The following is a 117,403-nucleotide window of genomic DNA, read 5'->3' on the forward strand; positions in this document are numbered from 1 at the left end:
GTAATTTGAGGAACTTACATTACCTTACTTTAAGACTCATAAAGATGGAATGGTATTGATGTAAAGACAGATATAGAAACCAATGGTGCAGAAGATTGAGTTCAGCAGTAGACCATCTAAGTTGATTTTTGACAAAGATACTAAGGGAATTAATGAGTAAAGGATATTATTTTCAACAAATAGTGCTGGACCACTTGAAAAACCACATGAAAAAAAAGGAAACTTCACTTTAACCTCACACTGTAGACAAAAATTAACTTGAAATTCTTCATAGATTTAAATGGAAAGACTAAAACTATGAAACTTCTAGAAGAAAATATTGGTGGTCTTGATATTGATAAAGATTTCTAAGGATGTTACAAAAACATGAACTATAAAGAAAAAAAATCTGTAAGTTGGATTTCATCAAGATTAAAAATGTTTACTCTTCAAAAGACACTATTCTGTCTGGCATTGTCTTAAAAAGTTCAATATACACTTACGACATGACCCAGAATTCTACTCTTAAAAGAAAGTCTACATGAAGAATTGCATCATGAGAATAATCATAATAGCATTATTCATAATATTTCTAACAATTGGAAATAACTCAAGTGTCCATCAAATGGTGACTTCATACATGGGCATACTATTCAGCAGAAAAGAGAAACCAGTTATTGATAAATGCAATATGATACATGCATTTCAACAGCATTTTACCAACTGAAAGAAGCCGGGTGGAAAAGAATATATGTTGTGTGCTTTTATTTACATAAGATTTTTAGAAATGGCAAAAATGCAGATACAATAAACATATCAGTGATTGTCTGAGGTCCGTGTTGGGTAAGGAGTGTCTATAAACAGGTATAGGGGAACTTTGGGGGTGATGCAAGTGTTCTGAACTGGATCGTGGTGATATTTACTAAAAATCATTGACTTGCACACTTACAAGGGGTGAATTGCACAATATGTAAATTATATTTTAATAAAACTATTCAGAGTGGGAGGAAAAGACAGTGTTAAGAACACTAAAAGGCAAGCCACAGACCAGGAGGAAATTTGCAAAGCATATATATAAATACAAAAGACTTATATCTAGAATATATTAAAAACTATTACCAAGTAATAATAAGAGAAGCAACTGAATTTTAAGAATGGGCAAGATATTTATTGTATTTGGACACTTTACTATAGCAGATAAATGGTGGTCAGCCCTAGCCAGTTTGGTTGAGTGGATAGAGTGTCTGCCTGTGAACTGAAGGGTCCCAGGTTCGATTCAGTCAAGGGCACATACCTCTGTTGCAGTCTTTTCTCTGGTCCAGGTCCTGGTCAGGGCATATGCAAGAGGTAACCAATTGATGTATTTCTTTCACATGGACATTTATTTCTGTCTTTCCTTCTCTTGCTCTCTCTCTAAAAATCAATGGAAAAATATCCTCAGGTGAGAATTTAAAAATATATATATAGTGGTCAAATAAGCACTTAATGCTCAACATTAGTCATTAGGGAAATGTAAATTAAAACCACAATGAGATTTCACCACACATCCACTAGCTGTAGCTTTCATACACTGTTGGTGGGCATGTAAATTGGGACACTTATTTTCGACAATGATTTGCCAGTTTCTTAAATACAGAAATACACAACTACCATAGAATCCAGCCATTCTACTGCAAGGGATTTTTCAAGAGAAATGAAAGCATTTGTCTACACAAAGACTTGTACATGAATGTTCATATTAACTTTATTTGTAATAGCTAACAACTGTAAAAATCTCAAGGCCAGCAATGAATAAGCCCATTGCAGCATATCCAGGCAATAGGATACATTCCAGCATTAAAAAGACGTAAACTATTGATACAAAAGGAATGATGCATATTAACATAACATGTATGAATATAAAAAATAACCGTGCTGAGTTAAAAACAAGCCAGACCAACAATAAGTACATATTCTACAATTCCATTTATGTAAAATTCTAGAAAATGCAAATAAATCTATAATGATAAGAAACAAAGGGTATATCTAGATAAAGGCACGAGAAAACTGGGTAATGGCTAAGCTCATTATATAGGGGTAGGCAAAAGTAGTGAGGACTCAAAACATAGAGTTTATTCTTGCATTATTTATTTATTTATTATTACATTTATTGTATGTGCAGTTCTTTATACATCAACTGTGATCCAACGAAGCTGTGTGAAGTGGAAAAAAATAATTTTAGAACACAATAACTAAAATCAAGAACTAAATAATTGGGTTTAGAAACAGCCAAAGGGAAGATTGTAGAACTGTAAAATAGACCAGTATGATATTGCAGATTGAAGAATAAAAAATGCACAGAAGAACCTAAGAGACATGTGAGTCACGGTGAAAGGGTTCGTGTAATAAGTATTTGGAATCCAGGAAGAAGAGCAAAGAGGATAAGAGAAGAGTGGGCAGAAACAATATTTGAAATATAATGGCTTGGAATTTTCAGAAAACTGTGCAGAAGATACTTGTCATAGATTCAAACAGAGCTAGGAAAACCACACCTAGGTACATCAGTGTAAAACCACTGAAAACCAGAGACAAAGCAAAATCTTAAAAGCAGCCAGAGATAAAATGCTAACTACTTTCAAAGGACAGAAATTAGACTGATAACTGACTTCTCAACAGAAACTTTGAAAACAAGAAGATTTTATTTCAAATCTTGAAAAGTGCTAGAAAAAAATGACTGCCAACCTCAAATTCCATTCATTACCAGCAGATTACTAGGAGTTTTTTAGGCAGAAGGAAAATTACCCCCATTGGGAATACTGAGACACAGAAAGGAAAGAAGAGCAACAGAAAATGTAATATTAAGGACAATTAAATTATTAAATTATTATTGACTCTATAAAATAATAAAAATTTATTTTAGGGTTTAAAATAGATAATCAAAATAAAAATGACAAGAGTATAAAGATGGGAGAGAGTACTTAAAATTAAATTCCTTATAAATTTGGAAAGTGACAAAATTGTTAATTTACATTATACCTCATTAAGTCAAGGATGAGATTTTAAGTTGTTTGTTAAAGTTAACAAGCTAATAGAGAAAGGAAAGAAAATTAAACAAAATAAATATTTAATTAATACAAAAGAAGGAACAAGTAACAAAAAAAACAAAAACCATAAAATGGTAGATTTAGACCCAATTGCATAAATAATTGCATTAAGTGTAAATGAACCAAATATCCTAATGAAAGTGAAATGATTTAATTGTTCAAATTAAAATCCAACAAATATTGTTAGATTATATATATATATTTTAAAAACATTTTCAACAGTTTGGCTCAGTGGATAGAGTGTCGGCTTACAGACTGAGGGGTCCCAGGTTCGAGTCTGGTCAGCTTCTTTTATTGTGCACATGGAACATTTATCAAAATTAACCATATGTTATGCTTTAAAGCAAATCTCAACAAAATTCATAAAATTAAAATTCCTGACTATATTGGATTTAAGCTAAAAACCAATAAAATATTTGTTCAAGAAAATTTCCAAATTTTGAAAATTATAAAGTAATCTTCTAAATATTATTGGCTCAAAATTAAAATAATTATGAACATTTAAAAACATGCTAAGTATAATGATAATGAAAACAACATCACCTGGCCAGCGTGGCTCAGTGGTTGAGCGTCAACCTATTAACCAGGAGATTGTGTCTCAATTTCTGGTCAGAGCACATGCCTGGATTGCAGGCTTGAGCCCCACTGTGGGGCATGCAGAGGGTAGCTGATCAAAGATTCTCTCTCAACATTGATGTTTCTATCTCTTTCTTCCTCTCCCTTCCTCTCTGAAATCAATAGAAATATACATATTTTAAAAAGAAGATATAAAACATTAAAACCTGTATGGGTATAACCAGGCTTACAGGAAATGTACAGCCTTGAACGAGGAAAAGTTTAAAAGGAAAAAAGATTAAGAATATTAATTTAAGATGAAAAAGAACAGCTTGTTTATCTTTTTTAAAATATATTTTTATTAATTTCAGAGAGGAAGGGAAAAGAAGAGAGAGAGAGAAACATCAGTGATGATAGAGAATCATTGATCTGCTGCCTCCTGCAAAACCTCCTACTGGGAATGTGCTTGCAACCAAGGTACATGCCCTTGCCAGAAATCGAACATGGGACCTTTCAGTCTGAAGGCCGACGTTCTATCCACTGAGCCAAACCGGTTTCGGCAAGCCTGATTTTTTTTTTTTTTTTTTAAAGAGCAAGCTAAGACACAAATAACTAATGTCAGAAATAGGAAGGGAATGTCATTACAGATACTACAGATAATAAAAGATCAAAGACATTGTGAACAACTCTATGCTGATAGATGAAAAATTTTTAGACGAAATGGAGAAATTGGTAGATAAACCCAGCTTACCAAAATGGACACAAAAAGAGACAGAAAAACCTGGAAGTGCCTACACCCATTAATAAGATTATGTCCACAACTAAAATCCTCCCCAGAAAGAAAACTCCTGGCCGGTATGTATCCCAAATATGTAAGGGAGAAATAGCACCAATCCTACACAAAGTCTTCCAGAGAATAGAAGCCAGCATCATCTTCACACCAAAACTTGAATAGAAAAAGCATAAGAAAGGAAAATCTCTCTTATAAACACACCACTTTCTTTCCTGGACATATACTCCTAAATCAGTTATTAGTCAAGCAAATCCAGAAATCCAGAATAATACATCACCACCAAGTTCAATTATTCAGGGAAGGCAAGGTTGGCTTAAAAAAAAAAAATCAATGTAATTTCACACACTAACAGAACAAAGGACAAATCATCTTAACAAATGCAGAAAAAGCAACTGATAAAATTTAACATCCACTTATAATTTAAAAAGCTCTTAGCAAACTAGGAAAAGATGGAAACTTCCTTAATATGATAAAGCAGATATATAAGAAAGATACAGGAAGCACCGTACTTAATGATGAATGTTAAGTATGCCTGAGATTAGATAAGACAAGAATATTCTCCATCTCCACTTCCCTTCCACATTTATACTGGAGATACTAGTTAGTTCAGTGAGGCCAGTTAATGATATAAAAATAGAAGAATTGGAAAGGAAGGAATATGCCTGTTATCATTCATGGATAACATGATTTTCTGTGGAGAAAATTCACAGGAATCTATAGACAAGCCACAGAAATTAATAATTGAATTTAGCAAGGTCACTTGATACAAGGTCAATATTTTTATATACCAGTAAAACTTTTATTTGTTTGTTTGTTTGTTTGTTTATTTGTTAATTCTTACCTGATGATATTTTTCCATTGATTTTTAGAGACAGGGGAAGGGAAGAAGGGAAGGTAGAAGGAAGGGAGGGAGGGACAGAGATAGAGAGACACCAAGAGAGAAACACATCATTGGTTGCCTCTTGCATGTACACCAACCTGGTGCCAACATTAACCACTGAGCACACTGGCCAGGACTGTTTGTTTGCATTTTAATTTGGGAAGTTTCTGTTGACATATCTTCAACCTCATTGATACTTTCCTCGGCTGGGTTCACTCTACTGATAGCCCATCAAACACATTCTTCATTTCTGTTACAGTATTTTCAATTGATAAGCACTTATTTTTATTCTTTCTTAGAATTCCCATCTCTGGTTATATTACCCATCTGTTCTTTTCCCCCCATAGCCTTTTATCCCCTCTATGCCCTCTTCCACCTCTATCCATCATCTTCCATCCCCACAATCACCACACCGTGGTTGCCCATCTGTTCTTGAATGCTATCTACTTTTTCTATTATATCCTTTAGCATATTAGACATAATTAGTTTAATCTGATAATTGCAACATCTCTGCCATGTCTGAGTTTGGTTGGATGCTTGTTCTATCTCTTCTATTCTTTACCATTTAGTTTGCCTTGTGGTTTTTGTCGAAAGCTGGATATGATGTATTGAATAAAGGAACTATGGTCAATAGAACATTAGTTGTGTGGTGGTAAGGTGTAGGGTGAGGAGAAGCATCCTATAATCTTGTTATTAGCCCTGTCTTTTTGGAACATTAAGAAATTGGAAACAAAATGAATATCCATCAAGAGGGAATTGGTTAAATACACTGTGAAACATTCATGTAATGGAGACCTGTCTAGATGCAGAAACACACCCCTATGAAATATTCTCCAAAATATATTGCTAAATGGGGAAAACCCACCAGAATAAAACAAACAAAGGGAAAGGATGCATCTAGTACACTGGCCTTGTTGTAACAAAAAGGAGAGGGCTGATATGAGCATATTTTTTCATGGGTGCATAAAATATCTCTAGAAAGATAAACAAGACACAGATAACACTGGCTGCCTTTGCAGATAGGAGCCAGAGTTCTGGGAACAGTGGTGTCAGGGAGATTCTCACTGTAACTGTTTCCTGCTTTTTTATTTTTATTTATTTACTAGAGGCCAGGTCCACGAGATTTGTGCATTGTGGGGGAAGGGGGAGGGAAGGGGTGTGTTCCTCAGCCTAGCCTGCACCCTCTCCAATCTGGGACATTCTTCTCACAATCTAGGACTGCTGGCTCCCAACTGTTTGCACTGCCTGCCTGCCAGCCTGATCACCCCCTAACCACTCCCCTGCTGGCCTGATTGCCCCTAACTGCCCTCCTCTGCTAGCCCAGTCACCCCCAACTGCCTTCTCCTGCCAGCCATCTTGTGTCCACATGGGGGCGGCCATCTTGTGTGTTGGATTGATGGTCAATTTGCATATTTCCTCTTCATTATATAGGATTGATTTTAAAATATATTTTTTATTGATTTTAGAGAAAGAAAAGGAGAGGGAGAGAGAGAGAGAAAAAAAAAAACTTGGTGTGAGAGAAACATCAATTGGTTGCCTCCAACTTAATCTGGGCATGTGTCCTGACTGAAAATTGAACCAGTGACCCTTTGGTTCATGGGACAACGCCCAACCAACTGAGCCACACCAGCCTAGGCAATGCTTTTATTTATTTATTTATTTATTTTTTAAATATATTTTATTGATATTTTACAGAGAGGAAGAGAGAGGGATAGAGAGTTGGAAACATCAATGAGAGAAAATCATCGATTAGCTGCCTCTTGCACACCCCCTATTGGGGATGTGCCCGCAACCAATGTACATGCCCTTGACCGGAATCGAACCTGGGACCTTTCAGTCCATAGGCCGACGCTCTATCCACTGAGCCAAACCGGTTTCAGCAATGCTTTTATTTTTTAAATTGTGAAAATACATTACCTGAGTGGATGAATGAATGAATGAATGAATGAAAAATCTAAAGAAAGGAAGGAAAGAAACCTCTTGTGTAACTTGGAGGATAAGGAGATTATGAATGGAGGGATCCACACATTATGGAATACCTATGGGCTAAACTGCTTATATTATATAATGCTTCCAACACCCTAGAAGGTAGGTGGTTACACCCATTTCACAGAAGAGGAAGCTGGGGCTCTGGGAGGGAAGGAGCTTGCCGGAGATAAGCTGCCACCAGGAAGTTGCAGGGCCCACCTGGAGCCCAGGCCTGACTCTGGCTGATCCAGCTCCTTTCCCCTGGGGAGTAGACAGGCAGCTTGACTCCCTGCACTACAGCGACAAAAGCAAAACCGTTGGGTCTCCAGGGCGGACTCAGGCTGCTCCCAGCGGAGCCAAGTCCGCGGTGTGGGCAGAGCACCGGCACCTTCATGCTCACCCACTCCCAAGGCAGAATCATCTGGTTCCTTCCCCGGGGGTTTTAGCTGCTCAATTAATCCCAGGGTTCTCCCTTTCTCCACCTGTGAAAACAAGATCCAATCTAATTTAGGGAGGAAAAAAAAATTCACAAAAGCCATCACACTTAGTTTATCCCTTGAAATGCAGTCAGCTGAAGGGAAGAATTAATTTTTAATTCCATCTTAATTACTCAGAGAAATAATTTATTGGCACAACCTGGCCCTGGGCTGCCCCTGCCGGAGCTCTGCCTGCTGCCGTGGCACCTGCGCTCGCTCCCGGCGCTGACCGGAAGGGACCGAGGGGGCCGGGGCTGGTGCTTCTGCACAGGCAGCTCTCGCTGGAAGAAATGTGAACTGAATTCGTGCGTTATCTTTCCTTCTGCCACCTCTCAGATTTCTTTAAGAAAGCCATGAGAGCCGAAACCGGTTTGGCTCAGTGGTAGAGCGTCGGTCTGCAGACTGAAAGGTCCCAGGTTCGATTCCAGTCAGGGGCATGTATGTTGGTTGCGGGCACATCCCCGGTAGGGAGTGTGCAAGAGGCAGCTGGTTGATGTTTCTCATTGACGTTTCTAGCTCTCTAGCTCTCTCCCTTGCTCTCTGTAAAAAATCAATAAAATATATTTAAAAAAAAAAAAAAAGAAAGAAAGAAAGAAAGAAAGAAAGAAAAAGAAAGAAAGCCATGAGAATGATTCCTCGGAAATGCACCAAGGAAGAGTCTACTAGGTGTGCCAGGTCATTGCGACTGAGGGGATGGGGCAGTGTCTTCCTCATTATTTCCCTTTTGTTAAGGAAATATCAATGGAACACCCACTCTGTGCCAGGCATCTTGTGGGAGCTGGGAACCCAATGATAGATCCTCCCTTCCTCCAACTGATGGACAGACGTAAACTCCACCTGCAGCCGGACATTCCTGAGCATTGAACCACCAATCAGCACCTGCCAAATACCCTAAGTCCCTGGGTCCCTGGGTCCCTAATCATAGGCCTTACAGGAAACCACCCATCAGCGTGTGCTGAGTGCCTAAGCCCCGTCCCCTCTCCTCCCCTTAAAAAGTGCTTGTACCCCGGCCCTCGCTCTCTTCCACGCTCTCTCTCTGGAAGCAGCCGACAGTGGTACTCTTCTCTTCAATAAAGCCTGTGTCTGGCATCCCTGTCTCCGGCCCCCTCTCTATTTCATCTTTCACCCAACAGAACAGGTCCCTGGCCGCATGGAGCTGACGTTCACGGGGCAGGGGACACAGACAGTAAACCACAAGAGAATCAATATGATCGTCACAACTGGTGAAAAGTCCTGTGTGGTAAACCAAGTAGAGCAGTGGGTTGGAGAGTGATGGGTGAGGGTTTGCAACAGCAGACAAGGAGTCAGAAAACCTCCAGAAAGGGGATGATATTTGGAGCCAAGGGCTAGGAAGAGCATGCCAAGCAGGGGACACAGCAAGTGAAAAGGCCGTGAGGCAGGGACAAGACCACATGTGCAGAGTAGAAAGGTTGGTGTCGTTGGAGTGGTTGAGTGGGGGAGAGAGTGCAAGTTGATGACTTGTCCCAAGGAAAGCCACTGCATGCCAACACACACACAGAGCAGGTGCTCAGTAAGTGCCCCCTGCGGACACGGCACCTCTGGACTGACGGCATTCTGGAATCCACTTGTTGACATTTTGTCCCTGCGGCCAGGGAAATCCAGATAACTGCTAATGTCCAGGAAGCCGCCCTCGGCCAGCCCTCACCAACACTGTTTTGATGTGCTAACAACTCTTAACGAGGATCCTAATGAGTCACTAAAAATGGTATCATTAGGTTGAGAACAGAACAGTCTACACAAGCAATGTCCCAAACAACCAGGCCATTAGCCAGAGAGCAGACACTGCCCATCCCGCCTGTGCGGCAGCCGCCCCCTCCGGGAGCCCGCGGTTCTGCTTGGCTCTCCCTCGGCTGAGTCTGCGCCCGGCATGCTTTCACAGGCCATTTTGTCCCTGCCACACGGAGCTGTTAGTCTAAGAACAGAGAAAATGCACACACAAAGAAATGGTGTAAGGGCTTGCTCCAATGTATGCGAAGACGTGGCTTGAGGCTGGTCAGGACTTAAAGTGCTAATGCATCCAGGACAGAGTTCTGTGAGAGGGCTGCAGGCTAAGTCTGACTGTGTTTTATTTGGCCTACACAGCAGTTACAAAAAATTTACATCACTTTCCTACTTTAAGTTATTAAGAGAATTTACATTAGAATGTGATGTTCAGCTTCTCCTGAAAAGCCAGAAGCTCTGGCAGCCCTGGCCCCAGGGCTGGGCTGGGTAACTACCGTCCCTCAGAGGCCCGTCCTCTTTGTCAGAGTCCCAACCAGCCCCGAGATCTCCCCACCCTCGGGCCAGGTGTCAGTTGCCATTTATCATTATGTTTTCCCAGTTGATTTTCTCTTTGGAGATTTAAGAAAGAAAGGAATACATTTCTCAAAGCTCCTTTTATCAAAAGCAGGCAAACAAAACACAGATCAAGAGAGAAAAGATAGAGGACTATTTTTGGGGGAAATAGAGACAATTCTTACATGTTTAATATGCAAACAGAGAATCCAGGGAGAGGCATGGGAAACCAGCCCCAGCAGAGCCCCCACATCCCGGGCTGGCCCCCCAAGGGACCAAGGGGCTGTTGCTACTGCGTGGGCAACGCTGAGAACTAAGTTCTCACTATTGGGACTTGAAGTGTGTGACTTGCTGTGCATCCTCTGAAATATCCTATATAATAAAGAGGTAATATGCAAATTGACCACCACACCCTCACACAAGATGGCTGTCCCCATGTGGTCACAAGATGGCCACTACAAGATGGCCAGCAGGGGAGAGCAGTTATAGGGGATCAGACCAACAGTGGAGGGCAATTGGGGGTGACCAGGCCTGCATGAGAGGGAGGGCAGTTGGGGGTGGGGGGGAACCAGGCCTGCAGGGGAGGGCAGTTGGGGGCAATCAGGCTGGCAGGGGAGCAGTTAGGCATCAATCGGGCTGGCAAGGGAGTGATTAGGGGGTGATTAGGCTGGCAGGCAGAAGCAGTTAGGGGCAATCAAGCAGGCAGGCGAGCAGTTGGGAGCCAGCAGTCCTGGATTGTGAGAAGAATAATCAGGCCTAAACTGGCAGTTGGACATCCCCCAAGGGGTCCCAGATTGGAGAGGGTGCAGGCTGGGCTGAGGGTCACCCCCCACCCCAGTGCACGAATTTTGTGCACCTGGCCTCTAGTTATGAATATTGTGAGTTGCGTTCTTAGTGAACCTGAAAGTTACCATTTTGCATTTGAATATGGATTTCAAGCCCCATCAACAGGTGCTTCTTGACACCTGCTATGGCTCTAGCTATGGAGCCCACTAAAGACACAGCCACACCCTGCCCTGGGGAGCTGACTGCTCTGACCAGGACCTCTCCTAAGGGCAGTCAGTGAGATGAGGTGTGCACACAACCTTTGGAAGGTGCCCAGACAATTGGTGTGCTGGATTACTTACTGCTTGAAGCTTGTCAAAATAGTCAGCAGTTGTGTTCTTGGGAAAGAAGTCGAACAATACAGAAAGGGTTATCATGAAAAGCAAGTCTTCACTGACCCAGACCCTTGGTCTCTTGGTTTCTCTACCCAGTGGTCTCTGCTCTCCCGTGGAGCTGGTATCTGATGTGGAATTGATGTCATTTTACTACTGACTATGTTCTAGCTAGAAAAGATTTTGGTTACAGGGTGTAATCAAATCAGACTTAAGAATTCTACGAAAGGATTATGTTTATGATGAGAAAAAAGAGATGGCCCCTAAAAAGATGTGCCCTCGCCCTAATCCCTGGTACCTGTGGATGTGATCTTATTTGGGAAAAAAAAAAGGTCTTTGCAGATGTAATTAAGTAAGGATCTGGAGATGAGGAAATTATCCTGGATAATTAAGGTCAGGGCCTAAATCTAATAAAGAAAAATATCCTTATAAAATAGACACAGCGTCCCTATTTATAAGGAGGAGGCAATGGGACCCTGGAGGCCATACTGGAATGATGTAGCCACATGCTGAGGAATGCTGGCAGCCACCGGAAACTGCGAGGCGAGGAACGGATTCACGTGGATTTCAGCCTTTGAGCTTCCGGAACCGTGAGGAGGAGGTCCTGTTTTTTTCAGGCACCCAGTTGGTGGTGACTAGCTATGGTGGGCACAGGAAATGAACACAGGGTTTCTGCCCGTCTCTCTGTATTCCCTCCTCCCACCCCCATTTTCATGTCAGTTACTTGCTCTTCTCATTTAAGTGGTGCTTATAAACCTTACTCACCAATAGCTACTGGCGTCTTCTTTAAGCTTGCACGGTATTCCACCCTACATAGGTATTACCAAATTGCCACCCAAGGAGGCTCTATCACGGATTCCTTTTTAAAAGTGCATTTTTCTCATTATGAAAGTAATCTTTTCGTGAAATTCTTAAGTGTGATTTGATTACACCCTGTAACCAAAATCTCCTCTAGCAGAACATAGTCAATGGGAAAATAACGTCAATTCCCTGACATTTCTCAGCCTGGCTGGGCTGCTTCCTTCTGCTAAATGGGGATGCGTGAGTTGTGTGTCTGTCTGGGCTCCGAGGCGGGGAGCGAGGACGTAGCTCTTGGAGCCTGGACAGCCACCTGAAGGGCCCCCCTCCCTCTGGTCATCGGCTCACCCCACTGCCCCATCTCCCAACCCCCATGGTCCCTCCGTGAGAAGAGGAGGAAGGCAGACAGTCACTTTACCCACCCGGATGCTCCTATACCGAGTGCTGAATGTCCAACGTGTCCGCGTTTTTCATATCCCTCGGCAGGCCTCTGGCTCGGAGGGCCAAGGCGGGGAGGAGGAGGGCCTGCTCCCTGAATTGCCACCCAAACCCCATCCTGCGGGCAGAGGGGCAGGCCCCGCTCTCCTCAGCTCTTGGCCTGGACCCGCCACCAGGACAGATGGCCTCCTCTGGAGCGTGCCCACCCCCATCAGCCCCCACAACGGTTTCAGAGCTGGAGTGTGCCATCTGCAAGAACCCCCGAGGCCACTAGCTCGGAGGAGAAAGGCACGGAGCAGATTCCCCCTCACGGCCCTCAGAAGGGACCAACCCTGCTGACATCTTGAATTTGGACTGCCGGGCCCCAGCGCCGTGAGACAATAAACATGTGTTGGTCAAGCCCCTCGGTTTGTGGTACTTTGCAACGAGGCAGCCCTAGGAAACCAAGACAGCAGGGGGACAAAACCCCCTAAACATTAGCGTAGCAGGAGGCAAGGGATAACTGGGAGGCACGGGGTGCTTAAATGGGGAGAAAGGCCGAGGGGCCAGAGCAGAGAGGGCAATGGGAGGCTGCCGTTGAGGATGGAGGAAGGGGCCACAAGCCGAGGAGTGCGGGCAGCCTCTGGAAGCTGGAAAAGCAGGAAAGAGGTGCCCCCTGAGAGCTCCCAGAAAGGAATGCAGCCCCGGCAACACTTGGTTTCAGCCAGTGAGACTCGTTTGGACTTCTGACGTCCGGAACTGCAAGAGAAGAAATACATGTGTTCTAAGGCACCAGGTTGGTGATAATGTATTACAGCAGCAGCCAGAAGCCAGGGCAGCACCCTTCCCCACCCACACCTCTCCACCCCACACCTCTCCATCCCACACCCATACCCACACCCACACCCACTCTGCCCTCCTCTCTCAGCTCTGAGCCTGGAGGCTGATGCTCACGACCGCACACCCAGGTGCGCCGGTGGGAGCACTGGGACTCGGTGGGAGCGGCACCAGCTCAATAGGCAGCCATCAGATGTGCTCAGGGAGCCAGCAGACGGGGTGCCAGGTGTTGTAAAGTATTGGGGAACACGGCCCAGAGGAATTTAGAATCAGGGCAAAGAGTTTAGATTGAATTCAATAGGCTGCTGTGTGGGATTTGAGCAAAGGAGAGAGTGCGCGAGAGCAAGGGGGAGAAAGAAAGAAAGAGGGGGGGGGGATTTAGAAGTTTGAGGATTCCTGGCAACTTCCTTTGGAGGATTTTTCAAAGCCATCTGTGTCTTTTTTTTTTTTTCTTCTTCTTTTTTTTCTTTTTTCCTTTGTGAAAAAAGGGAAATAGAGGTAAATAGAACTCCAGAAGCAATTTATTGACAACCTGGGACCCGAGAGGAATTCTTTTCCTGGATAAGGTGTCTTTCAGGTAGAACTCTTGGACAACCTGTTCAGCCGTGGCCTGGGAGCAGGCAGGGTCACCATGCTGGGTGCTCGGGGGAGGGCACCCCTCCCAATGGGGGCCACGGGTGGCGCTCCCTGCTGATGTGCAGGGCACAGCTTGTACGGCTGCATTGGAGAGCCAGAGGAGGGCATCCAGGGGCCCTGACTCACGGGGACCTGACTTACAGCGTGAGCTCCTTGCTTCTTCCCTCCGGGCATGGAGGCGTGTGGGCAGCCCGCCTTCAGGCTCCTGCCAACTAATGGTGTCTCATCCGTTCCCTCTGACAGAAAAGCCAGTCAACAAAGCTGCTCAAAGCCACCTGGGAAATGAGGTGGTGGGAGCCATCCCATCAGTCAGCGTGTATGCACATCCTGGTCCCCTAGCTCAGGGTCTGGCTTGCACAGAGAGGCCAATCTCCTTTTGACTTATTAGTCCTGCTATTTATCGTGTCTGAAATACCAGCATATATATGACTGGCCTCTTGTAAACTATTGTCATCATTATTTCCTTAAAATTGCTTATTTGGAATACTTTTCCCTATTAATCAGTACTTTTTTTGTTCGTCAGAGTCAGTACCTCAATTCAGATAGGCTCAAGAAAACAAGGCAACTGAGGAGTCATAAGGTATGCGATGCAGCTTCAGGCATGGCTGGATCCAGGCATAAATGACTTCATCAGGACTCTGCTCCCTCTCCCGACCTAGGGCAGTTTCCTCTGCATTGGCTCTCATCTTTGGCAGCATCTTCCTCCACAGTGGTCCCCAGTCCCTCCAGGTTTATAGTCTACAGGCCAAGAATACAGGAGGAAACAGAGGGCTTCATTTCTAATGAATGCGATAAATGTCCCAGAATGAAATTCTTTTGGCTTCTTCAGGGTCATGTGTCCCCCTTAACACCGTTGTGTCGGGGATCACAGGCTCTGGGTTGGCAAGCCTGGGCCAGGGTCCTGTCCTAGGTGCCCACCTCCTGAGAGGGGAGGTTCCAGAGGGAAAGTGTAGGGACACAGAGAAGGAGGAGAAGGGGTCTGGATGCTGGGCTGGGTGGTAGCAAAGGAGCTGCTCTGTTCATTCCTGTTTCTTTTTCGTTTTCAGTTGCCCAATGTGCCTGCTAATACAAGAAAGCCTGTGCTAACAGATCTCAGATACAACGATTCACCAGAGGAAATTCGAACTTCAGGCCTGGCTACATTGGCTGAATTCTTGCTCGTCTTCCTGGCAGCCAGGGTCTGGGAAAAGTCAGATACGGACTTTAAGAAGCAGGGGCAGGAATAGCAGGGCTCTTCTGCTCAAGGCAGTCATGTCCAGAGTGACAGACAGCAGAATCTCTGAACACACCTAAGAGACCCAGCCCTCCACATGGAGAGGCTGTAAAGTGACAGAGCCGAAAGCTCATGGTCAGGCAGGGCCTAGGCTGCTCCAGGGGAAGGAACTGGGAGGGACCATTACCCGTTCAGCTGGTTCCCTAAACTGCCATGTTATGCAGAATCTTTTGGTTGCCAGTGAGAGAAACTAAATTTTGAAACAAAATAATAATAGTGAAACTACTATTCACAATATGTAAACCATAATCTATAATAATAAAAGGGTAATATGCTAATTAGACTAGATGTCCTTCTGATGAAGCTGGGGTCCAGGGAAGCCAGCTCAGGTCCCAGGTGCCTTCCCTTTCCGGCCGGAGGAGGGAAGCCTGGGTCCAGGGTGCCAGAGGGAAGCCGGTGCCCAAGGAAAGCCAGTGCCAGCAGCTGGGGAAAGGAAGGCCTACTCTTGCACAAATTTTCATTCCCTGGGCCTCTAGAAATTATATAATAAATAACATAATTATATAGAATATCATTTGTATAATAATGTACTACTACTAATAATTATCATAAACAATGTTGTTTCTTGGCCCATATAACTTCAGGCATGGCTGGATCCAGGAGCGCAAAAAGTCCTCAGGAAGCTGTGAGTCCCACCTCCGGTCACTTTCCTGTGTGTTGGCTTTGTTTGCAAGTGCTCTCGCTGCAGCATCAGGCCTGCACCCTCAGCTCAGCAGTCCAGGCAGAAAGAGAGGACCCCTCCCACAACCCCACAAATAGGATGCAGGTTCCCTGTCCGGCTCCAAACTGTTCTCTGTGATGAGATGTGCTGATTGGCCGGGCCTGGGCAATGCCCCACCCCCCTCCTCCTTGAGTGACCAGCTTCTTCCAAACCTCGGGAACTGAGCAAGGGGAGGGGGTCCCACAGAAGGGGAGTGCCGGCTGCAGAAAAAACAGCAGCTGTCCCTCACGCTGGGAGGGAGGGGAGTGTTTGAAGTACAGGAGGCAGCCTGCCAAGCCAGAGAGGAAAACTGTTTCTGGGAGAGAGTCTGAGTGAGGGATGGGCGGTGAGGGGGGCAGAGAGGCTGGGGAGCAGGTGTGGGGGCACAGAGGGCAGGGGTCCTCCGCAGCAGAGCTGATGGGCAGCCTTGAAGGAGGGACAGAGACCGAAGCTGGGGCCGAAGGCCCAGAGAGCAGTTGGGTCCAGCTGGGAGGTGAGAAGCCCTGCCACCTCAGGCTTGCAGTCTGACAGCCGGCCCCGCTGGCAGGCACGCCCTTGGCTCCCAAGGCTCTTTGCTGCTGGGAAGCTTCCATGAGCTGAGGGTTCCCCTGGGGTTCCCCGGTGGCCAGGGGTGAGGACAGAACCCCTCCCCGGGGGTCAGAGCTGCTGCTCAGAGCAGATGCGTTCCCTTTCTAACGGGGGCCCAGGACAGGCCTTGCTCTTCTCACGGGGCCCCGGCCCGGGGTCCGGCTCGCAGAGGGGCCTCGGGAAAAGTGTGTGGAATGAGGGCAGCCGCTCTCCCTGCCCCGGGAGAGAAGCTGCTGTTAGCCGTCCTACCTCTAACGGGCTGGGTGACCTTCACTTAGTCCAAGCCCTCTCTGGGCCTCCAGGTTTCTCATCTGTCAAACGAGGGGGTTGCAACCATAGGTCCCCGAGTCCCCGTCCAGCGCTAACCTTCCCCGGCTCTCTGGCCAGCCCCCCTGCGGAGGGGACCCTGCTCCGGCCGCCACACTCTCTCCATTCCTGCTCCTGACGCCCCAGCCCCTGCCCTTCACCACCCCGACGGGGGGAGAGGCAGTCGAGGCCCTGTAATTATTGTAAAGAGGAGAGTTTAAATGTTTAGTTTTATGAGGAAGCCGGCCCTCTCTGTCAGCAGAAAGCCACGCGGCTCCCCGGGTGTGAGTTAATTTCCTCCGTGGCTCGTTTCCGCGCCCGCTGTCATTTTTCCTCGGCTGCTTTATGGCTTTCGGGGCCTTTGGAGCCGCGTGTGGTGGCAGTGGCTCTGCACGCCGGAGCCAGAAGCCTCCCGGGTCACCCCCCAGCCTGAGCCCATCAGCACCGGGGCCTCACAGTGGACAGTGGGGCCGGTGACCTCGGTGCCGGATGAGGCTCGGAGGCAGCAGGCTGGGAGGGAGGGAGGAGAAAGAAGCTGGCCAGGCTGTCCCCAACCAGGCCATGGCCCCTGGCACCTCCTTGTCAAGCTTGTGAGGAACAAGTCTAAATTAAATTACAGCCAGGCCGGCCTTGCAGCCGTCCCAAGTGCCTCAATTAAACAGCAGAAGACTTTGCCCTCCGGCTCACAGTGAGCCAAGGAGGCGGGATGCGGCAGCTTCGGCCTCAGACAGACCTGGATTCAAATCTTGACTCCACCTGTCACCTGGGCCTGTCACCTGGGCCAGGTGACTTCACCCGAGCCTCCATGTCCCAGCCTGCAGAACGGGGATGTCCATGGCACCTTCTGGTGGATCGAAGGGGATGGAGGACGGTCATACATGCAGAGCACCTGACACGTGAGCGGGCTTTCTGAGCGGCGCCGTCACTGGGGATGAATCCCCCTCCGCTGCGGGCCCTGCGGAAATCATCCCTCTGCCAGAAAGAAGCCCGATCCCGACGAGCAGCCAGAGGACCCCTAAAAGGCGCCCTGGGTCTCCCGAGACCAAGAGCAGCCTCCCACTTGCATTGGGCCAGGCCGTGCACATGGAATTGTCACAACAGGGAGCCATGGGGACCCGCTACACAGCCCTGCAAAGGAAGGACTGTGGGTTGTTCGTCCCATTTCAGGTTGAGGACCGAAGCCCTGGGAGGTGGCATCGCGTGCCGACCATCACCGGGCTCAGAGGAAGCCGTGCCAGGAGCCTGCAGCCCCCAGGATTGTGTCCTTCTAAAGGCCCAGCAGAAATCGGTTCCCTTTCAGAGGGCTCAGACCGGCAGTTCTGTGACCCCATCAGCTGGCTGTAAGGAATGAGGGCAATAAGATAAAGAGAAGTAGCTCCATGTGCTATGAAGGAGGGTTTGGACCCACTGTGCCACGTTCGACCTTGAGCAAATCATGGATTCTCTCATCTGCCAAAGGGGGATGGCAGCTACATCCGAGGTACATGGGAGGATACAGTCACCTGGGATGAGGCCTGCGGACTGGCTTGCTCACGATGAGAACGTGGATGGTGGCACAGAGGAGGGGGAGTTGGGAGACCAGGTTCTCTCCTCATTTTTGCTTCCAGCATTTGTTCGACTTCAAGCACATAGCTACCCCTCTAGGTCAACCCTTTAGGCTGCAGACCCCTTGAGACCTCATTAAGTTGTGGGTCCTTTGCCCAAAAAAAGTGCACCCAGGACCCCGTGGATTTTACAGATTCCTTAAAGACCCCTGAGCTATGGTTCCTTCAGTCCTAACCATCTGTCTTTGAGGGAGGGGGCCTGGAGGTGGTCTCCTGTGGTTAATGGTTTCCTTTCTGGACCCAGCATCACGTCACTCACAGATCGGCCCCAGCTTACACCAGTCCTCGACTGCATCCTGGGGAGGAAAAGAAGCTGCTATAAATGTCCAGTGAGTCTCACAGTGGCCCGCTTGCAGGGTTTACCGCTCCCATGTTCAGGACATCTGTGGTTTCCCCCAGTGTCCTTCCCTTCTTTCTCTTGAACAGCCCTCCCCGGAACTCCCCTTAGGAACATCCTTCGTGTCTCAGCCTGTGACTGGTGAGCTGATTCCACACCCACCCAGGGGCAAACCCCGATGGGCTGCTCAGCATTTCCTCCCCACCTGGCTGTGGCTATTGGTTCAGAGACGGTCAGGTAACCCAATCAGAGCCAATGAGGCATGACAACATTCCCAGGGTTTCTGGGAAAGCAAGGTCTTCTTTGCCTTCGGTGGATGTCTGAACGAGCTCTTCATTGTTCTCGGAAATGATGCAGCATAAGACGGGAACGTGAGCAGTCCTTTTGCTACCAGGAAGCAATGACCTGGAGATGCTTAAGGTGGGAGTCAGGGCAGGCTCCGAGAGGAGCCTGAGGTGAAACTCACAACATGGAAGTCAGACCAGAGAGATGGCGAGAAGCAAGACCGAGCCTCACTTGATGCCAACACCACTTTCGGACTGAAACTGTACGGCTCCATAAACTCCCGGTGATGTAAACACGTGGACCTGCATTTCCTGTCACTTGCAACATCAAGCATTCTAAGGAAAATTCCCTGCGGGCTGGGCCAGACAGAGAAGAGGTGGGGACAGTGGGCTCAGGAGCCAGGAGGACAAAATTCTTCCAAAGGATGTGGGAGGGGAGAGCATCTAGCCACCCACCTGGTGCTGGGAAAACGTCAGGAAAAAGCCCAGGCTGAGGGGGCAGATGGACTTTTTGGTATTATTAGTCTGGACAGCAGCAAATGTTGGCTATTTGGAGTTTGATTAATCACCAACTCTATTCAACTCCACAAATGTTTCCTGAAAACCAGTCATATTGGGACACTCTGCGGAGTGATGGAAGACAAGCGTACAATCAAGGCAGTCCCCACAGCGGGGAGCGCCTCGTCAGGCGAGGAAGGCCGGCTCAGACAAAACTCACTGTGATGCCAGCAGGGTCAATGCTGAGACTGAGAGAGCCTGGGGGCAGGATGGTGCAGGAAGGCAGGATCCAGGGCCCAGGGTGTCCCCTCCACCCGGAGAGCGCTTTTCCCAATTTGCACAAAAGCACATGAGGTACCAGGGCGGCCGTGGGGGGAGCTGTTTCTCCACACCCACCTACCCCCAGCGAGCTCTCCAGATGGGCGTTCCCCAACGTGTGGGATGAGGACGATGGTGGGGTTGGCTTTTAGGAGCGAGAATGGAGCCGAGTCTCACTCAGATGGTGAGACAGCAACCCTGAACCCTGCCACCAAGGACAGAGGCTCAGCGCGCGCTGGCTGACCTCTCCTCCCAGCAGAGAGCGCGCAGGCCTCAGCCTTCCACCGGCAAGAGGCCCTGCTCAGATTTCCTCACACTGCTTTATTTTTGTGGCATTTATTTTAACAGTTGTCTTCTATTTATGGCAAGTAATATTGGCTTTCCATCTATGACAGTGATAAAAAGCTTCCTTTCACATTTCATTTCTTAAGTTTTTAAAAGGTGGCTGGTTGAAAGACAAATATTCCATAGGACAAGCGGGACCGGGGTATAACCGAAACTGCGAAGGGGGGATGCGAAGGACCCAAGGTCGGGGATACTCATGGCACAGACACTGGTCGCCTGCTGCGGGCAGATGCAGGGACGACAGCCGAGAGCCAAGTAGGCAGAGCCCTGCCCTCCTGGAGCTTACCGTCTAACGGGGACAAGAAGGGGGGAAATGAGACGCTCGGTGTGCTCGAAGGCGGCCCGCGATCTGTAAGTGTGTGAACCCGGGAAACGGGTGCAAACCCGCTAGGTCAGGCTCCACCGAAACCCGGCAGCAGCGGGAAGATGAGGCGGTGGCCTCGCAGGAGGAATGAGGAGCCCAGTCTGCCGCCATCCCTCCTAGCCGAGGCCGGTTGTGGAGACTCCTGCTGACCCTGACGACGCACCCTGTAGGAAAGCCCACATCAGGGCGCCGTCCCCTTTTCTGAAGAAGGAAGAAGGAAAGCAGGATCTGCAGGGAGGAGAGCTGTAGCTCAGAAGGCGGCCCCAGGGCACCGCAGAGCCACTGCAGCTTTTTCCTGGCCCCACACTGTGCACAGGAGTGGCCCCACGCGTGGGACCAGGACCCAGCGTGAAAGGACCCCGTGAGGCTCTGAAATCGTCGCCTCCTGAGTCATCGAAGTGCCATTGACTTGCAGTCAATAACAGTACGAAGTACTAAGTGCGCTTGTTATTCCACTTGTTGGAAAATTGGTCATCTGCCTGTGGTCCATCTGCAGCCTGGTGGGCAGAAAAGCTGGGAGTCTGAACCATGGCTGCCATGCTGGCCAGCTGTGTGCTTCTGGGGGGTCCCTTTGTTCACTTGAGCATCCTTTTTTTTTTCTCTCTCTCTCTCGCATATAAAATAGGGTAACGCATTAAATGAGGTCACTGGTGCTGCTCTTGGCACCGGTGGCCAGTCACTAGTTGCCCTGTTCCCCCATAAACCTAAGTCTGAGTTACCGGGACACCCAAATCCCTCCCACAGACTGGAGCTGGCAGGAGGAGGAGATGGGTCGGAAACCCGTTCATTCATTCAACAAGTACCTATTAGTCCCGCTCTCTGCAAGTAAAGCTGCAAAAAGCTAAGAAGGGTAATTTCCTGCTCCTGTGGGAACATGTCATCAAAGCAACATGTGAGATTTTTAGTTCATCACAAGGAGCCCAATCACTTCAGGAGGGGTTTGCGGAAGAGTGACCCTGGGACAAAAAGTGTGACCTTTGTAAGGGTTTGGGCGGAGAGCACTCCAGAGCAAAATTCCCTGGGACTGGTCTTCGAGACAGAAAGGAAGTCTGTTGCTGGAAGAAGTGGGTGCTGGGAGTTTGGTCTGAGAAGAGGGGGTGTCAGCCCCTGGGGGGGAGGCCTGGGGGATGGCTGTGTGGGCCAGGGTGGTGAGGAAGGCAGCAGTTCCCGCTGGGCACCGGAGCCCCTGTGACAGCATCTTTAGAAACCCCCCATTTGAGCTCCCATCTGCCAGGCCAGGTCCTGCCTGCTGCCCCCACTGCCTCTGGGGCCTGTGTCACCTTTGGCCAGACCCCCAGGGCACCTGCTTGCTGGCTGGATTCCCTCAGCTCGCCTGTGGGTTGGAAGAATCTCTGTGGTTTGGATAAAGGGAGGGCTGAGGAGGGGGAGAGAGCAACGTGTGTCTGCTGGCATCAGAATCGCAGCAGAAGCCAATGCTGGAAACCATCCCAAGTAGTTAGAAATTAAAATAATAAAAGAAAACTGAGCATATGGAGTTCGTAAAATGCCGTCCATCTTCAAGAAGGGATGTGACTTGCTCAGAGCGCATGGGAGAGCTGGGGTCTGGGAGGAGGTGCTGATGGGGTGAGGATGGACATTTGCCTCCCAGGGGGGACATGGGGCAAGGGCACGCTCTGCTCTGGGCCATGCAGAGGGTGGGGATCCCCTTTGGCTATACTTTTGGAAGAGAAGAAAGAATGCTCTCTACGTCCCCTTCCTAACCACACGGGAGTCCCCAGTCCTCTCCAGCCCAGAGTGTCCCCTCCCCCAGCTCAACCCCAAACTTACCTTCAATTTTCTCTCTTCTGTATCCAACACCAGAGCAGTCCTGTGCACTCAACCTCCAAAACACACCCAAACCAGCTGCTTCTCACCTCCCCACCTCCACTCCAGCCCAGCTGCCTCTGCCTGGTCTCTCGATGCCTCTTCTCCCCACCCGGTCCAGCGTCTCCTCCCCACAGCCACCAGATGGACCTCTTCTTAAAAGGCTTTTCATCCCACTTAGGATAAAACACAGCTCTTCCCCATGACCTCCAGGTCCTGCAAGATTCAGGCCCTGCCTGCTCCCAACGTCACTGGTCTTCCTTCTGTTTCTCAAACAGGCTGAGGTCATTCTGCCTCAGGGCCTTTGCACATGCAGTTCCCTCTGCTGGGAACACCCTTCTCCCGCCCTTTGGATGACCAGCTCCCATTCAGGTTTCATCCCAAATGCCATCTCCTCAGAGAAGCCCTCCTTGGCCACCTCCTGTACAAGGTCACCTCTCCTGCTCCTTTTTCTTTTCTTTTTTTTTTTTAACCCTCACCTGAGGTTATTTTCTCATTGATTTTTAGAGAGCGTGAGAGAGGGAAAGACAGAGAGAAACATTGATGTGAGAGAAGAAACACATAGTTTGGTTGCCTCCTGCATATGCTCCAACCAGGACCCGGGCCGGGGAGGAGCCTGCAACCGAGGTGCGTGCCCTTAACTGGAATCGAACCCAGGACCCTTCGGACTGCAGGCTGACTCTCTATCCACTGAGCCAAACCGGCTAGGGCTCCTGCTCCTTTTGCGATCACTCTATTTCTACATCATCACTCACTATCTAAAACTCTCCTGTTTGTTTGACTTGTCCCTCTGCTGTGTTAGCACCATGAGCCTGGACTTTGTCCGCTCTCCTACGGTGTCCTCCATAGGAACCGTGCTGGGCCCAGGGTAGACCCTTCACAGACATCTACCGAATGGGGACTGCGTGAAGCCAGGGCCAGCTGGTTTACTTGTCAATCAACTGGGTGTTTAGGTAGCACCACGCACAGCTTTGTGATTGCTGAGCAGCAAGCATCACCTCTCTCGGGCAGAACGCATGAGGCTCTGGTGGAGCCCAGGTGGTCGTGAGCCAGGGCATCGGAATCGCAGCAGAAGCCGGAGTGAGAGAGCCTGTTCCCAGCCAAACACAGGTCGCCCCGCGTGTGCTGAGCGCTCCCATCCAGACAGAGCAAGAAAGCTGGGCCTGCCACTCCGGGGGCGGGGAGCCCACCTGGGAGGTCAAGTGCCCCCCTTCACCCAGGTGCCCTGGTGTCCCCTGTGCCAGGCAGCCCAGCTGCTGGAGCCAGAGCTGTGAGCTGGCCAGAGGTGAAAGGGGAGGGCAGGTGTCCTGTGAGCACCTTTGGGGTAGGAGACCGGCCAGCCTGTGGGCCCTGAGGGTCTCTGAAGGCCCTTGAGTGCCTGGTACAGAGGTAGCTGTGAGGACACATGTAGATGCCTGTGGGGAAGAAGCAGAGAAGCCCTGTCCTAGGGGTGACTGGGCCTGGGGATCCCAGTGAGGGTCCCCTTCCCAAAGCCCCTCCTCTTCTGTCCTTCTCCCTCCTCCCCCCTCGTCTGGCTGCTCCTCTCCTGTTCTGTTGCATGCTGGCCTCCACAGGATGAGCTTTCCTGGCCGTGCCAGTCTTGCTGCCACCTGTTCGCCGTGCCGGAGCCAGCAAAGTAGCTCAGCTTCAAACCCAGAGCAGCTGGGAGAGCGAGTGCCAAGCCTCGTCATTTCCCTTGCTCCCCTCCTTTGTTGCAACTCAGCAGCTCCGGCTCCTGTCACCTGCTGTCAGCTGGGCAGCCCCTTTTCTTCCCGCCACGCCCCGCCAGACTCCTCCTGGCCTCCTCAGGCCTCAGCCTCTCCTGGGGAGGCTGCAGAGCCGGCCTCAGGCTGGGCCATTCACTGTGGCTCTCACCACCCTGCCTGGTCCCCCCACCCCAGCCCAGACTCGCAGTCCCCTTTCCTCCCATTTCCTGTGGGGCCCCTTAACTTCCTGCTCCCAGGAGCCTTCAACAGAAGGACTGAAGCCGGGGTCAGGGTCTGAGAAAGCCAGGAGGTGTCCTGTTTTACCCGCCGAGCCCACGATGGAGCACCCCCGCAGGCAGAGCAAGTTCTAAACCTCCAGGAGAGGGAGGGCTCGGGGAACTCCCTGCTATAGCAATCCAACCCACGCCAGCCGCTGAGTCCCAGCCCGGCCCCTATAGCTTGCTCGCTGGCTGCGTGACCTTGGCAAAGCCCCTCTGAGCCTCAGTGTCCTTGGATGTCAACGGGCCAGGCCACTGCCTGCCCACTCCAGTGTCACTGCGAAGAACACACAGAGGACCGGTGCCTTGAACTCCTTCGGGAACGAGGTAGGGATATAATTAAACATGCGTGGGACCGAGAAATGCAAACTCGAGAGCACTGTGCTGCCGCGAGCTGATTCTGCTCTTCCTCACGGCCGCGTGTGGACCGGCTCCCGGAGAGGAAGCGCCAGCCTCTGGGTGGACGATGCGGGCTGTCTCTGTCTTCAGAAATACCAGCTCCAGCTGAGGGGGCAGCTGATGGCCGAGAGAAAGACACATCAGAAGATGGAGCAAGACACAGGCAGACAGACAAATAAACACAGATGAAATAGCCGGCGAGGCCGATGGCTCTCCTGATGGGAACAGACAGGCTGTGGCTGCGTTCCCGTAGCCTGGGGCCGTTCTCTGCTCCACCAGGGGCCTCCCCGCCTCCTGCCTCGGGTTAGTAGCTCTCACAGACAAGGACCTGTGGGCCCATGGGCACAGTGTCCCCGCGTCCTGCGGCCATGGAGGACGGGGGGAGGGCGCGGTGGAGGGAGACCTGGAACCTCCAAATCCTGAGATGCTACTGAGAAGGGAAGTGGTCTCTGGCACTCGGAGGGAGAAGTCTTCACTGGGCCCGAACGATGTGGGTCTGAGGAGGTGTGCTCTTGTTGGTGACAGTAACAGGGACGGAAGACCGTTTCCACAGGGGTCGTGGGGAGTGATCTGGGGCTGAGTCATCGAGGAGAAGCTGAGGAGGCTGGGGGAGAAGCCATAGTGACTGCCCAAGGTTGTCAAAGTGCATCCCCCCCCCCCCATGCCCAGAGCTGGGGGCTGCTATACTCTTGCATTGGTGGGGGTCAGCCAAGCTGGACTGGGGAAGAGGGGGTGCCAGTTCCAGCAGGGTGTGGGTAGGGCAGAGGCTCAGGCTAGTGACCCTGCTTCCCTTGTGCCCCTGCCCTGCATCCTCCCACAATGCCAGACTGCTCTTTGGAGAATGGTTGTCAGATCTGTCTCTTTCCTGCGTGCCTCCCCGCTCCCGTGGCTTCCCATTGCACACATAATGAAGCTCAACTTCAACCTCGGCTCACAAGGCCCAGGATCTGCCCTGCCTGCCTCTCCAGCCTCACGTCCCAGCTCTTCCTCACTCACTGCGCTCCATCCACGCTGGCCTTATTGTTTCTTCAGCCTGGTCCCACCTCAGGGCCTTTGCACTTGCTGAGCTCTCTGACTGGGATGCTCAAACCATCAGTTCTTACCTTAGTTGCCTTCTCTTCATATAGGTTTCAGGAGAGAAGGTTTTCCACATCCTGATTAGTGCTCTCTCCCTCCTTCCTCAAGGCACTATCAGATCTCCCTGGGTTTTGCTCAGTTGTTTTCTGCGTAGCACATACCCCTCTGTGAAAATATCTCTTTTGCATGTTTTTAGTCTGTCTTTTCCATCTAAAATGCAAGCTCCCGGTTTGTTCGCTGCTCTTTCCCATTGCCTGTGGCAGAGCCTGGAACACAAGAGGCATTTAATAAATTCCTCCAGGAGTGAGTGGGTCACAGGGGAAGAGGCCAAGTGGCCCTGGACAGGGAGCACTGGCCCAGAAACTGAACAGGACCGAAGGCAATGCGGCCGGAGGAGGGGCCGGGACCAGCCAGACCTCCGGGGCTCATGATGCCAAGGCCCATTCCCCTTCATGCCTCCTTGGTTCACCTCACTTAACGCTCATCGCCTGAAGATGGCATATTATTCACCCCCATCTTACAGATGAGGCAGCTGAGGCTACAAATCTCCAAAGTCATACCGCTTACATAAAAGAGCGGGGTTGTGACTCCTCATCACACACTTTCTCCTCCGTGGCACTTGGCCTCCCAGCTGGTTCAGAAAGGTCTTAGGAGCCCCCTCTGACTCCCTGGGGTCACTCACAGTCACCTTCCTTAAAGGGCCTGCTGGAGAGGGCTGCCGAGAGAAGTTGTGGACAGAAGCTAACAAGGGCCCCAGGCTGAAGGGGGCAGTGGCCAGGAAAGAGAAGCCAGGAGGGTGGGTCCCAGTCCTTGGTGGGCAAAGCAAGGGTGAACGGAGGTCTGGCTTTGCCTGGAAAGAAGGCCTGGAGGGGACCTCCAGGATGGGAATGACCAAAGGCTCGAATCCCAGTCCTAGCCCTGCTTCTGGCCACACATCTCTCCTTTGGCTTCACTATCCTCCTTTGTGGAATGGAGATAATATGCCTTAACCCCCCCTCCAGCCCCACCCTCACAGAGTTGCTCTAAGAATGAGCCAAGCCCTATCTTATGAGAATGTTTTCATAACCCTTCAAGAGTTGTACAAATGTGAACTGATGAGGACTCATTGGCTTCAAAGGTCAGAAATCTACCTCAATCTGGCTCAAACTCCAAGAGGTATTCATTGACTTTTACAACTAAAAGTCCTCAAGGCGGGGGAGGTCTGGCTTCAGGCATAGCTGGATCAGGGTGCTCCAACAGAGCAAGTCTCTGTCCTCTGGAGGCTCCCTTCCTAGGCAGGTTTTCACCAATGGGTGGCCATTAGCCACTCCAGGTCCCACGGACAGCTGACCAATCCCACCTGAAAGGGAGCATCGCCTGCATAAGCCCCAGCGTCAGGCCCAAGATTGGTTCTCATCGGTACAAACCGGGGGCCCAACCTGGGCCACTCTGGAGGCCAGGATACTGGGAAACTGACTGGCCACCTCTGGGGCTGGAGCTAGGGGTAGAATTGGCTCCATTTGAACCATGAAGACACTGAATGAGGGCGGTGAAGGCTCTCCAAAGAAAAATGGGGTTCTGCTGCCAGAAGAGAGGGGCTGGGAGCCTGTTCATGACAAGACCGTGGTGGCAGCCTCCTCCTCCAGCTGGCCCTGCAGAGCAGCGCTCTTTAAGGCCCCATGTCCCAGGAGGCTCCACTCCGCTGCTGCCCACGGAGGCCACTTCCTTGGGAGAGTATTGACTAGAGCGGCGGCTGTGAGAGTTAAACAGAATTGTTCTGCGAATGTGATTTGTAAACAGTGAAAACACCCTCCAAATGTTAGAGATCGTCTTTAATGTTGTTTGAAATAGGAGCAGGGCGGGAAACTGCAGGATTCTGGGGCTGAGAGGCGCTTAGAAATTATTGGCCGTTCCCCCCCACCTCCCCCTACTCCTGCCTTTTTACTCATCACCTCAAGGCAGCCAGAGAATGAATTTCAGGCAGAGATCCCATCTTGTCCCTCCCCTGCCTAAACCCTCCCCTGGCTTCCTTTGCTCTTGGGATAGTTGAGATTCCCTTCCCGTCTCAAGGGCCCTTGCCCACCATGCGGACTCCAGCCCGCCTTGTCCCCTCCTGCCATCCCCTGTGCTCCGCTGCATTGCCTTTCCTTCGGCCACACAAATACTCCAAGCCAACTTCTTGGATGCTCTGCATTTGCTGTTCCCTTCGCCCAAAAACACCTTTCCCCAAATCTTCCAACATCTGTTACGTTCTCGTCACTCTTCGTCTCCGCTGAAACATCACCTTTAGAGACTCACTCCCCTGGTCACAGTTGGATTTGACCCCCTCCACACCTTCTCCCTCACTCGCTCTCACTTTACCCATTTTATAGTCTTCCCCCGCTGGAATGATCTCATTGGTTTCTCTGTGGGCTTATTTGTTGTTAGTTCCTATCTTGCCTGTCACCCCCACTGGGATAACCAGGTCCAAGAAAACAGGATCTACACAGAATACAAGGGCCTGGCATACAGTCGAGGATCGAGAAATGCTTGTTGGCCCTGGCTGGGTCTCAGTTGGTTGGTTGAAGGAACATCCTGTTCATAGAAAGGTTTCGGGTTTGATTCCCAGTCAGGACACATACCTAGGTTGCAGGTTCAATTCCTGGTCAGGCCCCACACAGGAAGCAATCAATCAATGTTTCTCTCTCATATCAATCCAGTCTCTCTCTCTCTCTCTCTCTCTCTCTCTCTCTCTCTCTCTCTCTCTCTCTCTCTCTCTTTGTCTGTCTGTCAATAAGTATATATTCAGGTGAGGATTTAAAAAGAGAAGACATACTTGTTGAATGAATGAGTGAATCGATGGTAGGTGGGTGAATGATTGAGTGGACAGCTGGATGGGTGGATGGATCAGTGGGGAGATAGGTGAGTGAATGAGTGAGTAGATGGGTGGATGGGTAGATGGTGGATGGCTTGGTGGATGGATGGGGAGATGGGGAGATAGGTGAGTGGATGAGGAAACAGGTGAATAGATGGCTGGACTGAGCTCATGTCTTATTTAGTTCTGCCCTCACTCTCTAATCTGTTTCTCGCCCTTTAAAAAAGTGTGCCCCACTATCCCCTTTAGACTAGGAATTTACTTGGAGCTCTGCTAGCTAAAGAACCTCCAGACCCCCACTTCTCTCCAGCTCACACACTGCGGCCTTAGTGCCACCTGCTCTAGCCTCTGAATGCAGCTGACTTCAAAGCCCATTAAACCGATCATTAGGAGGTTGATAAAACCCCTTTCTCTGCATGGGCACACTTCCGCCTTCGCCTGCTGCCCATCAGCTGGGTCTGCTTTGCTGTTGCCAGGAGCTGAGAGAGAGCTTATTCCCTCCCCCTCTCCCCCCTCCACCACCTCCCGCCTGGCAGCATGCAGGTGAGCTGAGTCCTCACAGCAGCCTGCAGGGCGGTGTGTCACTCAGCCCTGTCCCTCCAGGGCTGTTCTGGGAGGTGAGAAGTGGAAGGTGGCCTGTCTCTTTGAGGACTCCACACCTGAGCTGGGGGGGCTGCGAGGTTGGCAGGGGTGGCTGCTGAGGCGGCACTGTGGCAGCCTCACGTGCAGACAGCCTTCTGTGAGCGCCTGGTGCTGCTGTCTTGGCGACAGAGGCTGGAGGGGGGAGGGGACTGCTGTGACCTTGGCTCACTCTGATCTGAGAACCAGGTCCAGGGGAACTCAGGCAGGCAGGACTTGGGCGATGACCCTGTCGGGAACAGGATGGACCCACTGGGCTGAGACCAGACTCAGAGAATGCCTTGACACATGTCCCCGGCCATCCTTAGCATGAGGTCCTGAGGGCAAGGGGAAAATTCCACCTCGGTGATGTCTGATTGAAGAAAACATCCACTCCACACCTCATTGTTGTTGTTGTGTTTTTTTGGGGGGAGGGGCAGTGGGGACAGAGCACACTGCATAAAAACACATATAGTAAGAGGCCATGTTGTAAAAAAAAAAAAAAATCTAGGGCCAAACAAAGCTGTGTCTAATTATATCGTCACATATACCTGTGTACATTCAGAGAAAAGCCCAGAAGGCTACACACCAGACTTTCACCAGTGGTTCCCTCTCTGGAAAAAACTGAGATTTTAAGCCAAGTTATTTGTAGCTCCTCCCCACCCCCCATCCCCCATCCCCCCTTTTTTTTTTAAACAAAATAGTCATGTTTTATATGTAAAATTTTAAATTAATTTTAAAAGATATCCATCAAGGATGTAATTTAGAGTGTGAGGGTCAGACCCAGCCCTTGAAGGAAGTGGCATGAAGGGCCATGAGAGGGGCCCCACTGGCTCAGCACCCCCTCTCCCCTGGGCCTTACTGCAGACAAACCCTGGAGCTTCCCTGGGGCAGAGCACATCCGGCTCCTTCCCAGACCTGGCCCTCCTTGCAGCTCCCCCCCTCCCCGCCCCCCGGGTGGCTGATGCAGAGCCAGGAACCAGTCCAGGACTAAGGAAGCAGGGAGAGCGGGGAGCCAGGCCCAGGAGCTTCTGCGGGAGCGTTCTGCTCCACTGACCCCATCGCGCCAGGCAGGGCTGCAGCATCGCCGCTTCCTCCGCGGCCGCCGGCAGAGTGACAGCATCCGCGTGCTCGGGGAAGGGGGTTATTTTATTAACCAGAGAGATTAAGCATCTCTCCTTCTAATTACCAGTTTAATTAACCTTGGCACACAGTATGTACCAGCCCCCAAGGGACTGAGTCAGAATTGCCGCCCTGGCTGAGCATCACCCATCTGTCGTGGGCTGCCCTCCAGAGCCTGGGCAGCGGACTCTGAGGACCAGGGCTGCGCAGAGAGAAATGTGGGGAGGGGTTGTCAGGAACCTCTGAGGAGGGTCTTGCTTTGGGTTCTGGATTCCAACATGGCTGCCTTTTCAGCAGCCCTTCTGCAGGTGACCCTGAACAAGGTAGCTGCAGAAAACTCAGCCTGGGCCACCCCACGGAGGTCTCCCAAGTGCCTGTTGGGTAGCAATGGGTCCTAGGAAAAGCCTGGAATTGATTAGAAGACTTCATTCAACTGTCACTTACTGGACGGTGATGCTGCAGGAGCAGCATTCTCATCTGTAAAATGAGCCCGGTAATACGGTCATATGTAGGACATGGGACAATTCATGAGGTTTAATTAAGAGAAAAGAGTTCAGCCAAAACCCATTTAGCTCAGTGGATAGTCGGCCTGCGGACTGAAGGGCCCCGGGTTCCATTCCGGTCAAGGGCATGTACTTTGGCTGTGGGCACATCCCCAGTAAGGGGTGTGCAGGAGGCAGCTGATCAACGTTTCTCTCTCATCGATGTTTCTAACTCTCTATCCCTCTCCCCTCCTCTCTGTAAAAAAGCAATAAAATACATTTAAAAATAATAATAATAAAGAGAAAAGAGTTCAAAATGCCTTGTAAATGATACCTGTCCATCCACCCATCCATTCATATAGCACATCTTTTTGGAGCGTGCACGACGTGTTAACAAACGTAAGTGACGATGAACAGGGGGAATTTAGAGACCAAGTGCCTGGCTGAGAACCCAAGAGTCACCCCTATGCACACGCACGCCAACGAGCACACACACCCCTCCCCGACCAGTCGCCCACCCCCCATTCAGCACACTCTTCACATACTTGCACACCACACACAGGGCACACGCATTCTTCTTCACAGCCATGAACAGAACACACAGCATCTCAGAAACCGCCCACGTGCACTCACGAAGACGACTGCCTGGCTCCTCTATTCTCGGGAGTGAGGAGGCCCCGGGAAAGGGTTTTGCTATATTTATTTATTTGAAAGCTTATTAAAATCCCCACCTCGTCTCCTGCACTAGTGCAGTGTGATTGGAGCCTCCTAGTGTCTGTGTGGGAGGGTGAGGATGGGAGCGTGTTATCTGCATATACGTGAGAGAGAAGCCTTTCCATGCGTTTGTGTGTAAGGTGCACTGGCCTGTGTGCATCTGTGTGTGCATGTGTGTGTCCGGGTGTGGAGGGTGGGGTGTATGCTACGCTCATTCCTCTTAGGACCTTTCTCAACCTATTGTGTTTTCCAGCCTCTTTTTCACTCTTGTCCCCAGAAGGAGCCTAGAAGACATGTTTTTTTCCTATTCACCCCCTCTCAGAGATTGTAATGGCACAGATACACTGTGTATCTGCTTATGTGCTGTATGCAGATCTGTGCTTTGTATAAAGAAAGATTTTTTTCACCCACCTCCAACTTCAAAGAGCCAATTTCTGTCCCTCTTGGGGGGGCAATAGGCCCCCTTTGAGAGTTCTTGATGTAGAGCAAGAGTGTCTGATTTTAAGGGCCTGTGGTCCTGACATTAGATGCCCCAGTCAAACCCCATGAAAATGCAGATTCCTGAGCCCCACCTGGAGATCTCATAGTCGACCTGGGAAGGCGTTCAGAAATCTGGGTTTAACAAGCTCTGAGGGGATTCTGACGCCCGGGCTGAGGGAGGACTCTGGGGCAGAAGAGAGTTTAGAGCCGCCAGGGGCCACCTAGTCTGAGGGGAGAGTGCCTGCCTGGAGCCCCTCCCAGTCCCAGGGAACTTGGAATCAACCCACAAAGGCTGTGCCAGAGCAGCCCCAGAGCTCCTCAGAGGAGATTCGGTGGCTGGACTAGAGCCCATCATGCTGACCAGGACTTAGAGGACACATGATGAAGGGTGTGTCTCCCAGACCAGGAGCATGTGGCTTGAGTCAGAGCACTGACCCTGTGCCTGGACCCCATTCCCTCTGTTTGATAGAGCCACAGATTCCCCTCTCCACAGACTGGGGCCACCCTTCCAGGAGCCCCAACCTCCCCCTCTCCTGGGGAGTCAATGTGCCAGGCAGTTCCCCCCGCCCCCCTGCCCACCAGCCTGCCCTGGAATTGGAAGTGGAGCTCCAAGCCGTCAAGGGTTGGAACCCCGTCTGGGAGTTGCCAAGGAACTGGCAACAAATTTGTTTAAAAATGGAGACCTCCTTCCTGGCCCTGCCCTTTGTGGGCCAAAGAAACGCTCTGCCTCTTTGGAGGACTGGCACATTGGCACCAAACCCGGCCCTGGGTGTCTGAGTGATCAGGACAGAGGGACCGATTGGCTCGCTGTGGGTTGTGGCTTGAAAAGGAGTCACCACGGGACAGATGGGAGCCTGGAAGAGGGAGGGAGGGGCCATTGGGGTGGCTGAGGAGTGAGGTGGGCTGGGGGGAGAAGTGAGTCAGGACGTGATGGCAGGAGAGGGGAAGGTGAGATGAGCGTGGATGGGAGGTGGAGATGGAGGAGCCTGGAGAAAGAGCAGGGAGAGGGGGACACTGCAGTCTGGTGGGGAAGCCAGGAAGGCGTCCTTCTCCCTCTCTTAAGCTTTTAAAGGCATCAGAACATCTTGCTAATTGTTCATCTCCCAGAGACGCTAATGAAATTAACTCTGCAAAATGCTCATCAGGTCATCTGCAGAGGGCACGGTGCCAGATTTCCATTTGGTCCAATCCTGTCCTTCTCCTCCTCAACACCTCCTGCCCCTTCCCGATAATTTCCCGCCCCCTCCTTTTCACAAGGCCCCTCGGCAGGAAAACCTCACCTTCAGACCTGCCTGCGAGTGCCCACTAGAAATGGGGGCTGCGTAGCCAGGGAAACCTGAGTCTGAGATGCCATAGAGCTCATGGAGCTGGAAAGGTTGTCTCTGGGTGTGAGCATCTCTCTCTCTCTCTCTCTCTCTCTCTCTCTCTCTCTCGCTCTCGCTCTCGCTCTCGCTGTGTGTGTGTGTGTGTGTGTGATAGCATATATATCATAGGCACATGCATCTCCAATAGAACCATTGGTTAGACTGAATATTCTTGCATTCACCCAGCAAACATTTCTAGAGCAGCATTTAGATTAAAATCCTTGTTCTATCCCTGACCAGCGAATGGCTTTAGGCAAGTTACATCCCCTCGTTGTGCCTCGGTTTTTGTACCAATACAATGGGGACAATAATCACATCTACTTCATAAGAGGTTGTGAGAATTGAAAGAGATAAAGGAGCTCAGCCCTGGGCTGGGCATTCGGTGAGGGCTCAAGAAATGCCGGGCACTGTCCTTGGTGCTGAAGGCTGCAAGCAGCGACCTTGGTTGCTGGGCTGAGGCAGAGGCCCAGGCATGAACGTGAATAGTCTGTGCAGGAAGGAAGTAGGGATATGTGGAAGTGTTTTTACATGTATGTAAATATATACAGGGAACGTAGGCATTTTTAGGGATTGTGTTCAGTTGCAGGTATACACATGTGTGAGTTGGGTGTGGGGAATGCATGTATATTAGGAGTAGAGACTTGGTGTTGGCATGCTGTGTGTGTGTAAGTGTGTGTGTTTGATTCAGGATATTGGAGTTGGGTGTTGGGGTGTACAAAAGGGACTTATCCAGATGTTGCTTGGGGGGAGGGGTCCTCTGAAAGGGTTTGTTTCTAGTTCTCTTTCCCCTCTCAGCCTCCAAACCTTCTTCACTTGCTTGATGACCTGGCAAGGGAAGAATGTGTGGGGATTACACTCTAACTTACAACTGGGAGAATATCTGTGTCCTCTCCCACAGGCTGCAGCTGTCCCCACTGGGTAGCACTGTGCCTTGTAAGCAGTATGCACTAATAAATGCCTGCCTTAGCCCAGGAAAGGCTCTAGAACAGGCATCTAGAAAAGATAGTTCTGTATCATTCTCTCAAGTGCAAATAAAAGAAACTCAATGGGCTCAAACAATCCAAAAAAAAAGGAAATATATTGACCCAAGTAACTGGAAAAGCAGGGACATATCTGACAGCTTCAGGAGCAGCTGGATCCTGAATGATAACCAGGGTTCCAAATCTCCTCTTCTCCTCACATCATGGCAGCTCCAGAACCTCCTCTTCCTTGCTCCAAGTCCAACAAGAAAAGAAAAATTCTCTCTCTCCTTAGTTCCAACAAAAGTCCTGGAAATGAGCCTCCGTGGCTTGGCTTGAGTCATGTGTGCAACCCTGAAAGAATCCCTGTGGTTCAGGGATGTAAATGCTGAGTGGCCAGGACTGAAGCATGAGCCGTCCTCTGGAACGGGGATGGGGTAACACCACATGAACCTCATGCACTGACAGTGGGGAGGAAAGACAGGGAGATGCTGAAAGACAGAAGCTGGATGTTGAGCATTGGGCAGGTTTGAATGCTGGGATCGGGGCAAGGGTCATCAAGAACCAATGTGGGGTTGCCAAAAGCAAGTCCTGCCTGATGAACTAATTTCCTGTTGGGTTGGATTATGGGCCTGGTGGATCAGGGCAATGCTGGAAGCTCCTGGTTTGGGGTTCTGCAGAGCATTTCCATTTATTTTGATTAATTATTTTGAGGTTTCCCAAGTGGATGAAAAGAGAAGCTGACTTATGCCCTAGAGCAATTGACAAGGTAGGCTCTGTCCTTGGTCCTGCCCTCAGCCACCTGTTTAGTAAGGACTTGGCTGAAAGTATGTATGACTCTTAATCTCTGCTGACGGTGACAGGAAGCTGAAGAAAATAACAAGTACCCTGCATCACAGCCTCCACATTCTGAAAACGCTCCATATGGAAAAGAGGAATTAGTTGTAATACAATGGAATAGAAATGTGATGAGATGAAGTCTCTGCATTTAAATTCAGAAAGCCAGCAACTCAATGGTAGACGGGAAGCACCCAGTTGTTGGCAGCACCTATGGCAAAGACCTATGGCAGTGTGCCTCAAAGTGTGGTCTTCAGATCACTGGCACCGGCAGAAATAGCTGGGGGAGAAGGGAGGACTTGGTAAAAGCACAGATTGCTAGATGCCTTCTAGACATGAGATTGGGAGAGAGCATGGCCTGGAGATTTGCATGGTAACTAGCATCACAGGACCTTCTGGCACATCTCTAAGTCAGTGATGCCTCACCCCAGGCTCCAAGGTCCCTCAGTCCAGTGGGCATTAACAGTGCAATGTCATGGCCAACAGCTGATTGGGACACTGCTTGTGCATCAGCCTTGTGCCACCCCCTTCCAGAAGTGCCTTCAGAGGAGCAGCCTTGCTGTAGAGCACCTCAGTGGGGCCAGGGTTCCCAAGACAGGGCCCCGGAACCCAGCTGCCATGCCAGTGACAGAAGCAGAATTATTTGGCCCGAAGGAAGAAAATTCATGATAGAGCCCAACTTTGTGTTCTAAAGTAAAAGAAAAGGTCTGAAATAACAGAAGCAAAAGAGGGAGCAGGCATGCTTGATGGAGTTTCAGAAAGTGAACCCAGTGAGGGGCAGATTCTTGTTCCCTAGAGAGAAGAAACTCCTGGCCAGCAGAATGGTCAGGTGAAACCTGTGCCCTGTCACTGGGATTTTGCAAGAGGGCTACAGACCCTTGTTGGCAGGTACCACCTCAATGGGGTTTGGCCCCTCACTCCCTTCAAGTCTGGGGCCAAGGGAAAAGCAGGTTGGAGATGTCAGGAGCCTTCCTTCCATTTGGCCACTTACCCTCAGGTCTGAGGCAAGACCTTGCTAACAGTCCTCCTGATTCTTAAGCAGAATTCAAGTGAAATGTGCACTCCCCCGTCTCTGCAAGGACATCCTGCCCCCTTTCCTGTCACCCGCTGAGTACCACTTGGAAGGGGACAGCTGAGCTGAGATCTGCACAACTAAAAAGGCACCAGCATGTGACAATCTGGGGACAGAGTGTTCCAGGAAGTAAAGCAAATGGGAGGTACAAAGGTGGAGGTGAGCTTGGTTGCTGGAGAAACACAAGGAAGGCCACAAGGCCAGGACAGGCCATGCTGGGCTTGAAGACTGTGGCCACCATGAACACCAGACTCCATGTGTTTCAGGTGCTGCCTTCTAGGCACATGGCAGGATTGCACTTTCTGGCCCTTTTGGGGTCAGGCTGGGGGGCCAGTTCTGGCCAGTGAATCGTGATTGGAAGTGGCATGTGTCATTTCTGGGCTGAGCCCTTGATTGCTGGTGGGCGTGCTTCCAGAGCTCCCGCTTCCTGTTCTTCACTGACCAGCAGTGTTCCTGAGTGGCTGCTTTGTCAGCCTGGGCCGGAGAGTGAGGACGATCTGGAGCAGCAGCCCCATAAAAACAAGTGAGAAATAAACCTTCATTGATTTAAGCCACTGATATTTGAGGACTGTTTGTTACCACAACGTAACTGCTACACAGCGAAAGAGAGAACCAGAGAAGTGAACAGATCAACCGAACTGGACAGAAAAGGAAAACCGTGGCTTTCCTGCACCCAATACCTTACTCCCAAATTTCAATCCCAGGGCAGTAATTGCAGGAGGAAATGTAAAGAGGGTGGACATTGAAATCAAACCTCTCAAGGACCAATCTCAGCGAGCCCTGAAGTCATTGAATAAGGTGCCTTCCCTCAAGCCTGAGTTTCCTCATCTGTACAATGGGAATATAATGTTTATTTATCAGGATTGTATGTAAGGAACAAACCAAATTATAAATGTAGGAAAAAACATAGCAGAGTCCAGCACACCATTATGATATCATCTCATATTCCAGCCCCCAATATCAGTCCTTCATCCTCAACCACCCCCACCAGTGCTCAAACCCTAGTTCCTAATCATTTCCCCTCCTAGGAGTCCAAATGCAGGTTCTGCTACTGTTCCTGCCCACCTCTGCCCTGGGAGCATGGTGGGGCCCAGGCAAACACTGCTTCACACACACACACACACACACACACACACACACCAATGGGCTAGATCAAGCCCTCCTGGCACAGAATACAAACAAGCAACCCCCAAAGCAGAGTACAAAAACCAGAAGTGGTGCATACTTATGGACATTTTCATCTGGGCTCACATGAAGTTTAAATATTTTTATTTTTCAGTTACAGATTTTAGGTCAGAAGATTTCACATGCAATGGCTTCTATTGAAGTCTATGAGGAAATTGGGAGATGTGGCGAGCATTGAGCCATATTCCACACACACACACACACACACACACACACACACACACACCCAGTGGCCCCTGGAGCAGAAGAGCCAGCTGTCTTTACATTTAGATGGGACCCTGTGCCCGGTTCCCAGTGCTGGCGTTTCTCCCTGCCACCGAAGCCTAGCGCCTGCAAATGTGTATCTGGACACTGGCTGGTGATTTTTATAGTAGAGTTAAGAGAAAAGCAAAAACATTTCTCATAACTCTTTTCTATCAATACTGGGAAACAAAAGACAGACCGAGAGAGGGCCTCGTGTTTCAAGAAATATAGTAGACCTCATATCTCTTTGTGGAAGCCAAGACCATTCCTATATCGCCCAGCGTGCAGTACCAATATATATTACCCTCAGGCCGCTGTAGGCGTTTTAGTTTGCGACTCTGCCCTCTCTTCTCATCCCCCTCCCAACCCAGCATAGGGCCTCTTTTTCTGACCACTCGAGCCCCGTGCACACGGTGCGCGTTTCTTTTTCCTTTCAAGGCAACACTCTTGTTTATTTTAACTCGAATAGGGAAGGGGGTGGGGAACCGGAGACTCCAGCAGCGGTCATTACTGGAAGGCTTCAGGAGACAACGTGACTTGCCCAAGGTCAAAGAGCTAGAAGGCGGAAGCGCCTAAGCCCTACCCCAGGTCTCTCTAGCTCCCAAAGCCCAACTGGTTTCCTTACGCCCACGTCTCCAGCGCTGTGCGCGCTCAGGGCGCAAACCCCGCGCGCCCGGTCAGATATGCTGCGCCCTGTTGTTTTTCTTAGGCGAACGGCGCCGTGGGTTATAGAAACCTTGGGTAACGCTGATGTCCACCAGCCTATGTGCTTGGGACTGCGGGTGGCCCCCGACTCTGGCCAGCCAGAGCACCTCTGCGGGCTGGCCGGGAATCCGGGCGCTCTCCCGCAGTCCCCTATCCAAGCCGCGGGCTGGTGGCATGCCGCGGCGCGCTGGGAGGCGGCTGAGGGGCGGGAATGGTGTGATGGAGGAAGAGGACTGCAGTGGAATCTGCCCCGGGCACCCCTGCACCCGGCCGCTCTCTGCAGGCTGGGGCTACTTCTCCGTGTCGCCGCAGTCTCGGGCCCCTCCCGAGCCACCTGTGCGCAGGCTGGCGGGCCCGGGAGAGGCCGGATCCGAGAACCAATCCATTCCGGGTTTCAGACTCCTGTCCTTGTCTCTGGAGATCGCGAGGGGCGGTGGGAGGCCTTCCCGCCCACCACCTCCACCCGTCCCCGGGAGAGCCTAGGGCACCGCCTGGAGGGACCCCGGGCACCGGCGGTGGCCCGTGCGCACGGCGCCAGGCGGCCCGGCCCCTCCTTTCTTCCCCCGCCCCGCCCTGCCGCCGCCCGCTCCGCGATTCCACTCCGGGTTTTGAGGCGCGCGCCGGCCCGCGCCCGGGCTGCGGGCTCCGCACGGCGGCGGGCTGGGTGCGCGGCGAGGCTGTCGCTGCGCTCCGCCCTGGCTGCATTGCTGCGCTCCGGGTGCCCAGGGGAGCCACGCGCCGCGTGCGCCCCGTAACCGGCCGCCCGTGGGAGCGCCGTCCGCTGGCATGGGCCCCGAGGGCGCCCCGGGCAGGGGCTCTGGGCTGAGGCGCTGAAAGTCGCCCTCCCGCCCGCGGGGCCCCGCGCCCGGCTTGCCCGCCAGCGGCCATGGCCGTCCGGCCCGGCCTGTGGCCAGCGCTCCTGGGCATAGTCCTCGCCGCCTGGCTCCGCGGTTCCGGTGAGTCACATGCAAGCTCGGGGTGGTTTGCGGGGGACAGGGTGCTCGAACGCTCTCCGCTCTGGAATTGGGGAGGGGGGCTGTCCCTGACCCGCATTGCCAGATCCAGTTGGGAGCCCCCCCGAGGCCAAACTTTGCGAGGCGGGACGCGGGGGCCGCCTCTTATTGTTGCGCAGCTTCCCCGCGCGCTTCCCCGGAAGCCTGGGTTCTGCCAAGTCCGGGAGCAGCTGTCGGCGCGCGGGGCTGGCGAGTGTAGACGCCCCACGCCTCAGGGCGAGGGAAGTTTGCTGGGTGCCGGCCCCAGAGCAGGGTCAGGGGTTTGAATCAACGCCCCGGGGGGAGCCTGACTTTGAGGGTCCAGATTAGAGGGCTTTGACCACCTCCCGGTCCCCAGGAAATCGAGAAGGGCGGTTAAGATACCTCTTCCTGGTAGCATCTGCCTCAAACAGCTACTCACAGTTCCTAGCTTGGGCACCTGGTCTCTGCCCACGTCCAGAACACAGTGTCCTCCTCTGTCCCCGCCACACGCGCTCGCACACGTACACACTCAGGCGTGGAGGCGCATACCCGAGCCCCCAGCCTTTGCAGCCTGCACAGAGCACTGCGGGTCCCCCGCTGGGGCTGGGGCTCCTGGACCCCCTGGTTTGTGGGGGCCACAGATGTGTATGGTGGGTTCACTGCCGCCTCCCCTTCTCCCGTTTACTACACAGCCCTTCCTCCTCCCTTTATGTCCCATTGGCCACCCTAACCTGCTTGGTAACTCAGCCCTCAACCCACCTCCTTTGGGGGGGCGGGTCCCCTGCATCCTTTGTCTGCTCTCCCTGAGCTTCCATTCAGGCTGAGCTGTTGTGTCCTCCTGATCTCTGGCCCCCAGACATGCACTTAGCAGAGCTGAACTTATTTATGAGAGGGGGGTGGGGGGGTCATATATGTGATCAAGAGGCCATGGGGCTTGCCCTACCAATTCTTGATTCTTGGTGCCCCAGGAACCTGTGAGGTGCCCCCTCTGCTTGGCCAGGCCATTTTTAATCCCAGGAGTGTCAGGAGGGAGCGTTGGGGTTCCTGAGATTCAAAGCCAGACTGATCGAAGATCATCAATGCGTGATTGCTCAGAGACCAGTCAGATGATTGAGGCTGATAGCTGTTTCCTTAAAGGGACTCTGTGTAGCACATCCTGCACCCACCGCTGGCTGGCCATCCTCCTATACTGCCCCTCAGTCCTCCACATCCCATCCACTCTATATCCCTTCTCCATCATCCCATCACCCCCCCCCCCCCCCCCAGTCCTCACTTTAACAAACCCTGCTGCCCCATGACCTCCCCTTCTAAACCTGACCTAGCTGGGCGGCTGCACTGCCTCTGCGTGTGTGTTCATATTGTACACATGTGCATGTGAGGAGTATGTGTGCCACCCTCAGGGGGCAGCTGCACCACTAACCATCATAAGCTGCAAGGGAAGGTGTTGCCAGATAACGAGTAGGTGCCCAGGGGAAGGTTTACGAGTCGGACGTGCGAGGGGGCTGTGTGGTGGGTCATATCTGCATATTGCCCATGCAAGCATGTGTGAGGGCTGTGAGTTGGCATGTGTGTCCTAGTGATGTCAGGGCCTGGCAGTGTATGCAACACTGGTATGTGTGTAGCCTGCCTCAGATGTGTGATAGTTGTGAGCAGTTGTACAGGTGAGCATATATAGGTAAGGGGGTGATGGTGCTGGTAAAACAGAGAACCATAACCTTGGGGGTTGAGGGAAGGTGCCACATGGATTCTTGGGAGGCTGCAGAATTGGGGGACTACATCCCGGCTGGTGGGGCACCTGTTGAGGCCTGGCCCACGGTTGTCCAGGGAGCTGGCTGGTGGGCCCCTGTGCCATAGGACTGTCCTGGAGCAGGGCCTCCGGGCATCGACTCACAGGCCTGTGGGAGGAGCTGCTGAAGGGCACAGAGGGCGCCTCCTTCTCGTCTGGGCCCCTTACTATTGTCCTACTATTGTGCTCCACAAGCTCCAGTCAATTGTACCCAGACAGGCTGGCCCTACAATGACCCTTGCTCCTCCTGCACCACCCATCAACTCCCCAGCAACATTGGGGGGAGGGGGATATATGGATGGATGTGTGTGAGTGGCCAGCAGGGGGCGCCGGGGGGCCAGCACAATGGCAGCTTCCTGCTCCCCAGGCTAAGCGTCCACCTTGGGTCACACAAAAGCCTTCCCTTCAGCACACTCACCCAGTAGGCCCTTCTCTGTGCCTTTGAGCACAGGGACCCATCTGTCTCACCGGGTTCCCCATTCATAGCCAGTCACACAGCTGGCCCCTGCTTCCCTGCCCCTGTGGGCCATACACACCTGTAGGCTTCTCTTCACACAGATCTCTGCAGTCTTGGGGAAGGGGTGCCATGGGGACTTGACCCCAATAATTTGTCTTGGTGGCCTGACCACAGTGGCTCAATGGTTGAGCGTTGACCTATGAACCAGGAGGTCATGGTTCAATTCCCAGTCAGGGCACATGCCTGAGTTGCAGGCTCGATCCCCAATTGTGCAGGAAGCAGCTGATAAATGATTCTCTCTTATCACTGATGTTTCTATCTCTCTCTCCCTCTCCCTTCCTCTCTGAAATCAATAAAGATATATATATTTTCAAATAATTTGTCCTGGTGGCCTCTTCCTCGGGGTCCACCCCCATTTTCCGGGCTGGTCCTAGACTCCTCTGTCCACCTCTCACCCCCCTGACTAGAGCAGTTGGTTGGGGGGGGGGGGGGTGTCTTAATTATTTAGGGCTAAAAAATACACTGCTCTCACTCACTCTGCCTTGGGGATGGGTGGGCTAGGCTTTGGAGTCCCCGAGATATCCCAGAAGAGGTGTGGTCTCCTGACTCCCTTTGCCTGTGTTGGGAGGGACTTCCCTTAGGAGCCCAGGGATCGGCATTGGTTCAGGTAACAACCCCCAACCAAGAGGCACTGGCCTGGTTCCTAGGAGCAGCCAACTTTGGCCTCAGGCAAGAGCCAGGCCCCCCCCCCCCCCCCCCCGCCACACACACACACACACACACACACACACACACACAAACTCCTAGGGCCCCTTCCTCCTGCCTGGTGCTGCTCTGGGCCACAGATCCGCAGACTCAAATCATTCAATCTATAAGATGGGGGACCCCTTCTCCAGGCGAAGGCCCCAGTGCTGGGCTGCGGCCTGGGAACACATGTCCACACACATACAAGCTTGGGCCTGCTCATTCCTGGCCAAACATCTCCCGCTGCCCCTCCCTCCATGGGCCTGTCTCCCCCTCTCCCTATTCCCCAAGCCCGGGGCTGAAACCTTAGAGTCTCCCTCGGCTCTCCCTTCTCCTTCACGCTTCATTTCTAATTTGTCACCGAGTCCTCCAGCTCAGTCCTACTTGTGACATTGCTTGTGTCCCTCTCCTCCTTTGTCACTCCCCCCAAGCTCCTTCCTTCCTCACCCCCCTTACCTAGACCAATGCCATAGCCATCCCAACTCACCCCCCTCCTGAGCCTCCTCCAATTAGACTAATGCTCCTGGTGCCCAGGCTGGAACCTGTGCCTCCCCAGTGCCCGCCTCCAGTACCAAGCCAGGCGCCCTCGGGGAAGCTCCACTGGGCTGATCCATTGGGAGGGAGGTGTCCTCTCTGGCTCTGCTGCTGGTGGGCTCCTCCAGACAAGCTCCAGCTTCTCCACTGTAGCTCCCTTGCCTTATAGAACCTTGTACCCTCGACCCTGCCAGCCACACCCCTCACCCTCACCCTCAGCATCCTCAGCTCTATCTGTACTGTATGCTTATCTCAGCCCCAGCTTTAATCCAGCCCCCTCCAAAGGCCTCCTCAACTCCTCCCAGGGCCCATGCAGGGGCCAGGGCATGGTGAGGAGCTCTGAGTGGGCTACAGGACAGAGGTACTAGTTCCTCGGCCCTGGGGAAGCACACCGCCTGGGGCAGCTGCCAGAAGCCTCTGGCCTGAGCCACCTTGTTCACTCTGGTGCCTCCCACAAGTATTGCTACTGTCTATGGCACTAGGACGCTGCTCTCAGCCCCCAACATGCTCCCAGTCATGACTAGTCACGTGCTTCTTGTTTCTCTTTATTTCCTCTGCTTGAGTTTGGGTTTTCTGGCTAGGCAGGGAGGGCTGCTGCCACTGGGGAGAAGTTTGCTTTGCCCTCCCTCAGCAGCCCTCCCTGTCCCTGTCCCCGAACACAGACTGCCCTGCTCCAGAGTGACTGGAAACGGCACCTGTCCAGGGCAGGGATAAGCAAGGTGAGACCCCACCATGGAGTGGCTATGCTCCGGCCCCTCTCATGAGTGTCCGTGTTTGTGGGTCCTACACACAGGTTGTGTGTCTGTGTCTGTTGACTAGGAACCTCCCTGCTCATCCCACCCCTCCGGGCGTAGACATCCCAGATGGGTGTCTTCCTGAGGGAAGTATGTCATTCTGGGTCCCAGAGCTGCACACTCAACCCTCTGAAAGGCAAAGCTGAGGGGCACTGAGCAATGGGCTTACTCATCCTGCAGGGACACTCCGTTCCACCCCCGTCCTCAGGGCTGGAGTTGACAACAAGACTTGGGCTGCTCTGAAGCACTCACTTGGGGCTCCTGGTTTAGGCTGAGCCCCAGGAGAGCCTGGTCCCTATCCCCAACCATCCTTCCCACCAGATGAGTGCTCCGCTTCCTGTGACCAATGGTACCAGCCCACCCCTTTGTTCTTGTCGGCTCCCCTGGGAGAGGCACTGGAGGCTCCTCCTGCCTTTTGGGGAGCCCCAGGCCTTCTTCATATCAGGTGGAGTAGGAAGGGCAAGGGTTTGGGAGGCAGATGGGCCCAGGTTTCAGTCTAAGCCACCTGACAAGTAACGGATACTCCCCAGCTGTTTCAGATCTGTTGAATGGGGTCACATCTGCTTCGTGGGGTTACAGTAATAAGCTGATGGGCAACATACAGAGAGCACCCCAGGGTGGGCCCTGACTTGGAGCAAGCACCTGTGGCTTATTGTCTCCTTCCTCCATTTTCCTGGCATTTGAAGGGGCACAACTTAAGACTGGTGGGATCTGAAGCCGTGTCAGGGCCCAAGCTCAGAGATAGGAGAGAAGGTCCCTCTTGTAAGCTGCTTCACTTCTTACTGCTCCAGCCCCAGGCAGGAGCCCTAGGCTGGAGTCATTGCCTCTACTATCCCCACCCCCAACCCCCATCTGCACACTCACCAACCCCTGCAGGGACTCAGGCCTGATTCAGACACAAAACCGTCCAATGTGTACAGAGCTTTGTTAGGGGGCTCTGTGAAGATGATGATTTGGGCTCAGCTTGTCCTGGAACTGTGTGCTGGTGATCATCTTTGACACACAGAACGTGGCAGCAAAGCAAGGGTGGGAGCCCTGGATTAAACTCAGTTCTAGTCTTGGCTCTGCCATTTTATTGCTTCGTGATTTTGGATAAATCACTTGACCTCTCTGGGCTGTTTGCTTTGTATACTAAAAGATTGGACTTGATGACTCTATTGGGGCAGAGGCTGGTGCCCAGGGAGGTTGCTTTGGGAGTCTGGGGTAGGGTGGACTGTGCACTCAACAGCAGGTTCCCCCAGGAACTGCTCACACCTGCCCAGCACCTGCTAAAGCCACCAACCACCTAGGAGTGGTTGGTGCATTCCCTTGGAGCCAGGTGTCTGCTAGGTGGCTGTGAGGTAGAAGCAGGAATTTTGAGTCCCTGCATCCAAGCCAGGAAGCAGGGTCCTGCTTTAGCTGATGAACACCTCCAGTGGCAAAAAACGGCCCTGCGTAGGGCCCCCAGTGCCTGAGGCCCACCCCCTTCCCGGGCACTAATGTCAGATTGTAGCAAGCAGCCTTTGGCCTCCAGAGACAGAACCCCGGGCATGTGGAGGAGGTGGTGGCTGAGTTGGCAGGGTCTAAGGTCTTAGTCTGGACCAAGGCTGGGACCAGGGTGAGGTGAGCGAGGTGCCTCGGGTGCAGACTCTAAGTCATGCAAGTGCAAGGCCAGCGCCTAAGAGTAAGTGCCCTTAGCACCCGCTATGCCTCACCCTGGTCCTGGCTATGGATCCACCCTCCTTATACTTCTTCAGTTTCCCTGCCACTCACCTGGAGTCATTAAAAGCTGGTTGTGCAGATTAGACAGCCTGATGCATGTCAATCCTAGCATACAGTAGGAACTCAATAAATACTTGCAATTGATGGTGATGGATACAGCAGAAGGCACTGTCTGTCCCTTCCTTGGAGACGTGGGATAGTCCTTGGGGTCCTCTTTGTGGGAGAGGGTGCGGCTAGAGGTTCAGGAGAGAGGACAGAGGCCTGAGGGGAGGCCTCCATTTTGGGATGAGAACAGGCCTGGTGTCTTTTCTCTGCCCCTTTGACATCCAGGGGTGGGGCATGTAGAAGCCTGAAGTGTACCCCCAAGGGTGGTTGTTGGCTGGCCCATCCCAATCCTGTTTGAAATGGGGAAAAGGGGAGGCTGTAGAGTAAGGAAAGGCCTAAGGGGCAGCTGCCCATCCCTAGAGTAGGTCACAAAGGAACAAGTTTTAGCTCCCATTTACATGGTGGAGGGGGCCCTGGGATCCCTGCCTAGGAGTGGGGCCATGGTGAGATCGTGGGGTGCCAGCATCCTGATGGGTGAGTCCCCCAGACCAGCCCCTCCCCAGGCCTGGATGTCAGAGCTGTGTCTGTCTGGAAGGCTCAGGGTCACCTTGAGCTCCAAGCAAATATGTGGCTGGGATTTGGGGAGGGCAAGTCAGTCTGGACTGAGCCTGAAGGACGGCTGCAGGGTCTGGGGAGGGCTCTGGGCGCTGGGTCCCACCTGTGCCCCACACCTCTCCAGCCAGGGTGGCAGGTGAGATTCCTGGCTTCCCACCCCAGCATGGCCAGCTGGCAGCCTGCAGGAAGGTACACCCCGAATTAGACCCTACCCCTCCTCACGGAGGCAGAGATCAAATGAAATTGAGGGGCTGCTCGTTTTTCCCATGTCTGCATCTTTCCAGTCCCCCTTGCAACGCGCCCCCCGCCCCCAATCCAAAAAATAGGGGTGGTGCCTTTTTTTGGAGTGCTAACTTAGCGCCCGTGCTTGCGCAAAGCCAACCCCCTCCCTAACACACCCTCACCCCGCTGTCCTTGTACTGGGCGGGCGGGGTCCCGGAGGCCTCCGGCCAGGTGGATTGCGGACGCGGGAGCCGCGGTGGGGCGGCCGCGCCTGAGCCGATGGGAGCCGGAGTCGGGGTGGGACCTGCGCGTCCTGCCCGCAGCCCCCGCCTCAGGAAAGCGCGGTGCACTCGGCCGGGGTGCAGAGAAGGGGCGGGTCCCTCCGCCCGCCAGCCCGCCCGGGGCCGCCCGCCGGATTAGCGGCTCTTTGTTCGGGGCCTGTTAACAAGTTCCTGGCTGAGCGCTCGGCTGCTGCCCGGGGAGCCGGCGTCCAGCCTCCAGGCACCCGGCTGCCGGCTCTGCCGTTCCCGGTTCCCGCGCCAGCCCCCGCCCCGCCCCCCTCCGCCTTCCCGGGCCCCCCTGGCAGCCCGGGGCGTGTAGGGCTTGCAGAACCCCTACTGACCTCGCCACGGAAGGAGAGAGCGCCCCATCCTCTGAGCACCTCCTCCTGTATGCCAGAGGCTTCTAGTGCACCGAAATGAGGGCGGGCAAACTCCTGGCCATCCTGGGTTCCAAAGCGCATTCTCCTGCTGAGAGGAGAGCAGCCTGGGGCTGGAAGAGCTGAAGCCTTCCCTGGCTGTCACCTTTTTTAAAAAATTATTATTATTCCTGATTATCCTGGTGGTAATCTTGGCGGGCTAGGTGAGGTTAGTCCCATTTATCAGATGAGGTCACGGAGGCTCAGAAGTGGCAGAGCTTGGTACTGCTTGGCCTGAGCCCTCTCCTAGATTCTGGGGCTAATCCCCTTATCTCCGAGCCTGTTTCCCCCTCTACATCCTGCCTTCTGAACCCCCACCCCCTCATTTCCTAAACCCGGCCAAGGTTGTTGTCCAGATCACAGGAATTGTTATTACAAAACCCCTGGGGGTTATTTTTCTGACTTGCTTAAGGCCACTGGTCACGTTCAAAGCCACTTTCTTATAAGGAGGGGGAATCCTTCCCCACAAGCTCTCCCAGATGGCTCTTGGCTGTTTCTTCGGGGGCCACCCAGAATGGCTTCCCCCTTTTTATTTGTTTAAGGCAGAGCTCCTGCCTGGCACTCCAGACTCTCAGCTGTTCCTGGTGTAGAATGGTTCTGAGTCCCCCTCCCCCCATCTCTACCCCCACATCCTTGTTACCTGCCTCTGGATGTCAATCCCAGGCCCTCATCCCACTGGGACACAATGGTCCAACATGGACTACTAGGCTAGTATAGGACACTAAGAGTGTCTGTTGCAAGTATTGGAAATCCCAACTCAAATTAGCTTAAGGCAGAAAGAAGGCAGAAAGAGAGATTTGCTGGTGCATGTAACTGGAAAGCCATGGGTAACAACTGTGACTTCAGGCTGGTGCCATTCTCCAGCAGCAGCCCCTCTCCTCAGCGCCCCAAGGTGACTGCCAGGAGTTACCAGACAGAGCTACATCGTTGCAGGCCCAATCTGGGGCGCGTGGGGAGTGAGGAGACGGAGAGCATCGTTTCCCTCAGCCATCCAACAGATGTCCAGGTCTTTCCTCATTGGTCCAGCTCAAGCGCTGTGCCGTGGATGAGTCAGTCCGCACAGCCAGGGGTTATGGTTATGGCGTTGAGCCTGGGCCCACGCCACCGATGCCACTGCCGTTATTCAGGTGGTGTGCCGCCACTCACAGCTTCGTGTCCCCTGAATGGGGCTGGGCACATTGTCCTCGGATTTAACCAGTATGTCATCAATACATTTTGGCCAAGTATTTAATAGAAGTGTTAAGCTGCACACGGGACACAGCCTGAGGCTCCACGGTAAAGACCGGAGTCTGGATCCACACACGGGCTGTGCTAGAAAACAATGCTGGGCGCTCAACAGGTTTTGCATTCCCCTAAACGTGCTGTCATCTGGTTCATGCATCTCCATTTGCTGATCCTGAGATACGTTATCAGGTGCCTGGCTGAAGGCCAGACACACTGCTTCCAATCTGGCCACTATCTGCCAGAACAGCAGCCTGTAGGAAGGGAAGCGGGTCTGGTTAGCTGGGTCCGTGGGGGCCCCAGCATGACTTCCGGTGTCCCTGCCTCCTTGGGTCACCTGCCGCTGACAAAGAAGCCCCGCCAGAATCGTGCCTGTGGTTTGTATCGGGTCCCCAGGCTGTGGCTGTTCCAGTTGTGGGGTTTTATATCTTCTCAGCATTCAGTCCCAGTCCCGCCAGAATGCGGCTTAGTGGGTATTTGGGGGGCCCTTCATCTCAGCAGCAGGCACCATGCAAGACAAGTAAGTCATTTCCCCTGTCCTAGCTTCTTTTCTGCTTCAGAGCCCCCTTTTAAGCCTCTTTTTCCTTCTCTTAACAACCCAATTTCTCGCCAGTACTTTCCCCTTTTTGCTTAAATTTATGAGAATTGGTCTGTGTTGCTTGCACTCAATGAATCTAAATGATGCCTTCACCAAATCCAACTCTTTTTTGAAAACTAGACCGCAGCTCCCTCCTCTCCTGCTCCCGCCCCCTTTCTCAGGGTCAGCAGTGGGTTCTGCAGGCTCCCTGCCAGGACCTGGCGAGGGACCAGGACCAGGAGGCCTCACCTCCTTCAGGACAACCACTCGCCCGTGCTGACCTCGCCTTCTGGTCTTGTGTGCTTTCTTACTAGAGTTTGTCCTCACTCTCCACTTCCGTGTCCTCGGGTGCAAAATAGTGGCATGGTGGCCCACCCTTTCCCGGTCCCCTTCCTCCAAGCCCCCTCTGCTCCTACGTAGCTCTGGCATTTCCCACAAACCTCAACCTTCCTTGTTCGCTAGCCCCTGCCTCTCACTGGTGACTTTGTGCTTGGTTTCGGACCATCTGTCCACGGTGAGCATGTCTGGCCGGACTCTGAGCCTCCCTAGAAGTCTTGTCGCTGCCCTGGCATTTTTCTAGACTCCTTCTTCCTCCAGATCATTGGGGGTCACACAGCCAGAGGTTCAGCTTTGAGACCTACCGGTCCTCTCCAAGTCCCTTTCATAACCCTGGCTCCACTGGGGGCTTGTCTTTGGTGTGAGTTGCCTGAAGCCCACCTCCCATCGGTCAGAACACCCTTCTGAGGGGGACCAGCATTCCTTCCAGCCAGACATGCTAGTGAGTTTAACAGTGGCTCTCTGGGCGGGCTGGGGGGCCAATTTTCATGGTGTAAATTCTGCCGCCATGGCCTACTTTAGGTTACCAACGTCATGTCGACCTCTAGCCTAGTTCCAGAAATTTTAATGATAGGCTCTCCTGAGCCAGCTGCGCTGGTTCCAGCACATGGCTGTTCCCCGGCCATAGGAAGAGCGATACAGGCTCCTAAACTTCTATTGTACCTACGTGACTCACTGGCCTCCTAGGCTTGGAGGGGATGCGCCTCCAGGCACCAGGCCTTTTGCTGGGCTGAGGCATGGGGAGTCAGTCAGGGAACAAAGATTTGTGGCTGAGAGGCAGAGCTCTAGAGCTGATGGTGTAGGTTAGAATCCTAAAGTGGGAGACCTCAGGCAGGTGGTTTCTGCCCTCGGTGCCTCGGTTTCATCCAGAAAACATGGGGAAAGAAAGGCTCCTGCTTCGGAGGGTCTCAAGGATGAAATGGGTTATTCCATGCCAGGCCCCTATGACTGCTCCATGAATAGGAGTGGTCTCCATGCTGTAGTGGTCTCCATAGCAGCAGCTATGCTCACTTCTGTCCTCCCTCTGTGGCACACCCCTGGAGGGGGGAGAGAGGGAGGGAGGGAGGGAGGAAAGGAGGGAAGGAGAGACTGACTGCGTGGATGTGTCCGTGTGGGTGTTGGAGGGGTGCAGGGTACTTGGTTGACAGCACTGGCAGAGAGCATCAAAGGTCGGGCCTGAAGGTCTGGAATCTTGGGGAGTGCTCATTTTGGGGTGACGAGCTTTCATGAGAGGGCTTGAGAAGGAAGGCTGACTTGGTAAAGGATGACTCACCCAGAGTGACTTGTTTCCTGGAGCCAGGTGAGTCCCCAGGACTTGCAGGGGCTACAGTGACATTGAGGAGCCCACACAGGCCAGGCAAGGACAGCCTACGTGCTGGCCTGCAGGGTGGCCTGTGGCTTCAGGACTGGTCCCTGGCCAGCCTCCCTGGCCTCTAATCCCAGGTCGTGGGGACTCAGGGCCAGAGGAGGATGAGGACTCTGCCTGGGCCCGTGGCATGTGGTGAGATTGGGCCAGAAATTGAAGGGAAGGGGAGGAGCACACAGGCATTCCCTGGACAGCGTGTGTACAGGGAGCTGGGAGGCACAGCCCAGTCGGGGCAGATAGTGCCTGTGGGGGACCAGCCAGAGACAGGGCTGGCTAGGTCGCTGAGCTAGGGGGTGACAGGCAGTGAGCAGTGTTTAAGGAAGATTTATCTGGTGGTGCATGGAGGATAGATGGGAGCAGGGAGAGGCTGGAGGCAAGGAGACCAGCCAGGAGGCTGCGGCAGTCATCCAGGCGAGAAATGATGAGGGCTCCCTTTCCAGCAGGCGGGCAGCAGGGATGGGCTAGGAGAGATGGATGTGGGAGACTCTGGAAAGGAGGAGCCTCTGGATGTTGCATGTGGGGGACGGGGGATGAGGGCCGGGGGAGAGACAAACATGATTCAGAGATTTTGAGCCTTGGAAAGCGATGTCGGAAATAGAACATGATCGGGCACCTCAAGGGAAAAGCTGAAAGAGCAAGAGGGCTCCACAGGGGCGAGGGGGGCTCCAGGGGGAACTCCCCTGGCCAGGCCCTACCAGAGCATGTCCATCAGGCAGGCTCTTTGGCCATAAGCAACAGAAACCGGTTCTGGCCAGGTTAAGTCGAGGGAATGTAATGGTGGTGAGAGCTTGCAGATGCAACGGGTAATGGCGGGACCGATGTAAAGTCATGTCCTAGGAGAGAGGTCCTCACAGGTCAGGGTGGCAGGGGGCGGTCACCTGCCTTCAGGGCACCGAAGGCAGGAGGGACATGGATTTGCTATGTTCTGTGTAGCCCTAGAGGGCAGGGCCAGGGCCAGCGGATAAGACAGGAGGCTAAGGAAGACCTCCCTAGAAGCAGAGAGCCGTGGGAGGGAGCAGTGGGAGTCGGGGAGGAGGGGAGGCAGCTGTGAGGAAGGCTGAGGGGAAAGGCCACACAGCTGAGGCCTGGGGGATGCCTGGGCCCATGGGAGGCAGGAGGAGCCGCTTGAGGGCCAGTGCTCAGAGGCATAAAGCCAGCGCTAGAGAACTGGGGGAGCGGTGGGTGGGCCGGATATAAAGGCCACTCGGAATCTGTAGAGCTGGGATGGAAGGCTCTCAGAGCCAGAGGAGGCTGGGTCCCTGGAGCCTGCAGAGGAGGAGGAGCAGCAGACGTGTGAGTGCTTAGCGTGTGCAAAGCACTTGCACATAAGCTCCCTGTAGGTAGGCCTGGAGGGGGAGTGACTTTCTCACATCACATGGCAGCAGCCACCTTAGAGCCTGGTCCCAGCCCCAACCCCTCTGGGCATCCATCTGTGCGAGGGGCTGGGGTAGAAGGCCCTGGGCCCCATGAGCTTTTGAGGGGAATGGAGAGGATGGGCGGGGGGGCAGGGCTGGGTGAGATGGGGCACCTCAGTCCGTCAGTAAGCACTGGTGGAACCTCTGTTGTGTGCCGGGCCTGTGTTAGTCACTGCGGATACGCAACAAGGCGGGCACCATCCCCACCCTCAGGGAACTCATATTCTGGTGGGAGGAGATGACCATAAACAATTGTCAGAGTCAGAGGATGAGGACTGCTCTTCAGGAGTTGGAAGGCGAGCAGAGAAGGCCACGTGACCATGTGGCCACACGCGAACTAGATGCGGGCATGGTGGGCGGCAAGTTAGGCAAGATAGCCTGGATGGTCAGGCCTCTCAGAGGAGGTGGCATGTGAGTTGAAACCCAAGTGACTGGGAGGAACCACTGTGGGTACAGCTGCCTGGTTACTGAAGGGTCCATGTGGTCTGGGCACGGGGAGGTGTGGAGTTGGGTGAAGGGAAAGGATATGACTTATCGCTGTGCTCATTTATACAAATGCCCCCTCAGCTTCCAGAAAGGCACAAAGTTGCTGAGGCAGGTCTGGTACGGCCAGTGGGTGTGAGGAAGACGACTCGGAGGCGGGGTGCTGGGAGAGAGAGCTCAGGTCTGGGACGGCAGGACACAGCCCTGGACTGGGGGGGGCGAGGGGTCAGGAGGCCTGGTCCCAGCTCTGCTCTGTGTTCAGAATATAAGCAAGCCCCGGACCAGACACACTCTGACTCATCTGTGAAATGGGGGGAATGATCTAGCATGATTGAGTCCGAAATATCATGAAGCAGATCCCGAGGCCGGGGCAGGGGTGAGGCAGGGACGGGGGAGGGTGTGGGGAGAAGGCAGGGCGGGACATTTCTGCGCCATCCTGCAGCCTCTGCCTCTGTCCCCACCACCTCCCAGTATCAACCACTGGCCTGTAAAATGAGCTGATGTGCAATGGCGTCTCACCCTCCTCTCAAGCACTTGATGCATTAAGTTAAATTTGTATAACGTAAAATTAACCATCTTAAAGCCTACAATTTAGTAGCACTTAGTACATTCACAGTGTTGTGCAGCCATCACTTCTATCTAGTTCCAAAACACGTTCATCAGCCCCAAAGCAGCCACTCCCCATTCCCTCCTCTCCCCAGCCCCTGGCAAACGCCAGCCTGCTTTCTGTTGCTGTAGATATGCCTCTCCTGGGTCTTTCATGTAAATGGAATCAAACTGCATGTGGCTTTTGTGACTGTCTTCTCTCACTTAGCGTGGTGTTCGCACATCATGCTGCCCCGCAGGGTGGCGTGGGTCAGTACCGCATGCCTCTTCTTGGCTGAGTGATAGTCCGTTGTGTGGAGAGACCACGTCCGGTTTATCCATCCTCGTCCACGGGTGGTTGCCATTTTTTTTTTGGCTGTCGTGAATAATGCTGCTTCGAACATTCGCGTGCAAGTATTTGTTTAAACGCCTCCTTTCGGTTCTCTTGGGCACATGGAGTGGAATTGCTGGGGTCGTGTGGTAATTCTAGGTTTAATTTTTTGAGGAACCGCCAAACTGTTTTTCTTGGGAACTGCACCCTTTCATGTTCCCATCAGCAAAGCACAAGGTCCCCATTTCTCCACATGCTTATTTCTGATATTAAATTCTTGAGAACATTATTTTTATCCTCTCTTGGTGCTCATGCTTTATACGTGCTTGGGTCTGGGGGGTGGGAAGGCGGGGAGAGGAGCCTGCCACCAGGCCATCCAGTGTCCCCCCCCCCCCCCCCCCCCCCGCCTGGTATGGATCTCACTGTCCAGGATTGGCATCAAAGGGCAGGTTGGGGGACGGGGCCCCTGGGGCCATGAGAGCCTGCTAGCTCTCCCCGGCCCTCTAACCTCAGCAGTGGGTCAGGCTGGCTGTCAGGGGAGGGCAGGGCCTTGCCTCTCCTCTGGGACCCCTGCTCCCTTCCCCCTTCCCTCTTCCTCCCAATGCTCCCCGCCTGGAACTGCCCTCCCTGCCCCCCTGCTCCGTCTTGTGTGTGTGTCTCTCTCGTCACCAGGATAAATGTGGCTACAAACAATGCGGCGGGCCGGGTGCTAATTTGTCAGACGCAGTGCACGGCTGTGATTCCGAATACATTAACATTTTCACATGAAATCATTTCAATTTTTAGTGATTAAGAAGTATTTGTCTTAAAGCATCAGGGTGATTTACTGCAGGCCCGGAGGGCAAAGGGGGCAGGGAAGCCCCAAGTGTGATGTCATTCATGGGCACCAGCGCAAGCAGAGCTCACGCCAGTCACTCCCGTGTGCCCGCGGTGGGCTTCCTGGGTATGGGGCTGGAGGGGGCGAGGAGTGGGCAAGTCACAGGACCTGGGGGGAGGGGAGTGTATGGTCTGAGGGTCTCTAGAGGGCACTGGGCCCCAGATGCCTCAGCACCCCCCCCCCATCTTCTTCCCTCTCCTCCACATCACTCAAGCCTCACTCAGAGAGGCTCCCCCTGGCCCTCTAACCTCAAGTAGCAGCCTGATCTGTTTTAGCTTCTTCGTGGCACTTACCAACATTAGGAATGATCTTTATTGACTTATTTACATCTTTATTTTCTACACATCTCCCCTCTTCCCCAATTAGAACACAAGCTTCTTGAGGGACTGTGCCTGCTCACTGTTGTGTCCCCCATGGCTAGAACAATGCCTGGCACTAGAAGCTCACTCTTTGTTGGCTGGACAGACAGATGGATGGGTGGGTGGATGGATGGATGGATGGGTGGGTGGGTGGATGGGTGGGTGGGTGGGTGGATGGGTGGGTGGATGGAGGGGTGGGTGGGTGGGTGGAGGGATGGGTGGGTGGGTGGATGGATGGATGGGTGGATGGATGGATGGGTGGATGGATGGATGGGTGGATGGGTGGGTGGATGGATGGATGGATGGGTGGATGGATGGATGGGTGGATGGGTGGGTGGATGGAGGGATGAGTGAGTGGGTGGAGGGATGGGTGGGTGGGTGGGTGGATGGAGGGATGGGTGGATGGGTGGGTGGATGGAGGGATGGGTGAGTGGGTGGAGGGATGGGTGGGTGGGTGGGTGGGTGGGTGGGTGGGTGGATGGAGGGATGGGTGAGTGGGTGGAGGGATGGTTGGGTGGGTGGGTGGGAGGGTGGGTGGATGGAGGGATGGGTAGGTAAGTGGACAGATGATGGGGATGGAGGGAGGTAGATGATTGTTCAGGAGACACAGAAGACCCTCACCATACCATGTGTCCTATCATCTTTGAATCAAGCGCCTTCTGGGACTTGAGGAACCCCAGCCCTACCCAGGCAAGTGACCTCTGGTATGCCAGGCTTCCGGGCACCTGGGAGGTACGAGTTCATTCGCAGCAGGGCTGGTACTCACAAGCTTCCACCCCCTCACTCTTCCTCACCTCCCCCCAACCCCCACTCTTTAGAGCCTGTCTGTGCCTCCCTCTCTGGGCGGATGGGAGTCACTGAGGGTTCCCTAGGACTTTGGACAAACCAACTCCTCCAGGTCCCAACTGCTGCCAGCCTTCTTGGCCAGGAACCCCCTCCTCCTCTCCTGGGAGCCCCCAAGCAGGGTGGCCCTCTCCAGAGCAGCTCACAGGACAGCTCAGGTCTGGGCATAAAGGACATGCCTGCAGGGGGCACATGTGTGGCGTGTGCCTGCCTGTGTGCTGGTGAGACAGGATGTGCTCAGAGCTCTGCGGCATGACAGGTCCTGCAGGCCTCTCTCTGCCAGGGCCACACAGGGGCCCTTCTTCACCCGGAGGCCTCCCCAGCTTCTGTGGGCCTGCCCCCCTCCCACAGATCAGACCCCTCCCGCCACCAACCCCAGTGAAAGGAAAATAACTAGGCGCTTTTATTGTTCAGCAGAAGCAACATCAGAAAACAATTATTGTTTTAATTACCTGCTGTCACATACAAGACAGCAAGGCTGTAAAGTACGATAAAACCTTTCACGTTAATGGACTGCCAGCCCGGCCCAGGGAGCGCTTTACGGGACTGCAGCTGGCGAGTGTGGAGCCCCGGGGCCCCTTTCCCTGCTCCAGGGGCCAGGCACCCTTTGTGTCCACACTTCTACCCACACAGGGGCCCTTGCCTTCTTAGCCCAGAAGTGCTCAAGACGGCTTATACACAGGAGTGTCCTGGAGGCTCCACCCCCTGCAGGTAAACTTGGGTCGGCCCCTCTTTCTGCTTTTTGGAACACATGCCAGTGTTGGGGTTGGGGCTAGCCCATTGAGCCTGTCTTCCTAATTAGGCCCTCTCTCCACAACTCTGCTTTGCTGTGCCATCCAGCCACTCAGGGCCAAGGCCCTGGCACCATCCTGGACATCCTATCTTAGGTCCTCCCCATAAACCTGGTGACCTTGAACCTGTCTCCTCCTCCCTTACCCCCTTTACCTCATAGAGCCTGACCCCTGGCCACAGCCTTCTGGTGGAGTTCCTCATCTGTCATCCTGTCCCCAGGCAACCTGGCCCCACTGCTGTGCCTGCATCTATCTTTCTTTCTTTCTTTCTTTCTTTCTTTCTTTCTTTTTTTTTTTTTAAATATATTTTATTGATTTTTTACAGAGAGGAAGGGAGAGGGACGGAGAGCTAGAAACATCGATCAGCTGCCTCCTGCACGCTCCCTACTGGGGATGTGCCCACAACCAAGGTACATGCTCTTGACTGGAATCGAACCTGGGACCTTTCAGTCCGCAGGCCGACGCTCTATCCACTGAGCCAAACCGGTTAGGGCTTCTGCCTGCATCTTTCTAAAGCCCACAGTGGATGCCCTTGCTCAGGAACCAGCCCTGTTTTATCCTAAGCACTTCCATATGCTGTCTCATTGAGGCCTACAACAGAGCTCTGAGGAGTGTTGTCATCATGCTCCCATTTTACAGATGTGGAAACTGAGGTGTGGGAAAGGCAAATGTTTGGCTGGTAGTCTGACTTCAGAGGGCTGGTCTGAAGACTGAATGAGATAACAGTTGTGAAACACTTGGGACAGTGCCAGGACTAGAGTTCATGCCCAGTGCATTTCAGCTCTAATAATAATTCTCACGGTCGTTATTGTGGTCAGCCTGAGCAAATCACTTCATTTCTCTACTTACCTCACTTCCTACATCTGTAAAATGGGTCAGTGCTTGCTTGTACCACGGGATGAGAGGATCAAATTAGCCGATGTGTCAGTGTGTGTGGCTGAGGCCAGGGCGTGTGGCAGGAATTCTAGGCCTGTTAACTGCTGTCCCTGCTGTTGCCATGGTAATGGTGGCCTGAAGTTAATGCTGTGAAGACAAGTTGAGTTCACATTATGCAATACTCTTAACGCCACACCGAAGGGTTTCGAGCCATCCCAGAGACCGTGGGAAGATGCTGCAGATTTAAAATCAGGAAAGCCATGTGATCAGATCTAGGTGTTAGAAGGATCTTGGTGGCAGATCAATGAGTGAGAGAGAAAGCTATGTCTTAGAATGATCCAGATGAGGGCTGGCATGGCAGGGGCCGTACCAGCCAGGGTGAACGTGGACAAGCAGGGCTTGGTCACCCCTCAGGCAGAAAAGGAGCAAGAGGACAGTTTGTGGTTCGCCAGGGGATGGCCTCTGCCTTGACTCAGACCTCCTTATATCCTCTCTTCCCTACCCGGTGCCAGGCACGGGACAGGCACGCATGGTGGCCACTCTTGCCTCCGGGGCATGGGTCACTGGCTAAGGCCCGGGGCCCAGCAGGGGCATCTGGAGCTGAGGCCACGTCGAAATAGGGAGGAACTCAACCCAAGAGAATCATTGCCTGTGGTTGAGGTATGGCTTCTCTGAGCAACCGCAGGAGCCTGGCTCTGTCTCCTGGACCGGCTTGGGTGCAGCAGGCTAGAGAGCTTAGGTCTGCCAGGATGGCTTCACTCACTGATTCCTTCATCACCCACCATTTGTTTATTCCTCAACTCCCGTCTCCCACAAACATGTGCTGAGCACCATCTCTGAGCCAGACCTGGAGAGGCTGGGGAGAATGGGGGGACTGCACGCGTGCCCTCTCACAGCCCATGTTCTGCCGGAGGAGATGGGCAGCGCGCCAGAGAACAAATGAAGAAATGGAATCATTGCAGGCTGTCGGGAATGCAGAAGAGAACGCAGAAGGGGCTGAGACGCTGCCCCTCCCCTCTCCTCCTCTCCGTCGCTGTCCTGTCTGCCTGTGAGAAGTGGCTCGTGCTCCCCAGCCCCACGGAGATGCATGGTTGGCACCGGCGACCCAGCCTGCCCCATATGTCTCCCTGTCTTCCCTGGATCTCTCCCCCGTTCTGGCCATCGCTTTAGGGCTCTGATATATTCCCCGGGGCCCCGGAGGGGCCATTCATTTAAAGGTCTTTCTGTGGAGCCTGTTCCTCTGAGGACCCCGAGAGGAAGAAAAATGCCAGGAGAGGGCGAAAAAGAGCGAAAAGGATCTGATTTCAGAACTCCCAGGCAGCAGGGCAGATGCAGAAGGGAGCGGGGCCCTGCTTGCTCAGAGGCGGGTCTATCTAGAGGTGTAAGTGCCTCCCACCTCCCTCTCGCCCTCTGCCTGTCCCTGCAGGAGTGTGAGCCCCGCATCCTGCCTCCCAGGGGGAAGCTCTCCCCAGTTCTGGGAGACGGTGTCCCTGATTAGAGTTCAGTTTGCCAGTGCCCCCCCCCCAATCCCTCCCAGCTCTCTGAGGAACCACATGTGCGCTGTGAGGGTTCCTGTGGGGACCAGCCTCCGTGTGCTCCATCCTCTGTAGCTGGGCAAAGTGGCTGTAGCTGTTATCATGACTCTCTAGGCTGGGAGTCATCACCCCTTTGGGATTTCTGGAAGCAACTGCTTCTCATGGAAGCATTTGGGAATTCTAGGCCCCTGCCTCACCCCATGAGCAACCCCTGTCCTCCGCAGGCAATATGAACAGGGAGAGAGAGGTGGTCTCAGGGTGGCCTGGTGGAGTGACAAGTGTTCTCACGCACTACATGAGCCTCTGGCCCGGGCCCGGCTTGTACACCTGGAGGGGGATCTTGGTATTGCTGTGACTGAGGAAGTGTGTACCCATGGGTAACCTCACTGCAGGCTTGAAAAGCAGGAATACCTGCTTCTGGCCCCTGGGAGCTCAGGACCCCCTGCCAGGCCTATCTCTCTTCTAAGAATGAGCAGAGGCTGCCCTCCTGGTCTGGTGAGTGCTCCAAGTGTGAGTTTCACAAAAATGTTCCAGGTGGAGGCAGCTGGGCACCCTGCCCATGGCTGAGAGGTCTTCATCCAGGATTCTCTGGAATAACCACCCAATCCAAATTTCAGGGAACTCCCTGATCCTCTCCCAACAGTTCCAGGTGCTCCAGAGCCTCTGATCCGTTTCTCCCATGTGCTGGCATTTCCCTGCCTGGCTCCATCCCTCTCCCTCCTGTCAAACAGGTGAGATCACTGGGCTCATCAAAGGGCAGTGTGAGTCCCCCCTCAACGTGCAGGTGTGTGAGGGAGGGGGGAGCGGGTGTGGGGTGAACAGTGTGTGCCTGCCTGAGCGTGGTTGTCAGGGCGCCCGCATCAGTATCAGTGGATGATTTGATAAAGAATGTATATATGTGTGTCTGTCCTCCGACTGTGTTTATCTAAAGTGTTCTGGGGTGTGGGTTCCATGTGTAAGTGAGTCTTAAAAATGGATTCTCTGTAATTCAAAGCAACTGTTTCATCATTGATAAGGAGCTGACAAAGAAAGGAAACAAAAGGTCTGAATGAATAAACAGTCTTCAGGATAGAGAAGTGTAAGATGTGAGCTCAGCCAAGAACTGGAGCTCATCTTTTTTTTAACATTTAAATAAAAGATCTGGAAAAGGCTGTGTACAGTGAAACCACCAAGTTTGCAGTGGAATCTAAACTCTCCTGGGTGGTAGTAAAATGCCAAGCTGATGAGGAATAAGCTTTAGGAAAATCTTATCTTGAGAGGCAGTAGACTGGGCAAAGAATGGCCGATGAGTTTTAGTTTGGGGAAAATTATGTGGATGGTGTCCGGAGGAGGTTATTTGGAGCTTTTTCCTAAAGAAGGGCCCAGATGGGCAATAGAAGGCTGCACATGGCTGGGGAGGGAGTTTGGAACAAACCATAAAGGTTCCATTCTCGCGACACATGAATGAGGGCCACCTGCATTCAACAATCAGGTGTGCCTGTGGTCGTGGCTTTTTAAGGGAGCACCAACCAAAGATCAGGGGTGGGGGGAACTAGGGTCTTAATACAGACTTACCTGATTAAGTAAGTAATTCCCTTCCTTGACTCTCACTTTATGTCTCTGGGAAATGGAGGTAAAGATCCCCAAGGGCCTGCTTCACAGGGTGGGAGGGAGGCTGAGATCTCACCCAGATGACAGTGTGTAGGTAACTATAAAGTTCATTACAACTGTGAGTGGTTATCAAGAGAGTTGTGATGAGAAGGGAACTGTCATATAAAATCACTAGCCCGTCTGGGAGAACTTCAGTGTACAGAGAGAGAGGATAAGAAGGAATCGGGTAGAAGTCTATAAAATCAGAAAGGGCACCGAGAAGGAAATATGGGCTCCTTCACCAAATCCCAGCCCAGCAGGAATGCCTCGCCACTCCTGCCCACCCCCAGCCAAAGCTCAGGAGAGGTAAGTGTTTTAAAACCTGTAACATGAAATTTCCTACAGCACTCAGCAGGGAATAAACTTTGAAAAATCGTTTCCCTGGAGGTGATACATGTTGGAAATATAAATTGCTTCAGAGAGGTTTAGATAAGTTCATGGATAGGAGAGTCAGACTAGTTCTTGGCCAGAATTAGAATATTTGGGGGCCTCTGCCCTGTGAGGATGATGTGTAATGGGGAAAGTCTCTAGCAGAGCCAAATGCCCGGGCCAGGCCTAGCAACCTGTAACTTTATCATTTGTATGTATCGTGTGAGAGAGTCTGAATTTAGGACCAGATTGTCCTTACATGATGAGGATGGCTTCCTTCCCTCTCACCACTCCCTTTACCTCCTCCACAGTCCCTCACCCCCCTTTCACTCCCACACCTCTATTAAACTCCATTCTACAGAGTTCCCTACCCCTACTCCCAGATTCCCACTCTCACAGGGCTGACCTGTGCTCCAGTTCACCTGTCATCACAGAGCAGCAAGCCCTTCCCTCTGTGTACTGAATTCTAGGGCAGGCACCTTGCCTGGTGGTGCCTGTAGGCCAGTGAGGACTAGAAGCTCCTGCTAGGCCCCACAGTTAATGCTATTGGCATGCAGCCCCTCTCTCCAGATGCCTGCCTAGAGGTTGTGTCTGACTGACTGCCTCTCACAGGGACCCCAACAGAGGCTAGCTGAATGGAGACTGACATTCAAGCCCCTCAGAGACCCACAAACCTGGAGAGCTTGGGCACATGGACTTATATTCACACTGGAGACAGAGTCACCACCAGGTAACAGGCCTGCTTGGGCCTGTGCCAGGTTATCTGTCTCGCACAGAAGGTCTTGGGGGACTGGTGTTAGCAGGTGAAGCAAGCTTATGAAGTCTGCTTCCCACCGTAGTTCCTAAGATGCTTTGAGCTCTTTCCAAGTTGCCTCCGATGGGCTGTGTATCTTGCTGGGAGCTCTGTTTTAGCACCACGGATAGCGGTCTTGGACACAGCGCACGCTTTCAGGACCGTGGACAGCTCCGCTCAGCACAGCAGCCAGTTCTTGGGGCTGCTTGCTCTCCCAGATTCACTACCTACCTCTGCCAGCTCCCCTGGGGAGATACCCACCACCACCCCCCTCAGAATTCATTTACCCATTTACCAAGATTTACTGAGCACCTGCCTACTATGTGCCAGTCACTGTTGTAGACGCTGGGAGCACCTTAGTGAACGAATCTCAAACTTGCCCTGTGAATACTCCATTCTCCGGGATGTGGACTCCCATCCCACAGGCTTCCACTGCCCAGAAGGCCCACGGAGGGTGAACCGGTTGTGCTTCTTTGTAAACCTGCTTCTGCTGCTCAACTCCTGTGAGGGGGCTGGAGAGGTAGGGAGTGGGGATCGGGATGCCCAGTTCAGATGGTATTTTAGGATTCTAGAATTCTAGTGTGATCCAGCCATGCCCGTGATGAAAAGCCTCCCATGGTTTCCAGGTGCCTATGGAAATAAAGAGCAATGCCTGTCACTCAAGCCATTTGATGAAATATTCCTGTTCCGTCTTGCCTGTTGTAGTTTCTTACCTCTCTTCTCAGTTTCTTACACTCCAGCCAAAATGGATTCTCAGTTAAGAATATTTTGGTTGCAATATGACAGAAAACTCAACTCAAACAGACATAAATAGTAAGTGGATGTTATTGACTCTTGTAACTGCAAAGCCCAAAGGTATGGCGACTTCCGGCGAGGCTTGATCCACCAGCTTAAGCAATATTGCTCTGGAACTGCTCTCTCTGTGTCTCTGCTCTACCTTCGCTGGTGTTGGCCACATCCTTGGCCCCCTCATGGCAGCCCCTGGCAACTCCATACCCTCCCTGCCTTGGAAATGAGATGACTAAAGCAGCCAAGTCCCTACACCCTCACCCCTTCCCATCATTTAGGGGAGCAATTGTCCTCATTGGCTGGTTCCTATGTCTCTCCCAAATCAACCACCACAGTCAGGACAGGAAATACAGTTGCTTTAAGCCAACCAGGCCCACTCTTGGCACTGGTCGGGACATCATTTCCATCCAACCACACAACTAAATACAATAGGAACAATACGGGGTCCTTAAAGAAATGGGGCTGCTGTTTGGGGGGATGGGAAGGATGGAAGCTGGGGAGAAGTCCACAGATGTCCAAACATAAAGTGTGCTGTTTCATTTTCTGCTTCTGAGAATTTGCACCTGCTGGTCCCCTGCCATCCCACCTGCTGATAACCCTGTGCCACCTTCAAAGTCCTTCTCAAATGCTACTGACTTCCCAACACCACTCCTGCCACTCCCTTCATGTCTGTTGCTCTGCTCCCTGCCTCACCTCTCCCTTCTGTCTTCTCACCATTCCCTGACCGCAGGCAGTGAGAGGAGTGGACATGTGTCCCAGGGCACACGTGCGGGAGCTGGGTGATGGATGGATGCTGTCACGTTGACTCAGTGGTGCAGGATAACCGCATCGCTGAGCCACAGGCAGGCCAGGAGGGCAGACTGAGGGCTGTCCCTGATGCTCAGGTCCACACAGCCTTGGCTGTCCCCACCATCCCCCCGGAAAGTTCGCACCTGCCCAGTCTGTGGGCAGGGCCAGTCTAAATGTGACAGGAAGACAGAGGATGTGCATGGGGGAGTTGGCTTAACCGGAGAGGGGAGCACTTGGGGAAGCGTCCCTGGGGATCCCAGAGCAGACACTGATGCAGGCAGAACCCTGGGTTCCTCTTCCTGTCTCCTCAATATATTAACCTTCAGGCCTCTCTGGGATTGGCTAGGGGTGCGGTTGGCAGGAGAGGAAGGACTTGTAAGGAACCTGCTGCGTGCTAGAAGAAGGAGGGAAGCAACTCCGAGGCGCTGGGGTGGCAGATGTGAGAGGGTGCAGGGACAGGCTGGGCTGTGCGTCGGGAGAGGGCCAGAACCATTACTCATTCCTACCACCAAGCCTTGCAGCTTCCCTCAGAAGGTAACACTCACAGCAGCACTTCCCTGCTGTGCTTGTGTGTTAACAATGAGTGAGGCTCTGCGAGGGGGTGCCCACGTCTCCTGATCTCTCTCTGTTTGAACAGGGATCCTCACCCATCCACCAGCCGCTGGTCTGGAGCAGAGTTCATGGTAGCCAAGGGTTTTGTGAGGTGCAAGTGCAGAGTCTCTGTCCCTCATGAGCCCTTTGGGCACTTCCTGAAGGGAGCTAGTGGGCATGACAAGAGGGAGGCTTCTCCCCACCTTGCCCCAAGCCTCCCTGACGACCATCTTCTAAGTCACTGACCAGAGGCGTTAGTATGCCCAGACCAACTTCAGGGGAATCTCATCCTGCAGTGGGACACGCGGGACCAGATGCAGGTGACCCCACATGAATGGTCTTGCAAAGATGGGGGTGGAGCTAGGGAGGACCTCCTGCTTCCCCCATTCATGCCCTCCTCATGGATGTGCCAGCTGTCCTTGAGCAGCCATGGTAGGGAGGGCTGTGCCCTCTAATCCCCTCACTCTTAGCGTCTGGGCAGGTTTCCTCACCGGAAATCTTCTTCCTCCAGACAAGGTGTCTTAGTCCGTTTGGACTTCTGTAACAAAAATGCCACAGGCGTGGTGGCTTATAACAGAAATTTATTTCTCACAGTTCTGGAGGCTGGAAGGCAAGGCATCTGCAGATTTGGTGTCTGACAAGAGCTGGCTTCCGGGTTCAGAGATGGCCGTCTTTCCCCTCTGTCCTCAATGGGGAGAGGGGCGAGGGAGCTCTCTAAGACCTCGTTATAAGGGCACTAATCCCATTCGTAAGGGCTTCACTCCCAGGTCCTAATCACCTCCCAAAGGCCCCACCTCCTAATGCTATCATCTTGGGGGTTAGGATTTCAGTGTAGGAGTTGGGAGGGGACACAAACGTGCAGCCTGTAGCAGAGGGGATGAACGGCTATGCATTGAACGGATGCAGTGTGGCTTGGTCGTGCATTGGAAGCCATGGCAGGCATGGGAATATCGGGAACCATTCTTGTCTCTTTTACTAAACTTAGAAGCCCTTGGAGTCAGGACAGCATGGTAATGACCTCAAAGCTAAAGCTGCAGGGAGCACCAAATGTCTGCTCTAGTTTATTTCCTTTGAGCCACAGAGCTGTTCAGTGATGCAGGCAATTGCGGGTGCTGCTTGCAGACCAGGATGCACCGGAGTCTGAGGCACTTGATGGGGCGCACTGCTTGCCAGAGATGGAGCTGGAACTTAGACTCAGGCCTTCAGTGCCCAGGACAGAGCTCTGCCCACAACCTGCGCCTCATCCAGGGCTGAGTGGCAGCATAGCTGGAGCCTTAAAACACAGACCCAGGAGCCAGGCTGCTGGCTCTGCCAGGTCTAGTAATGTGACCTCGGGCAGGTTACTTCCTCTCTCTGAGACTCAGTTTGTCATCTGTAAAATGGGAATAAAGAGAGTAGCTCACTCAAGAAGATGAGAGAATTAAGTGAGAAGTTATATACAAAGATATGTAGTGTATGAAACAAAGACAGAACATCTAATCAAACTAAACACATGCTTACCTTATGCCTTCAAAATGCCCCTCTTAAGAGAAATGAAGACGTGTCCACCCAAGGCTTGTATGTGAACATTTATGGCTCCTTTATAATTACCAAAATCCACAAAGGCATCGGTGATTGGATAAACGGGCTGCGGCACACGCCTACAGTGAAATACTGTTCAGCAATGAAAAGAGCCCAACTCCCAACTCACGCAGGGTCTTCGCTGGCCCTCAGAGCACGGTGCTAAGTGAAAGAAGCCAGCACAAGGCTGCATACTGTACAATTTCACTCCTGTGACATTCTGGAAAAGGCAAAACTGCAGCCACAGAAAGTAGATTGGTGGTTGTTCGAGGTGGGAGAAGGGGTTGATGGCAGAGGGGCTCGGGGGTGTTTTGGGGGGGACAGAATTTCTCTATCTTGATTGTGGTCATGGATATATTTGACAAAACTCATCAAACTATAGATTTAAAGGGAGTGAGTTTTATTTCATTTGTAAAAAAAAAAAGACAATCCTGATTTTGAAAAGGCAGAGCTGGACACAGCAGACGCTGTGTGCTGGCTGTGGTGGTTGTTCCTGTTAGGGTCATGATCACCCAGGCAGAGTCTCTGGGTTGGTCGTGTGCTCCCTGGTCCTGCCTGGCTCCCACCCGCCCCCCACTTTGCCAGAGGGGGACATGAGGGTCTTCTGGGCCCACGCAGCTCCCGTGGGTGCGGACGGGAGCACTCAGGGAGGGCGCTCAGCTGTTTCCTGAGTCTGCTTTCCCTCCTGCTGATCCTGTGAGGCGCTCAGCAACACGTTATCAGAAAGATGCCAGGAGAAATAAAGTTCGTTATGAATTATACTACTTAGGGCTAATTATAGGCACAGAGGACAGGATTATATACAAGCGGGAGGCAGCAGGGAGGCAGAGGGGCCCAGAGGCATGGAAACCAGGTGGAAAGCTGGAGAGAGTTAAGCAAATGAGGCTGTTTGGAGGGGGAAAGCGCTTTTAAAATAAAAGCTGTCGCTGAATCAGGTCCAAGCTAATGGAAGCGTCTCAGCAGAGAGATCAGAGGCCTGGCCTTGTCATGTCCTCGAGATGGACTGGGACCCCAGGGACACCAGGGGGCACCCTGTGGGGCACCCTGTGGGGCACATAGGGGATCCCCCCTCCCCTGGAGTCCCAGGGATGCAGGTGCATGTCTGCACCGAGACCCAGCTTCGCTGTCTCCTTGGGTTTTCCGTGTTCCTGTCCAGGGGAGTTTATTTCCACCCACGGAGGTGGGAGTAGAGGCCTGCATAAGCCCAACATGGGTGGCTACTGACTCTAGCAGGCTGATGAGGGAAGAGCCAGAGGGAACTTGGTGAACTGTAACACACCTAAAAAGTGTAGCCAGCCAAAACCAGTTTGGCTCAGTGGATAGAGTGTCGGCCTGCAGACTGAAGGGTCCCAGGTTCAATTCCGGTCAAGGGCATGTACCTTGGTTGCGGGCACATCCCTAGTAGGGGATGTGCAAGAGGCAGCTGATCGATGATTCTCTCTCATCGGTGTTTCTGGCTCTCTATCCCTCTCTCTTCCTCTCATAAAAAAAAAAAAAAAAAAAAAATCAATAAAATATATTTTTTTAAAAAGAGTGTAGCCAGGGTGTGAGGCCACCATATCTGTCACCCCATTGATCGCCAGGATTGATTCAGCGGATCTGACTGGCTAGGCAGGCCTCCCCCTCCTCCCTCGCCGATCTGCATGCGTCCCTCCCAAAGCTGTGGGCCAAGGGTTGAAGAGGACGACCTTCCCCGCAGAGAAGAGGCCTGGTCTTCGGCTGAGGGTGTACAAGAAGCTGTGCTCCCCTGCTAGAACCTCCAAACAAGCTCTCCAGAGTGTTCCAGCTGTGGCCAGGGGACGCTGGGCCTGGGGTGGCCCCATCCTCCATTTCTTCAACAGGAGCTGGAAACCACCGTTTGTGTAAACTTCCTGGACTTTAAATGTTAGTTTAAACTTGTAGACCAGCGGTTTTCAGCCTCTGGAAGCCAGCCTGGTCTCTGGTTGTCCCAGCTGGAAGGCGGAGGCCCGAGCAGGGCTGAGGCTCAGCGACTTGCCCAAGACTTGCCCTGTGCACCTGCCTGAGCTGTAACCTTGAACCTACTGCGCTGACATCCAGCCTGTGTCTGTCTCCTACGAGTGGGAGAGCTCCTGAGAGAGGGGCCGGGGTTTGCCCTCCTTGACAAATCCAGGCCGCAGCCCAGGGCCTGTCAGGAGAGGCTGCGGGCACCAAGTTGAAGGGGCACGGTCCTGGTGGCAGACCCCAGAGAGAGCCGAGGCTGCCGGGGGGGTGAACGTGCTGACCTTGAAGTGAGCTGGCTTGTGGGCTGAGTGTGCATCTCACCAGGGAGTGGATGTGGCCCGCTGCGCAAATGTCCTGCCCGCCCCACAGGGGCACCTGACTCCCGCTCCCACCCCACCCAGCTGTGCACCCCTCTCGACCTCCCACTCCATTTGTGCTGCTCTAATGGCAGCGCCCATGTTCTGGCTTTAGGGCAATAAGTCTGCCTTGTCCGTGTCCAGCTACCCTGTTTCCCCAAAAATAAGACAGTGTATTATATTAATTTTTTCTCCCAAAGTTGCGCTAGGTCTTATTTTCAGGGGATGTCTTATCTTTCCATGCGCTAGGTCTTATTTTCGGAGGATGTCCTATTTTCGGGGAAACGCGGTAGAGTGAGGCTCCAGCTGATTCCCCACACAGCGGCCGTCTCTGCAGTGGAGGTTCAGAAGAGGGTCAGGGCTGGCCTCCGGGGCTGTGCGTTGTCCCGCTGGGCCAAGCAGGACAGCTGGTGTGTGCGGCCCCACACTGACCTGTGAGCCCTCCTCCAGGGCCTCCCTGGGGGGGGAGGGGATGACTCAGCAGCCTTAGCTTCCCTCCATGCATTAAGACCTGTAAACTTCTCATTAATATACTTAAAGTTCATTTTAAAACACAGAGATAATTGATAATAAACCCCCAGTTAATGCCCTTCGTTTACTGTATATAATTTATATCCACTGATAGCGTCTCTCACTCCCAATTACCCATTTAGCTGTGGTGATAGCAGCAGTTCAATCAGACCGATACCAACTTTTATGCATTCCAGCCCAACAGCAATAAATACCCACACAGAGACTCACGGGGCCCTTTTTTTTTTTTTATTAAGATTTAAATATTCATGCAATATTAGTGATTTATTAAGAGCTAATGACACCTTCAAGAGGCTCTAAATCTTCACCCAAAGAGACTCTGGCCCTTCCCTCACCCTTTGCCCCCATCTCTCCTTACTGTCCCCCTGCATATCAGAGAAATGAGCTGCTCTTCCACAGCCCGGATGACATCACAGCATCACCCACGTTTCCATGGCGATGGCAGGCAGGTGAGGCAGAGGCCAAGGATGAAGGTCAGGCCCAGGGAGGGGCTGGGCGTTAGGAGGGCAGAGGCTCCTGCTCCCTCCCCATCAGACCACGGGGACAGGGGACCAAGAGGCCTCTCCCAAGCTCTCATTGACGTTTCTGACTCTCTATCCCTCTCAATTCCTCTCTGTGTAAAAATCAGTAAAATATATTAAAAAAAAAAAAAAAAAAAAAAAGAAAAAAAAGAACAAGAGGCTGTACAGGGATCTGGGGTTCTGGGATTCAAGAACCAGGGAGGGCAGTGGCTTGCCTCAGGCTGCACAGCAAGGCCAAGGCCACCACTCTTTTCTCAGCTCCGTGTGTTCCCTCTCATCCCTCCTGCCTCCCCCTCCCCGGCCCCCACTTCCTCCAGCCCCCTTTCCTCCACCTGCAAGACCTCAGAGCCCATTAAGGGCAGGAAAGATAATGAACAAACCAGGAAAACATGAAATCAATAACAGGAGGGAAAATATGGCTGCCATTAAGTGAAATAAACAAGCTGGTAATTATTTGGACAGCAGGTAATTAAGGTGGGGTGAGGGCTCATTACTGTCTGATCCCAGGTACGATGGGCGTGGCCAAACACCCTCTTCCCAACTAGAAGGCCACCGCCAGGCCTGGGCTCCTGCCCCCCCAGATTTGTGGGGGTCATTGCAGGGGGTCTCCCCTGTGGAGTGACTTTCCTCCTCCCACACACACACACCTACCTACCTACCTGTGTCTCTCTCTCCTGCAGCCTTCTCCTGGGTCAGGATCTGAGGCCCCCTCAAAGGCAGGACAGCCCACAGCCTGTCCCCTTCTGACCCCACCACTTCCTCAAGCAACAGCTCTTTCTAAGACCCTCAGGCCTCAGGCCTTAGCCCAGGGTGCAGCTTATGCTGACAATTAAATCCCAACACCTGGGGTGATGGACAGATGGCCCCTCCAGCCTCTGTCCAGATGCCGGGGACTCCCTCCTGGAGCTGTGATGAAGAGGGGCCCTGGGGAGGAGAAAGGGTGATGGGATGCTGGCAAGGATGGTGAGAATGGGGGAGGAGGCGGAGGCAGAGTCGTGTTGGAGGGGGACTCCCCGCTTCGCCCGGCTGTGTATGACCCTGATCCTTAGATTTGTAGTCAGAGGAGACCTTGGACGTTGTCCAGTCTGGCTTTGGCTTGCCAGCCTGTTTGGCCCACGCAGTGTTTAAATGTTTAAAATTAGTTGGCATCATTTTAAACAGTAAGTTTCACATAAAAATGGATTTCCAGCTTCTCGGGAAAGGAAAGTATCTGTCACCTCTCGGCTGGCCTGCCTCTGGTGGCAGCAGTTGGCGGGACTGAGCTGACCCTTCAGGCAGGCACTTTATCCTCCATGGTTCCAGCCCCACCAGCCCCTGAGGCAGCTGAGTTTGCACCCTGACTTCCTGAGGCCCAGAGAGGACAGTGCCTTGCCCAAGGCCACACCTCCAGGTAAGGCAGAGTGGGTAAGGGCTGGAGCCCCAGTCCCCTGATGCCCAACTGGGGTCTCTGCCCCCTTCCCTCAGGGAGTATGTGCCGTGGGCCAGGTGCTGACGGGGCAGAAAGGATGCAGTGCCCACTCCAGGGCTTGCAAAGACGTGGAGGGAGCACTTCAACTCAACCATAGTCACTGACCCCCAACTTACCAGTCCCTGAGATGGACACTACTGAGAAGAGGTGGCTGGAGCCTGCTGCATGCACTTCAGGGTGCACAGTCTGATGGAGGAGGCAGCCCACCCCCTCTCCCCCAACAAGCCTACATCTGTTAGATAACGGTCTCTCAGCCGCAGAGCCAGAGGAGCATGTGTAGAGGAACCAGGGAGGGCTTCTGGAGGAGGTGACACCTTGAGTTATGAATTAACTGGACTGGGGGCCATTGGGAGTGGGCAGGGTACTCTGCAGGTTCAGGGGAAAGTTAGGGTGAAGGGCCCATTGTGCAGGAAGAGGGGATTAGTGGGTGCACCGAGATGGCTGCAAGCTGTGGGTAGGTGCCCAGGGAGGAGGCTGCTGAGTTGAGTTTGGCGGGGGGGGGGGGGGGGGGGGGTTGTGGGGAGCTAACCTTTACCCTATAGTCATTGGAAACCCTTGCAGGGGTTTGAAGTGTGGGATCAAATTTTCTTTCTAGAAATAGCCTGTGGTGGCATAGTTGACAATGGCACGGAAGCCAGCAGGTGGTCACAGGAAGGCACGTTGGGGGTGGGGGAGAGGTTCAGTGAGTGGGGGGCTGAGTGACGTGGGTAGCCATGAAATGAGAGAGGAGGGGGTGGGTCGGAGAGGCATGGGGGCGCTGGGCTGCAGTAGTGGTTGGCTGGGGAGGCTGTGAGACTCCCCTTGAGGCTCCTGGGGGGCATGGCCCTGCTGACAGAGCAAACAGGTTTGGAGGAGCTGCTGAGCCCAAGTTGGGGGCAGTTGTGAGGTTCTGGGGAACGCCCAGAGACAAAGTGTCAGGATGGAGCTCAGCAGAGAGGAGAGCTGAGGCCCTGGTTGGGAGCCATGGAGGCTAGCGTGGTGGAGGGGTGGGGGGCAAGGAAGCAAGGTTCCCTGGGAGAGGGAAGCGCACAGCCAGGTGGGTACATGGATGAGCAGAGGAGGTGCTGCCATCTGTGGGCTCCCCTGTGGCTCGGGGAAGAGAAGGGGTCCATAGGGCCAGCTGCTGAGAATCAGGTCACAGGATGACTAGTGACCAGGGGCTGCTGGGTCACCATCCTGGTAAGGGCATCAGCTGTCCCAGCCAAATTTAGCCTGGAGGACAGTGGGCAGTGGTGGCATGCAGTGTGTGTGTAAGGGGCTAGATGTGTGTGCGCGGAAATGGTGAGCGTGATTCAGGGATGCCGTGTGCCCAGGGCTTGCCGGGTGGGGCTGTGGCCCTTGGACACTCCATGGGGTGGAGACTGGAGTCCATCTCGGGCACAGGTGTGTGGCCTGTGGCTCGCACAGCACCTGGCTCGTTGTGCCCGTCACATATTGACTGGTTAGGAGACCGTGCCCTGGTTAGGAGACCGGGGCCCGGGAGCCAGCCTGCCTGGGCAGGGATCCAGCCCTCACTGCTTCCTCCACCTCCCCATGCCTCTGTGTCATTTTCCAGAAGTTGGAAATTTAAAATAGTTCCTTGGCTCCTAGAATGGTGGTGAGAGTTAAGTAAGACAATCCGTGTAACGCTGGATGGTGGTGAGTGCTGTGAGGAAAACATACGGTGTGATTGCATGTGTGAGCATGTGCACACGAGCACGTGTGTGAGAACCCCTGCGGGTGTGCATGTGGGCAGTGTCTCCCCATGCAGGTCACTGTGTGGCCTCCCTCTTGTCTCTGCCTTCGTCCCAGGACCACACTGCCTGCTGTGTGCCTGCCTGGCTGAGCCAGGTTGGGGGCCAGGGCAGCCGCTCCTGGGCCATACCCGGCTCCGGCTCCGGCCAGACTCCCATTAAACCAATGAGATATGAAATGCCTCCATATCTGGGACAGGGTCTTTAATTAAATTAATTGCCAGCAACAGTGTAAAAATGCTGATGGGTCATAAACGGCAAGTTGGCCACCATTCATCATCCCCGAGGACTTGCTGGGGGCTGGGGCGGGGGAGGGCGTGCAGCCCGGAGGCCACAGGCAGCCTGCAGCCCCCCGCCGGTGGGTGAGCCAGCTGGGGAGAGGGGGCGGGGGCACTGGGTCTTAGGGTGCGTGTGAGGAACAGTCACACTGCCCTTACTTAGCTTATATGTTTACCTGGGGAAGGACATGAATGGAAATGGGGGTGGGGAGGTGCCGGGGACCTGGTAGGGTGGGGGTGCGGCCTCCAGCTTGGGGCCAGTCTGAGTTACCTTTGCTCCACTGGCAAGCTGAGGAATCTGGCCCAGCCTGGCCCTGATTGCTGTGTGCCCTTGAGCAAGTGCTTCTCCTCTCTGAGCCCAGGCTTCTCATTAGGAAGACAGGAGGTCCGCCCTCCTGCAGGGAGTTGTGCCAGGAGGCCTTCTATGTCTCTCTCCGCTGGGGCTCCACAGGCTCACAGCCTAGTGGTGTGAATGAGCTGGGCCTCACCCACCTGGCTACCTCTGCCAGGTGACAGGTGGAAGAGACCTGTCATGTTCTCTCTCTCTCCTCTCTCTCTCTCTCTCTCTCTCCCTCTCTCTCTCTCACACACACACACACACACACACACACACACACACTCCAGAAACACCACAGCAGCGTACACTGCACCAGCAGAAGGGCCCAAAGCAGGAGAAAGCCTTCAGCCTTCCTTCCCCAGTTCTCTGTGGGCTGTGCGACCACATAATTACCTTGGATTCCATTCTATTTAATTGCAGCTTATTAAATTCTAACCAGCCAATTATCAGCCACAATTATAGCTTAATTCCGGGACACAATAGCTATTTTATCGTTTGTTAATCAAATGCTTATTTAGGCCTCAGCTTTATTAACTATTTCTCTGGCCTGAAGCAAGGCCCTGGGGCAGGAAGGGGCCCTGGGAGGAAGTTCCTGGGGCCTGCCCATCACAGCACTCACCCCCAGACATCCCAGTAATTGTGAAGTCTCTGGTGGTTTGGGGGGTTCTGAGCGAGGGCAGAGGTGCGACACCTGGTATGGCTCTGGGCAGAGCGGGAAGACCCGTATTTGTTCATTCACGCTTCCAGTGCCAGCCCCTGTGCCAGGTTCTGGGCTACAACAACGAAGACAAGTGTGGTCCCCATTGCTGTGACCCATTTCAGGGGAAGGGGACACAGACAGGAGCAAGGTGACTTCAGACTGGTGGCGAGTGCTTTGAGGAAAACAGACGGGAAAGGGGTGGGGGCCCGGCAGTCAGGGGACCCTCAGCCAGGAGGCAGAGTTGGAGCGGAGCCGAGAGCTGAGGGATTAGAAGGGATCAGCATCCCTGAAGAGCAGGGACAATGGGAGGAGCAGGTGCAGAGGCCCAGGCCTGCGATCTGCGGAGGGTTTGAGAAACGGGGTCAGGGAGTAAATGGAGTGAGCAGAGGGCAGTGGGGTGGGCAGGCCAGACACTGATCTAGGAGACACCCAGACCCCTGCCCACCCTGTGCCCCCTCTGCCCTCTGTGACTGTGTGACCCTTAGGCAAGTCCTGAGCTTCACGGTCCTCGTCTGCAAATTGAGGGCCAAAGGGTCCTGAGGGCAGCGCGCCTGTGCACCGGTGCCGGCAGAGCTGCCCAGCCTGCACCCCGCTCAGTGCGACCGTCTTCCGAGCTGGCGAGGTGGCACCTTCTCCACACACCCCGGCCCCTGCGTCCTTTGCAGTGCAACCGGGATGCATGTCTTCCTCGTGGTGCCTGTGTCTGTCCTCGTGGCAGGGTGGACCCCTGGAGCCTGCCAGGGAAGAGGGTGGCTTAGGGAGGTGGCTGCTGCTTCTGACACTTTCACACACACATTACCATGGAAACCAGAGGGCTGTACTCGCATGTGTGTGAGCACAGGTCAGGAGAGCAGTCCTTCTTTCATGGGGACACCATGGGGGGCCGTCACCCCACCCGGTCACCTTCACCTGCTCACCCCCCTGGCAGGAGAGACTGCACGGACCCCTCTGGGGCGAAGAGCCTGGGCCGGGCCCGCCGCTGCCCTCCAGGAAGCCCTGCTGTCGGGAGCCACAGGCAGGCGACAGGTGACAAGGGATAGAGCAAAGGGAGGAAGAAAGGGGGTAGGACAGGCGGGCACCTCGAGACCCTGGGCAGGAGCCGTCCTGACCCACTGGTCCTGGTGCAGGGTGCGTCCCACATGGGGAAACTGAGGCCTGAGAAGCAGGGTCCTGCTGGAGCAGCTGGCAGGCAGGGCACAGGGTTTGTGTTGATTTGAAGAATTCTGGGACGCACACCCAGGCTTGCTCAGGCCCATGGCATCCTGCTCTCACCTCCAGGCAGGTCCGTGAGTTGCCTCCTGGAACCTCAGGTTCTTTGTGTGGCTCCCAATCTTTCATCTCGGGGCCTCCCACCCTACCATTCCTTCACTCCCCAGACACCCACAGCTGTCTGTCTGTCTGTCTGACAGCAAGCAGGGATTCCTTCTCTGCTTCTCAGAGCCCCTGAGCAATGCTCCCTCAGTATATACTGTCCTGAGTTTAAAAAATAACCCTGAAGCCATCTCAGACCACCAATGCGGGAGAACAAGAATCCCCCCAACACACACCTGTCTGATCCCTGCAGCCCCACCGGCTCCTGCACATCAGCCTCTGCTTCCCGAGTCCAGCACTAGTTTCTGAAATTGACTGGTTGACTGGCTGATTGATTGATTGATTGATTGACTGATTGGTTGGTTGATTGATTGGAAGATGAGCAGAGCTAGCTCCCAGCCAGATCTGAGTGTGTGTCCTCTACTTCCATCCTCCTTTCTGGGCTCTGGTCTTGGATGGGGTAATGCTGTTCAACATTCATTCAACAAACGCTCGCTGGGCACTCACTGTGTCAGGCCCTGGCTGGTCTATAGGGATGCGTGAAGGGTGGGGGACGTCACCATTCAGTCCCTGCCCTCAGGTGCTGACAGATGCAGAAACGGTGACGATATGATGTGTGAGGTGCTGAGGCAAGTTCGATCAGGGCTTGTGAGAGCTCAGGGGAGGTGTGGCCGGCTCTGTCTGGGGGTCAGGAGGGCTCCCTGGGGAAGGGTGTTTGAGCAGGACTTGAAGGGCGAGTAGAAGTCACCCAGGCAGATATGGCCCGAATGGGGTGGGCGTGGGCATTTTCTGCAGAAAAGCCAGTGCTGTTAGCGGAAGGGGGAGGGGTCAGAGCTGGGAACAGCATGTCCACAAGCCCTGGAGGAGTTGCAAACAGTTAAGAGGCCTCCCCACAGGGCGCACATGGAAGGGGGCCTGGAGGCAAGGCCATGGCCGCTCAGGCCTCCAACACCAGGCGAAGGGCACGGGCGCTGGCCTCTGGCATTCCGCTCTCCCCGCCTGGGCCTCGGAGCACCACACCCCGGCCCCACGCAGACCGAACGCTCACCTGCCGTGGCGGCGGGAGCCTGCGGCTGCTGAGGGGGTTCCGTGCTGCACGAGCAGCCAGAAGAGGGTCAGGCTGTTCCAGTCAGGAAGACGGAGGCTGCTGGGCCTCCTGCCCCCTCCCCCATCGCATGTCAAATCCAGAATGTTCTTGAGGAAGTGGAGTAAGTAGGGGCTTGCCGCCCCACCGCCTTGCTGTGCCCCTCAGCGTGGGCTGTCAGGAGGTGGAAGGAGCAGGCGGCGGGCAGGAGCTGGGCATGGCTGCTCCGAGAAGCCGCGGTGTGACACCCTGCCCCCAGCCTGCCTCCCCGCTCCCAGGGACCGAGGCCTCACTCAGTAAATACAAGTTCATTAATAGCCTGATTAATCACACCTCATATTTTCATGGTGCCTTTAAAAATAAAACATTCGAAAGCACTTTCACACCCACCCTGGGCCTCAGCTACACGGGCAGGTCTTACCATCCCAGACTGCAGGTGAGAAAGGGGGCTCAGCCTCGGAGCAGTGGCACCTTGGGGTGTGGCAGGGCAGCCTCGCGTGCAGAGCCCTCTCCCTGCCCCTGACTCTGCCTGTGGGCAGCTCTGCACCCCCCGGGGCCTCCCTACAGAACCAGAGTAAAAGGGCCGCTCGTAGGCAGGGCTTCTGGAATTCAAGGGAGAAGAAGCGGTGGTCATTCAGTCACTCAGCAAACACGCCATCAGTCTCCAGGCAGGACCTGGGCTCCTTCCCTGCGTGGAGGCAATGTGCAAATACATCCATCCTAGTCCTGAACGGGGCGTGCTCCCTGCAGGGAGGTTGGGGGGACAGGGTGGGCACTTGGGCAGGTAACAGAGTGTAGGTCCAGGAAAGAGAAGGTGACACATTTGCCGAAACTTGAAGGCAAGTGGGAGTTCCCAGGTGTATCAGGTGAGGCAGGCTCACATGGTCCACTCCACTGGTCTCTTACCCTCTCTCTTGGCCCCCAGCCTCCCTACACACATGGACACACACACACACACACACACACGGTCTTCCCTCGGCCAGCAATGGATCCCAGGATCCTGGCTAGGACCGTTGTTCCCACCCTGAATAGAGCAGCCCGAGCAGGGGTGCCAGTGCCGTCCTGAGCCAGGTGGGGGCCACAGACTAGCCCTGGGGCTCACTAGAAGTGGGGTTCCCCCTTCAGGGCCTGAGCCATCCGCACAGCCCCGTCTGCAATTTCTGGCGACCAAGAGCCATCAGGACGCTAGTGAGTGAAGGAGATCTTCCATCCGAAATCCGGGGGCCGCGAGGCCACGTGCGTGAGGGCGGGAAAGCCGTGGCCGGAGCCTCTGGAGAGCGGGGTGGGGCTCGGGAAGCGGCAGGGCCTGAGGAGCCAGCGGGCCCTGCACCTGCCCCCCTGCAGCCCCGTGCACCTGCCCTGGCAGAGCATTTCTTCCACATTTGTCAAAAGGAGCGGTGACAGGCACCCCACTCCAAGTCTCCAGTCACTAACGTGGTCCAGGCAGCCGTGAGTTGGGTGGCAAGGCCAGGGTTGGACGTGTGGTGGGGGGATGGGGGCCTCAGCCACTGGCTTGCTTCTCCCGTGGTGGGAGCTACTGGGCCAGTGAGGACAGGCCCAGGGTAGAGAGGGCTGAGCAGGATGTGTGGCTTCCTGGGCGAGTGAGGTGGGGACCCCTCTCTCCAGAACAGTGACCATGGAGTTGGGCCCTGAGGAGAAGGGAGGAAGGAGCTGGCAGAGGAGGAAGGAAGGGCGTGGCAGACAGAAGACCACGGCAGAGACCTGGAGGAGGAGGCCATGCCTGGAAGGGATCAGTGGTGTTCCTGCACAGGAGATGTGACTGAGCCAGGACAGAAGGCTCAGAGATACAGCCAAAGGCCCTGGCACCGTTCTGAAATGCCCACGGAAGCCAAGCAGATGACAGGCACAGAAGCAAGGCCAGGGCGGGACAACAAAGAGCGGCGGGGACTGAGGAGAACGGGAGCGTTTGGCCTGTTGAAAGGATCACAGGTCGCTTGGCAGTGAGCACACACTGCTGGTGTGGTCTCCGACAGACAAGCACAGGATTCCTGTCAAAGAGAAGTACCCTAGTGGCCTGCACCGTGGAGGGGAGAGACCTCAGGTTCACACTGGGCCTTCCTTCAGACGAGGGGCCTAAGCGGACAGGGAGGCGGCAGGCAGGCGGCAGGTGCTGACAAGGGTGAAGGTCACATAGGGGGCTCAGGGGCCAGAGGGGAAGGCAGCTTTGCCCCCCAAGCAGCTTCGGTAGCCCCTAGAGGTCACCCAGTGGGGCCTGAATTCACCCCCACCCATGGCGGTGGAGTGTCCTTGCTGGAGGGCAGAGCTGTAACCTAGAGGTGCCCCTTGGGTTCCACCCAATAAAAGTCCCCCCACCGGGGTGGGGAGGGGCGGTCACACCAGTGTGGCATGACGGAGGCCCCGGAGAAGTGAGCTATGTCCCTTATTGGTCACAGTACATTTATTTTTCATTAGCAGTTAAATGTAGACATGAGGGATTGTGCTGGGTTCAGCAGGCGGCTGACGTGAGCAGTGCTTGGCGCCGTGATCGATAGGGAGGCCGGAGGGCCACGCACCCACTCCCCGCCCACACCCCCAGCCAGGACCCCTGCCCACCCGCCCCCAGCCGGTGGACAGCACAGGCCATCGCGTTGAGTCTCTGCAAGGTGAGGTCCCCGGCAGGCCCTGCCCCTGGGGGCTCCCACCCGTTGTAGACCCTGTGGCCCCTGTCCCTGCGCCCCCTGCAGGCCCTGCGAGGGATGGGCTGAGACCCTGTGGCTTCCCCAGTAAATGTCAGAGAGGCCCCACTCCCAATCCATATCAGAAGCTCGCCATCCGATGCATTCTCTAGGCCGTGCAGCCGGAGCCGGATGCAGCCTACCCCGGCTGAGCCTGCTGCCTGGGTCAGGGACTTGCAAGTGGCCGCTGAGTGACAGTGAAAAGCAAACGTAATAACAGCAGGGGCACGAGGCTGCTCCAAGGCAGTTTTTGAGTCCAGGGCCGGAGCTGGGGACGCCCCTCGGGCCTCAGAGTCCTTACCTATTTATAAGCTATCTAAACGACTTCTCCTCTCTGCCTGCATCTCCACCGCCCCCATCTTGAGGGCAAGGCACCTGCCAGCTCTTGCCTCAGTTTCCTCATCAGCACACCCCCCGAAGAGCTTGCTGTGAGGGTTCCTGAGCTGAGGGAGATGAACTTGGCCATCACCCGTGCAAAACCCCTGGGCATTGGCAGCAGCCAGTATTTACTGAGCATGCGCTGAGTGCTTCCCTCCCCCCGCCCCCCCCCCCATTTCATCCTCAGAATCTAAGGATTGGGCACACTCTCCCTGTCCTTCAGGTGAGGAAAGAGGCTAGAGGGTTGGGGGCTTTCCTGAAGTCACCCCAGATGTCTCAGCCCCTCGGCAGGCATTCCCAGCTCACCCGCCTGGCCCAGGACGCCTGTAGGACCGAGGGCAGATCCCCTCCCCCAAATCGCAGTCCTGGAGGGAGGGCCCGCTCCCACCTTAGAAAGAGAGGGTCCCTGTGCGGGCAGGGGAGAAGGGCCCTCCCCGGAGGGTGGGCCCACGCCCCAGGCGACAGGCCTCCCTGGGAGAAGCCCTCTGTGAGCTTGGGGCTGCCTGTGGGAGGGCAGTGGAGCCCGGAGGCTGACCTGGTGAGGCTCCCGGCTCCACCACGGGCAGACAGGCCTTCGTCGCACAGATGGCAAAACGGCAACTCGCCCAAGGTCACCACAGCAGGGAGCAGGATCGGCAGAGGCCCATGTGGGCTGTGAGTGCGCGCTGGTGGGGACATCGCTGCAGCCCTGAGGGCGCCCGGCCGGCAGGGGGGTGTGTGGAGGCTGAGGGTGCGCTCACTCCCTCCTCTCACTCCCCCAGCCCCCGCCCTCTCCGGGGTCCTGCTGGCTTAGCAGCCTGTCACACCGCTGTGGGGTTTACCTCTGCCAAAGCCTCAGAGCCAATTACCTGTGTAATTAGCAACAAATGACTTGTGGGATGGTTGTGGTTTTCAGTTAAAATTAGAAGGAAGCCCGTATGCAGGTCTCCTTGAAGGATGGGACGTGGCCCAGGCCCCTCCGGCTCCCAGACACGCTCTCTGGTTCCCGTCCCGTCCCGGGCCACCCCCACCTCAGGGCAGTGGCTTCCTCGCCAGACCCCAGAACTCCTACCAGCGTGGAAACAAGCCCGACTACTGTCACCCTGTCTCATTCTTCTTCTCCACCGTCTTCCGCTGGGGTGGGTGGCTGCTCCTCTCCCAGGTTACAGAGGGGACACTGAGGCGGGCGGGGGGCATTGAGCATCAGCCTGCCTTCCTCCTCCCTCAGCCCCAGCAGCCGGCTTCCCACGCCTGGCCCTGCCCCCAAATGGGCAGGGAACACCGGAGGGCCCCGAAAGGCCCGCAGAGGCCTGGCTCACCTTCCGCCTTTGCCCTGCGCAGGTGCCCAGCAGAATGCCACGGTGACCAACCCGGTGCCCGGCGCCAACCCCGAACTGCTCCCCAACTTCCTGGTGGAGCCTGAGGACGTGTACATCGTCAAGAACAAGCCGGTGCTGCTGGTGTGCAAGGCCGTGCCCGCCACGCAGATCTTCTTCAAGTGCAACGGGGAGTGGGTGCGCCAGGTGGACCACGTGATCGAGCGCAGCACGGAGGGGAGCAGCGGTGAGGCGGGAGGGGCGGCGGGCGGGCCCGGGGGGGGGGGGGGGGGGGCCGCTGCAGCCTGCGAGCAGGAGGCCAGGATGTACACGGGACTCCACGCCGAGGGCTTCTGCGCGTACACCGGCGCCCGTCCTGGGAGGTCCCCGCCAGACCGCACAGCCTGGTGGGCGGTGACGGGGCAGACCCTGAAACCGCCCTGGAGCCGCGGAGGAGTGGGTCCCCCCGCTGTGTCAGCCCAGGCGCTGCCTGGGTAGCTGTGCCAGCAAAGAACAGGGGTTTGGAGGGGGTGGGTCCCAAATTATTGAAGAACTCAGGGGCCTAACACCCTGGTTATTTAACACCCTTTCTTCCTCCAGTCCTCGGGCGTGACCTGAGCACCGCTCTGTGCCGGCTGGTTACTTAATGTTTGCGTTGGTTCGTTTATTCATCGTCTACACATCCTCTGAGCACTCTCTCTGTGCTGGGGACGCGGCCCGCAGGGAGGGGGCAGCATGGGGACCTCGCAGCGAGGCCGGGGCTGTGGCAGCCAGAGGAGAGCAGGACTGAGGCTGCCTGGGGCGGCGACATGGAAAAGGAGGGGATGGAGCTGGTCAGGGAGAGGACAGGGAAGGGCGTACCAGCACAGCAAAGGCTTGGAGGCAATGGGCAGTGTGCAAGTCGGGGTCAGCAGGAAAAGTGTGGGGTGTGCACAGCGGGCAGCGGTGTCATCCAGTAGCCTCACCCATTGGGCGGTGGCAGGAGGTCACAGTCCCATGGGATTTCCAGCTGCCATTAACGTGGACAGAGCTATGGGCGACACGTGGGGGCCAGTGCAGGCGGGGGGGGGGGGGGAGCTGGCTGAAGTGAGGGGCAGATCCAGAGATGCTGAGGAGAGAGCCAGGGAACTTGGCTGAGTCGTGGAGAGAGGGGGTCCAGGGCCGGAAGCAGACCGGAGAAGTGCCCCTCTGGAGACCTCACACCCTGCTTCCAGCCTGGCCTTCGGCTGCCGGTGGGCAATGAGCAGGCCGGCGAAGCTGACCACAGCCTCTCCTGCTCACTCACCCCCCAGGGCAGCTCCTCTCCCCTCCCTTTGCCGCGGTGCTTACCCCAGGGGCCTGAGCCACCCCGAGACAGCACACACTCTCTGTGGGGTATGGCCACCAGCCTGAGGTCAGAGTGGCAGAGCAGCTGGGGGCAGGAGGCTGTGCCCAGGATAATTCACGCTGATGCCCAGGCAGGCAGGGGACCGCGGGCCCATAGAAGTGACCCCCGCTCCAGGCAGGAGCCGCTGGGTGACCAGGAGGAGTACCATCCAAGCTTCATTTAGGACCCACCTGGAGCCAGCATTTCCCAGGCCAAGGACCAAGAATGGCGGGCTGGCAGTGGGGCCAGAGTGGGGCGGGAGAAGTGGGCTGTGGCCAGACTGGCACCGTGGGAAGTTGGTGCTGGGCGGAGCCAGGCCAGAGCGGGGCAGTTCCTGCCCAGAGGACAGAAGGCTCTCACGTGCTCTGCCTGGGTTTAGGCTGAGTGTGATCCAATCCTACCAGCCTGCCGGGTAGAGACGGGATGGAGGCCGTGGCTCTGACTCTGCAGGCCCCCAAGGGCTCTAACCAGGCATCTGGCCCACGGAACGCACACCCCATCCTCCCAGGGTCAGCGGGGCTGGCCTTCTTCCCTGCAAGCCTCTGCACCCCCAGCCCAGCGAGTCCTGCCCAGGCCTCTGAGCCCGGCCGTGCCCCGGCCTGTGGGCGCCTGCAGCGGGCAGCTTTCTTCCTTCAGTCCGGCGTTACCTGAGCACCCGCTCTGTGCCGGGCCTGGATTGGCGCTGGGAAGTCGGCCTCAGGGGAGGGGATGGAGAAGGTCTGTGATCTCTGTGGCCCGAGAGAGCCCCTGGCGCCGTCAGCACCGCCCAGAGCCACAGCCAGGGCCTCGGCTGACGGTCCCGGCAGCGGTGCCAGAACCCTCCTGCCCACGGGGCAGCTTTAGGGCTCACATTGTCCCCCGGGGAGAGTCTGCCTTCCCTAGGGCACGCCCCTCTCTGAGCCTCAGTTTCCTCACCTGTAAATGGGGGTAAGGAGGGCCCCTTGCACGCTGGGGGGCAGCCATGAATCTCATACACCCGGTCAGAGCCCGGCTTCGGGCCTTTCCTCCCCACCCCGGGCCCGGGCCTGTGCCGCGTCTGCGTGAGTCCTCCCACTGCTGCGGCAGGGCCCCAGGGAGAGGACAGGCGAGGAGAGGAAGCCACCACCAGAGGCCTGCCTTCCTCGGCCTTGAGGGTCTGTCCTAGGACCCTGGACGGCCCCGGCAGCCCCTGTGCTCCCAGCCTCCCTCTTTGTCTCCTGCTGTCACGAGGTCTGGAATCCATGTCTTAGCTGAGACCCAGGCCCAGCACACAGGCTGAGGGCCCCCAGCCCCCAGCCCCCAACAGACTCTGCCGGCCTTCCCCTTCCAGCCAGCCAGAGCAGCAGAGCTCATGGGACAGGTCCCACCCCTCACCCCCGGGACCCTCCCCTGCCCTGAGCATCTGACCCCAGGTCTTCCATGGGCAGCACATCTGAACTGTCATTGATCTTGTTGATTTCTCAACGCAGAGCCATTGAGTGCTCTGAAGCTCACAAACTCATGCCGGGACACCCTGCAGGCCACAGAGCAGACCCTGACCCAGAACATTCTGTGCTCAGGCAGGGAGGGCAGTGATCAGAGGTCAGCCCAGATCTGCAGCCACACCCATTCCCGCGTGGGGCTGAGGTGGCTGGGCGGACACCCAGGAGAGAGCACCCTGCTCCCCCCTCACTTGCCCCCCTCCCCAATTCAGGAGACCAGGGTTAGGGACCAAAGCCGGAAAGCCCTCACCCCAGCCTGCTGATGCTGGGAAAGCCTGAAATGTTTGAAGCCAAGCGTTGGAGTCCAGTCTGGGGGTGTGATTTACTGTTACATAAACTGAACGGTTATTAGGCACAGATCGGCGAGAACCTGAGCCCAAACTTGGCCTCAGAATCCCCACCCCCACCCTGCCAATCCTCTGCTTCCCATAAACACTCAGCCCACTCTCCCCCCCGTCTCCCCACACTCCCCCCGTCTCCCCACATGCCCCCTGCTCGCACCCCACACGCTCCTGGGCCCCGTCCCTCCCCGAGGCTGGCATCTGCTCACAGTTACCGGGCGGGTGCAGACAGCCGTGCCCAGAAGCTGCTCCCGGGACCCAGGCTGCTCCGTGACTTGCAGGGACCGGGCGCAGCCCCTCGCCTCACGGACTGAGTCTCCCCTTGGGCCCAGCGCCCTCCTGGAGCTGTGGGGTTGCAGGGCGCTGCCTGGAAGTGGGACACAGAGGACAAACTTGGCCTGTCTACGGCAGCAGGAAGGAGCCGAGGAGGTGGCGGGACAGGAGTGGGAGGAGGCGGGGAGAGAAATAGGCATGCTTAAATTTAGTGCCGTTCTCCAGGGCTGGCTTGCGGGCGGTGCGTGAGCTCCCCACACCCTGCAGGCTGGCGTGGCCCACCCCTAGACCCGTCTGCCCGGAGAGAAAAACCCCCAGCTCAGAATGTTCTGGAGGTCTGCGCCCTGAGTGTGCGCATGGCTTCTACTGAGATGCTTCAAGACTCGGTGTGCTGGACAGGTGGCTGGTGTCCAGGGCGGCCCCTCACCCCCCCTCCACACACACACACACACACCCGTACACAGACCTCTGTCCTCAGCCCTCACCACACCCCCCCAGAGAACGCCAGAGAACGACCTCAGGCAGAGGTGACACCGTCCCGCAGTCTCCTGTGAGAACTAGCCAGAGGCCGGGCCAGTGATGGGGACCGAGGGGGGAGCTGCGGGCTCGTGAGGAGGGTGTGGGCAGGGGTCAGGGAGACACGAGACGCGGTTAGAGAAATTAAGAGAGAAAACAGCCTCCCTGCTCAGCTGGACGGCTGCTCCTCCCGCAATGCGGCCCTAATTGAATTTCTCTGTTAACAATGGAAACACATTGCTGCCCGGCCTCTCTCCCTCTTTCTGATAAGCTGCTGACCCGAGGGAAATTGGGGTCAGAAGGAGGAGAAATTGGAAGCAAGCGGTCTTTTCTCACTCCTGGGACATTGGTTTTGGCCCAGCGCCAGGGCGCTGAGGCGGGCTGCCGTCCCCTCTTCTGGGTCCTCAGGAGTCTGGGCCCTCCTCGTACCCCCAGTCCCTGGGTCCCGGTGTGGCCGAGGCCAGGGGCTGCGTCCGTTCTAGAGAGAGGTCCTCAGCTCAGCTGGTGCAGAGCAGGCCCCGACCCCCATCCCAGGCAGCCTCCCCTTGGGGGCCACCCCCTCCCCCTTGCGGACACCTCTCCCTGTGGCCGGGGTCCCAGCCCACCCAGGGTGTCTACAGGACACCCTCAACATGCTTGGATCCCGATAGCCATGAGCCTGTCCTGTCGCCCATCGTGGAGCAGTGCGGTCCAGGCTCGGATGGATGGTGGGATGTGCGGGAGATAACAGCCAGCACATGGGAATGGCTTGCTAAGCCCAGGGGTCCATTATCATACTAGGCAATGGGTGCAATTATGCTGTTAATAGCTGCTATTACGTTATCACATGTCAGGATCCACCTGCTAACCCCCGGGGAGCCCCGCCAGATCCTCCCTCACCCTTTTACCCACAAGGCCCTCCGGCTGGCCAGCCTGCCGCACCCCTTCTTCCCGGGGTCCTGGGAGGCCAGCCCTGCTGCCAGCGCCCTGCCAGGGGCATTTCTGTGAGAGACTCCGGAGACGGGCCCCTGGGTGATGGAGGACAAAGAACGGAAACGCTGAGAACCCGCTGCTGGCGTTCAGGGCACACACGCTGAGCTCCCGTGGCCCCCAGAGTTCCCTCCAGGTTGAGAGTTGCCCCGCTGACCGCTCTGGCCTGGAACAGGGAGGCTCGGTGTGGCCCTGGGCCCTGGCTACCCACACCTCCCGTCCCCAGGCCTGCCCGCCATGGAGGTCCGCATCAACGTCTCGAGGCAGCAGGTGGAGAAGGTGTTCGGGCTGGAGGAGTACTGGTGCCAGTGCGTGGCCTGGAGCTCCTCGGGCACCACCAAGAGCCAGAAGGCCTACATCCGAATAGCTTGTGAGTGCAGGGACCGGCCCTCCGGTGGGGGTGGCCCGCGGGTGTCCCTGGGGAGGGGGTCCCGTCAGAAAGCCTCCGGTCCTGTCTTGATGGGAGGAAGGGCCACCCCAGAACCACGGGGCCCCTGGCACCTCCTTCTGCCACGTGTCACGGCTCCCGTGGGGCCGGGGGCAGCGGGCCAGGCCGGCGGGCAGAGGCGCCCGGCTGGAGGACACTCTTGTGCTTCCAGATCTGCGCAAGAACTTCGAGCAGGAGCCGCTGGCCAAGGAGGTGTCCCTGGAGCAGGGCATCGTGCTGCCCTGCCGCCCGCCGGAGGGCATCCCCCCGGCAGAGGTGAGGGACTGACTCCCGAGCTCGGGTCCCGCCCGCCCAGCCCCCGGCCGGCCCGGGGCCGCTCTCACGCGGGCTGTGCCGCGGCGTGGCCGCCTTCCCCAGGTGGAGTGGCTGCGGAACGAGGACCCGGTGGACCCGTCCCTGGACCCCAACGTGTACATCACCCGGGAGCACAGCCTGGTGGTGCGGCAGGCGCGCCTCGCCGACACGGCCAACTACACCTGCGTGGCCAAGAACATCGTGGCCCGGCGCCGCAGCGCCTCCGCCGCCGTCATCGTCTACGGTGGGCCCCGGCCCGGCGGGGGGTCCTGGGCGCCCCGTGACCGGCCCCCCGGGAGGCGGGGCCAGGCGGTTCGGGCTGCGGGCTGCCTGGGAAGGCAGGGCCTTCCTGCGCCCATCGGGGAGCCGGGGGGTGTGTCTGGGCGGAGGTGGGGTGGGCTGGGCATCTGTGGTCACACCGCCCCGTGGCTGGCTTGTGGGCAGGGAGCCCTGTGAGGAGATGAGGGTCCAGAGGGAGACTAGGAAGGCGATCCGGGGCGGGAGGCACTGTTCGGGGCGCCCCCAGGAGCAGGCAGAGGGAGGGGATGCAGGCATAGCCCCCTGAAGGCGGAAGGCGGGGGTCTGAGCTGGAGGGGCCTGGGAGCTGCACCTTAGGACTGGCTGCCCTGGTGTCCGCAGCGCCTGCCGGTGGAAGGAGGGGCGGTTGGCACAGCGTGGCCTCCCCTCCAGGGCTCCCCCTCCCGCCCCCCGGCCCCGGCCCCCGGGCCAGCGTGTGTGAGGAAGCCCCCGCTCCCTGACCCCAGTCCTTCTCTGTCCGGCCAGTGAACGGTGGGTGGTCGACGTGGACCGAGTGGTCCGTCTGCAGCGCCAGCTGTGGGCGCGGCTGGCAGAAACGGAGCCGGAGCTGCACCAACCCGGCGCCTCTCAACGGGGGCGCCTTCTGTGAGGGGCAGAATGTCCAGAAAACAGCCTGCGCCACCCTGTGCCCAGGTACCCGCAGCTGCCGCCTCCTGCATCGCTCCCCACCTCGCCATCTCCGTGCCCTGGCTCCATCCCGCCCGCCCGCCCGCCCCCATGGCTCCATCCCGCCCGCCCGCCCGCCCGCACGCAGGGCCAGGCTCAGTCCGAGGCCGGGACGGGGTTCCGTGTGATGGAGGCAGGGCTCGGTCCGCGTCCGGCTCCGTCTCGGCAGAGGGTCTGAGCCCCGGAGTCTCAGGCGCAGTCAGGACAGGCGCAGTCAGCGGGGCAAGGGCAGGGCTCGGCCTGGGGCGCCCACACGGGCCCCTGGCGTGGGCAGAGCCGAATAGGCAGGTGTCATTGCGCCTCCCATCATTAGCATGTGTCATCCAGGCCAGCTGGACACCAGAGGGCATGCAGGGGCCGCCTCCCTGGCCCTGGCCTTGCACCCGGAGCCGGAGCTGGCTCCCCAGGCTGACAGCGTCATCTCCTCCCTGTGTGTCTGTCTCCCCCAGTGGACGGCAGCTGGAGCCCCTGGAGCAAGTGGTCGGCCTGCGGGCTGGACTGCACCCACTGGCGGAGCCGCGAGTGCTCTGACCCAGCACCCCGCAATGGAGGGAAGGAGTGCCCGGGCGCCGACCTGGACACCCGGAACTGCACCAGCGACCTCTGCGTGCACAGTGAGTCCTCCTCCGCCCTGGGAGGCCCCTGAGTTTGCCAGGACTGGCCCTGCCCAGCTCCAGGGAGGTGGTGGCTCAGGGATTTAGTCCCCGGCCAGAGGCTGCACCCCCTCTCCAAAGCTCAGGACCCTCGGGGACTCCCCTCACAAACAGCCACACATGTGCCCACCACCCCCCAATACGTCTCTCGTCTCCCCCAACACATGCCTATTTTCGAGCTTTACCTGTGCACACGTCCCCTCCCCCTCTCCTGAAGCTTCGCCTCCTCCCTCTCCTGAAGCTTCGCCTCCTCCCTGTCCCCCAAGTGCACAGGCAAGCCCGCTGGGGACACCGGGCCTGGGAGGCCTGTTAATTACAAGGCCATAACTAACAATTAAAGATCTCTGTTGGATTTTTTCTCTAGAACACACCCTCCCCCATTCTTTCAATTAAAAACCTAATTATCTGTGTCAATTCCTTTCTGATGGACATTTCTTCCATTATGCAAAGCCCTTCTGAAATCAATACGGCTTCCTCTGGGCAGTCAATCACCCTCCCCAGCCGCGCCCCAGGCCCGGAGAGGCAGGCGAGGAGAGAGCCCTGGCCGACCCCCCAGGAAGCAGATCCCATGCTCTGGGGGGGTGTCCCCAGGAGCTCCCCGCGGCTTCAGCTGCCTAGGGCCCCAGAAGAGGGGGTTCAGTCCAGCAGCCCCATCCAAGGCCGTCTGGGGAAGTTCTCTTCTGGGGGTCAGCAGCGTCCGCCAGAGTCGAGCCGAGCCGATGAGGGATGTGACTTGCCGTGACACACGAGGTGGTGGCAGACGCAGGGCGGGGATGCCTGCGTGCGGACTCCCTGCTCCCGCGCCAGCGCCCGCCGCCCGATAGTGCTGATGCCCAAGGAGTGGGAACCGCTGACCTCTCCCACCCCACCTCCCCAGCTGCTTCTGGGCCAGAGGACGTGGCCCTCTACGTGGGCCTCGTCGCCGTGGCCGTGTGTCTCCTCCTGCTGCTGCTCGTCCTCATCCTCGTGTATTGCCGTAAGAAGGAAGGGCTGGACTCCGACGTGGCCGACTCCTCCATCCTCACCTCCGGCTTCCAGCCCGTCAGCATCAAGCCCAGCAAAGCAGGTGTGGTGCCTCTGCCCCCAGCCCCCGCCCCGGCCCCCATGCCAGGAGCCACCGGGCTGGGCCGCCCTCGGTGCCACTCCCTGAGTCTGCCTTTATCCTGCAGACAATCCCCACCTGCTCACCATCCAGCCGGACCTCAGCACCACCACCACCACCTACCAGGGCAGCCTGTGTCCCCGGCAGGACGGGCCCAGCCCCAAGTTCCAGCTGGCCAACGGGCACCTGCTCAGCCCGCTGAGTGGCGGCCGCCACACGCTGCACCACAGCTCGCCCACCTCGGAGGCCGAGGACTTTGTCTCCCGCCTGTCCAGCCAGACCTACTTCCGCTCCCTGCCGCGAGGCATCAGCAACATGGCCTACGGGACCTTCAACTTCCTCGGGGGCCGGCTGATGATCCCTCAGACAGGTGGGACGGGCCCCGACGTGCTGGGGAGCTCTGAGAGGCAAGACTGGCTTCCGTGTCCCTCCTGTGCCTCCCAGCCTCGCCCCGAATGCGGAGCTAGGCCAACCAGGGAAGGAGGTTGGGTCTGGGAGACAACCCAGTTGTGGCTGACAGTGGGGCTGGCACTGAGGCCGTGGCCAGAGCTGTCTCCCTTCAGTGGCCTTGATGGGAGGAAAAGCCACCCATAACTACTGGGCCCTTGGCACCTCCTTCTGCCACAGGACTTCTGTCCCTTCGTGTACACAGCCCGTTGACATGTGCCGGCTCCAGGAGGGCCCTGGGCACTGAGGTGGGACAGGTGAAGGAATAGCAGAAGACAAGCGCCTAGACAGGGGGCTCCCTCACCCACCACCTCACAGAACCCCTCTGCCAGGGTCTCTGAGACGCCTCGATTAAAAAAAAACCACAGACCTCCATGGGCAGCTTTCAAAGGAGCTTCGTACCTCTGATGTGGTTGGCCACTCCCACCCTGAAACTCTCTCTTCCCTCGGCTTAGCTGACCTCACGTAGCCCTGGGTTTCTGGTCCCTTTTCAGCTGCTCCGGGTGCCTGTTCCCAAACGTAGGTGTTCTCCAGAGCTCCCTCCTGGCACCCGCTCCCACTCCATGGCTCTGATCGCCATGTCTGTGCGAGATCACGCCCACTCCGAATTCCCAGCCACAGTTCTCCCGGGTGACAGGAGCCTACGCCCAGCTGCCTGCTGGGCAGCTCCATCTGGAAGTCTCACATTCCTCGTGGCCAGAACAGCACCGTCTCCCACCCTCCCCCACAGCCTCCTGCTCCCGGCTTTCCCCGGCTCGGGGGCGGCACCGTCGAGTCAGACACTGGAGGTCACCTTGACCTCCTCCTCTTCTTCCCTTGCACCCTCATCTCTACACCAGCTTCCGTCACACACCCTTCTCATCATTCTTCCTCCCCACATGTCCCCGCACCCACTGCTCCTGTCTTCCCGCCGCCTCTCCTGGCCCTGACCACCACGCCTGCCTGCCATCGGGTCACAGCTCCAGGCATTCGCCATGTCCCCCTCCTTGCCAGGGCTTCCCAGTGCCCCCTGCAGAGCCCACGTGACAAGGCCACAGTGGCCCCCTCCCTGCTGGCCAACTGTGGTGGCCTCTTTCCTCCCGAGGAAGCTTCTGCACATGGCGGCCCCGGTGGGCTCCCAGCACCCCACACACACACGACCCCTCTCCCCTCCCCCAGGTTCGGCCTGGCAGCTCTCTCTGTGCCTCGTGTCTCTGCCATAGGGACGAGGTGAGATGGTCCGTGCCAAGCTCTTAGGAAGGGGCAGGCAGGCACACTTGGGTGTTCAGTGACCATTGTGGGGTGTCTGCCCCCGCGCCCAGGACTCAACGCCATCCATCTTGTTCACCCCACTGGGCTGGGTGCTTCTTGAGAGCAGGGCTCATGGTTTTGCCTCACCTTCCTAAGTACCTGTCCTGGGGATGCCGGTGTGTTCACACGCAGCCTCTGGGACTGTCCCCAGCCCCGGGAGCCGGTCCCAGGAGGCAGTGGGGGTCGGTGAAGGGAGCAGTAGCTGAAAGCACTCCATCCCTGGCTCCCTCTCCTGGGCTTCGGTCCCTGGGAAACGGTGACGGTCCAGCCGGCTCAGCCAGTCACCTGCTTTGGAGAGCATGCCTGTGTCTTCAGATTTGGTGGGACAGAGCCATAGAATTGTCCTCCCTCTTCTAACATAGAGGCTCCCTGTCCTAAAAGGGCAGGAAGGTGGGGCACGATCACCCCTCGCCATCCCCAGAGCACCTTCCCAGCCCCTGCTGCCGGCCCCAGAACCACCCCTCCCTCAGCAGGCGCTTTCTGATGCTGCCCCTGTGAGACACTGGGCCAGGGACCACTCAGCCGGACAGCAGGACACGTGCATTGGCTCCCAGGCCCAGGAGGGTATCCAAGCGGGCAAGGTTGTTCAAGGCCCCGGCTCCACCTACAGTGGGCCATTGTCCAAGCCATGCCTGCTGACAGGGAGCTGCCATCCCCAGAGCAGCCAGGGCCCGTGGAGGTGGGGGCGTCGTGAGCAGGGGAGGAGGGCGGGCACCCAGACAGAGGCAGCCCTGGGCAGTGGTTCCAGAACAGCGAGTGGGCAGCTCAGGCTGGGCTGGCGATGCTGCTGGGAAGGCAGTTGGGGCCAGAGGGGAAAGACCTCATGTGCCAGGCCAGGGAGCTAGACTTCATCTCGTAGGAGTAAAGGGAAGGCTTTGAGCAGGGCAAGGGGAGGTGGGTGCCGCGTGCCTGGCCCCTTAGGTCTGTGCTGTCTGTGCCCAGGCTGACGGCACGCTTTGCCACCCGTGTCTCTGAGCTCTCTCGGGGTCGCTGTGATTCCGCCTCATGCTGTGTGGATAGTGGAGCAGTCCCTGTGGCACCTCTGTCCCCAGGCCAGAGGTGAACAAGATGGATGGCATAGAGTCCTGGGCGCGGGGGCAGACACCCCACAATGGTCACTGGACACCCAAGTGTGCCTGCCTGCCCCTTCCTAAGAGCTTGGCACGGACCATCTCACCTCGTCCCTATGGCAGGCCAGGAGGATCGGTCCTCAAAGGGAGACGTAGAGGGGCTGGCAGTGATTGGTGTCTTTGCAGCCCGGTAAGCCCGGCCCTCCTCCGCTCTGTCACAGGGATCAGCCTGCTCATCCCCCCAGATGCCATCCCCCGCGGGAAGATCTACGAGGTCTACCTCACGCTGCACAAGCCGGAGGACGTGAGGTGTGGGCGTGGGCCCTGCCCCTGAGGCTGGGTGGGTCCCCCTGCCTGCAGTCACTGCTGGGCCTTGTCTGGTCTGGCCTGACGGTGACCCGGGAAAGATCTGCCCCTAAGCTCAAACCAGCTCTGCTCCTGACCCCAGGGGCCACTGCCCTGCCCCGTCCCTCCCAGCCCAGGGTGGTCCATTGATGCCTTTCCCTCCCCACCTGTTTTTCCCCACTTGAGGTTGCCCCTAGCCGGCTGTCAGACCCTGCTGAGTCCCATCGTTAGCTGCGGGCCCCCCGGAGTGCTGCTCACCCGGCCTGTCATCCTCGCGATGGACCACTGCGGGGAGCCTAGCCCCGAGAGCTGGAGCCTGCGCCTCAAGAAGCAGTCCTGCGAGGGCAGCTGGGAGGTGAGCCCCATGCCCGCCCAGGGAGCCCACCAGGCCTCCGAGCGGAGCCCGGCTCCCCCCGGGCCCCTGAGCCAGGTCCCTGGCCCCAGGCTCCGGCCCCCCTCGGAGCTGCATGTGGCAGGAGTTGACCCGTCGGGCCCTACCCGCAGGACGTGTTGCACCTGGGTGAGGAGGCGCCCTCCCACCTCTACTACTGCCAGCTGGAGGCCGGCACCTGCTACGTCTTCACCGAGCAGCTGGGCCGCTTTGCCCTCGTGGGAGAGGCCCTCAGTGTGGCCGCTGCCAAGCGCCTCAAGCTGCTGCTGTTCGCCCCCGTGGCCTGCACCTCCCTGGAGTACAACATCCGCGTCTACTGCCTACAGGACACCCGAGATGCCCTCAAGGTACTGCCCAGCCCCCCATGGTGCCCCTGGCCCTGCGGGCTGCGGTACGGGGGCCTCTCCCCGCCCCCAGGCTTCGCTGACCGCCTGTGGCACCGCAGGAGGTGGTGCAGCTGGAGAAGCAGCTGGGCGGACAGCTGATCCAGGAGCCTCGCGTCCTGCACTTGAAAGACAGTTACCACAACCTGCGCCTGTCCATCCACGACGTGCCCAGCTCCCTGTGGAAGAGCAAGCTCCTCGTCAGCTACCAGGTGAGGGCGCGCACGGTGCCTGGAGCCGGGCCCGCCAGCCACGGGCACCCCTGACCCTGCCCCTCTGCGTCCCCCCTCAGGAGATCCCCTTCTATCACATCTGGAACGGCACCCAGCAGTACCTGCACTGCACCTTCACCTTGGAGCGCGTCAGCCCCAGCACCAGCGACCTGGCCTGCAAGGTGTGGGTGTGGCAGGTGGAGGGCGACGGGCAGAGCTTCAACATCAACTTCAACATCACCAAGGTGGGCAGGAAGGGCATCGGCACTGCCATAGTGTGCGCCACACCCCCTGCTCGCCCGGACACCTCCTCCTAGAGACCAGGCGCCGCTTGGCCTCTTCCTCCGAGTCTCCAGGGAGAGGGGCAGGTGCAGGCGGGCAGATGCAGACAGATGCAGCGGGACTGGCTTGGGAAGGGACTGGCGAGGATGTGGGAGCAGCCGGAAGGAGAGGTGGAGCAGCCTGGGCTTCCCTGAGGAGGGACTCGGTCCTGGGCCTCAAAGATCAGTAAGAGTTAGACAGGCAGCTGAAACCGGTTTGGCTCAGTGGTAGAACATCGGTCTGCAGACTGAAAGGTCCCAGGTTCGATTCCGGTCAAGGGCATGTACATTGGTTGTGGGCACATCCCCGGTGGGGGCGGGGGGGGGGGAGTGCAGGAGGCAGCTGGTCGATGTTTCTCTCTCATCGATGTTTCTAGCTCTCTATCCCTCTCCCTCTCTGTAAAAAATCAATAAAATATATTTTTTTAAAGAAGAGACAGGCAGCAGCGAGGGAAGGGCAGCGTTTCTGGGAGTGGGCACTGAGTTCAAGGAGAGGAGCACAGTGAATCCTGAGTGTTCAGCAGAGGCTAAGCGGGGTGGGGCTGGGGGCCGGTTAAGGGGAAGGAGGGGAAGGTCAGGGCCGGTGGGAGGAGGAGGGGAGGAAGACAGACAGCTCCGGGGCTCACTGGCTGTGTGACTGGCGGGTCATTACACCTGAGCCCCAGTGGGGCCCGGGAAGCATGGATGCCATGTGGTGCTGTGCTCTGAGGAGGTTGGGCGCTCCCCCAGGAGGTTGCTGTGGGCCTGGACCAGGGACAGCTCTAACAGTCATCTTCACCCCTTTGCCCCCCCTCCCCCAGGACACAAGATCCATGGAGCTGCTGGCTCTGGAGAGTGAAGGGGGGGTCCCAGCCCTCGTGGGCCCCAGTGCCTTCAAGATCCCCTTCCTCATCCGGCAGAAGATCATTACCAGCCTGGACCCGCCCTGTAGCCGAGGGGCCGACTGGCGGACTCTGGCCCAGAAGCTCCACCTGGACAGGTGCATGAGCGAGGGTGGGGAGGGGGTGCAAAGGCCCTGCAGTCCAGCCTGGCAGGGTAGGGTGGATGGGGTGGACAGGACACTCCGTGGGGCTTGTGGCTCATCCACCAGCCGCCAGGGCATCCAGTATGGTTGGCAGAGGGGTGGGCTGGGGGACAGGAGGCAGAAGCCTGGGGTGAGGCCAGGCCACTCATGGGCTCCCTTCCTCCCCTTCTCTCCACAGCCATCTCAGCTTTTTTGCCTCCAAGCCCAGCCCCACAGCCATGATCCTCAACCTGTGGGAGGCAAGGCACTTCCCCAACGGCAACCTCAGCCAGCTGGCTGCGGCAGTGGCCGGACTGGGCCAGCCGGACGGCGGCCTCTTCACAGTGTCGGAGGCCGAATGCTGAGGCCAGCCAGGCCCCCAACACCCACACTCTCACCAGCTTTGGGACCTACCAGGGACAGGCAGAAGCCGGACAGGGCCTCCCCCACACCAGGGAGCTGTGTGGACAGGCCCCTCCTGGTGAACGCTGTCTCTGCACACTGGCCCTTCAGACCCTGCCCACGCTCCCGCCCCTCCAGGGCCTGCCAGGCCAGGCCGGCACTGCCCCCTGCCCCCGGGGCCCAGGCTGGACAGTGCCAAAGCCAGCCCAGGCCCAGCCCCTGTGTGTGTGTGTATGTGTGTGGTGCTACCTCTCCCCCCGCCCCGGCCGGGGACCGCGCACGCACAGCATGTGTGCACACACCGGGCCCGGGGCGTGCCCCGGAGCTCCTGCCTGAGCTGGACCTTATGCAAACATTTCTGTGCCTGCTGGGTAGGGGCACGTCTGAGGGGCCCGGCTCCAAGCCTGTGGGACTGAGGGCCACAGCTGGATGGGGGGCGGCCCCTGGATTCAGGCACACGACCCCCACATGGGCATGTGCCCACGCATGTCTCGTGTGTCATGTCACCGGCTTCCCCCTCCCCGGCACACATGTCATGCTGTACACCTGGAGGCTGCTCACCTCTCTCACGCCCAGTGTCCGTCCACATCTGCCTCTCACATGCTGCCCTTCTCCCACCCACCCAGGGACACCCAAGGCTCCTCCCTGGCCCTCCCCCTCCCCCACCAAGAGGAGCCCTGCCCGACGGGGCGTGTGAATATGCAACGGGAGTCCTGGGCTGGACAATGGCGAGTGTGCGTCCGTGGCGTGCCCGCTCCGGGGCCTGTCGTGTGAAGCTCGTGCCCTGACTCTGTCTTAAGTGCATTCACGCACTTACACTTGGCCTTATGTACACAGCCTTGCCCGGCCGCCGGGGCGCGTAGGGATTTTAGCGGACGTGAATGTAAATAAATTATATATATATTGCTAACCCAAGTGCTGCTTCTCTCGGGGAAGCCAGAACTGGAGGCCAGTGGCCGCAGGGGGGAGTCCTGGGTGGCTGAGCCTGGCTGGGGACCCAGCCCTGGCCCAGCACCGCTGGTTCCTGGAGATTTCTTCAGACACGGGTCTGCTTGGCCAGGCGACAGGCAACGGCAGTGACCAGGGCTGCGCCTTTGCCCGACCCATCCTCTGACTGCAGGAAGGTGACCGCACAGCGGGGGGCCAGCTCCTGCACGGTGGCCGCCACCAGGCGAGAGAAGCTGTGAGGGGAGGGAGGGGCTGAGGTGAGCCCAGGCCAGCCCGGCCCTACCCAGGCATGCCTCCCGCCCAGCCTGGCATCCGGACTCACTGGGGGTGCAGCTTGTAGAGGGTCCCGTCCACTCCCACGGATACACTCAGCTCCTCCAGGCCGCGGTTCTCCCGGATCTTCTCCACCACGGCAGCCACGCCGGCCCCGCAGAGCTGGGCTGCCCGCTGCGACACAGCCTGGCACACCTCCAGGACCATCAGGGCGTCGTCCGAGGTCAGGGGAAGCCCCAGGTCCTCGAGGATGGCTCGGACCTGCCGCAGGGCCAGGGTGTCACTGGGGAGAGGAAGGAATAGACCACAGAGAGGTAGGGTCTGGTGTTAGCTCCCCTCTCTTGTGGCCTCTGTCCTCCTGGGCGGACCTCCCTCCAACCAGCATTCCGCTTTGGGTGGTGGGAGGCTCAGCACCTTTCAATCTCGGACAGAAACTTGGTCTTGAAAATGTCCCTGGTCTGAATGCTCGGGGTCTGCTGACCCCGGAAGAGAACTCCAAGGCTGGTCAAATGCAGGAGGATGTGGCGGACGATCTCCCCCAGGTACATGCCACTGATCATCTTCTCAAACCTGCACGAAAGTGTGTGTGCCCACAGGGTAGGAGACCCCCTCCACTACCATCACCACGGAAGCCACCATCGCCGCCCCTGCCCGGCCCGGCCCACACCTCTGTTTGCCAGGGTTGATGGATGCCTGGTCCACACGTGCGTCGAAGCAGGTGCTGAGCGTGTCCAGAGAGCCATCGTCCCCGAAGGCGCCCCACTCCATGTTGATGCACATGCGGCCGAGGTCCCCAGCCACTCCTGCCACGTTCCGCAGCTCCTCCATGTAGCAGGCATTGGTGCCAGTTCCTGCAGGAAGGCCAGACTGAGTAGGAGCCATTTACTAAACCAGACAGGACCCCCTCTGAGCCCTTCCTGCACCGAGACAGCAAAATGTGGGCTCCTGTTTTACATCTCCATCTCCCCAGTCACACCTCCGGTCCTGGTCTCCCTTCCTTCCTGACATTCTTCCGCAGCCCCTGCCAGCACCAAGCCCTCCGGCCTCCACCGCCTCCCCTACCAGCTCCACCATCGGTGCATCTCCCAGGGTACTCCTAGAAATGCCACCAGCCATGCCATTCCCCTGGGAGATGTGTGACAGCCCCCCACCATCACACCCACTCCGTCTGCAGGTGAGACGCCTACAGCTCCCCGAACTGGTCTTCAAGTCTTTGGTCAAACCAGCAGGTGCTGGGCCAAGAGCCGAGGATGGAGACAGGAGTCGGACCAGAGGGGCCCCAGGGTGGCCAGAGGCGGGGCAATGAGCAGACAACTCAGAGACTGCCGTATGTGCCTAAATGAAGGTGCAAAGAAGAGCATCCTGGGAGTTCGGATGAATCATCCTGACTAGAGGGTCAGAAAAACCACGGAGAGGAAGGAAGTTGGGGTTTGGCCTTGAAGCCAAGAAGCACAGAAAGGAACGGCATGCCAGGCAGAGATCCCCAACACCCGGTCAGCTCCAGGCAGGTGGACTCCTTGTGGCCCCGCCTTGACTTCCTCCACCCAGTGGTTTATTTGGGCACACCCCTCCGAGCGCCTGCCCATGCCAGGCTCTATGTTCAAGAAGCTCCCAGTCCCACGAGTGGCTCTCACCCACCTCGTGCTCTAAGAGACTGATGCCTGAGGACCCGTGGAAGTCCTCCTTTCCCACCCAGCCAGCTCCTTTCTTTCAAGGCTTTCTTTGCAAGTCCCGCTCATTGTGGGACCCCTTCCTTTCTGACCTCAGCCTGTCGCCCTGGCACAGAGTGTCAGGTTCGGCTCTCTCTGACTGCCACATGCCATTCTGGGCTCAAGCCCTGCTAAATGGTCAGTTGTGAAAAGGCAGGTGTTTTCCCCTTTTATGTGTCTTCCTGTCCCTTCATCCATCCCTCAGCTAGCCACAGGATAGGTGCTTAATAAAGACTTAGAATCTTGGATGACCTGAAGAATGACCTCATAGCTCATTCTCTGTCAATCCCTGGCACCTTCCCAGCTCCGAGCACTGAGTGTGCCATGAATTAGCATCAGGCAGTAGGGGCACAAAAGAGCAAGGCCCTCCTCACCAACAATAAGGCCGATCTCACAACGGGGGTCGTCATAGCCACAGGACATCATGGTTCCCACTGTGTCATTGACAATGGCAACGACATTCAGCTCCATTGCCTGCAAAACAAAGATGATGCTAGTTGCTGGGCAACATGGTCGTCACGGCAACTAGTGCTGGACCCAGAGGTCTCTACTGCAGAGGGTCCCCTCTTAGGAAGCAAGAGACCCCTTTTGCTCCCTTCAAGGCCTGCCACAGTCCCAAAGCACGCCTGGAGGCAGACTCCCTACCTGTTTACGCTCAAGGGCTTCCCGCAGCAGACACACGACATCTTGGCCCTCACAGCCTGATGCTCTGAAGCCCTTTGTCCAGTTCAGGAGGATGCCCTGGGGTGGGACCAAGGCAGGGGACCCCTTGGAATCTCACTTGGCCTCCCCAAACCCTGCGTTTTCTCCAGCATACCATGTCCCCCTCTGTAAGCAGCATCCCAGGCCCACTCTGCCCATACAGTGGAGGGCCTTGCCCTCTGCCCCCTGAAGCCTTCCAGTATGAAGAAACCTATTAACGTCCAACCTGCGTTAGTACCAGAATGCTCAGATGGTCTCGGGGTTTGGCCATTGTAAGATGGTTGCCCAGAAGGAATGGCCCTTTGTGATTGGAGGGAGCTTGTCAAATGGGTGCCGTGGTGAGAAAGGGGAGGACAGGGAAGGCTCAGCGGGTCCACATGGCAGCAGATCCTGCTCTTCTGAAAAGAACGAGCCAGGGTCGCTTGAGAGAAGAAGCTCTCGGAGCTGGGACAGAGCCGTGTCATTGGGAGATTCATACATGTGTTCCAGATATGAGTGAAGGACGAATAGAAAAGCCAGAACCCAGACATGTGGACAGGATGGAAGGGGACAAGACAGCTAAGTGTTTACTGTGAGAAATAGGCCTTAAATTGTGAAGTTAGTGACGGGGGCTTGGCTGTGCTTTTCTTGGTGTGATTCTCTGGGGAGGGCGGGCGGGGGGGGGCGGGGGGCAGGAGAAAATGACTGCTCTGCCCACGGAGAAGCATGGAGAGCAGGTCTGCAAATCTTTAGGGCAGGAGGTTAGAAATACTAACCAACACTCCCCCCAGTAATATTGTCTTATCCCTTTCCCTGTGTGACCACAGCTGGGGTGTTCTGTGCTCATTGTCCCAAAGCCAGAGACCAGGAAGAGCGAATGAGAGGGAGGCCAGTTTGGGGGAGACCAGGTCATGAGAATTAGCAAAGCTTACATGCTCCCAGATAAGACAAAGAACCCCTGGCCTGGGGAAGGGGGTGGGGCAGACAGAGTGAGGTCCCGGATGGCCTCCTGAGGGTGGTGCCCTGTGCCCTCCCCACTGGGATTTGGGTGGAGACACGGGATTTGGGTGGTCTGAGCGGAGAGGAGGCCTCTGCCCTCCTTCCCCAGGGAGGTGTGAGGGCCCGGGAGAGGAAGTGGTAGCCCCCTACCTCTTCCCAGTCGGGGCCTGGGTGTCTCCCCAAGAGTTTCCCTTTTGTGCCTGCACATCGTTACAGTGAAGGACGATCGCTGTGCAGCCAAGAGGGGCCCCTGGGGGGAAGAGGGTCTCCAAATTGATCAGCATTAAGTGTTCACCCCTCCAAAGAATTTAGTTCAGTGATAGAAGATCAATAGGATCATGTTTCCTGCACGCCTGCTTTTGCATCGAGTCCCACCTGCTTCTCACACTTTATAAGAAATAGTCAAAAGGCGCCAGCTGCTCAGCCTGGAGCGAGAGCCCAGCCGAGAGACGCAGCGGCCATGAGGGGAGGGGCAGGCAGAGTACAGAGGCACGCATCGGAGGTCAGGGCTGGAGCAGAGGGCGACAGCCACACAGGGCTGGTTGGAGCCGAGGAGGCAGAGCCGCTCAGACACGCAGGTAGGGCAGGACACAGTGGGCACCTTCAGGGACAGGGTACCCTTCATCGTAGCAGTTTTCCACAAGCTGGGATGTTGGGGGCAGGGGAGGGGGGGAAGAAAACTCCTGAAAACCTGGACTAGCGGTCCAGGAGGAGTTTTGCATGACAGGCCTCATAGTGTGCATGAAAAGTCTGGTGTTCTTGTCGAAGGGTGCACGGAGGTGTGTGCTGAGAGCCTGCTGCTCTGCCAGCCCAGTTAGGCGCCCATGCCAACCAGGCACGGAGAGGGACGCTGGCAAGGCCGGGAAGGGGAGAGAGGGCAAAGGACCCGTGTGGGCACAGCCCCTTCGAGCGCCTGGAGCCAACGCTGCTTCCTGCGGGCCTTGGCCAGACACCAGTGCGTGGTCAGCCCGGATCTGGGCCTGCACTGCTCCCAAGTGCCCACACCTTCCCCTGGCTCCACTCTCCTGCTTATCGGCAGCCCCCAGGGATTCCCGTGTCCATTGCCACCCCAGGCCTCTTCATGACCCTGGGTTCCAGGCACTTTACCACTTCCACCCATTTGGGCACACTACGTTAGGAAAACTGAGGCCCGGTGGAGGCTCAGCCCAGGGGTGCCTCTGCCCGCCCTCCCCCCAGTCCTCTCCTGCGATGCCGCGAAGGGCATGTGGGTGGGGAGCCCTGGGAATACCTCCCCCCAGCCCGCCCTCCTCACCTGGTCCAGCCCAAGCTGCCTGCACGGGAAGGAGAAGGTGAACCCCAGGGGGAGGCTCTGCCCGCTCAGGCCCTGCTTCTGCTGGAAGTCCAGGATGCAGTCCACGATGTGGTCAAAGAGCTGAGGGCAGTGCAAGTCAGCGTCGGGGAGAGGGGCGCCTGGCCCTTCCCTGGCCCTCTTCCGCCCCAGGCTGCGAGTACCTGCTGCCCTGAGCCCTGAGCCACAGACTCAGGGATGGAATAGACCTGGTTGGTGATCTGCACGCCTCCTGCGGCCACGTGCACCAGGAGGACTCGGAAGTTGGTGCCTCCCAGGTCCAGCGCCAGGAAGTCCCCCCGCTCTGTGGGACAGAGGCCCTCAGTGCCAGGCCAGAGCGGGTGGCTTCCCCCAGCACCCCTGACCCCCGGGAGCCCCTGTCCCAGTCACACAGCCAGGCCGGTCCTCACCGCTGCCGTCAGGAGTGGCCCGGACGTACGTGGGCAGCATTCGGAGGGAGGAGGCCTCCCCCTGGAGCCCTTTGGCCATGGCCTCCCGCATCTGCGCCTGCACCGCCGCCAGCTGTTCGCGGTTCAGCCGGAACGGCGCCAGGGTCTCCTCCAATAGGCGCCGGTGGGCGGCCAGCCGGGCAGCCACCGCGGTCACCATTGCCACACCCCGGCCGCCCCCGTCCACGGAAGGGATGAAGGAGACATGGCATTCGGGGGCCAGCAGCTTCACCGTCTCCTGCAGGACGCTGAGGAACCTGCACAAACACAGCGAGGCCCAGCCTGGCGTGGCACCAGGCGCTGACCCTCAGGGCTTACTGAAGCCCGGACCCCATCGTTTCAAATCAGCTCAATTCTAAATGCATCTGTGCACCAGCTTCGTGCCCAGTGCCCCCAGGGACCCCTCCCTTGCACACCCAAGGAGAAACATCTTTTCTCTCTGACTTCTTTTTTCCCCCAGCCGCCACCTGGCCTCACTCTGCTGGCGCCATTCCTCCCCTGCCCTACAGCCATGGGACCAGAGTGCCCTTGGGTGCTTGTCACACACACACACACACACACACACACTCACTCACACACACTCACACTCACACACTCACACACACACACACTCACTCACACACACACACACACACTCACACACACACACTCACTCACACACTCACACATTCACACACACACTCACACACACAGGTTCCTTCTCCCTGCTCACTCCGGGCCTGTGTTTTCCCAGTACCTGGGGTGGTGCTCACACACTCACACACACACACACTCACACACTCACACACACACACACACTCACACTCACACACACACACTCACCCACACTCACTCACTCACACTCACACACACACACACTCACACACTCATACACACACACACACACACACACACACACACACACACGGGTTCCGGCTCCCTGCTCACACCGGGCCTTTGTTTTCCCAGTACCTGGGGTGGCGCTCACACACTCGGCCTCCAGTGGCCACGGCGACGTGAAGCATCTGCTGCTCGCGGCTGTGCTGGAGGCGGGCGAGGACGGCAGCCAGGGCGGCGGCGCAGAGCCGGGCGGCTCGCGTGCACACGGCCGTGCACACCTGCTGCACCAGCTCGGCGTCCGAGGCCCCCGGGCTCAGGCCCAGGTCCCGCAGGATAGCGTGCACACGGGCTGTCCCGGCCGAGGCGCTGGGGGGGACAGGGTGCTGCTTCGAGGGTCAAATGTCCCGGATGCTCCCTGTCCCTCTTCTCCCGTAGCTCCCTGGGGGGCAGAGCACCCTCCCTCTCCCAAGCAGAGACCCCACGGTCTGATCCCACCGGCTGCCACACTCACTCCTCCATCTCGGCCACGTGCTCCAGGAGGAGGCCCCCTCGGCTCAGCAGGGCACCGGAGGTGCGGCCACCAAAGAGGGCCCCCTGCTGGGCCAGGTGAGCCAGGACCTGCCGCACCAGCTCCCCCAGGTACAGGCCGCCGATCATCTTCTCAAACCTGCTGGCCGGAAGGGGGGCTGGAGGAGGCTTCTCTCAGCCTCGGCCCCATGAGCCACCTGTGAGAGCCCTCAAGGGGGCATCCTTCTCTTTAGGGTCCCCAGACCGGAGGCTCCAGAAGCAAATGGCTTCCCGGGAGACAGTGGGTGTTTACCCAGCCCCCACTGCCCCCTCCAGTTTGGGTCTGGGTTAGGGTAAGGAGGCTTCTGGAGGGCGGCGGGACCCAAAGGGAGGGTGGGACACTTTCCTCAGCTGCCCCCAGTCTCCAAACTCCTGTCAGGGCCAGCCAGAGTCAGGAGTAAGGGAGGGCCAGGTGTGAGGACTCTGAGTTCCAGAACCCGGAGCCCTTCCTTCTATGAGCCTGGCCAGGGCCCCTGCGGGGGCAGCTGGAGCTCCCGGTGGGGAGAGGCTGGCCCTCCGGGCTGGCACACGGGGCCAGTGGAGGGGGTGGGGGCAGAGCAGAGAAGGGCTTAGAATGGAAAGTCAGGCCACCTCTGGGCACCGGGATTCAGGGACTCCTGGTCCAGGATGCGGTCGAAGGCGGTCAGCACGGACCCGAGGGCCCCGTCATCGCCGAAGGAGCCCCACTCGACGCTGACGCAGACGCGGCCGCGGTCCTCGTCCAGCACCGCCACGTGCCGCGCCTCCTCCATGTAGCAGGCGTTGGTGCCCGTGTCTGGCAGAGACGACCTCATCAGGGCCTGCCCACCAGGCAACTGCACCCCACCCGCTGCCCCACGCACGGCCCTCGGCTCACCTACAACAAGCCCCACCTCGCACGGCGCAGGCCCCAGCTCGCAGCCCATCATGGTGCCCACCGTGTCGTTCACCACGGCAACCACATCGATGCTACAGGCCTGGACAGCGGGAGGGCACAGCAGGGGAACCGGGGGTTGGGCAGGGCTGGGGCCCTGTCCATGATGGAGACTCCCAGGGTCCATGAAGCACGTGTCCACAGGCCCCACACATCTGTGTCACAGACGCCCTAAGCCCTCCGTCCACAGAGGAAGGCTCCCCCACCCCATGCTCCTGTGGCTCCTTCCCCCCCAACTCAGGCCCTGGTGGTCTCAGGGGCTCCCAACCTTAGCCACCCTCTCAGGACACCAGTGCCACCCACAGAACCAGGACCAGGACCGGGGGAAGCCAGCGTACACTTGGAAGACCGCACAGAGGCCCCTTGCTGGCTCACCCTCATCCTGGCATGGCTCCCCAAGCCCTTCCCGTCCAGCCCTGACTTCCAGCCATGCGCACAGTATGGCGGCCATTAGTCCAAACAGACTGGCCTCCTCAGGCAACAAGACTTTAGCATATGCCCTTCTCTGAAACTACATCTTCCTCAGCCCCAGCTTAGGCACAGGCAGACTCCTCCTCCAAGTCCTTATTGAGGCACAAAAGGCCCTTCCCAGTCCTCCCAGTGCTCCCAGTGCTCCCAGTAATCCCAGTCCTCCCAGTGATCCCAGTCCTCCCAGTGCTCCCAGTGCTCCCAGGGCCATCGGAACCCCCCTCAACAGGGACAGTCTTTCACTGAATGCTCTCCCACCAGACCGAGGGGTCCTTGAGGACAGGGTCAAGCCTTTTCATCTTTGCTCCCCCGTGGCCCTAAGGTTGGACTTTTCTTGGCCTTAGTCTCTTTACCTAGAAAATGGGAGTGGCAGCAGCATTCACCCCGAGGTTAAACCGGATAAAGGACACCAGCAGGAGAGAGAAGCAGGCCCACCCAGAAGCACAGGGCAGGCCACATGGTTGTCCCGTGGCCCCTGCCCCCACTCACCCCCTGCCTCTCAATGGCATCTCGAAGCAACTGCACCACATCCTGGCCTTCCACACCGCTGCACCTGAAACCTTTGGTCCAGGAAATGAGGGTACTCTGGGGGCAGAAAAGTGGGATCACTCCAACAGCCTTCACGGGGCTGCAGCCCCTCCCCCGCCATCCCCACGCCCGCTCTGCCTCACCTTGTCCAGGCCCGTCTGGTAACAAGGGAAGCCGAAGTTGAACCCAAGCTTCAGGCCCTGGCTGCCCAAGGGGTATGCGTCCAGGAATTCAGACAGGCAGCGAGCCACAAAGTCAAAGAGCTGGGGGACACGGGAGGGGCTCAGCTCTGCCCGGCGGAGCCCCAGCCACCCTGTGGGCCCACAGCCTGGCGAAGCGTCCTCACCTGCTGACCAGGACCCAGCATCACTTCTTGGGGGATCAAAAACTCCCGGCTCCGGGGCTCAATCCTGTGCCCCTTCGCGCCTGTCAGGGTCACCCACAGAACACGCAGCGAAGCCCCCGTGGCTCCCAGCTCCAGCACCACGAAGTCTCCTTGCTCTGAGGACAAGCAGTCACAGAGAGGCCAGCAGCCGTTGATACCAAACTCTCTGCCTCCCAGAAACATCCCTTGAGTCTTGTCAAGGGAACTTAGAGATGGGAACCTTAGAGATGGGGACAGGGATAAGGAACTACCCCCTCCCCAGATGACAGCCCTCTCCCCAGGCCTGGTCCCCTCTCTCAGTCTATGTCACCCACCAGTGCCATGTGGGGTGGACCCCACATACGTGGGCAGCATCCGGACAGCGGGGGCCGGGCTGGCCTGGCCCGTCAGTGCCTGCTCCATGGAGCGCAGGAGGCTGGCTTGGATCTGCCGCAGCTGTGTGGTCGTCACCATGAATTGGTTCAGGCATTCCTGCACCTGGAGGAAAGCAGGCTGACATCTGGGCAGGAGCTCCATTGGCCAAGTACTCCAACCCCAACCAGGACAAGCCAGCCCTGTCCTGCTCATGCCTTCTCTCACCTGTCCCGACCAGCCCGTCCCTCAGCTTCCCCAGGGCTGGCCTGAGCCCTTTCTGAGCCTGGTCTCCCAGCACCACCAGGCTCCACACCTCACCTCTTTCCACACTCTGGCTCCCTGGCCGCTTAGGGCCTGCACCCAGCTCCAATGCCCTCAGAAGGAACGACCCACCCACTTCCTCCTGCTCCCTTCCCTCGTGGCTCCTCAGACCAGATACTCCTGGCTCCTTCTGTTTCATTGAATTCAGGGTTTGGCAAGGCTTTCTCCTGTCACACCAGGACTGATTAGCTCTGGGTTCCCAGCACCCGGAGCCAAGCTGCTCAGTGGGTTGTCATTGAAGGAGCAAGTGAATGAACACATGTGTGAACAAGCTTCACATTCAGGTGCTTCCCTCACCAGATCCACTAGATTCTGGAGCCTGAGCAAGCCAGGCCCTCCCTTTTCTTTCTTTCTTTCTTTTCTTTTTTTAACACACCACCAATATTTTTTGTTCCGCTCTTTCCAATAGACCAGTGCTGACACTGGGAGGGACTGGGCCTCCATAAGGAGAGATCCGCCTGGGGGCTCAGTGTGTCCACCCAAGTGTGTTCTGAGGTTTGGGGGTGGCCCTAGGACCTAAGTCCTCCCCCAGACTTCCCCCATCCCAGAATCCTTGTGGGCCTGAGACTGTGCCACACCCGAGAAAGCTCCCTGGGTGGAGCAGGACATGGGGAGAGAGGTTACATGATGCCTCAGCCTGCCACACCAAGCATGAGCATGAGACAGGAGGGAAACTGAGGTAGAGAGTAGAATCAGGAAAACATGGCAGGAGTCTGGAGGTGAAGTGCTGAGGAGAGTCTGGAGGCGACCCTGCAGAGGCCAGCCCTCCGCTCCGTTGCCATCCCTCCCACTGGCATCGGGGGAGCCCACACACACACCCAGCGCCATTCCCAGCACCAAGTGCTGCTCCACCAGCTGAGGCCTGCCCTGTGCAGCTCAGGCTGCAGTGCAGGGTCAGACCATAAGCAAGTAAGCAGGTAAGATTGTCTGGTAGTAATGGCAGCTTAAAAAAAAAAAAAAAAAAAAAAGCAAGAATAGAAGTGGAGAGTGAGCGGGGAGGTAGAGATATTTTTGGACACTAGTCAGGAAAGGTCTTCCTGTGGAGGTGACCTAAATGAAGGAAGGGAATGAGCCATTTGAAAATCTGGGGAAAGTGCCCTAGCCAGTTTTGCTCAGTGGATAGAGCGTCAGCCTGTGGACTAAAAGGTCCCGAGTTTGATTCCAGTCAAGGGCACATGCCCGGGTTGATCCCCAGTAGGGGGCATGCAGGAGGCAGCCAATCAATGATTTTCATCACTGGTGTTTCTGTCTCCCTCTCCCCCTTCCTTCCTCTCTGAAATCAATAAAAATACTTTTAAAAAGAAAAAAAAAATCTGGGGAAAGAGCATAAAGGGATTTTTTTTTTTTTTTTTTTTTTTTTTTTTCAGTGCAAGGGGATGAATTTGGGGGAAGACTGGGCCAGAAATGGATCAGCAGGAAGGGAGGAGCAGGGAAAGCAGAGGACAGGACACCGAGCTGTTCTCCATCAGAAGCCGCTGTGGGGAGCTTAGAAAGCACCCTGCTGCCTCCCCTCTACATGGAAACCTCGGGGCAACCTCCTGGCCACCTTCAGAGGCCGCAGCCTTCCTGGGTTCATTGGAGCCCCAGCCCGTGACTCCATTCTCCGGGGCTTAGCCTTTTCCAGGCCCCACCCCTGGTAGAAGCTGTATTTGTAAAGAACCACTGGGGCGTCTGGATAAGGAGGCTGGGGAGCCTGGGAGGAGAAGCTCCCCCTGAGGAAGATGGGATGGCTCTCTCCCGCCCCTGCTTTAGGAAGAGAGGGGAAACAGAAGCCGAAGGCACAAATGACCCTAACAGGAGTGCCAGGAGTTCAGTCCGTGTTTACCGCACAGCAGGTGCTTACCGCAGCCATGATGCTCAGAGGGGGTATTCTCAGTACACATGAGGACGCTGGGACTCAGACAGGCACGGTCATCTGCCTACGCCAGGCAGCTATTAAAGCTCAGGGTGGGATTTGAACCTGGGTCTGTCGGACTACAGAGATGTTTCTACATAAATGTGAAAGCTTTATAAAACCTAGCAATTTCTGAAAAGACCCCAAAGCTGATGAAGGCGGCAGCGAGGAAACCCCATAGGACCTGGCGTGAGATAACTTACACCTGAGGGTTGCCCTGCCACTTCCTGGACGGGTGGCCCTGGGCAAGTCAAACTTCCCTCTGAGATAACAAGTCACCGCTTATGCAAAACCCAAAGAAGAAGCATACTCAGAAGGTCCCAAGCCCCCAGGGCCAGGGCCATGTTTACTCACAGCTATCTCAGAGCCAGGCTGGAGGCACTCAGGCAGGATTTGCTGATTGAGTGGTTGTGGGGGCATAAGAGCATAGAATTAAAGGGGATCGTGTCTGTGAAAGTGTAAAATACTGTTCAGGGTGAAGGTTGTGTTTTTATTGCTTAATGATAACAGCAGAATGATGAAGCTGATGCCTTAGGCAGATGGATGTTTTTTTCTTCCTTTTCCTCCCGGAACCAGTGGAAAGTGCAAGAGGAATGAATGACAAGAAGATGGCAGAAGCCACGAGAAAAACAGGACTTCCCTGGCCGATCTGGTGGGTGCATGGTAGCCAGGAGAAGCTACTGGGTCGTCCCCCTCCACCTCTCCCGAGAAGACTGGGGAGAGAGCTCAGCCAGGAGAGCGAGAAGCAAAGCCTTAGAAAGAGGCTGATCCAATGTGGCTTCAAAGCTGGCTCCTTCGACCAGCTTGCATGCTGGTCAGTCTGGACTCACTGCCTCACCTCTCTGAGTGGTTTCCTTCTCCATCCAGCAGGAGGTAGAATAGCGCCCCCTTTTTCTGTGAGGACTGAGAAGGGGTGGGACAGTGGCTGGCCTATGGAACATGCTCATTGGAATGTGGGTTTAATTTCCTCAGAGCATGAGGTACAGCCGCCTGGAGAGCCTGATTTATTGCCCCTCTGGTGGCAAGAGACCTGGGAGGAGGGGTGCGGAAGGGACTCTGAGAAGGGGCTGTGCTCTGACTACGCATGGGAAGGGGCTGAGGGGGAGCCAGGGCCTTGGGGAACATGGCATCCCTGTGAAGTCTCCCAAAGCCTAGTTTAATGTCTTTAAACTGCAGGCGTGTGCAACAAAGTCAGCAGGGCAGAGGTAGGACCAACACGGGGGCAAGGGCACAAAGTGAGTGGGAGATGGTGGCAGGCCAGGCCTTGCTCCTCCTGAGGCCCGTGGTGGGTGGTGGGTGGAGCACAGAGGAAATGTTTACAGCAGGGTCTGGGGCAGAGATTGGATGAAGATGAAGTGGGAGCATGAAATGCTGTCAGGGGTGATGCCCCCGCAGTTTGGGAACAAACTAAGTCCAGCAGGTGTCAGGACAAGCTGGAAAACTAAAGAAGCTGCAGGGAACAGTTGAAGAACCCTCTCTCGGGACGCCTCTGTCCTTTATTCTGTCCTGTAACCCCCTTAACCCTCCAGGGGGTGGGAGGACTCATTTTTCTTTTCTTCCATTTTACTGATGAGGAAACAGAGACTGAGGGACATGAAATGACTTACACAAGTGTTTCCGGCTCAAGGATGTGGTATGCAAGGGCTCTATATCTTGGTAAAGAGGACAAAAGAGGGGCTCACTTCTGAGCTGATTGGAAGCAGGTAGAGTAAGCCGCACTGTAACCTCCGCTCTGTGTGCCTGACTGCATGGCATGGGGGAGCGGGAGAGCTGCAGGAGTGACTAGAGAAGTGGGGGAGGAAGGTCCTTAAGAACACAGCTTTCTAGGCTGTGTCAGCCCACGTGGGGCAGAGGAGGTGCCTGTGTGACAACGTGCCAAAGCAATGTATTTGGGGCTGAAGCATCTAAGCCCAGCTCAGACTCCTTAGCCGAAGGCACACCACTTCTCTGAGTCCCCTCTTCCTGAGCTGTAAAGTGAGGAGCTGGTCCCTGCCTTGCAGTTGTGGGGAGCATCGTAGGACACACTGACTGGATCAGATATGAAAGGCTCTGAAAACTGGAAGGGGCTGCAAAGCTGTGACCACAGGGCCCCACACCATCTTTAGCCAATCCTGCTCTTGGCAGCCCTCAGTGAGCACAGGACAGGAACCCAGTGCTGAACTTACCAGCTCAGAGCTGTCCGGGGAGCAGGGCAAGCCCTTCTGGGGGCAGCCAGGGGCTCCTTCCTTTTGCCACAGCCCTACAGGCCCAGTGAAGTCCATGTGGTTCCACAATGGGGGGTGGCCACCTATGGGAGGAAAGAGGCAGCCTGGGTGAACCCCTTACTCTACAGGCCCTAGGAGGCTGTGACTCAGACCCACAACTTCCTTCTATCTGAAGGGCACAAGAAGGAAGCTGTGGGCAGAGCTCAGAACCTCTGACCATCAAAGATCCTTTAGTAATTAGCCAGAAGGTTGTCAGGTTCCAGAAGCATGTGTCATAAGAGAGTACCAGGAAGGCTGGTTTCTATACCCAATGCCTTTCATTCATTCTGTTATTCATTCACATTTACCAGTTTCTGATGCCAACTCCGCTGGATGCTAGGGTATAGATGAAGCCAACCAGGGCCCCACCTACAGGGACCTCACAGCCCCTATAGCAATCCCAGCAGGGTTGACAGGCATCAATCGAGATAGACAAGCTGCTGTGCTTAGGAGTTCAGGAATGTGCTAGAGCTTTTGGAAGAAAGGGTGTGATGTGCTGGAGCAACAAAGCAGGCTAGACCACACGTGTCTCTATGCCAAGCTGAGGTGCATGGATTTCTTCCTGAAGACAGAGGGAGAAGATGTGAGGGGTGGATGTGTGCTTCAGTAAGGGCTCCTACTCATGGCACAAACTTTGGGCAGGTCATTTCCCTTCTCTTCCCTTCCCTTCCCTTCCCTTCCATTCACCTCCACCCCTGCTACCCCTCCCACCTTCTACTCCCATCACTCCCTGTGGTCACCTATAATCTGACTGCCCAACCCCAGCCTTTGGCTGAGTCCCCACTAGGACTGCCCTCTCAGGCATGGTACCTGTACAAGGTTGGTGAGAATTACATGGAATAACACCTGGAAAGTGTTTTGAAATATTTAATTTAAACCTCAGCTCCTGGGTGGGTTTGGGGAGGGGCAAGGGAGATAATGAAAGCAAAAGAAACTTGCTCTGTGTCTTCAGATTTATTTAGCTGAATTTGCATGGAAACTCTGTGAACCTCAATTTCCTCTTCTAGGACAGGAAAACAATTCAGTTCTTGTGTGGATTAAAGGAATTAATGATTCTGAAAGTCCTTTGCATGCTCTAAAGGACCATTGGAATGTCAGGTGTGCTCACTCAAGCTAGAGGTGGCACTGATGTTCCAGGAGGATCCTGAGGGAGTCTTCAGTGACCCAGGTGCCCTTCAGGGGAGAAGGAAATGAGAAATGCAATGGAGGGTCCAACAAATCACTCCACCTCTCCTCCTGGAAAGGCACCTTCCACCCCTGCCACCCCTCCCACCTTCTACTCCCATCATTCCCTGTGGTCACCTGTAATCTGACTGCCCAACCCCAACCTTTGGCTGAGTCCCCACTAGTACTGCCCTCTCAGGCATGCAAAGCCATGAGCATTCTCCTCACTACAAAACCTCTTGTCCCGTGGCTTCAACAGCCGGTTTCTCCTGGGCCTCCTTCCTAAATCTCTCATCATCTTCATTAACAACTCCTCTTCTCTCCCCTTAAACAATGGAGCTCCCAGCCTTTTGATAGCTCTCCTTTCCACACTCCCTCTTTCTCTCTCTCATCCCCAAGAATTGATTGAAACTTCTGTATGAGGGATCCTAAATATCCCTGTCCTGAGCCAAATCCCGAATTCTAATGACCGATTAGACATCATGATCCGAACTTGGAGAGGCTCACACTCCACAGTCAAAGCCACATTCATTTTCTCCTTCATTTTTGCCCATGATTCTTCTCCTATGCTCCACCTTCTCCTACTCTAATCTGTCCACCACCCCCTGCCCTGCCACCAACAACTGCGCTAAAATAGATTTTATCATGTCATTCCCCAGATCTATCCCCCTAAGAAAGGAACAGTCACATTCTGATGGCTACCACTGCAGAAAAAAATAATTCTAAAACTCTTTACTGTGGCATTCCAGGCTCTTCACCCTGTCCTCCAACCAAGCTTCCTCTCCCTACTGCCCTTCATATGCTATACACTGACTACAAGCTTCATCCTGTCTCTTGATGTCCAGCCTTTGTTCCGTGTTCCCTGAGCCTGGAACCACCATGTCTGGTTCATCTCTGCATCTTCAACGCCCAAGAGAGGATTCAGCATAGGTAGGCGCTAAACAGCTTTGTGAATTTGGAGGTGGGCAGGTAGTCTTATTCAGAGAATCAAGAAATCTATTCCTAACAAATATTCCCAGAGTCATATAAGCCTACACTCAGTTTCTAGGTCTGTCTAATGGAAATGTTGGTTCCACATACATTATAGGTCAGTTTCAAAGATAAAATGGGGTAACTGAGGCAATTAACTTTGGAAAGGGCCAAGGGCTATACACAGTGGTGAGCTTTCACTCTCCTTTCAAGGCCCGGCTGGCTCATTCATTCATTCATTCATTCACTCTTACTCATTCCCTCTTCTATTTCGCATTTGTTCAGCACTTCTCCATGCCAGAGACTGAGAACCTCCCCCCAAAGACACCTTAGCATTTACCCTCTCAGTGAGTACAGCCATGTCTGTCCCTCCCAGCTGAGAGTCTGTGGAGAGGGACATGTCTCCCATATCACTAGGTCCCCAGACCCCAGCCCAGGTCGCACACATTTAAAAAGCTGTGGAGCTGTTCACTTCCCTTAGCTACATGGAATGAGCCTTCTTTTAGAAACACAAACCACAGATGTTTGCTGGGGAGGGAGCCACGACTGGGGACCAAAGGCTAGTCTTTCCAGCCTTTACTCCTCCAGGATGGGCCAAGCAGCAGAGATAAGGGTGAGGGCTGGGGCTGAGGCAGGTAGGAACTAAACAGACAAGGCGGCTCTTACCTGGGGAGAACAGCAGTTGGTCAGTCTCCTCAGGCCTGGGTGCTTTTCCACGGACCTGGTTTGCACCCAAAGTGTAACTCACAATGAGCTGAGTAATCATGGCCCCAAGCCCCACCCTTTTATTAGACAACAGCTAAGTCACTTCCTTTTGAGTCTGCCCTAAGAGGAGACGAGGGTAGGCAAAGCCATGGTGCAAACTTAAGCAAGATGACCACAGGAAATTGGAGCCGTGAAATGGATCAAGGGCCCTAGGACATGCTCTCTGCAAGATTGGGAGTTCTGTCCATTTTACAAAAACTCGGAGTCTGCCAAAACCGGTTTGGCTCAGTGGTAGAGCGTCGGTCTGCGGACTGAAAGGTCCCGGGTTCGATTCCGGTCAAGGGCATGTACCTTGGTTGCGGGCACATCCCCAGTAGGGGGTGTGCAAGAGGCAGCTGATCGATGTTTCTCTCTCATCGACGTTTCTAGCTCTCTATCTCTCTCCCTTCCTCTCTGTAAAAAAAAAAAAAAAAAAAAAAAAAAAATCAATAATTATATATATATATATATATATATATATATATATATATATATATATATATATATATATTAAAAATAAAATTAAAAAACTCAGAGTCTGAGCTCTGTGGTGGTGGCTCAACCCTGGAAAGAAAATGGAGGGGCCTAGCCTGAAAAATATGCAATCCAATGGACAATTTGGCGAAATGTGGAAATACTAGTGAGAGATCATGTGAGCACAGAAGAAGAGACTTGCCTTGGAGTGAGCAGGGCAGGAGGAAGCTGAGCCTAAAAGGAATAGTAGTATTCTGGCAGAGGTGATCCTTGAAAAAGAGAGGAGCATGTACAACATGATGAAGCATCAGACATCTTCATGGAATAGAGTACAGCTCCAAGGTTCTGAAGAGGATGCATGGAGATGGGACTGCATGGTGGGAGCGGTGGGAGCAGTGGAAGCTAGACTGGAATCTAGCAGTTAGTCTGTAGGCCAAGAGGGCACAGTAGGTTCATAACATAGGTCTTCTCTACTGAAAGGGGAGGGGAGTCTCAGATTATAGCCAAGCTGTTGGCCACCAAGTTGGTTATCCCCTGTACTAGCAATATATATATATATATATATATATATATATATATATATATATATATATATGTGTGTGTGTGTGTGTGTGTGTGTGTGTGTGTGTGTGTATGTATATGTATATGTATATGTATGTATGTATTGATTTCAGAGAGGAAAGGAGAGAGAGAAACATCAATTATGAGAATCATTGATTGGTTGCCTCTTGCAAGCCACACACTAGGGATCAAGCCCACAACGTAGGCCTGTATCCTGACCGGGAATCAAACTCTGACCCACTGGTTCATAGGTTGATGCTCAACCACTGAGCCATGCCAGCCGAGCTGAACTAGTCTTGAAGGCACAGAACCTTGAGGCATCACTGTGCTCGCTGTATGGCATGAAATCTGTGTTCCTCCAAAAATTCATGTTGAAAACCTAATGCCTAAGGTGATGGTATTAGGTGGGACCTTTGGAAAATTATTAGGTCACGAGGTGGAGCCCTCGTGAATGGGATTAGTCTCCTCATAAGAGAGGCTCTAGAAGATGCCTCACTCCTTCCGCCATGTGGAGGACACCAGAAATCTGCAACCAGAAGAGGGCACATACTGGCTCCCTGATCTCGGTCTTCAAGGCTCCAGAATTGTAATAAACTTCTAATGTTTATAAGCTACCCAGTCTGTGGCATTTTGTTATGGCAGCCCAAATGAACTAAGATACCCACCATGGTAGGAAACAACATACTGCACCAATTTTCATTTCAGGGAAACTGGTGAGCAGATACTTTAAAGCTTTATGTTTCCTCATCAGCAATAACCCTATCATTATCCACAGGTAGTACATGACCTCCACCAGGATGATGAAGACCCAGGACAGTAGCTCTTGTATCTGTTTTGGCATTGACTGGGCCTGGCAACACCCGGCATCAACCCTGCTGCACTGTTCTCTGGGCACCAGTAATGCATATAGGCCCTGAAGGGCAGGGAGCTCGAGATGGGAGTGGACAGGACAGTCACCCATTACACAGTGTCCTGCCTAATCTGGATTTCCAGTCTCTCTCAACTTTGTTCAGTTGGGAGATAATATGGAACTGAATGTGAAAGGCCCAGCTGTGATTCATGCTGGCAGCCAGTCTGCAGTCTCCTGACCCAGAGTGCTAGGACGCCTCGTCTGTTTCTGGAAATCTGTGTCCATTCCCCAGGAGCAAAGATCCCAGAACCCTAGGCTGAGTGTCAGTGCCTTTGGAGGGAGGAGGCAACCTGGATTTGAGGTCTGTGAACAGCTGATAGTCCTTGCTGTAATCTAGGCACAGTAGTGGCCAACAATTCTCCTCACACACCAGATGGCCTCTGACTCATAAGTGGAAGGACAAATCCTGACTAATTTCTCCACAGAATTTGCCTTAGTTTGGGTTCCCCAGAATTAGATAAAATTTGAGCTGTCCAGAAGGAACTGAGAAATGGGGAGGAGGTCAGCAGGAGGAAAGGTGGGGCACTGCTGAGTTCTGCTGGGCTAGGAGCCAGACCCTCCCTGCTGAGCTACTCCCAGGCTTGCTTCTCACAGCAGACAGTGCCCCACAACAGGGCAAACGGGCCCTAGATAAGCTCCCCACAGTTCCCCCCATGCCCTTTCACTAGGTATGCCTTGCACTTCTCTTATACCCATCAAGCTGCTTTACTGTTAAGTCTTTGTTCATGCTGGTCTGTCTAGAATGACTTCCCATCCTTTCCACCTTTAAATTACACTTCACTCATCCCCAAGGCTTGGGGAACCTTCCTGGGTAATTCCTCCCGGCCCTAACCCCAGCTGGGTGTGGCCTCTGGGTACCATCTTTGCATTGGTAACTGTGGGCTCCAAGCACATGCTTCTTACTCATCTTTAGAGCTCCAGAGCCCACTTCTAGGCCTTACAAGGAATAGGATGTTAATTTTTGTTAAATTGAAGAGCCCTCCCACAACCTCAATAGTCCAGGGCTTTTGAAACTGAGAGGAAATCAGTAACTTCTTCCTGCCTTCCTAGTGCATATGGCTTCAGCCTTTCCGTTAGGTTTACACATGCCTCCATCTCCCCACTGATACTTCTATCCACTTAGTGTTACCCACCTTCCCTTCACCCTGCTAAGTCAATTTAGAGCCAAGACTGCCCTCACAGGTGAGAAAGAGCCCTTCCAAACCCGAAATCTCCACGGAGATTTTGTTACTCAAGGGAGAGGTGGGAGGTAGTAGAGTGAAGGACGAGCATGAGCTCTGCTGTCAGGCAGACCTGAGTTCAAATACCATCCCACTTACCAGCTGTAGGTCCTTCGTTTCTTCACTTCTCTCAGCCTCTGTTTGTCCATGTGTAAACGATGGAGACTAATTTCCCCATAGGATTTTGCCTCAGTTTGGGTTCCTCAGCATTAGATCCAATTTGAGTGTAAATAGTTTAATTGGAAAGCGATCCATGCCAGGGCTGGGATTAGAACGATGCATGTGAGGTGTCCTGCTACAGAATGTAAAAAGGCCTTCCAAGTTCACGGACGTGTCAACCCCACCCTTATATGAACCCAAGAGTGAGTATCCCTCACCCAGGTCCCAGCCCTGATCCAGTAAGCACTGGCAAGGGAGTGAGCAGTGAGGTAGAAAGGGAAGGAAGTCAATGACACGATGTAATCAAGTTGCTGCTGGGAGCTGAGCCCTATAGAACTGTTTAGAATGAACCCACCTCAGAGACGAGGAAGCTGTGGTATTTATCCTCCAACTTCCATCTTTCACTGGCTGAGGGCTGCTTTAGGGCCCTAATTACTTGTCACAACTTCAATAGTCCAGGTCTTTTCAAACCGAGAAGAAATCAGAGCCTGTGACACAGAAGCCTAGAGAAGTGCTACAGCAGTCATAGGTTCTTGCAATAGGACCATGTGAGGTACCTAACTAGAATGGTGAGTACCCAGGAGAAACAGGCAAGGCACTGATTCTGCCAGAGGGCTATTGGAAGGACGAAAGGAAAGAATCGTAATGCCTAACACAGAGAAGTCTGCTTCTCTTTCCCAGTTTATGGCAACCCTTGTGAAGTTCATGGGGCTCCTAGATCTCCATGAGTCCACACACTGGCAGAACAGGGGCTTCCCATCTTGGGAGAAGCAGAAAGCCCCCCAGGATCCCTAGGAGAGCTCTAATTGCCCAGGGTTCAGGGGTGCTATGGAAGGCTGGCAGTTGATGGAGCTAAGGTGGAGGGTTTGCTCCTCTAAGAACTGTTTCTTCCTGCATCTGCACCCCACCTCTCCCTGGCTTTCCCACCTCTCACTGTAACACTACTTACAACATACAAAACTAGCACCTTGTTTAATAGCAACTACTGTCACTTCCTCACCATCCTCTATGTGGTTGATACTGTGCCTTTATATGCATTATCTTAACTCTGAGAACCCTGTAAGATTTTATTTCCCCATTTTATGGATAAGGAAACTAGATCTCAGAGAGGTTAACTTTTATCAAAAGCAGGGGTTCAGACTCAGGTTGATGTGATACTCTCCAAAGACTACTTCTTCACTGTCTCAACAATGCCCTCCCACAGGACCATGAGAGTAATAAGACAAATAGGCAGCCTGTACCAAAAACAGTAGGGGGTGGGGAGGGGTCACTGGGGAGTTGGCTGTTTCCCCTTGACTCCCTATTGTTCCTGGTTCTGCTTATTCCACACACTCCTCCAATAATTTGCCACTGACCCAGGTTCTAGTAGACTGCTCAATTTTAAGCTAAATAATTCACTTTGTAAAATCTGCTCAATTTTAAGCTAAATAATTCACTTTGTTCTCTTTTCTTATCTTTAGGCAAGAAATAGCATACTATCCCCTATTTATAGAACTCTACCTCTAATAAATTGCTATTTAATGAGAAGACTAGTGGGAGTTAAGCTAATGGGTCATAATTGATAAACTAATTTTCATTAGAAGGCAAACAGGAAAATAATCAATACTAGAATCAAAATATGACATTTTCTTTAGGAGTGAAGAGGAGGGGCATTGTAGTATCATTGCCATGGACAATAAGTGGCTTTGTTTGTTCTTAGCCTTTGTTTCCTCATCTGAAAATTGGGAAGGTTAATAGTACCTTACAGGATTGTTGTGAGGATTAAATGAAGTCACATACATTGCCTGAACTATAGTAGTTGCTCAAAAAATAGCTGCTATTTTGTGATGTTGGCCTCAATATAAGGACACCAAGACATGGAAGGTATAGACAGTGGACCTACCATCTTGCCTTTAGGAAGGCACCCAGACAGGAAACAGTGCCTTCCTAAAGGCCTGTGCTGTGCCATCCTTTCTCTCAACTCCCCAGTCTAACACACACCTCGCTTTCATCCTATCTAATAGAGGGAATATGCTAATTGACCATCATGCCTTCACAGATGGCAGTGCCCACAGCCAATAAGGAATATGCTAAATGACTGCCGTGTCCTCAAAGATGGTGGCACCTACAACCAGAAGATGGCAGCGCCCAGTCCCCTCAACCCCGCTGGGGCACCTGCCTCCGAAGCCTCCAGGCCCCTCAGCCCCGCAGCCCCCCAGAGCAGGCCTGAGGCCCAGGCAAGCCTCGAATGGCAACTGCCCAGCCAACCAGGGCCACCTGAGGTTCAGGTAACCAGGTCCAGCCGAGGCTTCCACTGCCAGCGGTAGCAGCAGTAGCAGAGTTGTGATGGGGTGTCACCTTCCCCTGATTG

General features: G+C 55.4%; 2 protein-coding genes across 4 annotated transcripts; one reads left to right on the forward strand and one right to left on the reverse strand.

Moving 5' to 3' along the window:
* Positions 1–39,037: 39,037 nt before the first annotated feature.
* UNC5A (unc-5 netrin receptor A) lies at positions 39,038–94,902 on the forward strand. Of its 2 annotated transcripts, XM_084886574.1 has the most exons (16): positions 39,038–39,345; positions 79,749–79,970; positions 84,875–85,018; positions 85,248–85,351; positions 85,454–85,634; positions 86,174–86,341; positions 86,824–86,988; positions 87,905–88,093; positions 88,197–88,499; positions 91,158–91,245; positions 91,468–91,636; positions 91,786–92,019; positions 92,118–92,267; positions 92,348–92,512; positions 93,388–93,566; positions 93,790–94,902. In XM_084886574.1, exons 1-16 carry the CDS (start codon positions 39,276–39,278, stop codon positions 93,953–93,955), a joined length of 2,697 nt encoding a protein of 898 aa, XP_084742700.1. In that variant the 5' UTR covers positions 39,038–39,275; the 3' UTR covers positions 93,956–94,902. The 2 variants fall into 2 exon arrangements, with proteins under 2 accessions (XP_084742700.1, XP_084742701.1); XM_084886575.1 differs by lacking the exon at positions 86,174–86,341.
* HK3 (hexokinase 3) lies at positions 94,871–111,791 on the reverse strand. 2 transcript variants are annotated; one of them, XM_084886571.1, is made up of 19 exons: positions 111,652–111,791; positions 108,775–108,896; positions 104,355–104,517; positions 104,002–104,156; positions 103,799–103,918; positions 103,617–103,712; positions 102,603–102,702; positions 102,338–102,521; positions 101,691–101,846; positions 101,312–101,545; positions 100,322–100,617; positions 100,076–100,215; positions 99,876–99,995; positions 97,568–97,663; positions 97,297–97,396; positions 95,881–96,064; positions 95,628–95,783; positions 95,263–95,496; positions 94,871–95,173 (listed from the first exon to the last, which is right to left on the reverse strand). In XM_084886571.1, exons 1-19 carry the CDS (start codon positions 111,749–111,751, stop codon positions 95,029–95,031), a joined length of 2,901 nt encoding a protein of 966 aa, XP_084742697.1. In that variant the 5' UTR covers positions 111,752–111,791; the 3' UTR covers positions 94,871–95,028. The 2 variants fall into 2 exon arrangements, with proteins under 2 accessions (XP_084742697.1, XP_084742698.1); XM_084886572.1 differs by lacking the exon at positions 94,871–95,173 and having other exon boundaries at positions 95,297–95,474.
* Between the last annotated feature and the right edge of the window lie 5,612 nt (positions 111,792–117,403).

The sequence above is a fragment of the Pipistrellus hanaki genome (assembly GCF_964339955.1).
Source record: "Pipistrellus hanaki genome assembly, chromosome: 5".
In the NCBI taxonomy this organism is placed as follows: domain Eukaryota; kingdom Metazoa; phylum Chordata; class Mammalia; order Chiroptera; family Vespertilionidae; genus Pipistrellus; species Pipistrellus hanaki.

Bases quoted from the DNA above. Each gene is read 5' to 3' on its own strand.
- HK3 (XM_084886571.1), bottom strand. From the start codon at position 111,751: ATGATTACTCAGCTCATTGTGAGTTACACTTTGGGTGCAAACCAGGTC. The intron at 102,522-102,602 runs GTGAGCCGAGGG...CGTCTCTGCCAG, and splicing joins CGAGGTGGGGCTTGTTGTAG to ACACGGGCACCAACGCCTGC. The intron at 100,216-100,321 runs GTGAGGACCGGC...TCTGTCCCACAG, and splicing joins GGCCACTCCTGACGGCAGCG to AGCGGGGGGACTTCCTGGCG.
- UNC5A (XM_084886574.1), top strand. From the start codon at position 39,276: ATGGCCGTCCGGCCCGGCCTGTGGCCAGCGCTCCTGGGCATAGTCCTC. The intron at 85,635-86,173 runs GTGGGCCCCGGC...CTGTCCGGCCAG, and splicing joins CGCCGCCGTCATCGTCTACG to TGAACGGTGGGTGGTCGACG. The intron at 86,989-87,904 runs GTGAGTCCTCCT...CCACCTCCCCAG, and splicing joins CAGCGACCTCTGCGTGCACA to CTGCTTCTGGGCCAGAGGAC.